The sequence below is a fragment of the Pseudophryne corroboree genome, chromosome 11 (genome assembly GCF_028390025.1).
Source record: "Pseudophryne corroboree isolate aPseCor3 chromosome 11, aPseCor3.hap2, whole genome shotgun sequence".
In the NCBI taxonomy this organism is placed as follows: Eukaryota; Metazoa; Chordata; class Amphibia; order Anura; family Myobatrachidae; genus Pseudophryne; species Pseudophryne corroboree.
In genome coordinates this window covers 354,166,171-354,310,349 of record NC_086454.1, presented here as the reverse complement: position 1 = coordinate 354,310,349, position 144,179 = coordinate 354,166,171, and the positions used below count along the sequence as shown (strand labels likewise).

The 144,179-nt window shown below is 48.3% G+C and overlaps 1 protein-coding gene across 2 annotated transcripts; it reads right to left on the bottom strand.

Moving 5' to 3' along the window:
• Positions 1-54,926: 54,926 nt before the first annotated feature.
• Positions 54,927-138,011, bottom strand: NUDT19 (nudix hydrolase 19). 2 transcript variants are annotated; one of them, XM_063946009.1, is made up of 4 exons: positions 137,929-138,011; positions 94,472-95,316; positions 81,370-81,577; positions 54,927-55,464 (listed from the first exon to the last, which is right to left on the bottom strand). In XM_063946009.1, exons 2-4 carry the CDS (start codon positions 95,198-95,200, stop codon positions 55,238-55,240), a joined length of 1,164 nt encoding a protein of 387 aa, XP_063802079.1. In that variant the 5' UTR covers positions 95,201-95,316; positions 137,929-138,011; the 3' UTR covers positions 54,927-55,237. The 2 variants fall into 2 exon arrangements, with proteins under 2 accessions (XP_063802079.1, XP_063802078.1); XM_063946008.1 differs by lacking the exon at positions 137,929-138,011 and adding an exon at positions 137,789-137,903.
• Between the last annotated feature and the right edge of the window lie 6,168 nt (positions 138,012-144,179).

The window sequence follows — 144,179 nt, the reverse complement described above, 5'->3', positions numbered from 1 at the left end:
TATCCGTGTCATCTTGCATAATTCGTGCAAGAGCACGTTTTTGGGAATATACAGCGGGGAGCCCTGAGGTAACAGAACTGGGCTTAGACTGCCATAGAGCTCTGTAAAGCCTGAGTTGCAGATTAATTCTGAGCAATCCTAGTAGAAATCTGAGAAATCAGATTTGATAGAGGATAACCACTCAGGCTCCCTTGCTGGTATCTGTGCTAAACCAGTGCAATCCTGATTACATGGAATGGGATCATCCTGGGAGGACATATCCTTTGCAGAATATGACACAGTGTCCCTGGACATAGCTTAATGGAGACCACAGACACTCCACACACACACAGGGGAGGGCAGACAGAGTTTCACCCCCAAGAATGGCAAGAGAGACACAGAGATTGGAGCCAACCCACACACAGCGCTTTTTAGGTAAAGGGAGACCCCAACCAGCGCTGACTGTGCAACTTAATAGACTACACAGCCTGTATACAGCCTCCCCCCCCCCCCCCCCCCCCCTTCTACAACCCCCTGGTACCGTGAGAGATAGCTGGAGTTGTTCTGGAGGGACTTGCTCTTCACTGACAGCATTGTGCAGGCAGGAAAATGGCGCTGAACGCTGCTGGGTCTGCTCTGAGGGGATGCTCCGCCCCCCAAATGGCGCTGTCTTCCAGCTCTTAACAGGATTATACTGGTTGGAGGAATTATGCTGGCTGTGATCCCGGGACCCCGATAGGCTGCGTGACCAGTGTAGGCGCTGGCGAGGACGACCCTCACAGCGCCGCACTATGTACCGCTGAGCCCCGGAGCGCAGTTAGTACTGCGTCCATACCCTGTTGCTGCCATCTTCACACCGCCCCCCCCCCCCTGCTTGCTAGGGGGGTCGGTGACTCACTCGCCACCAATTTTATGGCTCTGTAAGTGGGTGGCGGCATGCTGCTGGGGTGAGCGATCCCCTGTGGCGGGGAGCGATCTATCCCCTCAGGAGCTCAGTGTCCAGTCAGCGGAGACAGTGGCTCAGACCCCGCAGGGCGGACACTACTCCCCCCCTCAGTCCCTCGATGCAGGGAGGCTGTTGCCAGCAGCCTCCCTGTAAAATAATAAACTCTAAAAAAAAACTTTTACTAAAGAAGCTCTGTAGAGCTCCCCTAGCTGTGACCGGCTCCTCCGGGCACATTTTCTAAACGGAGTCTGGTAGGAGGGGCATAGAGGGAGGAGCCAGCCCACACTCTCAAAGTGCCAATGGCTCCTTGTGGACCCGTCTATACCCCATGGTACTAATGTGGACCCCAGCATCCTCTAGGACTTAAGAGAAAATGGCGCTGGTGAGCTGCTGGATCCGCTCATAGTGAAGTCCCGCCCCCTCAAAGGTGCGAAGTCTTCCAGTTTTTTTTATACTGGCTGAGGCAGTTTAGTGCTTAAAATGGAGTCCCAACTGTTTTAAGTCTCTATTTGCCAGTGTGGGTACTGTGTACAGTGTACAGAGACTCAGTTTGCTCCATCAGAAGCGGGGCGTTTGCACTGTGCACCGAGTCTGGAGACACAGTCCGCCCCGGTTAGAAGCCGTGCGTCTCCGTACCCTCATGCTGCCATATGGGGCGGCGACCCGCTAGCCGGGACGCCGGCTTAGTTCTCACCACTCTTCATTCTTCTGGCTCTGTTAAGGGTGGCGGCGTTCTGCGGGAATGTACGCTCACCGTGGTGGGGCTTGCGAATAGTTCCCTCAGGAGCTAGTGTCCTGTCAGCGGGGAACGGGACCATTAACCCTGAGAGAGGTTGGGCCATTCCTCCCTAAGTCCCACGACGCAGGCAGGCTGGTGCCATCCAGTCCTGCCTGAAAACAACAAACATAGAAAATAAATGCAGAAAACTCTTCAGGAGCTTCCTTCAGCGTGACCGGCTCCTCCGGGCACATTTTCTAAACTGAGTCTGGTAGGAGGGGCATTGAGGGAGGAGCCAGCGCACACTATCAAATTCTTAAAGTGCCCATGGCTCCTAGTGGACCCGTCTATACCCCAAGGTACTAAATGGATCCCCAGTATCCTCTAGGACGCAAGAGAAAGGGGTATAAGTGTCAGCATTGCAACTGGTGTTTCCGGTTACATAGTACTGTATATTAGGGAGGCTTCCTAGACACCCAAACCTTTTCCTTTTCCCCCAGACTCTGGCTGCAATTTTTTATTAGTTACCAGCAGACTAGAGAAAGGGATCATGTGGAATGGGATTATTGGGTAAGCAGGGGGATAGGATATACCATTAATCCATGCAGGATGGGATGCATAGGTCAGTTATGGTTATATAGTAAGGCTATACAATGCCATTACAGAGATCTGCAACCACATAAGCCCCTGTATAAAGGGCCAAATTAATGTACACACATCAATCGCAAGTGCAATTCTCTAGGCTACAGAGCTGCTAAGGTTAGTAAGTGAGGCTTCCGCCCAGGAATGAAACCGGACTCGTTACACACTCATTCACAACTGTGTACTCATTCACAGCCAGTGCGCAAATATGGAGAACATTGAGGCTAGGGATTTGTCTATGGCTACGTAGACTGGACACAGCAGTAGCAGCGACACAGGCGCCATGTTTTTTCACGGTACAGCTTGCAACGGAAGGCAGAGACACCCCCCGAAAAACAGCCACGGCACGCCTGCGTTTTTCCAACCACCCCCCCAATACCTCCCCTAAACGATCCCATCTTGTCAATCACTTTTCCATGATGGCCTCATTGCAAACGAGATCGCAGTCTGCCGATAATCGCTCCGTTGCGTGAACATCGGCCTGCATACAAACATGAATTAGGCCTTGAGATAGACGATATTACGCGGCACAGGTGCTTTCACGGCACTGGAGAAGTATTGTTAGTATTATTATGGGGTACGCAGTGCCGGCGCCTGTTTTTTTTCCCGGGGGGGGGGGGGGGGGGGGGTCTTGTTTCTCATTCTTATAACTAGTTGAGTGGTATCCGGACTATAGATCTACAATAAAAAGGGCTACACTCAATAGATCTAACACTAATGGTAGACACGCATTCGGTTGACAGGGTCAGAAGGTCGACACGCATATGGTAGACACAAGTTGTTTTTCATACTTTACCATCCACGTGGACAACGAGTAGAAATAGTAGCGGTATTGAAGCAAGGCACCTTGCCCGCAGCATGGCGAGCGAGCGCAATACAGTAATGGGGCTTTTTTGCCGCAGGAAAGTGACAAAACACCCCAATAAACACTTTAAAAAAAATTGTCTACGTTTTTTGTGTCGACCATGTCCATGTTGACCCTGTCGATCTAATGCATGTCTACCATTAGTGGTATACCGACATAGTGTAGATCTAATAATCCACAACCAGGTACATAATCAGGAATAAATCAGTGACATAATTCCAGCAATGAAAATAACATAAGTATACACACTGGGGTAAATTTACTAAGATTCGTGTTTTCCCGTTTGAGGTCAAAGTTCAATCACGAATGACATCGAAAGTGTAAATATGCAACTTTTTGAATTGATTACGACTAATTTACTAAGCTGCCGTATTCTGCATTTTCGGGTTTTCCAATGTCGATGTCATTCGTTTTTTTTGGCAGTGTTTTACGTGAGTGACTTGTAAAACACTGCCGACTTTAATACAATGAATCTCGGCCGGATCTGAGAGATCCGTGCTGGGCTTCATTGTGCACTTTGCTAAACAAAAAAATAAAGTTTAAAAGTAGAAAAAAAATTGTGTGGGGTCCCCCCTCCTAAGGCAAACCAGCCTCGGGCTCTTTGAGCCGATCCTGGTTGCAGAAATATGGGGAAAAAATGGACAGGGGTTCCACCATATTTAAGCAACCAGCATCGGGCTCTGCGCCTGGTCCTGGTTCCAAAAATACGGGGGACAAAAAGAGTAGGGGTCCCCCGTATTTTTGAAACCAGCACCGGGCTCCACTAGCTGGACAGATAATGCCACAGCCGGGGGTCACTTTTATATAGTGCCCTGCGGCCGTGGCATCAAAAATCCAACTAGTCACCCCTGGCCGGGGTACCCTGGGGGAGTGGGGACCCCTTCAATCAAGGGGTCGTCCCCCCCAGCCACCCAAGGGCCAGGGGTGAAGCCCGAGGCTGTCCCCCCCCATCCAATGGGCTGCGGATGGGGGGGCTGATAGCCTTTGTTGTAAAAGAAAAGATATTGTTTTTAGTAGCAGTACTACAAGTCCCAGCAAGCCTCCCCCGCATGCTGGTACTTGGAGAACCACAAGTACCAGCATGCGGCGGAAAAACGGGCCCGCTGGTACCTGTAGTACTACTACTAAAAAAATACCCAAAAAAACACAAGACACACACACCGTGAAAGTATAATTTTATTACATACATACACACATACATACATACATACATACATACTTACCTTATGTTCCCACGCAGGTCGGTCCTCTTCTCCAGTAGAATCCAAGGGGTACCTGTTGAAGAAATTATACTCACGAGATCCAGGGGTCCAGGGTCCTCGGGGAATCCAGGTGTAATCCACGTACTTGAAAAAAATAACAAAACGGACACCCGAGCCACGCACTAAAAGGGGACCCATGTTTGCACATGGATCCCCTTTTCCCGACTGCCAGAAACCCACTCTGACTGATGTCTAAGTGGGTTTCTTCAGCCAATCAGGGAGTGCCACGTTGTAGCACTCTCCTGATCGGCTGTGTGCTCCTGTACTGAGTGACAGGCGGCACACGGCAGTGTTACAATGTTGCGCCTATGCGCTCCATTGTAACCAATGCTGGGAACTTTCTGCTCAGCGGTGACGTCACTTTAGGTCAACCGCAGATCAGAAAGTTCCCAGCATTGGTTACAATGGAGCGCATAGGCGCTACATTGTAACACTGCCGTGTGCCGCCTGTCACTCAGTACAGGAGCACACAGCCGATCAGGAGAGTGCTACAACGTGGCACTCCCTGATTGGCTGAAGAAACCCACTTAGACATCAGTCAGAGTGGGTTTCTGGCAGTCGGGAAAAGGGGATCCATGTGCAAACATGGGTCCCCTTTTAGTGCGTGGCTCGGGTGTCCGTTTTGTTATTTTTTTCAAGTACGTGGATTACACCTGGATTCCCCGAGGACCCTGGACCCCTGGATCTCGTGAGTATAATTTCTTCAACAGGTACCCCTTGGATTCTACTGGAGAAGAGGACCGACCTGCGTGGGAACTTAAGGTAAGTATGTATGTATGTATGTGTGTATGTATGTAATAAAATTATACTTTCACGGTGTGTGTGTCTTGTGTTTTTTTGGGTATTTTTTTAGTAGTAGTACTACAGGTACCAGCGGGCCCGTTTTTCCGCCGCATGCTGGTACTTGTGGTTCTCCAAGTACCAGCATGCGGGGGAGGCTTGCTGGGACTTGTAGTACTGCTACTAAAAACAATATCTTTTCTTTTACAACAAAGGCGATCAGCCCCCCCATCCGCAGCCCATTGGATGGGGGGGGACAGCCTCGGGCTTCACCCCTGGCCCTTGGGTGGCTGGGGGGGGGGACCCCTTGATTGAAGGGGTCCCCACTCCCCCAGGGTACCCCGGCCAGGGGTGACTAGTTGAATTTTTGATGCCACGGCCGCAGGGCACTATATAAAAGTGACCCCCGGCTGTGGCATTATCTGTCCAGCTAGTGGAGCCCGGTGCTGGTTTTAAAAATACGGGGGACCCCTACTCTTTTTGTCCCCCGTATTTTTGGAACCAGGACCAGGCGCAGAGCCCGATGCTGGTTGCTTAAATATGGGGGAACCCCTGTCATTTTTTTCCCCATATTTCGGCAACCAGGATCGGCTCAAAGAGCCCGAGGCTGGTTATGCTTAGGAGAGGGGACCCCACGCAATTTTTTTTTAAATATTTGACAGTGTTTAATTTAAAAAAACAAAAAAAATGAACCCCAGCACGGATCACACAGATCCGGCCGAGATTCATTGTAAAAAAGTCGGCAGTGTTTTGCTAATCACTGCCGTAAAAATAGAAAAAAACCACGAATGACATCGACATCGGAACAAAAGAAAAACCCGAATACGACAGCTTAGTAAATTAGTCGTAATCAATTCAAAAAGTTGCAGTTTTACACTTTCGATGTCATTCGTGATTGAACTTTGACCTGAAACGGGAAAATACGAATCTTAGTAAATTTACCCCAGTGTGTGTAGTGTAGTGTAGTGTGGAGGCGGCTGTAAATCTTTAGTCAGTATACACACTGGGGTAAATTTACTAAGATTCGTGTTTTCCCGTTTGAGGTCAAAGTTCAATCACGAATGACATCGAAAGTGTAAATATGCAACTTTTTGAATTGATTACGACTAATTTACTAAGCTGCCGTATTCTGCATTTTCGGGTTTTCCAATGTCGATGTCATTCGTTTTTTTAGGCAGTGTTTTACGTGAGTGACTTGTAAAACACTGCCGACTTTAATACAATGAATCTCGGCCGGATCTGAGAGATCCGTGCTGGGCTTCATTGTGCACTTTGTTAAACAAAAAAATAAAGTTTAAATGTTAAAAAAAAAATTGCGTGGGGTCCCCCCTCCTAAGGCAAACCAGCCTCGGGCTCTTTGAGCCGATCCTGGTTGCAGAAATATGGGGAAAAAATGGACAGGGGTTCCACCATATTTAAGCAACCAGCATCGGGCTCTGCGCCTGGTCCTGGTTCCAAAAATACGGGGGACAAAAAGAGTAGGGGTCCCCCGTATTTTTGAAACCAGCACCGGGCTCCACTAGCTGGACAGATAATGCCACAGCCGGGGGTCACTTTTATACAGTGCCTTGCGGCCGTGGCATCAAATATCCAACTAGTCACCCCTGGCCGGGGTACCCTGGGGGGGTGGGGACCCCTTCAATCAAGGGGTCCCCCCCCCCAGCCACCCAAGGGCCAGGGGTGAAGACCGAGGCTGTCCCCCCCATCCAATAGGCTGCGGATGGGGGGCTGATAGCCTTTGTGAAAAGTGATTGATATTGTTTTTAGTAGCAGTACTACAAGGCCCAGCAAGCCTCCCCCGCAAGCTGGTACTTGGAGAACCACAAGTACCAGCATGCGGCGGAAAAACTGGCCCGCTGGTACCTGTAGTACTACTACTAAAAAAATACCCCAATAAAGACAACACACACACACACACCTTGAAAGTATAACTTTAATACATCCATCCACACCTCCATATACACATACTTACCTTATGTTCCCACGCAGGTCGGTCCTCTTCTCCAGTAGAATCCATGGTGTACCTGTAGAAAAAATTATACTCACATAATCCAGTGTTTTCGGCTCCTCGGTAACTCCTTTTGTAATCCACGTACTTGAAAAAATAAAAAAACGGATACCCGACCACGAACTGAAAGGGGACCCATGTTTTCACATGGGACCCCTTTCCCCGAATGCCAGAAACCCCCTCTGACTTATGTCTAAGAGGGTTTCTTCAGCCAAACAGGGAGCGCCACGTTGTGGCACCCTCCTGATCGGCTGTGTGCTCCTGTACTGTCTGACAGGCGGCACACGGCAGTGTTACAATGTAGCGCCTATGCGCTCCATTGTAACCAATGGTGGGAACTTTCAGGTCAGCGGTGAGGTCACTTTCGGTCAACCGCTGACCTGAAAGTTCCCACTATTGGTTACAATGGAGCGCATAGGCGCTACATTGTAACACTGCCGTGTGCCGCCTGTCATACAGTACAGGAGCACACAGCCGATCAGAAGGGTGCCACAACGTGGCGCTCCCTGATTGGCTGAAGAAACCCACTTAGACATCAGTCAGAGTGGGTTTCTGGCATTCGGGGAAAGGGGTCCCATGTGAAAACATGGGTCCCCTTTCAGTTCGTGGTCGGGTATCCGTTTATTTATTTTTTCAAGTACGTGGATTACAAAAGGATTTACCGAGGAGCCGAAAACACTGGATTATGTGAGTATAATTTTTTCTACAGGTACACCATGGATTCTACTGGAGAAGAGGACCGACCTGCGTGGGAACATAAGGTAAGTATGTGTATATGGAGGTGTGGATGGATGTATTAAAGTTATACTTTCAGGTGTGTGTGTGTTTTGTCTTTATTGGGGTATTTTTTTTGTAGTAGTACTACAGGTACCAGCGGGCCCGTTTTTCCACCGCATGCTGGTACTTGTGGTTCTCCAAGTACCAGCTTGCGGGGAGGCTTGCTGGGCCTTGTAGTACTGCTACTAAAAACAATATCAATCACTTTTCACAAAGGCTATCAGCCCCCCATCCGCAGCCTATTGGATGGGGGGGACAGCCTCGGGCTTCACCCCTGACCCTTGGGTGGCTGGGGGGGGGACCCCTTGATTGAAGGGGTCCCCATTCCCCCAGGGTACCCCGGCCAGGGGTGACTAGTTGGATATTTGATGCCACGGCCGCAAGGCACTGTATAAAAGTGACCCCCGGCTGTGGCATTATCTGTCCAGCTAGTGGAGCCCGGTGCTGGTTTCAAAAATACGGGGGACCCCTGCTCTTTTTGTCCCCCGTATTTTTGGAACCAGGACCAGGCGCAGAGCCCGATGCTGGTTGCTTAAATATGGGGGAACCCCTGTCCATTTTCCCCCCATATTTCTGCAACCAGGATCGGCTCAAAGAGCCCGAGGCTGGTTTGCCTTAGGAGGGGGGACCCCACGCAATTTTTTTACTGAAAATGTAGAACATTTCCCCCCCCTTCCCACTGAAAAACATGCACGGATCTCATGGATCCGTGCATGCCTATACAAACACGGGATAAAAAAGCAGGTCTGTTTTTTTTTAGCACTTTTTCACGATTTGTATTTTATCACGGCAGTGTTTGGCTATTGTCGGCAGTGTTTGTGTTTTGCACTTTTTAGTAAATTCCCGATTTCTACCAAATTGCAGGCGTATTTGACCGATGGTGTATTGATTCGTGATTTTTTCCTAGGACTTCCAAAATATTACGAATGCCCTCATCACTGCCGTGATTTTTGCTTAGTAAATTACCGAGATGACACTTTGATGAAAAAACGGCATCTCGGTCAAAATCGGGACCTTAGTAAATATACCCCACTGTAGTGTAGTGTGGAAGCGGCTGTAAATCATTAGTCAGTATACACACTGTGGGGTAAATTTACTAAGATTCGTATTTTCCCGTTTGAGGTCAAAGTTCAATCACGAATGACATCGAAAGTGTAAATATGCAACTTTTTGAATTGATTACGACTAATTTACTAAGCTGCCGTATTCTGCATTTTCGGGTTTTCCGATGTCGATGTCATTCGTTTTTTTTGGCAGTGTTTTACGTGAGTGACTTGTAAAACACTGCCGCCTTTAATACAATGAATCTCGGCCGGATCTGAGAGATCCGTGCTGGGCTTCATTGTGCAGCTTGTAAAAAAAAATAAAAAATGTTTAAATGTAAAAAAAAAATTGCGTGGGGTCCCCCCTCCTAAGGCAAACCAGCCTCGGGCTCTTTGAGCCGATCCTGGTTGCAGAAATATGGGGGAAAAATGGACAGGGGTTCCCCCATATTTAAGCAACCAGCATCGGGCTCTGCGCCTGGTCCTGGTTCCAAAAATACGGGGAACAAAAAGAGTAGGGGTCCCCCGTATTTTTGAAACCAGCACCGGGCTCCACTAGCTGGACAGATAATGCCACAGCCGGGGGTCACTTTTATACAGTGCCTTGCGGCCGTGGCATTAAATATCCAACTAGTCACCCCTGGCCGGGGTACCCTGGGGGAGTGGGGACCCCTTCAATCAAGGGGTCCCCCCCCCAGCCACCCAAGGGCCAGGGGTGAAGCCCGAGGCTGTCCCCCCCATCCAATGGGCTGCGGATGGGGGGCTGATAGCCTTTGTGAAAAGTGATTGATATTGTTTTTAGTAGCAGTACTACAAGGCCCAGCAAGCCTCCCCCGCAAGCTGGTACTTGGAGAACCACAAGTACCAGCATGCGGCGGAAAAATGGGCCCGATGGTACCTGTAGTACTACTACTAAAAAAATACCCCAATAAATACAACACACACACACCTTGAAAGTATAACTTTAATACATCCATCCACACCTCCATATACACATACTTACCTTATGTTCCCACTTCCCACGCAGGTCGGTCTTCTTCTCCAGTAGAATCCATGGTGTACATATTATTATATGGAGGACAGTTCATCCGTATGCTATAATCCCATGTAGCACTGCAGTGCTGTTACCCGCCTTTCCCCCTTTATTCTGTATAAATGTGGGTGTATAGTATTTGGGCCTGTTTCTGAGTCCTGTTTTCGGCTATGCACCTCACTCTCTAACGTCCTGCTCACACCTCCATGAGGGAATATTTGGTTTTGTTTCCTCACAAGCTCTGACTGTTGTCACTTTGTGTCACACAGCGTACTATTCTTACTGCGTTACACGGTTACCTAGTTACCTGGACACTTCCTTCTATTTCATCATCAACGTCAAACACTTATTAACCCCTGATCACACTTTTCTGTTGTATTAATTCCTTTTTAATACATTGATTGTTTCACACCCTATACACATACACACAGCTCACACCTGGGTATTGAACTTATATTATTCGGCTACCTCTGGAGCGGATGTAATTGGCCCCCTGACAGAACGTTCATGTATCAACGCGTCAAACAAATCTTTATTTTCTCTTACGTCCTAGAGGATGCTGGGGACTCCGTAAGGACCATGGGGTATAGACTGCTCCGCAGGAGACATGGGCACCTATAAAGAACTTTTAGTATGGGTGTGCACTGGCTCCTCCCTCTATGCCCCTCCTCCAGACCTCAGTTAGATCTTGTGCCCAGAGGAGACTGGGTGCATTACAGGGAGCTCTCCTGAGTTTTCTGTGGAAAAAGAATTTTGTTAGGTTTTTTATGTTCAGGGAGCACTGCTGGCAACAGGCTCCCTGCATCGTGGGACTGAGGAGAGAGAAGCAGACCTACTTAAATGATAGGGTCTGCTTCTTAGGCTACTGGACACCATTAGCTCCAAAGGGAGTTGGAACACAGGTCTCACCCTGGGGTTCGTCCCGGAGCCGCGCCGCCGTCCTCCTCACAGAGCCGGAAGATAGTAGCCGGGTGAGTATAAGAAGCAAGAAGACTTCAAAGGCGGCAGAAGACTTCAGATCTTCCTGAGGTAATTGCTCCCACACACAGAACACACACAGAGCACTGATGGATGCAGGGCGCAGGGGGGGGCCCTGGGCAGCAATAAACCTCGTTTTTGGCAGAAATAGACATATTAGGCTGCGGAGGCAGCAGATAGATAACCCCCGCCATTTTTTATAAAAATTGAAGTGGGGCCGAAGCCCGCCGCTGGAGGGGGCGGAGCTTGATCCCTCAGCACTAACCAGCGCCATTTTCTCCACAGAAGCTGCAGAGAACGCTGGCTCCCCGGACTCTCCCCTGCTGAACACATCAGAGGGCTGAAAAAAGAGGAGGGGGGCACATTACAGGCGCAGTGAGTGGGAAAATTTGATATATATATATATATATATATATATATATATATATATATATATATAAAAGCGCTATCTGGGTTTTCCAGGGTCAGTTTGGCGCTGGGTGTGTGCTGGCATACTCTCTCTCTGTCTCTCCAAAGGGCCTGGTTGGGGATTTGTCCCCTTATAGGTATATCCCTGTGTGTGTGGGGTGTCGGTACGTGCGTGTCGGCATGTCTGAAGCGGAAGGCTTATCCAAGGAGGGGGTGGAACAGATGAGTGGTGTGTCCCCGTCGGCAGTGCCGACTCAGGAATGGATGGACATGTGGCATATGTTGAATGCAAGTGTGGCATCTTTACATAAGAGGCTGGACAAAGCAGAATCCAGGGTGGCATCAGGGGGTCAATCCTCGGATTGGACCGACTCACAGGGCCCGTCGGGGTCTCAAAAGCGTCCCTTGTCACAAATTGTGGACACAGATACTGACACGGACTTGGATTCCAGTGTCGACTATGATGAAGCTAGATTACACCCTAGAGTGACAAAAAGTATTCAGTGTATGATTATTGCAATAAGAGATGTGTTGCATATCACTGATGAACTCTCTGTTCCCGACACGAGAGTACACATGTTTAAAGGAAAGAAACAGATAATAAACTTTCCCCCATCTCATGAACTTAACGAGTTATTTGAAAAAGCTTGGGAGAGACTACAGATTCCCAAAATAATTAATATGGCATACCCTACACAGGACAGGGTACGTTGGGAATCCTCTCCCACTGTGGACAAGGCTTTAACACGCCTGTCCAAGAAGGTGGCGCTGCCGTCTCCAGACACAGCGGCCCTCAAGGATCCTGCGGACCGCAGGCAGGAGACTACACTAAAGTCTATTTATACACATACTGGTGCTTTGCTCAGACCGGCAATTGCGTCGGCATGGGTATGCAGCGCAGTTGCAGCTTGGAAAGATACCCTGTCGGCTGACCTTGATACCCTAGATAGGGATACTATTTTGTTAACTCTAGCCCATATTAAAGACGCAGTCTTGTATATGAGAGACGCTCAAAGGGACATTGGGTTGCTGGGTTCCAGAGCCAATGCCATGGCTATTTCAGCGAGACGATCCTTATGGACCCGCCAATGGACGGGTGATGCGGATTCAAAAAAGCATATGGAGGTTTTACCCTATAAGGGTGACGTGTTGTTTGGGGATGGGCTCGCGGACCTGGTTTCCACAGCTACCGCGGGTAAATCTACCTTTTTACCTTTTATTCCCCAACAGCAAAAGAAAATTTCACAATATCAGATGCAGTCCTTTCGGTTGCAAAAGTCCAGAAGAGGTTGGGGATCCTCCTTCCTTGCCAGAGGTAAGGGTAGAGGAAAGAGAACACATGCTTCGGCTGGTTCCCAGGAACAGAAGTCCTCCCCGGCTTCTACAAAACCCACCGCATGACGCTGGGGCTCCCCTGCGGGAGTCCGCACCAGTGGGGGCACGCCTTCGACTCTTCAGCCAGGTCTGGGTTCGGTCAGACGTGGATCCTTGGGCGTTGGAAATAGTTTCCCAAGGCTACAAGCTGGAATTCGAAGAGGTGCCCCCACGCCGATTTTTCAAGTCGGCCATACCAGCTTCTACCCCAGAGCGGGATGTAGTGTTAGCTGCAATTCAAACGCTGTGTCAACAGCAAGTAATTATCAGGGTTCCCCTGAGCCAACAGGGAAAAGGGTACTATTCGACCCTGTTTGTGGTCCCGAAGCCGGATGGTTCGGTCAGGCCCATTTTAAATCTGAAATCCCTAAACCTGTACTTGAAAAGATTCAAATTCAAGATGGAATCGCTCCGAGCGGTAATAGCCAGCCTGGAGGGGGGGGATTTTATGGTGTCACTGGACATAAAGGATGCTTACCTTCATGTCCCCATATATCCCTCTCATCAGGAGTACCCGAGATTCGCGGTACAAGGTTGTCATTACCAGTTTCAGACGTTGCCGTTTGGACTTTCCACAGCCCCGAGGATTTTCACCAAGATAATGGCGGAAATGATGGTGATCCTGCGCAAGCAAGGAGTCACAATGATCCCATACTTGGACGATCTCCTGATAAAGGTGAGATCAAAAGATCAATTACTGAAGAACGTGTCACTCTCTCTGAGAGTGCTCCAGCAACACGGTTGGATTCTCAATCTACCAAAGTCACAGTTGGTTCCAACAACTCGACTAGCGTTCCTAGGTTTGATACTGGACACGGAACAAAAGAAGGTTTTTTTCCCGTTGGAAAAAGCCCAGGACCTCCAGAACATGGTCAGAGACCTGCTAAAGCCAAAAAGAGTGTCAGTTCATCAATGCACTCGAGTTCTGGGAAAAATGGTGGCAGCCTACGAGGCCATTCCCTTCGGCAGGTTCCATGCGAGGACGTTTCAATGGGACTTTCTGGACAAATGGTCCGGGTCCCATCTACAATTACATCAAAGAATAACACTGTCCCCCAGGGCCAGGGTGTCTCTTCTACGGTGGCTGCAAAGTGCTCACCTTCTAGAGGGTCGCAGATTAGGCATTCAGGACTGGGTTCTGGTAACCACAGACGCGAGCCTCCGAGGATGGGGAGCAGTCACCCAAGGAAGACATTTTCAAGGACTATGGTCAAGCCAGGAGTCCTGCCTGCACTTCAACGTGTTGGAATTAAGGGCCATATACAACGGCCTTCGACAAGCGGAGAGTCTTCTTCGCAATCTTCCGGTGCTGATTCAATCAGACAATGTCACAGCAGTGGCTCATGTGAACCACCAAGGCGGGACAAGAAGCAGAGTCGCGATGGCAGAAGCCACCAGGATTCTTCGCTGGGCGGAAAATCAGGTAAGCGCTCTGTCAGCTGTCTTCATTCCGGGGGTGGACAACTGGGAAGCAGACTTCCTCAGCAGACACGATCTCTATCCAGGAGAGTGGGGACTTCATCAGGAAGTCTTTGCAGAGATAACGGGTCTTTGGGGAGTTCCTCAAATAGACATGATGGCGTCACGCCTCAACAAGAAGCTTCGCAGGTATTGTGCCAGGTCCCGGGACCCTCAGGCAATAGCAGTAGACGCTCTGGTAACACCATGGGTATTCCAGTCGGTCTACGTGTTTCCTCCTCTTCCTCTCATCACAAAGGTGTTGAGGATCATAAGACGAAAAAGAGAACAGATAATACTCATTGTTCCAGACTGGCCTCGAAGGGCCTGGTACTCAGATCTTCAGGAGATACTCACAGAAGATCCTTGGCCTCTTCCTCTAAGGGAGGACCTGTTGCAGCAGGGGCCCTGCATGTTCCAAGACTTACCGCGGTTACGTTTGACGGCATGGCGGTTGAACGCCGGATCCTAGCTGAGAAGGGTATTCCGGAGGAGGTCATACCTACTCTAATAAAGGTTAGGAAGGAGGTGACGGCGAAACATTATCACCGTATCTGGAGGAAATATGTCTCTTGGTGTGAAACCAGGAATGCTCCTGCGGAAGATTTCCATCTGGGTCGTTTTCTCCACTTCCTACAGACAGGAGTGGATATGGGCCTGAAGTTAGGCTCTGTTAAGGTACAGATTTCGGCCCTGTCGATATTCTTTCAGAAGGAATTGGCTTCTCTTCCAGAAGCCCAGGCTTTTGTAAAGGGAGTGCTGCACATCCAGCCTCCTTTTGTGCCCCCAGTGGCACCATGGGACCTTAACGTGGTGTTGCAGTTCCTAAAATCACACTGGTTTGAACCCCTTAAAACGGTTGAGTTGAAATTTCTCACCTGGAAGGTGGTCATATTATTGGCCTTGGCATCTGCAAGGCGTGTGTCAGAATTGGTGGCCTTGTCTCACAAGAGCCCCTACTTGATTTTTCATGTTGATAGAGCGGAATTGAGGACTCGTCATCAATTTTTACCTAAGGTGGTGTCTTCATTCCATATGAACCAACCTATTGTGGTGCCTGTGGCTACGAGTGACTTGGAGGATTCCATGTCCCTGGATGTAGTCAGGGCCTTAAAGATTTATGTAGCCAGGACGGCTAAAATTAGGAAAACAGAGGCTCTGTTTACCCTGTATGCAGCCAACAAGATTGGCGCGCCTGCTTCAAAGCAGACTATTGCTCGCTGGATCTGTAACACGATTCAGCAGGCGTATGTTACGGCTGGATTGCCGTTACCACATTCAGTAAAGGCCCATTCCACTAGGAAGGTGGGCTCTTCTTGGGCGGCTGCCCGAGGGGTCTCGGCATTACAGCTTTGCCGAGCAGCGACTTGGTCGGGTTCAAACACTTTTGCAAAATTCTACAAGTTTGATACCCTGGCTGATGAGGACCTAGCATTTGCTCAGTCGGTGCTGCAGAGTCATCCGCACTCTCCCGCCCGATTGGGAGCTTTGGTATAAACCCCATGGTCCTTACGGAGTCCCCATCATCCTCTAGGACGTAAGAGAAAATAAGATTTTAAACCTACCGGTAAATCTATTTCTCCTAGTCCGTAGAGGATGCTGGGCGCCCGTCCCAGTGCGGAAACTCTGCAAGACTTGTATATAGTTGTTGCTTACATAAGGGTTATGTTACAGTTAGAATCGGTCTTGGACCGAGGCTGTAATTTGTTCATACTGTTAACTGGTTATGTGTATTCCAGGTTATATGGTATGATTGGTGTGGGCTGGTATGAATCTTGCCCTTAGATTTACAAAATCCTTTCCTCGTATTGTCCATCTCCTCTGGGCACAGTTCTCTAACTGAGGTCTGGAGGAGGGGCATAGAGGGAGGAGCCAGTGCACACCCATACTAAAAGTTCTTTATAGGTGCCCATGTCTCCTGCGGTGCCCGTCTATACCCCATGGTCCTTACGGAGTCCCCAGCATCCTCTACGGACTAGGAGAAAAAGATTTACCGGTAGGTTTAAAATCTTATTATCTTTACAATGATCGATTATAGGCATAATAAAAATACAGCGGTCAGGAGCGTATTTATTAATTGCGCTGTGTCCCCTGTATACGTGAGGATTGCGGCAATATGGAATCTTTCTACATCAGGATGTATGACCTTGCAGTAGCCTGGACTGCGGCTCCGGTAAGAACCCATCCGGGGATCAGTAAGAAGTAAAGTGATTGCATAATGCAATCACATTACTTCCTGTTTCAGATCCCTGCTGCGCTACTGCGTTTGCACCGACATCTGTGAGCACATGTGCGCGCGGACAGCAGCGAGGATGGAACCCGCAAGAAAATCTGCGCTATGGAGCCCATCTGAAGATAGCGTTCGCTACCGGGGACCAAGCTCACAAATGCAAAGCATTCTGGAGCTTGGTAAATTGCCGTTTATGCAGGCCTGATTATACGCTATGGGTGCTGCTTTTGACCGAAAACGGCTGCTCTCTAACAAGAACAGTCTGCAGTTTGCTAAAGATCCCCAGAAGGAACAATGGCCCTCATTCCGAGTTGTTCGCTCGGTATTTTTCATCGCATCGCAGTGAAAATCCTCTTAGTACGCATGCGCAATGTTCGCACTGCGACTGCGCCAAGTAACTTTACTATGAAGAAAGTAATTTTACTCACGGCTTTTTCTTCGCTCCGGCGATCGTAATGTGATTGACAGGAAATGGGTGTTACTGGGCGGAAACACGGCGTTTCAGGGGCGTGTGGCTGAAAACGCTACCGTTTCCGGAAAAAACGCAGGAGTGGCCGGGGAAACGGTGGGAGTGCCTGGGCGAACGCTGGGTGTGTTTGTGACGTCAACCAGGAACGACAAGCACTGAACTGATCGCACAGGCAGAGTAAGTCTGGAGCTACTCTGAAACTGCTAAGTAGTTAGTAATCGCAATATTGCGCATACATCGGTCGCAATTTTAAGAAGCTAAGATTCACTCCCAGTAGGCGGCGGCTTAGCGTGTGTAACTCTGCTAAATTCGCCTTGCGACCGATCAACTCGGAATGAGGGCCAATGTTCGCAGTGCGCGTGCGCCAAGTAAATTAACACAAAAGTTTGGTATTTTACTCACGGCTTAACGAAGATTTTTCATCGTTCTGGTGATCGGAGTGTGATTGACAGAAAGTGGGTGTTTCTGGGCGGAAACTGGCCGTTTTATGGGTGTGTGCGAAAAAAACGCTGGCGTTTCTGGAAAAAACGCGGGAGTGTCTGAAGAAACGTGGGAGTGTCAGGGCGAACGCTGGGTGTGTTTGTGACGTCAAACCAGGAACGAAACTGACTGAACTGATCGCAGTGTAGGAGTAAGTATCGAGCTACTCAGAAACTGCTAAGACATGTCTATTCGCAATTCTATTCGCAATTCTGCTAATCTTTCGTTCGCAATTCTGCAAAGCTAAGATTCACTCCCAGTAGGCGGCGGCTTAGCGTGTGCAGTGCTGCTAAAAGCAGCTAGCGAGCAAACAACTCGGAATGAGGGCCAATGTTTCTGCTGTGGGGTACACTGGGCTCCACAAGGAATGGACACATACCCTCCAACTGTACCTTTTTAATAGGTACAGTACCTTTTTTTTATGGTCTGTACCGATTTTTGGCTCTCCAAACTTCCATTGAAAGTATAGGAAAAGGGGCGTGGCCCTTTTTAATCATTTATACCGATTTTTATGTGTAAAATGTTGGAGGGTATGATGGACAATGGGGGTGTAGAGTAGGATCTTGATCCGAAGCACCAACAGGCTCAAAAGCTTTGACCTTCTTCCCAAGATGCATAGCACCGCCTCCTATATCACCCCGCCTCCGTGCACAGGAGCTCAGTTTGTAGTTGGTGCTTGCAGTGCAAGCATGTAACAGGAAGAGCTGCTCACAGCAGCTCTAGAAAAATCTTTTTCTGAGGAAAAAAAGAAGACAAGGGCTGCAGCAGAGGCACAGATTGTGCTGGATGTCAGTAGACATTGCCTGCTGCAGCTCCATCTCTCCCCCAGCGGCGCTGTGCACTTCCGAGCCCTGGTTGCCGGGTACCTACAGCGGAGGCTCCGGTTTTCTTCCAAGTCAGTCACACACGGCTTGGGCTCTCCGGGATCGCGTGGCCGTGCTTCGGGAGGTGGTAAATGGGTCCCGTTTGCGGGACCCGGTCTCGGTGGACACTGTGGCAGTACAGGCGATCCCACTAGATCACCAGGGCATCGGCGCAGGTCAGGTTTTCTCTCTAAACCAATTCTTATATCGCCCACAGTACCCGGTGGTTTTGCCAGCAGGGGGATAAGGCTTAGACCTGTAGCCCCTCCCCCAGCCCCAGGGCGCCATTTCTAGCAAGTGTTCCCGCCCTGGAGCTGCATATCTGTCTTTTCCTCACTCCCTGTCAGTGTCTGCGGCGCCATTATCTCCTCAGCTCACTGTTCCTGGGACTGCTTGGGCAAATCCTCCTATGTAAAGCCGCCTGGTTGTCAGCGCTGTGACTTTACATGACACTTAAGTATTCTACCTGTCACTTAGTCAGTGTTAGTAAGAAAGAGTGCACTTAGTCACGGTTTTATAGTACAATTACCCTGTGATATACATCCAGTTCTTACTGTGTAGTGTTATATCTATTGTTATATAGCTGTGTAAGCTAATCCAGTGCAGTATTATTGTTAGTAATAACCTCTGCATTGTACAGACTGTGACTATCTGTGTGTGCATTGATAGCTGAGTGGTGTCCATTTCGTGTCTTTCACTCAACTTGCTATCCCTATATTCTATAACCTGAGGGAGCTTGGTGCGTCAGGTTTTATCTAATATAGGATTTTCACAAAGATATACTGTATTACGTATTTTTCTCTGTGATTTGGTCACCAAATCTCTCCTTTATCTCTGCTGGTGCTGACTACACTGCGCAGGGGTTTGGGTAAGAGGTATTGTGCTTCTGCCAATTGTACTGTGTTACCTGATACTGCAAGTTATATCATGTCTGCTTCTGAGGGTAACGGTTCTGGGGCTGAACACACTGCTGGTGTTGCTGAAGCCACAGATCCCTATGAGGAGAATATAGCAGCTGCGGGCTCTGGTTCTGGGGGCTCCTTCCCCCCAGTGGGACTGTGGCAACGGAAGCAAATACTGACCCTCCGTGGGCCGCTTTTTCCACGCTTCTGCATACGCTAGTTCATAAACTAACTCCCCCTATGGGATCCCCAATGCCGGTACAACCGTATGTGGCCCCTGCAGCTAACCCGCCGTGGGCGGACGATTTATCTGCTCAATTAAAGAAGTTGAACCTGTCCCCGACTACTAAAAAGTCTGACCAACGCTCTCCTAAGTCCAAGAGGTCCTCTAAGCGAGCGCTCCTCTCCTCACAATCCACTGCTGTCACTGACACCTTATCTGATGAAGACGGCACATACACTGACCCCACAGGTTCTGACTCAGATACGGCTGATGGGGAGGGTAGTTCACATGTGGATGTTCCTGATCTTTTGGAGGCTATTAAGTTAATTCTGCAGATTATGGATGATCCCGAGCCATCCGTTCCTCCTAAGAAACCAGATAGGTTCAAGCGTCAGAAGGTGATTAAACAAGTTTTACCTCACTCTGACCACCTAGTGCAGGCATGTCCAAACTGTGGCCCTCCAGCTGTTGTGAAACTACATATCCCAGCATGCCCTGACACAGTTTTGCTGTCAGAGAATGCTAAACCTGTGTCAGGGCATGCTGGGATATGTAGTTTCTCAACAGCTGGAGGGCCGCAGTTTGGACATGCCTGACCTAGTGGATATACGTCAGGAACCCTGGGAAAACCCGGGTACGAAGTTTGTGCCTCAAAAGAAGATGTTGGCTCGCTATCCCCTCGCGCCAGAGCTGTCTAAAAATTGGGAAACGCCTCCTCCAGTGGACTCACATGTGGCTAGGATGGTGGTTTCCTCAGCTCTACCTGTCACTACCGTCACGTCTCTAAAAGAGCCTACGGATAAACGTGTGGAGGGTTGTCTGAAAGCGATTTACACCCTCACGGGTGCTGCACAAAGGCCACTATTGCAGCTACATGGGCGAAGCAGAGGCTACTGAAGCATGGGCCTTGGAGTTAGAAGCTGAAATCTCTTCTGACCATGCTAGACAATGCTTGTCATATATTGTCACAGCTTCTCGCTATATTAAAGAGGCGGCTTCTGATGCTGGTATCCTAGCAGCCAAGGCCTCTACTACGTCAGTCCTGGCTCGCCGGATATTGTGGCTGAGATCCTGGTCTGTGGATCTGGACTCTAGAAAAACCCTGGAGGTACTCCCTTTCAAGAGAGATATTCTGTTTGGGGAGGACTTAAATAAAATTGTGGCTGACTTGGCTACTGACAAAACTGCCTGTCTGCCTAATACCGCTCCTTCTGTGTCGAAGGCTAAAGGTACGTCCTTTCGACCCTTTCGTCCTTCAAGCAAAGCAAAAGGTCAGGCGTACCATAAGCAGGCCCGCACTTCCAAACCTGGTAAGCCGAAGCCCAAAAGAGCTTGGGCTGCCCGTCAGCCAGCTGCCAAAATCGATAAGCCTGCCGCATGACGGGGTGGGCCTCCCCCTGGGGGATCCCAGGGTGGGGGGCCGGCTTCTAGGGTTTACCCAGGAATGGTTGAAGACCACTTCAGATGCCTGGGTACGGGAAGTCGTCACTCGAGGTTACGCCATAGCCTTCAAAACCGACCCCCTCATCGATTTTGCCAGACAGACATCCCTTTGGACCAGACAAAGGCAAAAACTCTACACTCGGTGGTACAGACCCTCCTGGATACAGGAGTCTTAGTACAGGTGCCTCTTGCTCAGAGGGGCCGGGGGTACTCTTCTCCGCTGTTTCTAGTCCCGAAACCGAATGGGTCCTCCCGGCCCATTCTCAACCTCAAGGCATTGAACAGGTTTGTGAAGGTTTCCAAGTTCCATATGGAAACCCTTCGCTCTATAGTTCTGGCCTTGGAACCTGGGGACTACATGGTCTCCCTGGACATACAGGATGCTTACCTGCATATTCCTATAGCAGTGTCACATCAACAATACCTGAGGTTCGCTATTGGCAACCTACATTACCAGTTTCGGGCGTTACCTTTTGGTTTAACAACGGCTCAGCGAGTCTTCACCAAAGTTATGGCGGTGATGACGGTGGTACTCCGCCGTCAAGGGGTCAGGATACTGCCGTATCTGGACGACTTGTTAATCCTGGCAAATTCCCCAGATCTTCTCCTGCGTCATCTGGATATGACGGTCCGGTTTCTACAAGCCCACGGGTGGCTCATCAACTGGAAGAAATCCTCCCTGGTCCCTGCTCAGAGCATGGTGCACCTGGGAACGTTGTTGGACACTCACAACCAGAGGTTGTTCTTGTCTCAGGAGAAAGTCCTGAAGATTCAGGACAGGATTCGTTGCTTCCTATCTCGTCCGCAAGTGTCGATACATTCGGCAATGCAGGTGCTGGGCCTAATGGTATCAGCATTCGACATGGTGCAGTATGCTCAATTCCATTCTCGCCCCCTCCAGAGGCTGATTCTAGCCAAGTGGGACGGCCTGCCTCACCGAATCAGGTCTTAAATGATCTTCTTGACTCCGGAGGTCTGTCTGTCGCTACACTGGTGGCTCCGGGACCAACAATTGTGCAGGGGTCGTCCCTTCTGGATATCCAACTGGGTCCTGTTGACGACAGATGCCAGTCTAAGAGGTTGGGGCGCGGTGCTGGAGCAACACTCCCTTCAGGGTCGGTGGACCAAGGAGGAATCTCTCCTCTCGATCAACATTCTGGAATTGCGGGCGGTCTTCAATGCGTTGAACCTGGCCCAGCATTTAATTCAGAACCGCCCTGTTCAAGTACAGTCGGACAACGCCACCACAGTGGCTTACATAAATCATCAAGGCGGCACTTGAAGCCGTTTGGCAATGAAGGAAGTCTCACGGATTCTACATTGGGCGGAACGCCATCTACCGGCCATATCGGCAATATTCATTCCGGGAGTCCTGAATTGGGAAGCAGACTTTCTCAGTTGTCAGGACGTGCATGCCGGTGAGTGGGGCCTCCATCCAGAAGTGTTTAAACTCCTCGTGGAAAAGTGGGGTCTTCCAGATGTGGATCCAATGGCGTCTCGACACAATCACAAGGTTCCGGTCTTCGGAGCAAGGACAAGGGATCCTCAAGCAACATTCGTGGATGCGCTGGCGGTGCCGTGGAGGTTTCGGCTGCCGTACGTGTTCCCTCCGGTGTCACTACTGCCCAGGGTAATTCGGAAGTTCAAGCAAGAAAAAGGAAATCTGCTTCTCATAGCTCCAGCGTGGCCCAGACGGCACTGGTTCTCAGACCTGCAGGGCCTATCGTCAGAGCGTCCAATTCTACTTCCACAACGCCCAGACCTCCTCGTTCAGGGCCCCTGTGTCTACCAGGACCTAGCCCGGCTATCTTTGACGGCGTGGCTCTTGAAGCTTCCGTCTTGAGGGCTAAAGGGTTTTCTGAAGGGGTCATTAAAACTATGTTGCGGGCCCGGAAACCGGCTTCTGCTCGGATTTATGATAGGGTCTGGCATTCCTACTTTGTTTGGTGCGCATCTAACAATTATGACGCTTCCAAGTTTAGTACAGCCAAACTTTTGGCTTTTCTGCAACAAGGCCTAGATTTAGGCCTGCGTCTGGCCTCCCTCAAGGTTCATATTTCTGCCTTGTCGGTGTGGTTTCAGAGAAAAATTGCGACTTTACCTGATGTTCATACTTTCACTCAGGGTGGTGATTGCACATGCTTATGTGAAGGCTGGTCTCTCTGCTCCTGATTACATTAAGGCCCATTCTACTCAGTCTGTTGGACCTTCTTGGGCGGCCCAACGTGGTGCAACCCTTGAACAATTGTGTAAGGCGGCTACATGGTCGTCTGTGAACACGTTCATAAGGTTCTATGCCTTCGATACTGGCTCTTCCCAGAATGCTTCCTTTGGACGCCGGGTTCTTGTGCCAGCTACAGTGCGTCCCCTCCCATAAGGAACTGCTTTAGGACATCCCCATTGTCCATTCCTTGTGGAGCCCAGTGGAGCCCGCAGCAGAAAACGAGTTTTATGGTAAGAACTTACCTTTGTTAAAACTCTTTCTGCGAGGTACACTGGGCTCCACAAGGCGCCCACCCTGACACACTTAGCTTCTTTGGGTTGGTATGGCATTAGCCGCTGACACTTCTCTTGTCGGGAGAGTGTGGTGTTTGTGGCAACTGGCAGTTGTCGTCTCTTTTACTTGCTACTGCATTGGGCTGGTTAACAAACCTGAGCTCCTGTGCACAGAGGCGGGGTGATATAGGAGGCGGCGCTATGCATCTTGTAAAGAAGGTCAAAGCTTTTGAGCCTGTTGGTGCTTCGGATCAAGATCCTACTCTACACCCCATTGTCCATTCCTTGTGGAGCCCAGTGTACCTCGCAGAAATAGTTTTAACAAAGGTAAGTTCTTACCATAAAACTCGTTTTTGTGGACAGATGAGAGGAGAACATCGCATTCCAGCATGAAAACCTAATACCATCTGGGAAACATGGTGGTGGTGGTCAGTGTCGAACTGGGGTATGAAGGGCCCACCGGGGAAATGCAGTTATAGGAGCCCATATTTAGGGGAGTGACCAGCCTACAAAGGGGGTGTGGCCAACCTCTACAGAGGCTTGAAATACACAGTTGTCTTGTGCAGTGTAATGCAACATATCTACCATGAATAATACAAGTGCACAGTCTGGAACCTGATCCCTAGAGGAAGGAGTGGGCCCTCAGGCAGTGGGGCCTACCGGTGGTTTCCCCTGTACCCCTCTGGGCCAGTCCGACCCTGGTGGTGGTACAGGTTGAGTATCCCCTGTATCACGGTTTGGACCTGTTTTGCTGCATCTGGCCCAGGATGACTTGCCATCATTGACGGGACAATGAATTCTGAATTATACCTGAATATTCTAAAGGAAAATGTCAGAACATCCAGTGGCGGAGTTGTGGGAAGCAGTGGAGTCGGCTACCACCGGGCTTCTGACCTCAAGGGGGCACCTCTCCTCCACTGTCTCCCTCTGCCTGACCATCGCCGCTGCTACTTTTTTTTTTTAATCATTCTTGCAGACGGAGGGGCTGTGTCAGTGACACGGAAGCTTCCTCCTGTATATACAGAGAGCCGGCACTGGCTGCAGGAGCTGTGTCAGTGACACGGAAGCGGCCTCCTGTATATACAGAGAGCCGGCACTGGCTGCAGGAGCTGTGTCAGTGACACGGAAGCGGCCTCCTGTATATACAGGGAGCCGGCACTGGCTGCAGGGGCTGTGTCAGTGACACGGAAGCTGCCTCCTGTATATACAGAGAGCCGGCACTGGCTGCAGGAGCTGTGTCAGTGACACGGAAGCTGCCTCCTGTATATACAGAGAGACGGCACTGGCTGCAGGGGCTGTATCAGTGACACGGAAGCTGCCTCCTGTATATACAGAGAGCCGGCACTGGCTGCAAGAGCTGTGTCAGTGACACGGAAGCTGCCTCCTGTATATACAGAGAGCCGGCACTGGCTACAGGAGCTGTGTCAGACACGGAAGCTGCCTCCTGTATATACAGAGAGCCGGCACTGGCTGCAGGGGCTGTGTCAGTGACACGGAAGCTGCCTCCTGTATATACAGAGAGCTGGCACTGGCTGCAGGAGCTGTGTCAGTGACACGGAAGCTGCCTCCTGTATATACAGAGAGCCGGCACTGGCTGCAGGAGCTGTGTCAGTGACACGGAAGCGGCCTCCTGTATATACAGAGAGCCGGCACTGGCTGCAGGAGCTGTGTCAGTGACACGGAAACGGCCTCCTGTATATACAGCGAGCCGGCACTGGCTGCAGGAGCTGTGTCAGTGACACGGAAGCTGCCTCCTGTATATACAGAGAGCCGGCACTGGCTGCAGGAGCTGTGTCAGTGACACGGAAGCTGCCTCCTGTATATACAGAGAGCTGGCACTGGCTGCAGGAGCTGTGTCAGTGACACGGAAGCTGCCTCCTGTATATACAGAGAGCTGGCACTGGCTGCAGGAGCTGTGTCAGTGACACGGAAGCGGCCTCCTGTATACACAGAGAACCGGCACTGGCTGCAGGAGCTGTGTCAGTGACACGGAAGCGGCCTCCTGTATATACAGAGAGCCGGCACTGGCTGCAGGAGCTGTGTCAGTGACACGGAAGCGGCCTCCTGTATATACAGAGAGCCGGCACTGGCTGCAGGAGCTGTGTCAGTGACACGGAAGCGGCCTCCTGTATATACAGAGAGCCGGCACTGGCTGCAGGAGCTGTGTCAGTGACACGGAAGCTGCCTCCTGTATATACAGAGAGCTGGCACTGGCTGCAGGAGCTGTGTCAGACACGGAAGTGGCCTCCTGTATATACAGAGAGCCGGCACTGGCTGCAGGAGCAGTGTCAGTGACACGGAAGCGGCCTCCTGTATATACAGAGAGCCGGCACTGGCTGCAGGAGCTGTGTCAGTGACACGGAAGCGGCCTCCTGTATATACAGAGAGCCGGCACTGGCTGCAGGAGCTGTGTCAGTGACACGGAAGCTGCCTCCTGTATATACAGAGAGCCGGCACTGGCTGCAGGAGCTGTGTCAGTGACACGGAAGCTGCCTCCTGTATATACAGAGAGCCGGAACTGGCTGCAGCTAGGGGGAGCTCCAGAGCGCAGCTCCTCCCGGGCCCTTCCAGTTAAGCAAGCCAGACGAGGGAAGCTCTCTGCTCCTCCGTCAGGCTGATGATAGCCAAAGGTAGGCACTGGCAGCACTTGCCTCAAGCTGCACTGTGTGGGGGGTGGAGGAGAGGTGTAGTTGGGGGTGCTGGGGGGGGCTTTAATAAATGTTGGAAGCACTGTGTTTTGTGTGTGCATGTTTTTAAGTGAGGTGTGTGTGTTTAAGTGAGAGGCGTGTGTGTGTGTGTGTGTGTGTGTGTGTGTGTGTGTGTGTGTGTGTGTGTGTGTGAGAGGCATGTGTGTGTGTGAGAGGTGTGTGTGTGTGTGTGTGAGGCGTGTGTGCGTGTGAGAGGCATGTGTGTGTGAGAGGCATGTGTGTGTTTAAGTGAAAGAGGCATGTGTGTGTGTATGTTTGAGAGGCATGTGTGTGTGTGTGAGGTGTGTGTGAGGCATGTGTGTGTTTAAGTGAAAGAGGCGTGTGTGTGTGTGTGTGTGTGTGTGTGTGTGTGTGTGTGTGAGAGGCATGTGTGCGTGTGTGAGAGGCATGTGTGTGTTTAAGTGAAAGAGGTGTGTGAGGTGTGTGTGAGAGGCGTGTGTGTGTGTGTGACAGGCATGTGTGTTTTTAAGTGAAAGAGGCATGTGTGTGTGTGAGTGAAAGAGGCATGTGTAAGTGAGAGGCATGTGTGTGTTTTTACGTGAAAGCGGCGTGTGTATGTTTTTAAGTGAATGAGGTGTTTGTGTGTTTTTTATATATATCAGCACACCGCTGCGCCAAAGCATCTCCATTGAGACCCGCTGGCGGGTGAGGGAGCACTGTAGGTGTTCTATAAAAGGTATGCTGGTATCTGTTTTTATTGTAATGACTGACTTGGAGTGCATCCACTTTGTATGTGTATCTATATTACTATTGAGAAAGGTACCTGAGCACGCTGCTACTGTTCACCCTGAGTGCCGGATAGTTACATATGGTATGTGTGTGTATATGTAGGGGGGCACCAACAGTTATCATGCCTCCGGGCGACTGGGACGAACTTACGCCACTGAGAACATCTGTCCATAAGCTGCATCTCAAGGGATCGTAGGTCACGCAGCAAGAAAACGACCCAAAGCACACGAGTCATTCCACCAAAGAATGGTTAAAGAAGAATAAATTTTAAGTTTTGGAATGGCCAAACCAAAGTCCTGACCTTAATCCAATCGAAATGTTGGACCTGAAGCGAGCAGTTAACAGAGTAACACAGGCCCTCATTGATCGCACATAGCAACTTTTTGGTGCTCATGCGATCAACTAATCTCCGCCTATGGCGGAGTGTATTTCTGCATAGCAGGGATTCGATCGCTTGTGCAGTCCTGCTATGCTAAAAAAGTTTCCTGCAAAACAAGACCAGGGTAAGAGTTACCCTGTGCGACGGATCCAGCGACGAAGGTCCCGGTCCTGACGTCAGACATCTGCCCACCAAATGCCTCGACACACCTGAGTTGGACTCACCACGCCTGGAAAACGGTGAGTATCCACCCCGGAACGCCTCCCGCCTGTCCAATTTCTTGCGGTCACCACTGCGATCACATTTGTCGTTGGCGGCATCGTTACCCGGCGACGATCGTCACCACTCGACGCGCATGCGCAATGCGTCCGCCACGTATGCGCATTTCCGATTCGTTTGCACCACAGCGAAGAACCGCTGCGTGCGAACAGGTCGGAGTGTTCTTCCTAGTTACAAAAAGACTACTGGTTTAAAAAAGACTAGTTGTCCATAGAGTTCAACCTTTGGTTTGATCCTATACTGTTATGAATGTAGCCAAAGTATACCCGTAGTGACCGCACTTAGGTCGACAGTGTCTAGGTTGACCAGTATTGACCGACAGTGACTAAGTCGACAGGATTTTTAGGTCGACAGTGTTAGGCGCCGGGGTCCGCTCGTCGGTGCGGCCCGGCGCCTAGCAACCAGGGACGCCGTGCGCGTACAGCCGCCGGCTCCCTGGCAACGCTGGACGCCGGGCGCACGGAGCCGCTCAGACCCTAGCAACGGGGACGCCACGTTCGGGCCGCGTTCCCCGTTGCTGGGTCTTTTCTAATTTGTATTAATGGTGTGCTGGCCGTGCAGCATGCAAGCTGCACGGCATTACTTGTGATTACCCAGTCTGGCTCCTGATTGGGGAGCTCACAGTTATAAGCACCCTTTGGACTTCTCACAGACGCCGGTGATAGCTTCCTGTTTGCCTGTGTCAGTTACAGAGAGTTTCCAGTCCTGCTCAATCCGGTTGTTCCTGTCCTCAGTGATCCTGTACTCGGAAGTTTGTCATCTATTCCTGGCGTTTGACCGAGCACCTTTAACATCCTGTGGTGTTCGTGAGTCGCGGCATAGCCGTGTGTTGCGGCTTGACCGCTTACTGTTTATTATTTTGTATCTTTGTGTTCTGGAGCTTTTGCGGAGGATTCCGCTCTCCCTGGTCCACTCTGGTGTCCAGCGGTGCTGGATAGGAGTGACGGATCAGTGGATCTTTGGTTGTCCTTTTCCCTGGCGGCTAGTCCGCACATACTTCTTTGGTTAAGTTAGTTAGCTTGTAACCCCTGGCCTGGTTGCTTAGTCAGAGGGCCCCTTGTTATCACCCTGTCTCGGATTTCCCTTTGTCTCCCATTAAGACCTGAGGGGGCATCGGGGTTGGGCAGACATAATCCGCCCTTCGAACGCGGCTGCCATGGGCTCAAGCAACCATAGTCTCGCAGGGGATTTCTGATAACACGGGCGAGACAACGGAGTTAGGGCGCCAGGGGTTACTAGGCTCTCCTGCTCCCACAAACCAGTATATCTTTCCTGTACTCAGACCTCTGCCATAAGATATCCTCTGGTCTGGAGTACGGGAATCATAACATTATCACCGGCCAGACTAAAAATTAAAATTAACAGGAGTTAATTTTTCCCTTGTTCAGTTGGGAGATTTGTCGGCCTCATGAATCCCACCGGTGTCGGGCCAAATCCTGGCCAGCTTCTAGTTAGCCAGATTCAAGAACTTACTCAGATGGTTCAGGATCTGTCCCTTCGGGTGAGGTCACAGGAAGATCTGTTACGGACTTCCCCAAGGGTCATTCCTGAACCAAAAATGCATCTGCCTGACCGTTTTTCTGGGGATAGAAAACAGTTTTTTAATTTTAAAGAGTCTTGTAAACTTTATTTTCGTTTGAGACCAGTCTCCTCAGGTACGGAGGCTCAGCGGGTTGGAATTATTATTTCTCTGCTTCAGGGGGATCCTCAGACCTGGGCTTTTGGTTTAAAGACAGACGATCCGGCTTTATTTTCTGTAGACGCCTTTCTGAAGTCTTTAGGACTGTTATATGATGACCCTGATAGAGAGGCATCCGCCGAGACTCAGTTGCGTGCTCTCAGACAGGGCAGGAATCCCGCAGAGAATTATTGTACGGAGTTTCGCCGTTGGTCGAATGACTGTGGATGGAATGACCCAGCCCTGCGCAGTCAGTTTCGCCTCGGCTTATCTGAGTCTATAAAAGACAGTCTCCTTCAGTATCCCGCTCCTGAGACTCTCGATAAACTCATGGAGCTCTCTATTAAGATTGATCGTCGGCTCAGAGAGCGGAGGGCTGAAAAAGGAGCATCTGTCGGGTCAACTCCTTGTGTTTTTTCCATCCCTGTAGACATAGAGGAGCCTATGCAGATAGGTCTCTCCAAACTGTCTCCTGAAGAAAGAACCAGAAGGCAAAATTCTGGTCTTTGTTTATACTGTGGAGGTAAGGGACATTTTGCCCGTAGTTGTCCGAACAAGTCGGGAAACGTCTCGACCAAGTGAATTGTGAGGGGGTTCACTTTGGTCTGCAGCTTATCTCCTCAAATAATTCACTGTTAGTCCCAGCTAAAGTTTCCTTTGGCAGCCTCTGTTCCTCGGTCTCTGTTTTTGTGGACAGTGGAGCTGCAGGGAACTTTATGGATTTAACATGGGCCAAGACCTTAGGTATTCCTCAGTTAGCCTTGGGTAGGTGTATCACCATGCATGGTTTAGATGGGAGTCCCTTGTCCAATGGGGTTATTTCTCTCTGTACACCTCTTGTTCTACTCTCGGTAGGAGCTCTGCATTCTGAAAAAATTGAGTTTTTCCTCACCCATTGCCCAGCAGTTCCAGTGGTTCTGGGTCACCCTTGGCTGGCCTTTCATAATCCCATCATTGATTGGCAGTCGGGGGAGATCTCACAATGGGGTACCATCTGTAATAAAGAATGTATTACGCTTCCCAACAGAATAGCTGCTGCCATTCCCGCACCCATTCCTGTGGAATACCAGGATTTTGTTGATGTTTTTTCCAAGGGCAATGCGGATATTCTGCCTCCCCATAGGCCTTATGATTGTGCTATTGAGCTAATTCCTGGTGCCACTTTGCCTAAGGGAAGGTTATATGCATTGTCCGGACCTGAAACCGTGGCCATGAATGAGTATGTTAAAGAAAGCCTAGGGAAAGGATTTATCAGGCCATCTAAATCCCCTTTAAGTGCAGGCTTCTTTTTCGTAGAGAAGAAGGATGGTTCACTCAGACCCTGCATTGACTTTAGAGCCTTGAATAAAATCTCAGTAAAAAATACTTACCCTCTGCCACTGATCTCTGTCCTCTTTGATCAGCTACGTTCGGCTGTGATTTTTTCTAAGATTGACCTGAGAGGAGCATATAACCTCATCAGAATCAAGTCAGGGGATGAGTGGAAAACGGCATTCAGTACTCAGTCAGGCCACTATGAGTATCTGGTTATGCCATTCGGCCTGTCTAACGCTCCGGCAGTTTTCCAGGATCTCATTAACGATGTGCTCCGTGAATTTCTTGGAAAATTCGTTGTAGTCTACTTAGACGATATTTTGATTTATTCTGACTCGGTAGAACAACATGTTACCCAGGTGCGTCAGGTTCTAAAAAAATTACGTGAAAATCACCTATATGCCAAGCTGGAGAAGTGTGAATTTCATGTCACGGAGGTATCCTTTTTAGGATACATTATTTCCCCTCGGGGATTCCGTATGGAACCAAAAAAGCTCCAAGCCATCCTCAGTTGGGCGCAACCCACCAACTTAAAAGCAATTCAGCGCTTTTTAGGGTTTGCGAACTACTATAGAAGATTTATTCACTCTTTCTCTGACCTAGTTGCTCCCATTGTGGCACTGACTAAAAAGGGAGCAGATCCTACCAATTGGTCACGTGAAGCTGAGTTATCTTTTCAGGCCTTGAAACAAGCCTTTGTCTCAGCCCCTGTCCTCAGACACCCCAACCCAGAATTGCCTTTCATTGTTGAGGTTGATGCCTCAGAGGTTGGAGTAGGGGCTATCCTGTCTCAGAAGGATCCGGATTCCCTTGAATTACATCCTTGTGCCTTTATGTCCAGGAAATTCTCTTCTGCTGAATCCAACTACGATGTTGGTAACCGGGAATTGCTGGCTATTAAATGGGCTTTCGAGGAGTGGAGGCATTGGCTTGAGGGAGCGACTCATATCATTTCAGTTTTGACTGATCACAAAAATCTTCAATACATTGAATCAGCTAAACGACTGAATGCCCGGCAGGCTCGTTGGGCTTTATTTTTTACTCGTTTCAAATTCATTATCACCTTCAGGCCAGGTTCCAAGAATACCAAGGCAGATGCCCTGTCACGCAGTTTTCTTCCAGTTCAAGACAACAGTCCTGTTACTCCCATACTTCCGTCTTCAGTCATTCGGGCAGGCCTCACACAGGATTTATTTACCCAGTTAAAGCTGCTTCAACATCAAGCTCCTGGAAATACTCCTGCTGGTCGTCTTTTTGTCCCTGAGTTTTTGAGAGCAACTGTTTTGACGGAGTTTCATGATAGCAAAGATGCCGGGCATCCGGGAATCGCTAAGACTTTGGAATTAGTCTCCCGCTCAGTATGGTGGCCTGGTCTTTCCAAAGACATTAAAGAGTTTGTTTTTTCGTGTCAGGTCTGTGCACAGCATAAAGTTCCCCGTTCTTTGCCTATCGGTCAGCTTATGCCCTTGAATGTTCCTCTTAGGCCATGGTCTCATATCTCCATGGATTTTGTGGTGGACCTCCCTCTGTCAGCCGGATGCCGAGTCATATGGGTGGTAGTGGACCGTTTTAGCAAAATGGCCCATTTCATTGCTCTTCCCCGATTGCCATCTGCCCAGGGATTGGCAGTCTTGTTCCTCCGCCATGTTTTCAGACTCCATGGGTTACCCACTGATATTGTTTCTGATCGGGGTCCACAATTCATTGCACAGTTTTGGAAATCTTTTTGTGTCTCATTGAAGATGAAATTATCTTTAACGTCAGGCTACCATCCCCAATCCAACGGGCAGACTGAGCGAGTTAATCAATCACTAAAACAATATTTGCGTTTGTACTCGGCCAAACTCCAAAATGACTGGTCTGAGTTTCTTCCATTGGCGGAGTTCGCTTACAATAATGCCTGTCATTCCTCCACCAATGTGTCTCCATTTTTTGCAGTTTTTGGTTTTCACCCCAGAGCAAATTCCTTTTTTCAACATTCCTCTGTCTCCTCACTGACCTTGACCTCTCATCTTAGGCTCATTTGGAGAAAAGTGCACCTGGCTCTCAGAAAAGCGGCATTTCAGGAAAAGAGATTTTCTGACAAGCTCCGGCGGCCGTGCACTTTTAAAGTAGGAGATAGGGTATGGTTGTCGACTCGCAACATTAAACTTCGACAAACCTCAGCCAGATTGGGTCCTAAATTTATTGGACCATTTCACATTATCAAAAAAGTCAATCCAGTTGCCTTCCGGTTACGTTTACCAAAAACTTTACGGATCGGAAATACTTTCCATTGCTCTTTGCTGAAACCATTTGTCTCGTCCAGTAGATTTCCTCGTAAGATATCTCAGGGGAGATCACCAATAGATGTACAGGGTGCATTGGAGAGGTTATGGTCCAGAAGAAAGGTCTTGGGTCCTGGATAAGGATCTCCATGCCCCGAGGCTCAAGAGGGCATTTTTTCGAGAATTTCCCCAGAAACCTGGCTTTAGGGGTTCCTTGACCCCTCCTCAAGGGGGGGGTACTGTTAGGCGCCGGGGTCCGCTCGTCGGTGCGGCCCGGCGCCTAGAAACCAGGGATGCCGTGCGCGTACAGCCGCCGGCTCCCTGGCAACGCTGGACGCCGGGCGCACGGAGCCGCTCAGACCCTAGCAACGGGGACGCCACGTTCGGGCCGCGTTCCCCGTTGCTGGGTCTTTTCTAATTTGTATTAATGGTGTGCTGGCCGTGCAGCATGCAAGCTGCACGGCATTACTTGTGATTACCCAGTCTGGCTCCTGATTGGGGAGCTCACAGTTATAAGCACCCTTTGGACTTCTCACAGACGCCGGTGATAGCTTCCTGTTTGCCTGTGTCAGTTACAGAGAGTTTCCAGTCCTGCTCAATCCGGTTGTTCCTGTCCTCAGTGATCCTGTACTCGGAAGTTTGTCATCTATTCCTGGAGTCTGACCGAGCACCTTTAACATCCTGTGGTGTTCGTGAGTCGCGGCATAGCCGTGTGTTGCGGCTTGACCGCTTACTGTTTATTATTTTGTATCTTTGTGTTCTGGAGCTTTTGCGGAGGATTCCGCTCTCCCTGGTCCACTCTGGTGTCCAGCGGTGCTGGATAGGAGTGACGGATCAGTGGATCTTTGGTTGTCCTTTTCCCTGGCGGCTAGTCCGCACATAGGCCCTCATTCCGAGTTGATCGGTCGCAAGGCGAATTTAGCAGTTACACACGCTAAGCCGCCGCCTACTGGGAGTGAATCTTAGCTTCTTAAAATTGCGACCGATGTATTCGCAATATTGCGATTACTAACTACTTAGCAGTTTCAGAGTAGCTCCAGACTTACTCTGCCTGTGCGATCATTTCAGTGCTTGTCGTTCCTGGTTGACGTCACAAACACACCCAGCGTTCGCCCAGGCACTCCCACCGTTTCCCCGGCCACTCCTGCGTTTTTTCCGGAAACGGTAGCGTTTTCAGCCACACGCCCCTGAAACGCCGTGTTTCCGCCCAGTAACACCCATTTCCTGTCAATCACATTACGATCGCCGGAGCGAAGAAAAAGCCGTGAGTACAATTACTTTCTTCATAGTAAAGTTACTTGGCGCAGTCGCAGTGCGAACATTGCGCATGCGTACTAAGCGGATTTTCACTGCGATGCGATGAAAAATACCGAGCGAACAACTCGGAATGAGGGCCATACTTCTTTGGTTAAGTTAGTTAGCTTGTAACCCCTGGCCTGGTTGCTTAGTCAGAGGGCCCCTTGTTATCACCCTGTCTCGGATTTCCCTTTGTCTCCCATTAAGACCTGAGGGGGCATCGGGGTTGGGCAGACATAATCCGCCCTTCGAACGCGGCTGCCATGGGCTCAAGCAACCATAGTCTCGCAGGGGATTTCTGATAACACGGGCGAGACAACGGAGTTAGGGCGCCAGGGGTTACTAGGCTCTCCTGCTCCCACAAACCAGTATATCTTTCCTGTACTCAGACCTCTGCCATAAGATATCCTCTGGTCTGGAGTACGGGAATCATAACAGACAGGTCAAAAAGTAGACATGAGTCAAAAATAAAAAAATTGCTGTTTTCTCCATACAGTGACCGGGAACCTCAATTAGTGCACCGTGCCCCTTCGCATGGCTCGTGTACCGCTGCGCTCGGCACAGGTTACTATTCCCAATCATAGTCCACATGGATTGTTAAGTAAGAAAAAGTAAAAAAAAAAAAAAAAATTGTGAAAAACTCATGTCGACCTTTTGACCTGTCAACCTAGAACATGTCTACCTAGGGACCCTGTCAACCTAGTTAGTGTCGACCAATAGTGGTCGACCTAGACATTGTTGACTTAAGTATGGTCGACCTAGAGACCGGATATCGTCCTTTGTATGGGTCTCCTAATAAACAAATTGCCTGACAGCTCCATGTATTGTCCCTTAATGCATTTTTATATATGTCCCCTCTTAGTCTCCTCTTTTCCAGTGTAAACATGCCTAGTCTTGCAAGCCTCTCCTTGTATTCAAGCATCTCTAACGCCCTTATCAATTTAGTGGCTCGTCTCTGAACCCTTTCGAGCTCTAAGATACCTTTTTTATATTGTGGTGCCCAAAATTATACAAAATATTCAAGATGTGTTCGCACCAGTGATTTATATAATGGTACGATTACACTTTCAGCCCTTGTCTCAATTCCCCGTTGAGTTCTTGGGAGGAAACTCACCAACATAACAGAATTAAAGCTGTTTTGTACGGTGGAATGGGGTAAAGTTTCTCCAGGCCCGATGTTCAGGACTAATCAACAATTACCGGGAACGTTTATACGCAGTTATTGCTGCACAAGCGGTCATACCATATACTGAAAGCAAAGGTTCACATACTTAAGTATGGCACTTTGGGGTATATTTACTAGAGGGCGTTTTTCTGTCGGTTTTGCAATCCACCCAGGTACTAAAGGCTAAACGGACAGAGAGAAGACCATATGACCCTACTATAGAGCAAATTAGAACATCGGCTCACATCCATGTTTTTTAGTTACAATAGAAACCCTCAGATTTACTACGTGTCAGGTTTAGAAAGCGCCGAGAAGCTGTCGGCAAGCCAGATACCCAAGTAATAGACCGTCACCAGCCAGGCAAGTTTCTGTAGCACTGTAGAGATCACTAGGATCATTACAGGCTTAATTTTATGAATATGGATAAAAAGGTGCAAATTGAGAAAGATCAGACCCCGCAAATCAATAAACAATCCGTGCCTATGAGCCTAGGGGGATCCAGTCTGAAGATCAACAGTCACTAGGTCGACATGGATGGAAGGTCGACAGGGTTTCTAGGTCGACATGTGCTAGGTCGACAGGTCTAAAGGTCGACATGAGTTTTTCACATTTTTTTCTTTTTTTAAATTTTTTCATACTTAACGATCCACGTGGACTATGATTGGAACGGTAAAGTGTGCCGAGCGAAGCGAAGGCACCATGCCCGAAGCATGGCGAGCGAAGCGAGCCATGCGAGGGGACGCGGTGCACTAATTTGGGATCTCGGTCACTCTACGAAGAAAACGACACCCAAAAAAAAAAAATCCTCATGTCGACCTTTAGACCTGTCGACCTAGCACATGTCGACCTAGTGACTGTCGACCTATAGTGGTCGACCTAAACATTGTCGACCTAGACACTGTCGATTTGATGAACCACACCCGAGCCTAGGCTGGTACAGGAAAATAAGGGAGAAAACGGCATGGGGTACCCCCCTCTTTTCCAATAACCAGATCTAGGCTAAGCCAGCCGATGCTATAGCAGGAGGACACACACCGCGGGGTCCCCCTACCGTAACGCCAACCAGCCCCAACAAGGTGTAAGTGGGCCCCTCCCCAGGGACAGTCAGCCCTTTCTCTGCACCCCCTGGGCTTTGGGTGCAGAGGTAATAATAAGATTTTAAACCTACCGGTAAATCTTTTTCTCCTAGTCCGTAGAGGATGCTGGGGACTCCGTAAGGACCATGGGGTATAGACGGGCTCCGCAGGAGACAGGGGCACTATAAAGAACTTTTAGTATCGGTGTGCACTGGCTCCTCCCTCTATGCCCCTCCTGCAGACCTCAGTTAGAGTAACTGTGCCCAGAGGAGATGGACAATACGAGGAAAGGATTTTGTTAATCTAAGGGCAAGATTCATACCAGCCCACACCAACCACACCGTATAACCTGGAATATACGCAACCAGTTAACAGTATGAACAAAAACAGTATCAGTCAAAGACCGATCTCAACTGTAACATAACCCTTATGTAAGCAACAACTATATACAAGTCTTGCAGATTTAGTCCGCACTGGGACGGGCGCCCAGCATCCTCTACGGACTAGGAGAAAAAGATCTACCGGTAGGTTTAAAATCTTATTTTCTCTTACGTCCTAGAGGATGCTGGGGACTCCGTAAGGACCATGGGGTTTATACCAAAGCTCCAGACCGGGCGGGAGAGTGCGGATGACTCTGCAGCACCGATTGAGCAAATGCGAGGTCCTCATTAGCCAGGGTATCAAACTTATAGAACTTTGCAAAAGTGTTGGAACCCGACCAAGTAGCTGCTCAGCAAAGCTGTAAAGCCGAGATGCCTCGGGCAGCCGCCCAAGAAGAGCCCACCTTCCTAGTGGAATGGGCCTTTACTGAATTTGGTAACGGCAATCCAGCCATAGAATGAGCCTGCTGAATCGTGTTACAGATCCAGCGAGCAATAGTCTGCTTCGAAGCAGGGGCGCCAACTTTGTTGGCAGCATACAAGATAAACAGTGCTTCTGTTTTTCTAACCCGAGCCGTCCTGGCTACATACATTTTTAAGGCCCTGACTACATCCAGGGACTTGGAGTCCTCCAAGTCATCCGTAGCCACAGGCACCACAATAGGTTGGTTCATATGAAATGAAGAAACCACCTTAGGCAAAAATTGAGGATGAGTCCTCAACTCTGCCCTATCCACATGGAAAATCAAATACGGGCTCTTGTTAGACAAGGCCGCCAATTCGGACACCCGCCTTGCAGATGCCAAGGCCAATAACATGACCACCTTCCAAGTGAGAAATTTTAATTCAACCGTTTGAAGAGGTTCGAACCAGTGAGATTTTAGGAACCTTAACACCACGTTAAGCTCCCATGGTGCCACTGGGGGCACAAAAGGAGGCTGGATGTGCAGCACTCCCTTTACAAAAGTCTGGACTTCTGGGAGAGAAGCCAATTCCTTCTGAAAGAATATTAATAGGGCCGAGATCTGTACCTTAATGGAGCCTAACTTCAGGCCCATATCCACTCCTGTCTGTAGAAAGTGGAGAAAACGGCCCAGATGGAAATCTTCTGTAGGAGCATTCTTGGCTTCACACCAAGATACATACTTCCTCCAGATACGGTGATAATGTTTCGCCGTCACCTCCTTCCTAGCCTTTATCAGAGTAGGGATTACTTTCTCCGGAATACCTTTCCCAGCTAGGATTCGGTGTTCAACCGCCATGCCGTCAAACGTAACCGCGGTAAGTCTTGGAACACGCAGGGCCCCTGCTGCAACAGGTCCTCCCTGAGAGGAAGAGGCCACGGATCTTCTGTGAGCATTTCCTGAAGATCTGAATACCAGGCCCTTCGAGGCCAATCTGGAACAATGAGTGTTGTCTGCACTCTTTTCCGTCTTATGATTCTCAATATTTTTGAGAGGAGAAGCAGAGGAGGGAACACATAGACCGACTGAAACACCCATGGTGTCACCAGGGCGTCTACCGCTACTGCCTGAGGGTCCCTTGACCTGGCACAATACCTCCGAAGCTTCTTGTTGAGTCGTGACGCCATCATGTCTATTTGAGGAAGTGCCCAATGACTTGTTATCTCTGCAAAAACTTCTTGATGAAGTCTCCACTCTCCTGGATGGAGATCGTGTCTGCTGAGGAAGTCTGCTTCCCAGTTGTCTACTCCCGGAATGAAGACTGCTGACAGAACGCTTACGTGATTTTTCGCCCAGCGAAGAATCCTGGTGGCTTCCGCCATTGCCACTCTGCTCCTTGTCCCGCCTTGGCGGTCTACATGAGCCACGGCTGTGACGTTGTCTGATTGATTCAGAACCGGTAGGTCGCGAAGAAGATTCTACGCTTGTCGTAGGCCATTGTATATGGCCCTCAATTCCAGCACGTTGATGTGTAGACAAGCCTCCTGGCTTGACCACAGTCCCTGAAAATTTCTTCCTTGTGTGACTGCTCCCCATACTCGGAGGCTTGCGTCCGTGGTCACTAGAACCCAGTCTTGAATGCCGAACCTGCGACCCTCTAGAAGTTGAGCACTTTGCAGCCACCACAGGAGAGACACCCTGGCCCTGGGGGACAGGCTTATCTTCTGATGTAATTGTAGATGGGACCCGGACCACTTATCCAGAAGATCCCACTGAAACGTTCTTGCATGAAACCTGCCGAAGGGGATGGCCTCGTAGGCTGCCACCATTTTCCCCAGAACTCGAGTGCATTGATGAACAGACACTCTTTTTGGTTTTACCAGGTCTCTGACCATGTTCTGGAGGTCCACTCCCGGAATGAAGACCGCTGACAGAACGCTTACGTGATTTTTTGCCCAGCGAAGAATCCTGGTGGCTTTCGCCATTGCCACTCTGCACCTCTTCGAATTCCAGTGTGTAGCCTTGGGATACAATTTCCATCGCCCAAGGATCCACGTCTGACAGAACCCAGACCTGTCTGAAGAGTCGAAGACGTGCCCCCACCGGTGCGGACTCCCTCAGTGGAGCCCCAGCGTCATGCGGTGGATTTAGCAGAAGCCGGGGAGGACTTCTGCTCCTGGGAACTAGCCGAAGCAGGTGTTCTCTTTCCTCTACCCTTACCTGTGGCGAGGAAGGAGGAGCCCTGACCTCTTCTGGACTTATGCGACCGAAAGGACTGCATCTGATATTGTGGAGTTTTCTTTTGCTGTGGGGGAACAAAAGGCAAAAAAGTAGATTTACCAGTGGTAGCTGTGGAAACCAGGTCCGCGAGACCATCCCCAAATAAAACTTCACCTTTGTAAGGTAAAACCTCCATATGCTTCTTTGAGTCGGCATCACCCGTCCATTGGCGGGTCCACAGGGCTCGCCTAGCAGAAATCGCCATGGCGTTGGCTCTCGAACCTAGCAGCCCAACGTCTCTTTGAGCATCTCTCATATATAAGACTGCGTCTTTAATGTGACCTAAGGTTAATAAAATGGTATCCCTGTCTAGGGTATCAATGTCAGCTGACAAGGTATCTGTCCAAGCCGCAACTGCGCTACATACCCATGCCGATGCTATTGCCGGTCTGAGTAAAGCACCCGTATGCGTATAAATAGATTTTAAGGTAGTCTCCTGTCTGCGATCAGCAGGATACTTGAGGACTGCCGTGTCTGGAGACGGTAGCGCCACCATCTTGGACAGACGTGTCAAAGCCTTGTCCACCCTGGGCGAGGATTCCCACCGTACCCTGTCCTGTGCAGGGAAAGGATACGCCATAAGAATCCTCTTGGGAATCTGCAGTTTTTTGTCTGGAGTTTCCCAAGCTTTTTCAAATAACTCATTCAGCTCATGAGATGGGGGAAAGGTTACCTCAGGTCTCTTTTCCTTATACATGCGCACCCTCGTGTCAGGGACAGAGGGGTCATCTGTGATATGCAAAACATCTTTTATTGCAATAATCATATAATGAATACTTTTGGCCACCCTTGGGTGTAACCTTGCATCATCGTAGTCGACACTGGAGTCAGAATCTGTGTCGGTATCAGGGTCTGCTATTTGGGATAGGGGACGTTTTTGAGACCCTGAAGGGCCCTGTGACACAGTCAAAGCCATGGATTGACTCCCTGCTCTTTCCCTGGACTCTGCTTTGTCCATTCTCTTATGTAATAAGGTCACATTTGCATTTAAAACATTCCACATGTCCAACCAATCATGAGTCGGCGTTGCCGACGGAGACACCACAATCATCTGCTCCACCGCCTCCTTAGATGAGCCTTCCGCTTCAGACATGCCGACACACTCGTACCGACACCCCCACACACACAGGGATATATCTATAAGGAGACAGTTCCCCAAATAGGCCCTTTGGAGAGACAGAGGGGTAGATTTACTAAGGTCCCGATTTTGACCGAGATGCCGTTTTTTCATCAAAGTGTCATCTCGGTAATTTACTAAGCAATAATCACGGCAGTGATGAGGGCATTCGTAATTTTTTGGAAGTCCAACAAAAAAATTACGAATGAATACACCATCGGTCAAAACGCGGCTGTTTAACTATGAATCTCGGTAATTTACTAAGAAGTGCAAAGCAAAAAAAAAAAAACACTGCCGTGAAAAATTACAACTCGTAAAAAAGTGCTAAAAAAAAACCAGACCTGCTTTTTTAATCCGTGATTGTATAGGCATGCAGGGATCCATGAGATCCGTGCATGTATATCAGTGGGAAGGGGTGGGAAAGTGGTTATTTTCTTAAAAAAAATTGCGTGGGGTCACCCCTCCTAAGCATAACCAGCCTCGGGCTCTTTGAGCCGATCCTGGTTGCAGAAATATGGGGAAAAAATTGACAGGGGTTCCCCCATATTTAAGCAACCAGCATCGGGCTCTGCGCCTGGTCCTGGTTCCAAAAATACGGGGGACAAAAAGAGTAGGGGTCCCCCGTATTTTTAAAACCAGCACCGGGCTCCACTAGCTGGACAGATAATGCCACAGCCGGGGGTCACTTTTATATAGTGCCCTGCGGCCGTGGCATCAAAAATCCAACTAGTCACCCCTGGCCGGGGTACCCTGGGGGAGTGGGGACCCCTTCAATCAAGGGGTCCCCCCCCCCCAGCCACCCAAGGGCCAGGGGTGAAGCCCGAGGCTGTCCCCCCCATCCAATTGGCTGCGGATGAGGGGCTGATAGCCTTTTGTGAAAATGACAAGATATTGTTTTTAGTAGCAGTACTACAAGGCCCAGCAAGCCTCCCCCGCATGCTGGTACTTGGAGAACCACAAGTACCAGCATGCGGCGGAAAAACGAGCCCGCTGGTACCTGTAGTACTATTACTAAAAAAATACCCAAAAAAAGACAAGACACACACACCGTGAAAGTAAAGATTTATTACATACATGCACACAAACATACATACATACATACATACTTACCTTATGTTCACACGCAGGTCGGTCCTCTTCTCCAGTAGAATCCAAGGGGTACCTGTTGAATAAATTCTACTCACCAGATCCAGGGTCCCAGGGTCCTCGGGGCAACCATTTGTAATCCAGGTACTTGAATAAAATAACAAAACGGATACCCGAGCCACGAACTGAAAGGGGCCCCATGTTTTCACATGGGACTCCTTTCCCCAAATGCCAGAAACCCACTCTGACTTCTGTCTAAGTGGGTTTCTTCAGCCAATCAGGGAGCGCCACGTTGTAGCACCCTCCTGATCGGCTGTGTGCTCCTGTACTGTATGACAGGCGGCACACGGCAGTGTTACAATGTAGCGCCTATGCGCTCCATTGTAACCAATGGTGGGAACTTTCTGCCCTGCGGTTGACCTAAAGTGACGTCACCGCTGAGCAGAAAGTTCCCACCATTGGTTACAATGGAGCGCATAGGCGCTACATTGTAACACTGCCGTGTGCCGCCTGTCACTCAGTACAGGAGCACACAGCCGATCAGGAGAGTGCTACAACGTGGCGCTCCCTGATTGGCTGAAGAAACCCACTTAGACAGAAGTCAGAGTGGGTTTCTGGCATTCGGGGAAAGGAGTCCCATGTGAAAACATGGGGCCCCTTTCAGTTCGTGGCTCGGGTCTCCGTTTTGTTATTTTATTCAAGTACGTGGATTACAAAAGGATGCTACGAGGAGGCTGGGACCCTGGATCTGGTGAGTAGAATTTTTTCAACAGGTACCCCTTGGATTCTACTGGAGAAGAGGACCGACCTGCGTGTGAACATAAGGTAAGTATGTGTATATGTTTGTGTGGATGTATGTAATAAATCTTTACTTTCACGGTGTGTGTGTCTTGTCTTTTTTTGGGTATTTTTTTAGTAATAGTACTACAGGTACCAGCGGGCTCGTTTTTCCGCCGCATGCTGGTACTTGTGGTTCTCCAAGTACCAGCATGCGGGGGAGGCTTGCTGGGCCTTGTAGTACTGCTACTAAAAACAATATCTTGTCATTTTCACAAAAGGCTATCAGCCCCCCATCCGCAGCCAATTGGATGGGGGGGACAGCCTCGGGCTTCACCCCTGGCCCTTGGGTGGCTGGGGGGGGGGGGACCCGGCCAGGGGTGACTAGTTGGATTTTTGATGCCACGGCCGCAGGGCACTATATAAAAGTGACCCCCGGCTGTGGCATTATCTGTCCAGCTAGTGGAGCTCGGTGCTGGTTTTAAAAATACGGGGGACTCCTACTCTTTTTGTCCCCCGTATTTTTTGAACCAGGCGCAGAGCCCGATGCTGGTTGCTTAAATATGGGGGAACCCCTGTCATTTTTTCCCCATATTTCTGCAACCAGGATCGGCTCAAAGAGCCCGAGGCTGGTTATGCTTAGGAGGGGGGACCCCACGCAATTTTTTTTACACTGTTTAATTTTAAAAATAAATAAATAAAAAATAAACCCCAGCACGGATCACACAGATCCGGCCGAGATTCATTTTTAAAAAGTCGGCAGTGTTTTGCTAATCACTGCCGTAAAAAAAAAAAAAAAAAACCCACGAATGACATCGACATCGGAACAAAAGAAAAACCCGAATACGACAGCTTAGTAAATTAGTCGTAATAAATTCAAAAAGTTGCAGTTTTACACTTTCGATGTCATTCGTGATTGAACTTTGACCTGAAACGGGAAAATACGAATGTTAGTAAATTTACCCCAGAGAGAGAATATGCCAGCACACACCCAGCGCCAACTGACACTGGAAACAATTTCCCAGATAATATAGCGCTTTTATATATATAATTACTGTGTAATACACTCACTGCACCTTTCCAGTCCCCCCCCCCCCCCCCCCCGCCTCCTCTTTTCAGCCCTGTGTCACCGTGTTCAGCAGGGGTGAGTCCGGGGAGCCAGCTCCTCTGCAGTGCTCTGTGGAGAAAATGGCGCTGGTTAGTGCTGTGGGACCAAGCTCCGCCCCCTCCAGCGGCGGGCTTCGGATCCGCTCAATTGTATAAACTGGCGGGGGATTTTTATAATTACTGCCTCCGCAGCCTATATACTCATAAATGCCAGATTAGAGGTTTATATTGCTGCCCAGGGCGCCCCCCCTGCGCCCTGCACCCATCAGTGCCCGCTAGTGTGTGTAGTGTGTGGGAGCAATGGCGCGCAGTGTTACCGCTGAGCGCTTACCTCAGGGAAGATCTGAAGTCTTCTGCCGCCTTGAAGTCTTCTTTTCTTCTTATACTCACCCGGCTTCTATCTTCCGGCTCTGTGAGGAGGACGGCGGCGCGGCTCTGGGACGAACGGCAGGGTGAGACCTGCGATCCGACTCCATCTGAAGCTAATGGTGTCCAGTAGCCTAAGAAGCAGAGCCTATCAGTTAAGTAGGTCTGCTTCTCTCTCCTCAGTCCCACGATGCAGGGAGCCTGTTGCCAGCAGTGCTCCCTGAAAATAAAAAAACCTAACAAAATTCTTTTTCAGAGGAACTCAGGAGAGCTCCCCTGTAATGCACCCAATCTCCTCTGCGCACAGGATCTAACTGAGGTCTGGAGGAGGGGCATAGAGGGAGGAGCCAGTGCACACCCATACTAAAAGTTCTTTATAGTGCCCATGTCTCCTGCGGAGCCCGTCTATATACCCCATGGTCCTTACGGAGTACCCAGCATCCTCTAGGACGTAGGAGAAAATAAGAATTTACTCACCGGTAATTCTATTTCTCGTAGTCCGTAGTGGATGCTGGGAACTCCGTAAGGACCATGGGGAATAGACGGGCTCCGCAGGAGACTGGGCACTCTAAAGAAAAGATTAGGTACTATCTGGTACTATCTGGTGTGCACTGGCTCCTCCCTCTATGCCCCTCAGTTAGACCTCAGTTAGGGAAACTGTGCCCGGAAGAGCTGACATTACAAGGAAAGGAAATTTGAATCCAGGGTAAGACTCATACCAGCCACACCAATCACACCGTACAACTTGTGATAACCTTACCCAGTTAACAGTATGAACAACTGAGCCTCACTCAACGGATGGCTCATAACAATAACCCTTAGTTAAGCAATAACTATATACACGTATTGCAGAAAATCCGAACTTGGGACGGGCGCCCAGCATCCACTACGGACTACGAGAAATAGAATTACCGGTGAGTAAATTCTTATTTTCTCTGACGTCCTAGTGGATGCTGGGAACTCCGTAAAGACCATGGGGATTATACCAAAGCTCCCAAACGGGCGGGAGAGTGCGGATGACTCTGCAGCACCGAATGAGCAAACACAAGGTCCTCCTCAGACAGGGTATCAAACTTGTAGAACTTTGCAAATGTGTTAGAACCCGACCAAGTAGCTGCTCGGCAAAGCTGTAAAGCCGAGACCCCTCGGGCAGCCGCCCAAGAAGAGCCCACCTTCCTTGTGGAATGGGCCTTCACCGATTTTGGATTCGCAAATCCAGCCGCAGAATGAGCCTGCTGACTCGTGCTACAGATCCAGCGAGCAATAGTTTGCTTTGAAGCAGGAGCACCCAGCTTGTTGGGTGCATGCAAGATAAACAGCGAGTCAGTCTTCCTGACTCCAGCCGTTCTGGAAACATATATTTTCAAAGCCCTGACTACGTCCAGCAACTTGGAGTCCTCCAAGTCCCGAGTAGCCGCAGGCACCACAATAGGTTGGTTCAAATGAAACGATGACCCCACTTTTGGGAGAAATTGGGGACGAGTCATCAATTCTGCCCTGTCCATATGGAAGATCAGATATGGGCTTTTACATGACAAAGCCGCCAATTCCGACACACGCCTAGCCGATGCTAAGGCCAACAGCATGACCACTTTCCACGTGAGATACTTTAGTTCCACGGTCTTAAGTGGCTCAAACCAGTGGGATTTCAGGAAATCCAACACAACATTAAGATCCAAGGGTGCCACTGGTGGCACAAAAGGGGGCTGAATATGCAGCACTCCCTTAACAAATGTCTGAACCTCAGGCAGCGAAGCCAGTTCTTTTTGAAAGAAAATGGATAGGGCCGAAATCTGGACCTTTATGGACCCCAATTTTAGGCCCATAGTCACCCCTGACTGTAGAAAGTGCAGGAAACGACCCAGTTGGAATTCCTCTGTAGGGGCCTTCCTGGCCTCACACCAAGCAACATACTTCCGCCATATACGGTGATAATGTTTTGCTGTCACGTCTTTCCTAGCCTTTATCAGCGTAGGAATAACTTAATCCGGAATGCCTTTTTCCGCTAGGATCCGGCGTTCAACCGCCATGCCGTCAAACGCAGCCGCGGTAAGTCTGGGAACAGACAGGGCCCTTGTTGCAGCAGGTCCTGTCTGAGAGGCAGAGGCCATGGGTCCTCTGTGCGCATTTCTTGCAGTTCCGGGTACCAAGTCCTTCTTGGCCAGTCCGTAACAATGAGTATTGTTCTTATTCCTCTCTTTCTTACTATTCTCAGTACTTTTGGTATGAGAGGAAGAGGAGGAAACACATATACCGATTGGTACACCCACGGTGTCACTAGGGCGTCCACAGCTATCGCCTGAGGGTCCCTTGACCTGGCGCAATATCTTTTTAGCTTTTTGTTGAGGCGGGACGCCATCATGTCCACCTGTGGCAGTTCCCATCGGTTTGCAATCAGTTGGAAGACTTCCCGATGAAGTCCCCACTCTCCCGGGTGGAGGTCGTGTCTGCTGAGGAAGTCTGCTCCCAGTTGTCCACTCCCGGAATGAACACTGCTGACAGTGCTTGCACGTGATTCTCCGCCCATCGAAGAATCTTTGTGGCTTCCGCCATTGCCATCCTGCTTCTTGTGCCGCCCTGGCGGTTTACATGGGCGACCGCCGTGATGTTGTCTGACTGAATCAGCACTGGCCGGTTTCGAAGCAGGGGCTCTGCTTGACTCAGGGCGTTGTAAATGGCCCTTAGTTCCAGTATATTTATGTGTAGAGAAGTCTCCAGACTTGACCACAGCCCTTGGAAGTTTCTTCCCTGAGTGACTGCCCCCCACCCTCGGAGGCTCGCATCCGTGGTCACCAGGACCCAGTCCTGTATGCCGAACCTGCGGCCCTCGAGAAGGTGAGCACTCTGCAGCTACCACAGAAGAGACACCCTGGCCCTTGGGGACAGCGTGATCAGCCGATGCATCTGAAGATGCGATCCGGACCACTTGTCCAACAGATCCCACTGAAAGATCCTTGCATGGAACCTGCCGAAGGGAATGGCTTCGTATGAAGCCACCATCTTTCCCAGGACTCGCGTGCAGTGATGCACCGATACCTGTTTTGGTTTCAGGAGGTCCCTGACCAGAGATTCTAATTCCTGGGCCTTCTGCACCGGGAGAAACACCTTCTTCTGTTCTGTGTCCAGAATCATGCCCAGGAAAAGCAGACGCGTCGTAGGAATCAGCTGCGACTTTGGAACATTCAGAATCCAGCCGTGCTGTAGTAACACTTCCTGAGAGAGTGTTACGCTGATCAACAACTGCTCCCTGGACCTCGCCTTTATGAGGAGATCGTCCAAGTACGGGATAATTATAACTCCCTTCTGCCGAAGGAGTATCATCATTTCGGCCATTACCTTGGTAAATATTCTCGGTGCCGTGGACAGGCCAAACGGCAACGTCTGGAATTGATAATGACAGTCCTGTGCCACAAATCTGAGGTACTCCTGGTGAGGTGGGTAAATGGAGACATGCAAATAAGCATCTTTGATGTCCAGCGACACCATAAAATCCCCCTCTTCCAGGCTTGCAATAACCGCTCTGAGCGATTCCATTTTGAACTTGAATTTCTTTATATAAGTGTTCAAGGACTTTAAATTCAGAATGGGTCTCACCGAACCGTCCGGTTTCGGTACCACAAGCATTGTGGAATAGTAACCCCTTCCCTGTTGAAGGAGGGGGACCCTGACAATCACTTGCTGGAGGTACAGCTTGTGAATTGCCGCCAGCACTACCTCCCTTTCCATGGGGGAAGCTGGCAAGGCTGATTTGAGGTAACGGCGGGAGAGGAGTCGCTTCGAATTCCAGCTTGTATCCCTGAGATACAATTTGTATAGCCCAGAGATCCACCTGTGAGCGAACCCACTGGCTGCTGAAGTTTCGGAGACGCGCCCCCACCGCACCTGGCTCCGCCTGTGGAGCCCCAGTGTCATGCGGTGGACTTAGTGGAAGCAGGGGAGGACTTTTGTTCCTGGGAACTTGCTGCATGGTGCAGCTTCTTACCTCTACCCCTGCCTCTGGCAAGAAAGGATGCGCCCCTGACCCTCTTGCCTTTTTGGGAACGAAAGGACTGCATTTGATAATACGGTGCTTTCTTAGGCTGTGAGGAAACCTGAGGCAAGAAAGTCGACTTTCCAGCTGTCGCTGTAGACACGAGGTCCGACAGACCGTCCCCAAACAATTCCTCACCCTTATAAGGCAAAACCTCAATGTGTTTTTTAGAATCAGCATCTCCTGTCCATTGCCGAGTCCATAAGACCCTCCTGGCAGAAATGGACATAGCAATAATTCTAGAGCCCAGCAGGCAAATGTCCCTCTGAGCATCTCACATATATAAGACGACGTTTTTGATATGGCCCAGGGTTAGCAAAACAGTATCTCTGTCGAGGGAATCTATGTCGTCTAACAGAGTATCTGTCCACGCTGCTACAGCACTACACATCCAGGCTGAAGCAATAGCAGGTCTCAGTAAAGTACCAGAGTGTGTATACACCGACTTCAGGATAGCTTCCTGCTTTCTATCCGCAGGCTCCTTCAGGGCGGCCGTATCCTGAGATGGCAGGGCCACCTGTTTAGATAAGCGTGTCAGCGCCTTGTCCACCCTAGGGGATGTTTCCCAACGTAACCTGTCCGTTGGCGGGAAATGTATCGGATGGCCTTGGTCATTTTAGACTGTAAATGTGCCTCATCATCGTCGACACTTGAGTCGGACTCCGTGTCGACATCTGTGTCAACCATCTGAGATAGAGGGCGTTTATGAGCCCCTGACGGCTTCTGAATCGCCTGGGCAGGCGCGGGCTGAGACCCCGGCTGTCCCAAGGCTGCAGCGTCATCAAACCTTTTATGTAAGGAGTTTACATTGTCATTTAAGACCTTCCACATATCCATCCAATCAGGTGTCGGCCCCGACGGGGGCGATACCACACTTATCTGCCCTTGCTCCGCCTCCACGTAACCTTCCTCATCAAACATGTCGACACAGCCATACCGACACACCGCACACACACAGGGAATGCTCAGACTGAGGACAGGACCCCACAAAGTCCTTTGGGGAGACAGAGAGAGAGTATGCCAGCACACACCACAGCGCTATATAACACAGGGATTTTCACTGCTAATAAGTGATTTACCCAATAGCTGCTTTTTTAGTATTGTTTTGCGCCTAAATTTATGTGCCCCCCCTCTCTTTTTAACCCGTCTTGTACCTGGATACTGCAGGGGAGAGCCTGGGGAGCTGCTCCCAGCGGAGCTGTGAAGAGAAAATGGCGCTGGTGTGCTGAGGAATAAGGCCCCGCCCCCTCAGTGGCGGGCTTCTGTCCCGCTTTCCATGTAAAAAATGGCGTTTTTTTTTTTTACATATATACAGTGCTAGACTGTATATATGTATGTTTTAATGCCAAAGGTACTTCAATTGCAGCCCAGGGCGCCCCCCCCTCAGCGCCCTGCACCCTACAGTGACCGGAGTGTGTAAGTGTGCTGGGGGCAATGGCGCACAGCTGCGGTGCTGTGCGCTACCTTAATGAAGACAGGAGTCTTCAGCCGCCGATTTCGTCGTCTTCAAGCTTCTGTTCTTCTGGCTCTGCAAGGGGGACGGCGGCGCGGCTCCGGGAACGGACGATCGAGGACAGGTGCCTGTGTTCGAACCCTCTGGAGCTAATGGTGTCCAGTAGCCTAAGAAGCACAAACTAGCTGCAAGCAGGTAGGTTTGCTTCTCTCCCCTTAGTCCCACGTAGCAGTGAGTCTGTTGCCAGCAGAAGCTCACTGAAAATAAAAAACCTAATAAATACTTTCTTTACTAGTAAGCTCAGGAGAGCCCACTAGGAGCACCCAGCTCAGGCCGGGCACAGATTCTAACTGAGGTCTGGAGGAGGGGCATAGAGGGAGGAGCCAGTGCACACCAGATAGTACCTAATCTTTTCTTTAGAGTGCCCAGTCTCCTGCGGAGCCCGTCTATTCCCCATGGTCCTTACGGAGTTCCCAGCATCCACTAGGACGTCAGAGAAAATAAAAGTAAATAGTTAAATAATATTGTTCTGATTGGTCAGTTTGCGGCAGTGCCCTTCCTCTGACCAATCAGCACGTCCCCATTCATTCCTATGTATAATTTTCCCAAATGACATATCATTCGCAACGGGACTCACTGAGGAGGAGTAACAGCTGGGGGTTTTTTGGGTCGCCAAGAATCGGGAAGTTACATGGATCAAAGAGGGGGAGGCCCCTTCATATTGTACCGATTATTTTTACTCTTACCGCAGAACCCAAGGCCAAAGGGGTGCAAAGAAGGGCTCAGGGCCCTTGGGGAGGAGGACCCCATTTTTTGTGGGGGGTGGGTCCCACTTCCCTGGGGATTCCAGTCCTGCGCAGTTTAGGGCTGGTTGTCGTTTTGGCACGTGGACCTAATGCTGTGTGCCCCCTGCTATAGCATCAGCTGCCCCGCGTGGTTCTTCCTGGTGCCAGTTAGGAGGTGATCTCACCGGACAGCCTGGGTACCCAGAGTGTCGTTCAGATGTCCCCTGGTCACAAAGTTGATCCAACGCAAGACGCAGCAGCAAATCACAGAAGCCGGCAGTTGCGTATTTTAACTCAAGACTCCTCCTGCGTACCAAGAAGCATCGGCTGCGATAACTGCGTCCACCTCTAAATCAGCCCCAAAATCATTCAGCATTTAGAAACCAGTCAGTCACGCCTAGGAACCAAGCTGGAACCCTATAAAGAAACGAAGCACCCTACAAAACATCTAGCAAAGCTCCCCCAAAAAGCTGGGTGACGGGAATGCATTTTCAGGCAACCAAAAACATTACTATTGCTTCACTTTTTTTTTTTCTACAACAATTTTATTGATGCAAAAGAAAAAATGTTATATAATCAAAAGTAAATAAGTCAATAACACGTACAAGGTTATTATTTCTGGTCAGGAAAGAAAAGGGGGAGGGGAGAGGGAAAGAAAAGGGGGAGGGGAGAGGGAAAGAAAAGAGGGAGGGGGTTTCAATAGCTCGTGGTTATGCAGAATGAAAAAAGGAAAACTTATAATAAGGAACTGTAGGAATAACCAGCTCATGGACTCAAACACCTTCATGATCTGGAGGTAAATAATCTGTGTACAGCCGTCATTTATTATGACTTATAATTACTCATTTCCCCATGTCGCACGCCGCCATTACCGCCCCGTTACACCCATTCAGCCGTCGTAAGTGGAGATGCCGGAGGATCATAGAATGTGATTAGAACCACTTAGTCTGCACTAATCACATGTACACACACATACTAGGCTTCATACAGCCAATAAAGCTACCAGTATATTTTTGGAGTGTGGGGAGAAAACGGAGTACCCGGAGGAAACCCACGCAAGTATGGAGAGAATATACAAACTCCACACAGTTAGGGCCATGGTGGTAATTGAACCTATGACCTCAGTGCTGTGAGGCAGTAATGGAATGATCTGGAAGATCCGTTGCGTGCAACAAGGAATCGGCCCTACTGTAGTCAGTGGCTAAACAAGGGTAAATATAGAATATAAAAAGTGTAGCATCCACCCTCCAACTTTCAGTGACCTAACTGGCCAGGTCTGAATCAACGGAATTGTACAGAGTTTCTCTGTTACCTAGGAGACTGCACAGCAATCACTTAATCCAATAAGGTTTAGATGACTGTGCAGGGGATTACCAGACAAACCAATTTACCACAACTACTCATACACTAAGGGTTAGATTAAGTAAATCTACCCCTAAGACCTTCACTGACCACAGACAGCGGAACTACATTACATTCAGTCTATGGCTCACCAGTAACATAATTAACATACACTGAGAATACACGTGTGTGCAGTTGGTCACTAGAAACTAGGCATAAGGAAAAAGCTTTTGCAAACAGGTTCGGTATAATGCGTCAACATCACAACAGTCAACATTAAGGTGTCGACATTCTGAATGTGAGTGTCATATTAATGATTGCATGCCTTAGAAAACAGTTATTGGCCCTCATTCCGAGTTGATCGCACCAAGCAACTTTTTGCTGCTGCTGCGATCAACTAATCTCCGCCTATGGGGGAGTGTATTTTAGCATAGCAGGGGTGCGATCACTTGTGCAGCCCTGCTATGCTAAAAAAAAGTTTTCTGCAAATCAAGACCAGCCCTGCAGCTACTTACCCTGTGCGACGGATCCAGTGATGAAGGTCCCGGTCCTGATGTCAGACATCCGCCCTCCGTTCGCCTGGACACGCCTGCACTGGACTCACCACGCCTGGAAAAAGGTGGGTATCCACCCCGGAACGCCTCCCGCCTGTCCATCTTCTTGCGATCGCCGCCGCGACCACATTTGTCGCTGGCGGCGTCGTTGCCCGGTGACGATCGTCGCCAGGCAACGACACGCGTGCGCAATGCGTGCGCCGCGCATGCGCATTTCCGTCCCGTTCGCACCGCAGCGAAGAACCGCTGCGTGCGAACGGGTCGGAATGACCCCCATTGTCCATTGCTGGGACGTAGGCTCATTGTCAGATGACTTTAAATGCACACTGCCACCAAGTGGTCAAAACCCGGAACTGTAGCAGCTTTTGTTTTTGTTTAGATCGAGAGAATTAAAAATTAGGAATTATACCAGAGAAACATTACAAAAAACATTTGTATAATTGACGTTTCCCCTCGCTTTAAAAAACTGACATCTAGTTAAATACGCCCCTATATGTCATATTACCTGTTTGTTACATATTTGTTCATCATTCAGACAAAATTAAGTTTAAAACATTTTTACTAAATTTTCTCTTAAAATGTAAAAAAAAAAAAACACATTCAAAATAATGCTAGCTATAGTCACACTTTAGAATATAATAAGTTGCCAGGAACTGACAACAGTTATTTCTTTATAAAATGAGCTAATAAATACCAAAATGTTTCTTGAAAACTCTGAGCTCACATTATCGCCTTGCTCATACATCAGTATCTTTCTAGCTGCACGTATAACCAGTTCAAAGGCTAGCCTGCAAATACACAGGGCTGCCATCAGACGTGATGGGGCCCGGGACTGACAAATGTGTCAGGGCCCCACCGCCACACACACTGCCCTATAGCACCCCCTGCATCCCCCAAAGCTTACCAATTTGAGGGGCCCGGTGGCATTAGTGAGGATCAGGGGGCCAGGCCAGCTGCCTGCGCAACGTCAGACAGCCACAGAGAGACAGAGCTGCGCAGAGCCAATTAGAGCTCGGAGACTGGCATAGAGCCAGCTGTGAGCCAATCAGAGCTCGGGGACTGGCAGCCAATCCGAAGCTGCCGAGTGGCTGTTTTTTATAGTAAGAATACCGCCGCGGCTCTGTCTCTTCGTAGCTTCCTGCCCTGCCGGTGCGCAGGCAGCTGGCCTGGCCCCCCTCAATCTTCACTGCTGCCATCCGGGCCCCATCTCAGTCAGTCAGGATTGGAGCCCCCCCCCCCCCCCCCCCCAGTGACGGGCCTGCAAATACATCTGCATCCCCTTTTAGCTGCACATACAATCAATTTAAAGGCTGCAAATAAATCCGCGTCCATTTAGCTGCACATATAGGACAGTATCCAATTGGGTCAGAAGCCGCCACGTATCAGGAATTTTGTGGCAGGTCAAACCAAATTCGTAATAAGCGTGCATTTCCTGATCGCGGCCCCGTAAACACATAAGTCCGCATCCTACATGGTTTTGCATGAAAATTTACGATTTTTTGGCCGGAAAAGTGGGGGCTAATTGGATGGTCTGGGAAAAAAAATTGCGCTACCAAATTTAAAAAATAAAATAAACGGGGGTATTTTTGCACCCAGGTCTATAATCAGTTCAAAGGCAAGTCCCGCTTTAGTATTTTAACTCACAGTACAGAGAGTCAGGTAGGTAGGTGGTTCCCAAATCTGGTCCCCATGGCTACTTGACAGTCCAGGTTTTCAGTATATCCATACTTGGTATATATGGTTAAATCAAACAGACTGAAGTACTAATAAAGTCAGGTGTGCCCAAGCAGGGATATCCTTAAATCCTGCACTGTCAGTGAGTCTGGGAACCTAAGCAGTAGACTGAAACAACATCACAATAATGCAGTCATAGCCATCTGCTAGGATCCAGCGATATCATTGCAACACAAGGCACTAAGGGGTAGATGTATGAAGCAGTGAAAAGAGTAGAGACGTGCGCCAGTGGAGACGTTGCCCGTGGCAACCAATCAGCTGCTACATAGAATTTTATAGAATACACTTGGTAAATGTTACTTGAAAGCTGACTGGTTGCCACAGGCAACTTCTCCACTCTTTTCACTGCCTCATACACCGGGTGTGGTATGTTAGATAGATTAGACTAAGGGCAACAGTGTCTAGGTCAACCACTATTGGTCGACAGTAAGTAGGTCAACAGGGTTTCTAGGTTGACAGGGTCTCTAAGTCGACATGAAAAAAGGTCGACATGAGTTTTATTTTATTGGTGTCATTTTCTTTGTTGAGTGACCGGGAACCCCAATTAGTGCAACACATCCCCTCGCATGGCTCGCTTCCGCTGCGCTCAGCACATATTACCGTTCCCAATTGTAGTCCATGTGGATCGTAAAGTATGAAAAAGTAAAAAAAATGGGAAAAAAGTGAAAAACTCATGTCGACCTTGAGTCCCTTTTTAACCTAGAATAATGGTCGAACTAGACATTGTCGACCTAGAGACGGATCCCCATACACCTACCCCTAAGTGTCTTATGTCTCAATGATGTCATTATTTCCTGGGTCTTCAATTGGCTTCATTCTGATAACTATTAGCCCCGCACAGGAAATGCCGGCTATTATCCCCGCACAGGAAATGCCGGCTATTATCCCCGCACAGGAAATGCCGGCTATTATCCCCTCACAGGAAATGCCGGCTATTATCCCCTCACAGGAAATGCCGGCTATTATCCCCTCACAGGAAATGGCGGCTATTATCCCCACACAGGAAATGCCGGCTATTAGCCCCACACAGGAAATGCCGGCTATTAGCCCCACACAGGAAATGCCGGCTTCCACACTATAAAAATATATTTATATTTTTTTATATAAACCATGAAATCTCTTAATCTGGTACAGACTGTAATATCTGCGGTGTCACCTCTCTGTGGCGGTAGTTAGGCCGCAATCTACTGACTGACTGGAAGCTCACAGACATCCATATTTTACACATAAACTAGAGACAAATCTACAATGATACAATTATGTATTCCCTTATAATAATAGAATACATAAAGAAATAAAATGCAATTATTGCTGAATTTTGGTGATTCTATCACAGATCTGGTCCCCAGGTATTTTCTTCCTATAGTTACTATGAGGAACTCTGCTAAATCATTTATTACCATGAGGTAAATCAGGACCAATACTGGGGCAGATTTACTTTTTTGTACGATTTAGTAGATTTTGGGTATGGCGCTCCAAATCACGAGACATTCCGGAAAACCTTTCCCACGCATTTTGCAGAATGAGCCCCATTGTCTGAATCAGATTTTACTATTTAAATCTTGCTCTTGGGCTCTGTACCACGTTTTACATCTGTTCCGAGCGGGTTGACGTGCTTATGTTTCGGCTTTGTGTTTACAAAGAAAATCGGGACGCCGTCAATATGTACTAGGCGATGGATGCGCTCTCCTTCCCGGAGAGAATCTTCAATGGTCCTGTTCGTGGAGTACTTTTTTTGCATTTCCCCCGTGACATCCGGATCATCGGGATATAGCTCATCTCCTATCAAATAAAAAAGAATCTGGTTTAATCCTATATCAAATGGGGCAGGTTCCTGATTTTCACAAAAGTTCCGATAACATTTGAAAACCCGGTGCTGTTAAACTGTTAGACCTTAGGGAGATTGTGCTATAAGGGTCAATAGAAAGGAATGTAAAATAATGAAATAAAATGGTTTAAGAGGTCAGCAGGTATATAAAACCTGCCGCTGAAACTGAAAACCCAAAACAGGTAACTGATAATCCAAGAATGAGACCGACGCGTTTCGCCTCAAACAAGTGTTTCATCAAGACCCGGTAGATCTGAATTCGGACAGCAGTCTACTGTGTAAATGTAGTGATGTGTAAGTATTACTTTAAAGATATTATTTAATTAATATGACTTATTTATTATATTATTACCATATAGCGCTGGCATATTCTGTTGCGCTTTACAATTGGGAACAAACATTGGGGCAGATGTATTAACCTGGAGAAGGCATAAGGAAGTGATAAACTGGTGATAAGTGCAAGGTGATAAACACACCAGCCAATCAGCTTGTAACTGTTAATTTACATATTGGAGCTGATTGGCTGGTGCGTTTATCACCTTGCATTTATCACTGGTATATCACTTCCTTATGCCGTCTCCAGGTTAATACATCTGCCCCTGTATGTGATAGGGCACACAAACAAAATGGCTGCTGTACTTTTAATGTTTATATTAGTGATTGTATAATAATTATGGGAAAGCCCAGACTATGGGGTCGATTCAGCCGCAAAAATGACAAAAAGGATGCGGGCGCAGTACCCATCCAATGCATGTGCGTTCGCGAGGCGGGGGGAAAGCTCTATTTCCAAGGCAGAGACAGAGCGTTGCAGGGGCGTGGCTAAGAAACGGGGGCATGATGGGGCGTGATCAGGGCGGCTGCGTGACATTATACGGAGGGAGAGGTGAGTATTATTAAAATGGGTGCAGGGGGTGCACCCCGGGGCTCCATGTGCACGCACACACTCTGCATCCTCTATAGATACACCACTGTATAGAGGGGATATAATTGGGTAGGGCAGCTGATGGAGGTCACGGGGGCGGTTCTGGAATGTAATAAGCTGCCTGAAGAGGTGAGATTTCGGGTAACGCGTGAAGGCTTGGAGACTAGAGGCGAGTCTTATTGCTGTTTGGGGGGGTGGGGGCGGGGGGCATTCCACAGCCCCCAAAAAGTCCTGTAACCGTGAATGGGAGCATGTAATGAGTGTGGATGAGAGACGCAGATCTTGGGCAGAGCGGAGAGGACGGTTGGGAGATATTGGGGGTAATTCAGACCTGATCGCTAGGCTGTGTTTTCGCACAGTGGGTGATCAGGTCCAAACTGGACATGTGCCCGTCCGGGCGTGCCTAACGCCGAGAGCATCTCAGTCTGGGCGGGCGCACGCGCCTGTGACGGCGACACGCCCCATTCACTAGAATGGGAGAGCGTCTCCGTCCGGGGGGCGCGCGCGTCCGGACCGAGATGGCTCTCGCAGTTAGGCACGCCCGGGCGGGCACACCCAGGCAAAGACGGAGCCATGACTAGCGTGGCTCCATCTGTACATGTGAGTAGAAGGGATGCAGTCAGCATTCCGAAGGACGGGATCCCGGCGCTCAAAATACTGACAGGACTCGGGATCCCGGCACCTAAATACCGATACCTGGAATCCACATCGATTCGATCGCATCCCGCCGTTAGAAGGGGAATTAGGGTTCAGGGATGGGAAGGATAGGGTGAAGTACTGGGGAATGAGGGTTAGGCACTTAGAAGGGTAGGTTAGAGTTAGGCACCAAGCGGGGAGGGTTAGGGATAGGCAGTGGGGAAGGGTTAGGTTTAGGCAGTGGAGAGGGGAGGGTTAGGTTTAGGCAGTGGAGAAGGGAGGGTTAGGTTTAGGCAGTGGAGAAGGGAGGGTTAGGGTTAGGTAGTGGGGGAGGGTTAGGGTTAGGCAGCGGGGAAGGGAGGGTTTGGTTTAGGCGCCAAGCGGGGAGGGTTAGGGATAGGCAGCGGGGAAGGGAGGGTTAGGTAGTGGGGAAGGGAGGGTTAGGTTTAGGCAGCAGGGAAGAGAGGGTTAGGTTTAGGCAGTGGGGAAGGGAAGGTTAGGGTTAGGCAGTGGGGAAGGTTAGGGTTAGGCAGTGGGGAAGGGAAGATTAGATTTAGACAGTGGAGAAGGCAGGGTTAGGGTTAGGCAGTGGGGAAGGGAGGGTTAGATTTAGACAGTGGAGAAGGCAGGGTTAGAGTTAGACAGTGGGGAAGGGAGGGTTAGATTTAGACAGTGGAGAAGGCAGGGTTAGAGTTAGGCAGTGGGGAAGGGAGGGTTAGGGTTAGGCAGTGGAGAAGGCAGGGTTAGGGGTAGGCGCCCACAACGGAGGGTTAGGGGGCTTAATGGGGGTCTGTCGGGATTCTGATGGACGGGATACCGCTGTCGGTATACTGACAGCCAGCATTCCGTCCATCGGCAAATCATACTGAACCTGAGTAGAAGTATTTTATATTGAATAATGAAATAGTGAAGGCGCACAAAGAAAAGGGTATATTGGCAACTGGTTTGATGATTATTATATTTATTGCAATAATATTCTTATCATTAAAATACTCAATAAAAAATATATTTCAAAAATACACAAACAACACGTAAAGCTGTAGACACTCTGATGCCTCTTATATGTAGACACTAGCAAGTTGCTAATTGCTGGCTAAAGTTTAGCATGTAGTTAGTGTGCATGAACAATGCAGTCTGTTAGTAAAGTCACAGGGATACAAACACTTATTGTCGTATTATACTTCACCCTTCAATGGTGTATAGATGGTACTGTAGTAGCGCTCCTGATTGTAATCATGCAATCCCGTGCCTCCTCCAAATTGCTCCATTATCTGCATTTCTCCAGTCCCAAGAGATGTACAGAGGCTATGAAGGCTTAAGTGGCTGGACAGTAAGGCGGCACGTTGTGCAGCGGCTGTTGTAGATCAAGGGACATACACTTGGTATAGGGGGCCTCGACTTCAGGTTTCAGTGTTTCCGGTTCTGTGCATTCCACCCACGCGCCACTTGTTTGCTTGCGTCAACTAACGCGTTTCTCTGCCTAATTGGATGGCAGTTTCCTCTTCCTCTGATGAAACCGCCATGCAATTAGGCGGAGAAACGCGTAATTGTGTCTACAGCTTTACTTGTTGTTTGTGTATTTAAATATATTTGTTATTGAGTATTTTATTGATATGAATATTAGTTAAAATAAGATTTTACTTACCGGTAAATCTATTTCTCGTAGTCCGTAGAGGATGCTTGGGACTCCGTAAGGACCATGGGGAAGAGACGGGCTCCGCAGGAGACATGGGCACTTTAAGAAAGAATTTAGTTCCTGGTGTGCACTGGCTCCTCCCTCTCTGCCCCTCCTCCAGACCTCAGTTAGAGAACTGTGCCCAGAGGAGATGGACAGTACGAGGAAAGGATTTTTGTTAATCCAAGGGCAAGATTCATACCAGCCACACCATATAACTTGTGATAACAATCCAGTAAACAGTATGACAATAACATAGCATCAGTTCACGCCCGATGCAACAATAACGTAACCCTTATTGAAGCAATAACTATATACAAGTATTGCAGAAGAAGGCTGCACTTGGGACGGGCGCCCAGCATCCTCTACGGACTACGAGAAATAGATTTACCGGTAAGTAAAATCTTATTTTCTCTAATGTCCTAGAGGATGCTGGAGACTCCGTAAGGACCATGGGGATTATACCAAAGCTCCCAAACGGGCGGGAGAGTGCGGATGACTCTGCAGCACCGATTGAGCAAACATGAGGTCCTCCTCAGCCAGGGTATCAAACTTATAGAATTTTGCAAAGGTGTTTGTACCCGACCAAGTAGCAGCTCGACACAGCTGTAGTGCCGAGACCCCTCGGGCAGCCGCCCAAGAAGAGCCCACTTTCCTAGTGGAATGGGCCTTGATCGATTTAGGTAACGGCAATCCTGCCGTAGAATGCGCCTGCTGAATCGTGTTACAGATCCAGTGAGCAATAGTCTGCTTTGAAGCAGGGCCGCCAAGCTTGTTGGCTGCATACAGAACAAACAGTGCTTCTGTTTTTCGGACTCTAGCCGTCCTGGCTACATACATTTTCAAAGCCCTGACCACATCAAGGGACTCGGAATCCTCTAAGTCCCGTGTAGCCACAGGCACCACAATAGGTTGGTTCATATGAAAGGATGAAACCACTTTTGGCAGGAACTGAGGACGGGTCCGAAATTTCGCTCTATTCATATGGAAAACCAGATAGGGGCTTTTATGTGATAAAGCCGCTAATTCCGACACTCGCCTAGCCGAAGCCAGGGCTAATAACATGACCACCTTCCATGTGAGATATTTCAACTCCACCGTTTTAAGTGGTTCAAACCAGTGTGACTTTAGGAAGCCCAAGACCACATTAAGGTCCCAAGGCGCCACCGGAGGCACAAATGGAGGCTGAATATGCAGTACTCCCTTAACAAAAGTCTAAACTTCTGGGAGAGAAGCCAATTCTTTTTTAAAGAAAATGGATAGGGCCGAAATCTGGACCTTAATGGAGCCTAATTTAAGGCCCAAATCCACTCCAGTTTGTAGGAAGTGAAGGAAACGGCCCAGATGGAATTCTTCCGTAGGAGCATTCCTGGCCTCACACCAAGAAACATATTTTCGCCATGTACGGTGATAATGTTTTGCCGTTACTTCCTTCCTAGCCTTTATCAGCGTAGGGATAACCTCAACCGGAATACCTTTTTCCGCTAGGATCCGGTGTTCAACCGCCATGCCGTCAAACGCAGCCGCGGTAAGTCTTGGAACTGACAGGGTCCCTGTTGCAACCGGTCCTGCCTTAGAGGAAGAGGCCACGGATCTTCCGTGAGCATTTCCTGCAGATCTGGATACCAGGTCCGTCGTGGCCAATCTGGAACAACGAGGATTGTTCTCACTCCTTTTCTTCTTACTATTCTCAACACCTTGGGTATGAGATGAAGAGGAGGAAATACATAGACGGACCGGAACACCCACGGTGTCACGAGGGCGTCTACCGCTGCTGCCTGAGGGTCTTTTGGACCTGGCGCAATACCTCTGTAGCTTTTTGTTGAGGCGGGACGCCATCATGTCTATCTGTGGCAGTTCCCACCGACTCACAATCTGTGCGAAGACTTCTGGATGAAGTCTCCACTCTCCCGGGTGTAGGTCGTGTCTGCTGAGGAAGTCTGCTTCCCAGTTGTCCACTCCCGGAATGAACACTGCTGACAGTGCGCTTACATGATTCTCCGCCCAGCGAAGAATCCTGGTGGCTTCCGCCATTGCCGCTCTGCTCCTTGTGCCGCCTTGGCGGTTTACATGAGCCACTGCGGTGATGTTGTCTGACTGGATCAGAACTGGTTGGTCGCCAAGTAAGGCCTCCGCTTGACGTAGGGCATTGTATATGGCCCTTAGTTCCAGGATGTTGATGTGCAGACAAGTCTCTTGACTTGACCAAAGACCCTGGAAATTTCTTCCCTGTGTGACTGCTCCCCAACCTCGGAGGCTTGCGTCCGTGGTCACCAGGATCCAATCCTGAATGCCGAATCTGCGGCCCTCGAGAAGGTGAGCACTCTGCAGCCACCACAGGAGTGACACCCTGGCCCTGGGGGACAGGGTGATCAACCGATGCATCTGTAGATGTGATCCGGACCACTTGTCCAACAGATCCCATTGGAAAGTCCTCGCATGGAACCTGCCAAAGGGAATGGCCTCGTATGAGGCCACCATCTTTCCCAGGACTCGAGTGCAATGATGCACAGACACCTGTCTTGATTTCAAAAGGTTCCTGACCAGAGTCATAAGTTCCTGGGCTTTTTCTATCGGAAGATAAACCCTTTTCTGGGTCGTGTCCAGAATCATGCCCAAGAAAGGCAGACGAGTCATAGGAACCAACTGCGACTTTGGGATATTGAGAATCCAGCCGTGTTGTTGTAACACTTTCAGTGAAAGAGATACGCTGTTCAGGAACTGCTCTCTTGATCTCGCTTTTATGAGGAGATCATCCAAGTACAGGATAATTGTGACACCCTGCTTGCGAAGGAGCACCATCATTTCCGCCATAACCTTGGTGAAAATCCTCGGAGCCGTTGAGAGACCAAACGGCAACGTCTGAAATTGGTAATGACAGTCGTATACCGCAAATCTTAGGTACGCCTGATGAGGTGGATAAATGGGGACATGAAGGTACGCATCCTTTATGTCCAGTGACACCATAAAATCCCCCCCTTCCAGGCTGGCGATGACCGCTCTTAGCGATTCCATCTTGAACTTGAACCTTTTCAAGTATAGGTTCAGAGATTTTAAATTCAATATGGGTCTGACCGAACCGTCCGGTTTCGGAACCACAAACATGGTCGAATAATAACCCCTTCCCTGTTGAAGGAGGGGAACCTCGACCACCACCTGCTGAGGATACAATTTTTGTATTGCATTTAACACTATCTCCCTCTCTAGGGGGGAGGACGGTGGGGCCGATTTGAAAAACCGGCGAGGAGGCACCTCTTCGAATTCCAGCTTGTAACCCTGAGACACAATTTCTATTGCCCAGGGATCCACCTGGGAGTGAACCCACATGTGGCTGAAATTCCGAAGACGTGCCCCCACTGGCCCCGACTCCTCCAGTGGAGCCCCAGCATCATGCGGTGGATTTTGCAGAGGCCGGGGAGGACTTCTGTTCCTGGGAACTAGCTGTATTGTGCAGCTTCTTTCCTCTGCCCCTCCCTCTAGCAAGAAAGGACGCACCTCGGACTTTCTTGTTTCTTTGTGAACGAAAGGACTGCATTTGGTAATACGGTGCTCTCTTAGGCTGTGAGGGAACATAAGGCAAAAAGTTTGACTTTCCAGCCGTAGCTGTGGAGACCAGGTCCGAGAGACCTTCACCGAACAATTCCTCACCCCTGTAAGGTAAAACCTCCATATGCCGTTTTGAGTCGGCATCACCTGTCCATTGCAGAGTCCACAGGACCCTTCTGGCAGAAATCGACATAGCATTTATTCTAGAACCCAGCAGACTAATGTCTCTTTGAGCATCTCTCATATAAAAGGACAGCGTCTTTAATATGCCCCAGGGTCAATAAAACAGTATCCCTATCTAGGGTATCAAACTCCCCTGATAAGGTCTCAGTCCATGCCGCTACCGCACTACAGACCCAGGCCGACGCGATTGCCGGTCTGAGCAAGGTACCTGAATGTGTATAAATGGACTTCAGGGTACCCTCCTGTTTGCGATCAGCAGCATCCTTGAGGGTAGCCATATCCTGGGACGGCAGGGCTACCTTTTTGGATAAGCGCGTTAAAGCTTTGTCCACCCTAGGGGAGGATTCCCATCGTAACCTGTCCGTTGGCGGGAAAGGATACGCCATAAGAATCAGTTTGGAAATCTGCAGTTTTTTATCTGGAGATTCCCAAGCTTTTTCACATAACTCATTCAGTTCGTGTGAGGGGGGAAAAGTTACCTCAGGTTTCTTTCCCTTATACATATAAACCCTTGTGTCAGGGACAGGGGTTTCCTCTGTGATGTGCAAAACCTCCTTGATTGCTATAAATCATATACCGGAGTGATTTAGCCAACTTTGGCTGTAACTTTGCCTCATCGTAATCGACACTGGAGTCAGAATCCATGTCGGTATCTGTGTCAACAATTTGGGATAGTGGGCACTTATGAGACCCTGACGGTCCCTGCGACATAGGATCAGGCACGGGTTGAGACCCTGAAAAAAACAGACGGCTGCGCTGAATGTCAGGGAAAGTGTGTATAAATGTGAAGAGAGCCAACGTATAATGAAATGCAATGTTTATTAATAAAAACTATAAAAATTAGTTAAAGACATGTATATTGGTATGCAAGTGTTCATTAAAAGAAAAATCACACTATGGTTTACTCATGATGTCTGTAATAGCTTGTGGTTGATACTAAAATAGCAGACGTATCATAGATGGTAAAAGTCCGTATTCCACTGGATATAGTTGATTTCTGCTAAACAGACAGGTGGTGAACAAGGTGCACGGATATTTTCCCAATTGGGTGTGTGTCCCTGAGTTGAAACAGATCTCAATACCTCTCCGGTGGGCTGGTCAAAGCCGAGCGTCCTCGGCGTATGAGTCCTGCAATGCCCACATAAGCTGTGCAGCGGAGGGGAGAAAGCCATCTACTCACAAGCTGGCTGTGGCGGCGTGCGTATTGATGCCGCTGGCGACGGGAGATTCAGAGGGAAAGTCCGATGTAGATAAATGTCGATGTGCACCTTGTAGTTACACCTAAGCAAGGTGTGTGTGAGGGCGGGTCCTGACGCGTTTCGTCACGCTCCACGGTTTTTTAAAAGTCACGTGGAGCGTGACGAAACGCGTCAATGGCGCACAGCTGCAGTGCTGTGCGTTACCTCCAGTGAAGATCACGAAGTCTTCTGCCGCCTGTGAAGTCTTCTTGCTTCTCATACTCACCCGGCTTCAGTCTTCCGGCTCTGCGAGGGGGACGGCGGCGCGGCTCTGGGACGCACGGCGAGGGTGAGATCCTGCGTACCGATCCCTCTGGAGCTAATGGTGTCCAGTAGCCTAAGAAGCAGGACCTATCTTCAGAGAGTAGGGCTGCTTCTCTCCCCTCTGTCCCACGATGCAGGGAGTCTGTTGCCAGCAGAGCTCCCTAAAAATAAAAAACCTAACAAGGACTTCCAAGATGGCCGGGCACAATATCCGTTTAATATATGGCGGCTGGGGGGCGTGTCCAGGATCGGCGATCTAGTGGACATGCGGGGCTCGAGGCCGCTCACGTTCCAGGAAGCCACTACTAGATACCCAACTTTGCTGGCCTATCCTGTGGCCTTTCTATTGGCTCAACATTATGTTTCATCCACTATTAGATGTTTTTCACCTGGGGACTGGGTTAATCCGTTGGATAAAATGCTGAAACAAACCCCTAAGGTTCAGAAGGCAATTTCGACTGCATATGGGTATTTTAGAACCGTCCTAGACTATTCACAGGGACTGGGAGGTATTATGTCTTGGAAAGATTGTCTCCCAGACATTGAAATTACAGACTTACTGGCGGCGCACGTTAAAGCCTGCAAATTATTTCCCTCTTCTAGATACAAAGAAATGTCCCTCAATATTTTACATAGGACTTATTTATCACCCCATAGAAGACACCTGATAGGACTTGCTGACACACATGCATGTTGGAAATGTGGCACTCTTCAGGCAGATTTATTTCACTGCCTGTGGACATGTCCTATGGTCAGACAGTTTTGGACCCAGATAAGAAACTACCTGACTGCCAATCTGGTGAACTATTGGAGGTTGTCTCCGGAGTGGGCACTCTTTGGTATCCTACCACCGAATCAGCGCCTCTCTTTGGGCAGTAAAAAACTGCTGCTGGCAATTAGTCTGGCGGCCAGAAAAGCCATTCTGCAGGTGTGGATAGCGAGAGATCCACCTACTCTATCACTATTTAAAGCCAAACTATTTTATCTCTTTAGGATGGAATGGATAAGTGTTCTGCTGGAAAAAGACTCTTAGATACATAATTTTTTTGAAGTTTGGGAGAGTTATATAACGACTTTGTCGATACCGGTTAGGAAACAGCTCCACGACTCATTGTCAAACACAGAATGGTTTCTGACCAGATTGGCTGCTGGAGATCCGCCGATTGTGCTTTAAAGTTGACTGACAGTCGGGGCTCTGTGGGCCGGGGGGTGGGGAATTCAGGCACGACTACGGGCACTTGTTTTTTTTTTGTTCTTCTCTCATCTTTGAATGCATAAGTTTGGGTCAATAGACTGAACTGAACTTTAGATCAGTGGAGCAAATGGTCTCCGGAGACTTGTTTCATGCAGATGCGTTGCTGTTGACTACTTATAATGGAAATGTCCCTTGATTAAAGACTCCACTGTATTCTTCCTTGCTCTATTTTCGTATGACACCCTTCTACCGATGTTTCGAAATTTAATGATTGTTCATGTCTGTATTGCATATATTGCTTCAATAAAAAAATAAGATTTTACTTACCGATAAATCTATTTCTCGGAGTCCGTAGTGGATGCTGGGGTTCCTGAAAGGACCATGGGGAATAGCGGCTCCGCAGGAGACAGGGCACAAAAAGTAAAGCTTTTTCCGATCAGGTGGTGTGCACTGGCTCCTCCCCCTATGACCCTCCTCCAGACTCCAGTTAGGTACTGTGCCCGGACGAGCGTACACAATAAGGGAGGATTTTGAATCCCGGGTAAGACTCATACCAGCCACACCAATCACACCGTACAACTTGTGATCTAAACCCAGTTAACAGTATGATAACAGCGGAGCCTCTGAAAGATGGCTTCCTACAACAATAACCCGAATAAGTTAACAAAAACTATGTACAATTTATGCAGATAATCCGCACTTGGGATGGGCGCCCAGCATCCACTACGGACTCCGAGAAATAGATTTATCGGTAAGTAAAATCTTATTTTCTCTATCGTCCTAGTGGATGCTGCGGTTCCTGAAAGGACCATGGGGATTATACCAAAGCTCCCAAACGGGCGGGAGAGTGCGGATGACTCTGCAGCACCGAATGAGAGAACTCCAGGTCCTCCTTAGCCAGAGTATCAAATTTGTAAAATTTTACAAACGTGTTCTCCCCTGACCACGTAGCTGCTCGGCAAAGTTGTAATGCCGAGACCCCTCGGGCAGCCGCCCAAGATGAGCCCACCTTCCTTGTGGAGTGGGCCTTTACAGATTTAGGCTGTGGCAGGCCTGCCACAGAATGTGCCAGTTGGATTGTGCTACAGATCCAACGAGCAATCGTCTGCTTAGACGCAGGAGCACCCATCTTGTTGGGTGCATACAATATAAACAACGAGTCAGATTTTCTGACTCCAGCTGTTCTTGCAATATATATTTTTAATGCTCTGACAACGTCCAGTAACTTGGAGTCCTCCAAGTCACTTGTAGCCGCAGGCACTACAATAGGCTGGTTCAGATGAAATGCTGACACCACCTTAGGGAGAAAATGCGGACGAGTCCGCAGTTCTGCCCTGTCCGAATGGAAAATCAGATATGGGCTTTTGTAAGATAAAGCTGCCAATTCTGACACTCTCCTGGCAGAAGCCAGGGCTAGAAGCATGGTCACTTTCCAAGTGAGATATTTCAAATCCACCTTATTTAGTGGTTCAAACCAATGAGATTTTAGAAAATCCAAAACTACATTGAGATCCCACGGTGCCACTGGAGGCACCACAGGAGGCTGTATATGCAGCACTCCCTTCACAAAGGTCTGGACTTCAGGGACTGAAGCCAATTCTTTTTGAAAGAAAATCGACAGGGCCGAAATTTGAACCTTAATAGATCCCAATTTGAGACCCATAGACAATCCTGATTGCAGGAAATGTAGGAATCGACCCAGTTGAAATTCCTCCGTCGGAGCACTCCGATCTTCGCACCACGCAACATATTTTCGCCAAATTCGGTGATAATGTTGCACGGTTACTTCTTTCCTTGCTTTAATCAAAGTAGGAATGACTTCTTCCGGCATGCCTTTTTCCATTAGGATCCGGCGTTCAACCGCCATGCCGTCAAACGCAGCCGCGGTAAGTCTTGAAACAGACAGGGACCCTGCTGAAGCAAGTCCCTCCTTAGAGGTAGAGGCCACGGATCTTCCGTGATCATCTCTTGAAGTTCCGGGTACCAAGTCCTTCTTGGCCAATCCGGAACCACTAGTATCGTTCTTACGCCTCTTTGCCGTATAATTCTCAATACTTTTGGTATGAGAGGCAGAGGAGGAAACACATACACCGACTGGTACACCCAAGGCGTTACCAGCGCGTCCACAGCTATTGCCTGCGGATCTCTTGACCTGGCGCAATACCTGTCCAGTTTTTTGTTGAGGCGAGACGCCATCATGTCCACCATTGGTCTTTCCCAACGGGTTACCAGCATGTGGAAGACTTCTGGATGAAGTCCCCACTCTCCCGGGTGAAGATCGTGTCTGCTGAGGAAGTCTGCTTCCCAGTTGTCCACTCCCGGGATGAACACTGCTGATAGCGCTATCACATGATTCTCTGCCCAGCGAAGAATCCTTGCAGCTTCTGCCATTGCACTCCTGCTTCTTGTGCCGCCCTGTCTGTTCACATGGGCGACTGCCGTGATGTTGTCCGACTGGATCAACACCGGTTTTCCCTGAAGCAGAGGTTCTGCCTGGCTTAGAGCATTGTATATTGCTCTTAGTTCCAGAATGTTTATGTGAAGAGACGTTTCCAGGCTCGTCCATACTCCCTGGAAGTTTCTTCCTTGTGTGACTGCTCCCCAGCCTCTCAGGCTGGCGTCCGTGGTCACCAGGATCCAATCCTGTATGCCGAATCTGCGGCCCTCCAATAGATGAGGACTCTGCAACCACCACAGAAGAGACACCCTTGTCCTTGGAGACAGGGTTATCCGTAGGTGCATCTGAAGATGCGACCCTGACCATTTGTCCAACAGATCCCTTTGGAAAATTCTTGCGTGGAATCTGCCGAATGGAATTGCTTCGTAAGAAGCCACCATTTTTCCCAGGACTCTTGTGCATTGATGTACAGACACCTTTCCTGGTTTTAGGAGGTTCCTGACAAGCTCGGATAACTCCTTGGCTTTTTCCTCCGGGAGAAAAACCTTTTTCTGAACCGTGTCCAGAATCATCCCTAGGAACAGCAGACGAGTTGTCGGCATTAACTGGGATTTTGGAATATTCAGAATCCACCCGTGCTGTTTTAGCACTTCTTGAGACAGTGCTAATCCCATCTCTAGCTGTTCTCTGGACCTCGCCCTTATTAGGAGATCGTCCAAGTATGGGATAATTAATACGCCTTTTCTTCGAAGAAGAATCATCATCTCGGCCATCACCTTTGTAAAGATCCGAGGTGCCGTGGACAATCCGAACGGCAGCGTCTGAAACTGATAGTGACAGTTTTGTACAACGAACCTGAGGTACCCCTGGTGTGAGGGGTAAATTGGAACGTGGAGATACGCATCCTTGATGTCCAAGGATACCATAAAGTCCCCCTCTTCCAGGTTCGCTATCACTGCTCTGAGTGACTCCATTTTGAACTTGAACTTCTTTATGTACAGGTTCAAGGACTTCAGATTTAGAATAGGCCTTACCGAGCCATCCGGCTTCGGTACCACAAAAAGAGTGGAATAATACCCCTTCCCTTGTTGTAGAAGAGGTACCTTGACTATCACCTGCTGAGAGTACAGCTTGTGAATGGCTTCCAAAACCGTCTCCCTTTCGGAGGGGGACGTTGGTAAAGCAGACTTCAGGAAACGGCGAGGTGGATCCGTCTCTAATTCCAACCTGTACCCTTGAGATATTATCTGCAGGATCCAGGGATCTACCTGCGAGTGAGCCCACTGCGCGCTGTAATTTTTGAGACGACCGCCCACCATCCCCGAGTCCGCTTGAGGAGCCCCAGCGTCATGCTGAGGCTTTTGTAGAAGCCGGGGAGGGCTTCTGTTCCTGGGAAGGAGCTGCGTGTTGCTGTCTCTTCCCTCGACCTTTGCCTCGTGGCAGATATGAATAGCCCTTTGCTCTCTTATTTTTAAAGGAACGAAAGGGCTGCGGTTGAAAAGTCGGTGCCTTTTTCTGTGGGGGAGTGACTTGAGGTAGAAAGGTGGATGAAGGGTTAAATCTCCTCTGTCATTGTGCATTGTGTAAATATTGTTTCTTTTTCTTTTGCCTTGGATTTAGCTTGCATTGCATAAAATGAATATAGCTCCACCCATAGTTTGTTGGGAACTGTGTGAAATCACCACCCCTAGATGAAGTACTAGGCTGTATCCTACTTCCCCCCATGTAGCCTGTTTTATCCCTCCTATGCAGTAAAGTTAAACCAATAAAGTATTTACTTTTGCCTACCCCTCCCTGGACATTCCAATCCCTCCCTAGACAATGATGCCTTATATACCATTGTTATGAACAATAAACGGAGAGTGATTCTTAATTACATGGTGTCGTGTATAATCTGTAATTTTAAGGATTGCTCTCACTGACGTCAGTGGCCATCAAATCGAGGGGTACAAGAAGAGGCTGATATCCTTTCAAGTGGGGGCTCAGTCCTGGATTCAGTTGATCGCCCCCGAATCGGTAAGATAGAGAATTCATTGTCTGTCTTTTCCGTAAGGGATTGCGTTCAAACACTGAATTTGAACTCGCTCCGTGTTCCGGGAACACGTGACAAGGTAATATTTAAGTCCGGGACTTAATATTACGTAGTTTTATGTAAAGCCATAAAACAGGTATCAGGGATACCATATAATCTTTAATGTCTGGGACTTAAAGATACGTCTGAGAAAAGCGCAATTCTCCAAAGACGTTAGTATCTGGGATACTTAAAAAAATAGACCTGGGGTCTATACGTAACGTAGAAAATACCCCGATTTGATCGCCTATATATTCTTGTATGTTTGTAGTGTGATAAGTTCTTATATTTGGTTCAGACGGCTGGTAAGTTTTCGTCTGCCAGATATCTTACTCAAACACTTTTCTTGCTTCCTGTTTAAAACGCTGTATTTTTTCTGACATCTTGTACGAAGGTAAGCGTACCCGTCAAAAGATTTCATGTTCTCATTATACAGATAATATTGTGATATTGTCAATGACTAATTAACTGGTGTTAGCTAATGCATGCATAGAAAGTCTTTTTGTTGTGAAATTGTATAGAAGGTTTTTTTTAAACTGCATTTTTGTTGTGATATTGCATAGACAGTTGTTATAAGTTGTTGTAGAAATTGCGTAGAAAGCTGGTGTAGATTGTATTCTTTACTATGGGAGGGGGTCAGAGTAAGACAGTCATTTATCCTCCACCTTTACCAGGAGAAACATGTAAGGAATATGTTGCCCGTAACTCCACCACAGATTATTATTTAGTTAACCCTTGGGTAGATAACTTAGCGGGGTGGACAGAGAAAGTTGGCAGCCCCAGTCCATTCCCCCGTGACGGTATTAATTATCCCTTTTATATGGACATGGTCAAAGGTCTTTGTCTGGAAGATAAGGAAGCCTGGCCATGGTATGATCATGACCCACAATGGGACATGACATATATGCGCGCTGGAGGAGAGCAATGGCTCACGATAGCACCTCATTGGTATGACAAAAATATCAAGCAGAAACAGCGTAGAATAAAATCTGTAACTTCCCGACTACACAAAGCTGAGGAATTTAGAAGCAACAAGTTTCTAAAAAACTCTTCTCCTCCGCCCTACAGTCCCCTATACCCCTCCTTAAAAGACACAGATCTGTTAGCTGCAGTTGCTTTGTCACGAATTCCGATGCAAAGGGGAGGGGGAGGAGGGGAAGGGGAAGGAGAAGGAGGCTCAGTTGCTTTGTCACGAATGCCGATGCAAAGGGGAGGGGGAGGAGGGGAAGGGGAAGGAGAAGGAGGCTCAGGAGGAATAGCCCCCCCTGACAGTACCCTCCACATAGACGTAACCACCCCCGCCCCTAGTGCCCCTACTCCTAAACAAATCACCTCCCGCCGTAACGCTGACTCAACTGTTATCATTCACCACCCTCTTACCCCCTCCATAACGCGATCCGGCACTGGTTTCCTTGAAAACAGTGCTGATGCCAGCAGTGTCGCCACCCAGCACCTGCCCTTTATGACAGTAGGGGATCAGTTGTTAAAGAAACCCATTGAAATAGAGGATTTAGACAGAATTGTTAAGAACTGTCCCAAACCCACTGTTGCACCTGACGGCTGCATAGCTTACTTGAAAAAGGCTTGCACAGGACGCAGCTATACTCAAGAAGATATGAAGCTGATCATAGATGGGGTTATAGACCATTACAACGGGTGGGATTGGAAAAAGATTCCCACCATAAACACTCCTACCACCTTTAACGATGCCGTTCGCTACCCTCTCAATACTGGGGACGGTGTAACGGAGATGTGGAAGGAAATTGAGACCCATATGAAAGAGATTTTTAAAACCCGAGCTTCTCTTCCTATTGCCGTAGCATGTAAACAAAAGCCCACTGAAACTGTCACTGAGTTTTGGAAGAGGTTTAAAAAGTGTTGGTCTGAAGATGCAGGTCTTACTCTTGTAGATACAGACCATTTACTAATTTCTACCTTTGTAAATAACTTGTTGCCATCTGTTATGGTCCCTGTTAAGCAAGGTGTTTCTTCCTGGACCTCTGATAATATTAAGGAATTTGAAAAGCACTTATATGAAAAGGAAGCTGCAGGATGCTTTGATGTTAAAAAACCCTTGCAGAATGCCCCAACTCATAATTACCAAAATCACAGAAACCGGGGAGATAGACGCCAGCAGCACTTTACTGGCCCACCCCGCAATCCAGCCCGATATCAAAACCCACAAGCCAGGCCACCCCACCCCCCTGACTCTGCCAGCAGGAAACAAACCTCCTGCTTCAACTGTGGAAGGGACGATCACTGGGCAAGGGATTGCCCTTGTCCCCCACAAAACCACCGACAGCCCCAAGCTCCGGCTCCCTCCCGGGATCATCCCCGACAGTCACACAACAACCCCTTTCAGGATCATGTCCGATTCCGAGTTGACTGGCAGGATCCCTCCCACTGACGGGGCCCGGAGGAGGGTATCCCAGCCTTTGCCCAACTCACCAGACACTGGAAGGACCCACCGCTACTAACCTTGATTATAGGAAAGAGAGCAATCCCTTTCCTGGTAGATAGCGGGGCAACTACTAGTGTTTTGTGTGTCGACCTGTACGATGGTCATTTGGAAAAGACTGCTCCTTCAATGGGAATCAATGGGATACCCACAGATGCTTACCTGACAGATGCCCTTAGTGTCAGAACCACGGGAGGCACGTATATGGGTAAACACAATTTCACTGTAATACCTGAATGTCCAATTAATCTTCTGGGAAGGGATCTTCTTAGCAAACTCGAAATCTCCATTCTCCCTTCACCCACTAGCAGTGGCCTGGAGGTCGAGTCCCCACACCTACCGGTGTGGGAGGCAACAGACATTACACCTGATTTTGACAAAGTGAACCCTGCTCTATGGTCGGAGGGTCCCTATGACACTGGCCTCATTCCTTGCACACCATATAGAGCAACCCTGAAACCTGACACACAACCTGTCTATCAAAAGCAATACCCCTTGTCACAAGAGAAGGTTGAAGGTCTTAGACCAATGATACAACAGTTTCTCCAACAAGGCATTCTCAGACACATAATCTCACCTTACTGCACACCAGTCAACCCTGTTGCTAAGTCAGATGGTAGTGTAAGGTTTGTACAAGACCTCAGGGCAATTAACCAACTCATTGTGCCCATAGCACCCATTGTACCTGACATTAACTCACTCATTTCAGCTATCCCTGCAGATGCTGCAATTTTTTCTGTGATTGATTTAAAAAATGCATTTTTTAGCATTCCAGTGGATGCACAGACACAGTTACTTTTTGCATTTTCTTTTGAGGGCAAGCAACTCACCTGGTGTCGTTTACCCCAGGGCTATATTGACGCACCCGTTGTCTATAGCATTGTACTCCAGGCCACATTGGGGCCCTGGCAACCTCACCATGGTTCAGTCCTGCTACAGTATGCAGATGATCTGCTGCTCTGTAGTCAAACTGAGGAGGCCTGCCGGGAGGATGGTATATCACTGTTAAACTGGCTCTGTGAATGTGGACACAAGGTGTCCAAAACAAAAATGCAATGGTGTAAGAAGCATGTGGATTACTTAGGTTTTGTGCTCACTCAGGGGGAAAGGAAAGTCAGTCCACAGCGCATTCAGTCTGTATTGGGCCTGGTCACCCCAACTACCCAGAGAGAACTGCTGTCTTTTCTGGGTATGGTAAATTACTGCAGACAGTGGATATCTGATTGTTCCTATTATGATAACATTTTGAGACAAGCCACACTGAAAGACAAACCTAATATTGTACAATGGTCACAAGAAATGTTAACTGCATATGAAAGCTTAAAGTGTATGTTAATGAAAAGTCCGGCACTTGGCCTCCCCAACTATGTACTACCTTTTCATTTGTTTGCAAGGGACAATTGTAAAACCATGGCGGGGGTGCTCACACAGTTTCATGGAGGAAAGTTGCGCCCAGTGGCATTTTTTTCCAAAGTAATGCCTGTCACTGTGCAAGGTATGCCTGCTTGCCTCAGGGCACTTGCAGCCTGTGCAATGGTAACTGAAATGGCCACCACACTCACCCTAGGCCACACAACAATACTTCACACCACTCATGATGTTCTAACCATTTTAAAAGGGTTACACACACAACACATGTCAGCTCAGCGCCTCAGTGGATATGAGGTTCTCCTTTTGAACAACCCCTCCCTCACCATTAAGTATGCCACCAACTCTTCAGGTCCTGCACCCATTCTCAACGCTCTCCTGGGGCTCAAAGGTCCTGAAGACCACCCTCCTGAACCCCATGACTGCTCAGCTTCCATTGAGTCAGAAACATCCCCCAGACTGGACATGTCCCCTGTCCCTGTCCCCGACGCGGATGTCATTTTTGTAGATGGTTCCTGTAGCAGACCCAATGACACCACGTACCAAGCGGGTTATGCTATTGTCACTCTCCCTGACATTATTCTGGAAGCACAGCCCATTCCTTACCAGTCAGCACAGGCTGCAGAGCTCATTGCTCTCACAAGGGCTTGTCACCTTTACCGGAATAAACCAGTCACCATCTACACTGACTCCAAATACGGGTACGGCGTCGTGCATGACCATGGGGTCATTTGGCAACGCCGTGGTTTCCTTGGAGCTGATGGAAAAGGCATATCACATGCCCAACTCATCTCTGACCTTCTGCATGCCATAACCTTACCCTCTGACATTGCAATCCTCCATTGCAGGGCACACACCGGGGGGAAGGATGCAGTCTCCCTTGGAAATGCCCTTGCTGACTCTGCTGCCAAACATGCAGCCTCACAGCCCATCACTCAGGCCCACATGACCATCATGACCCCCCCAGCTCTCGACAACCATTACCTGATCACCCAGTTACAGGCCTCAGCCTCCACTGCCGACCTAGCTGACTGGACTTACCCAGTTTTGCAGAAGAATCCTAAAACAGGATTAATCTGCAAAGAGGGGAAACCTTGTATACCCCAGTCCAGTGCACCCTTGTTTATTGCCCACTACCATGGCATAGGACACCACAGTAAGGCAACAACTACCTTACTCTTACGTAATGATTTCTATGTCACGGATGCCAAGTCATTAGTAGATCAGTATGTCAGTAGATGCATCACTTGCCTGCGAAACAACCCCAACAACCCTGACAAGGCAAAACATCAGCATCTTGAATACCCCACCACACCCTTTACACACCTGCAAATTGACTTCACCCATATCCCAGGTACTGGTAAACAGGAATATGCCCTGGTCATTGTAGACATGTTCTCTCGATGGCCAGAGGTATTCCCCACTAAATCTGAGGATGCAAAGACAGTTGCTAGGATCCTAACTCAGGAAATCATCCCCAGATGGGGGTGCCCATTGCAAATCAATAGTGATAAAGGCTCCGCCTTTACAGCAAAAATTACACAGGCTCTGGTAAAGACCCTGCAGGTGGAATGGAAATTCCACATCCCGTATCACCCGCAGAGTTCAGGGGTCGTAGAACGCATGAATAGGACCCTCAAAGACAAGCTTAGGAAGGCCACAGGGGGTACCTTCCATAAATGGAAGAAGGTCCTTCCTATTATCCTAGCAGAGATCAGAATGACACCACAAAAGACTTTGGGCTACTCCCCCTTTGAAATATTAATGGGTAGGCCCTTCCCTACACCTTGGGCTAAGAAACCATTAGTAATACAGGAGGGAGATCTAGAACTTATCAGAGAAGAGTATGTCAGGTCCCTGATAATAAAACTGAATGAAATTGAACATGAGGTTGTTTGTAAAAACCCTTTGAATCCACAGGAACCTACACACCCCTTTAAAGTCGGAGACAGAGTCGTGGTGAAGGTGCTCCCCAGGAACAAGAGCCCAGGAGACTTTACCTACGGTCCAGAGACAGAGGTCGTAGCAGTAACCAGAACAGCAGTCCTGACAGAGGAAAGCCCCACCTGGATCCATGCATCCCGAGTGAAAAAGATTCCTAGACCAGACCTAGAGAGGGAAGCAAGTGATTCCAGCGAGGTACAAACGGGGGCAGACAGCCCTGACCTCCCACCTAGCGAAGACAGAAGAACAGAGGAGGATGAGGAACCTGTCCCCTACCTCTATCCTGGGGACTATGTTGATAATCCTAATGGTCCTCACTTGCCAAGCTACAGCTGAAGTAGACATTACACAAAAATCCGGCACCTACACATTTTGGTATAACTCCTCCAATACTGAGGTTGCCGCCTATAAAATAGATTTCTGTACCATTGCTCCCTGTCTTAACAAACATTATGCCTGGCAGTGTGATCAGTATGGTACACGTAATACCCCCACTGAAGCCTATATTTGTGTTACTAGTAAATATTGGGGAAATAAATGTGCGTATTGGGGATCAGTGGGATGGAATTCTGGCCATAGTTATGGATACCAGCCCAAAGAGGCTCTCTCAAGAAAAGACAAATATGGTGAGTCCCTGCTTACCCGTCTTACCCTTCATAGACAAAACAGATGTGATAGTAAATTCATATTAAGCATAAAACATCCCCAGTCTACTGATGCAGGCACCTATGTCCTAGGTGAATCCTTTTTTTTAAACCCATCCCTTACACCATTCTTGTTACAGGATATGTTTAACAATGAAAAGTATGCCCAGCTCAAGCCCCCTAAACCACGCCCCAACCTCTTGAAACCTCATATAACCACCTTCAAGGATATGATGGCCGTTAACAATCCCACCTTTAAAGACACCCTAGCTATTGAAACTGGTTTCTCTGACATCAATTTCTGGTTAGAATGGATGAAGTATAGTGCTAGCAAACATAATAAAAGTAACTGTTATGTCTGTGGCAAATCTAGGCCCCACCTAGGTACAGTGCCCCTTAATATACCCCTAGAACAGGAAAATTGTTTTTTCAGCCTTTTTAATGACACCAAAACAAATGACAGTCAGTGCGAAATGTGGAAAAGGGAATATCCCATATTGTCAAAAAATCCCAACCCAGGAAGCACCATAACCATATATCCTGGAAACTATACCTGTTATACATCTAACACCACCACAGGGAGAAATTTAAAAACCTTCCCACCAGGGTATTGTGCAAATAAAAGAACAACTGTTTTAGTCAACCAAACTAGATCATTAGGTGACATTTATTATATATGTGGGGATATGAAGCTTAGAACTAAATTAGACACACCATGGTATGGTGAGTGTGCCCTGGCCAAAGTCATAATGCCACTCCTAATGATCACCGATGACCCCACTCCTCCCTCTAATACTCCTGCTAATCGAAAGAAAAGAGCACTCCCAGGAGGTAGCTTTGACCCCCACGTATACATTGATGCTATAGGGGTCCCAAGAGGTGTTCCAAATGAGTTCAAAGCTAGAGATGAGGTGGCTGCGGGTTTTGAATCATTGTTCCCTATAGTAACTGTAAATAAAAACGTAGCCTGGATTAATTATATATATTATAACCAACAAAGATTTGTTAATGATACCAAAGATGCTCTTAAAGGTATAGCTGAACAGCTAGAAGCCACTTCCCAAATGACCTTCCAAAATAGAATGGCTCTTGACATGATTCTAGCAGAAAAAGGCGGTACATGTGTTTACATTAGTAAGGTGGAAGGCTGTTGTACATATATTCCTGACAACACTGGTCCCAATGGTAAGGTTACTTTAGCCATAAACAAATTAGAAACCTTATCCATAGAACTTAAGAAAAATTCAGGTGTTGATAACCCATGGAGCCAATATTTTGGGTGGATTGAAAATTGGAAACAGGCTCTTGTGCAAATAAGTATATTCATAATAATAACTTTAATCTTTATAGGTCTCATAGTTTATTGTGTGATTCCCTGTGGAAAGAAACTCACATCTAAAGGTATTGACACAGTCTTGATGTATTATGATGTTACCACTAGCCCCATCACCTCCTCTGATAGCAAAGGCCCCGATGATTATGTTCAATATCTAAAAAATTGGAGAAACAAAAAGGGGGCTCTACAGAAGAATCATGTCGTATAACAATCATGATTCTAAGAGGGGATTGAAGGGTTAAATCTCCTCTGTCATTGTGCATTGTGTAAATATTGTTTCTTTTTCTTTTGCCTTGGATTTAGCTTGCATTGCATAAAATGAATATAGCTCCACCCATAGTTTGTTGGGAACTGTGTGAAATCACCACCCCTAGATGAAGTACTAGGCTGTATCCTACTTCCCCCCATGTAGCCTGTTTTATCCCTCCTATGCAGTAAAGTTAAACCAATAAAGTATTTACTTTTGCCTACCCCTCCCTGGACATTCCAATCCCTCCCTAGACAATGATGCCTTATATACCATTGTTATGAACAATAAACGGAGAGTGATTCTTAATTACATGGTGTCGTGTATAATCTGTAATTTTAAGGATTGCTCTCACTGACGTCAGTGGCCATCAAATCGAGGGGTACAAGAAGAGGCTGATATCCTTTCAGTGGATTTCCCGGCTGTAGCCGTGGCCACCAAATCTGATAGACCGACTCCAAATAACTCCTCCCCTTTATACGGCAAAACTTCCATATGCCGTTTTGAATCCGCATCACCTGACCACTGTCGCGTCCATAAAGCTCTTCTGGCCGAAATGGACATAGCACTTACCCGTGATGCCAGTGTGCAGATATCCCTCTGTGCATCACGCATATAAAGAAATGCATCCTTTATTTGTTCTAACGACAGTAAAATATTGTCCCTGTCCAGGGTATCAATATTTTCAATCAGGGACTCTGACCAAACTACCCCAGCACTGCCCATCCAGGCAGTCGCTACAGCTGGTCGTAGTATAACACCTGCATGTGTGTATATACTTTTTTGGATATTTTCCATCCTCCTATCTGATGGATCTTTAAGTGCGGCCGTCTCAGGAGAGGGTAACGCCACTTGTTTAGATAAGCGTGTTAGCGCCTTGTCCACCCTAGGAGGTGTTTCCCAGCGCTCCCTAACCTCTGGCGGGAAAGGGTATAATGCCAATAATTTCTTTGAAATTATCAGTTTTTTATCAGGGGCAACCCACGCTTCATTACACACGTCATTTAATTCTTCTGATTCAGGAAAAACTATAGGTAGTTTTTTCATACCCCACATAATACCCTGTTTAGTGGTACCTGTAGTATCAGCTAAATGTAACGCCTCCTTCATTGCCAAAATCATATAACGTGTGGCCCTACTGGAAAATACGGTTGATTCGTCACCGTCACCACTGGAGTCATCGCCTGTGTCTGGGTCTGTGTCGACCGACTGAGGCAAAGGGCGTTTCACAGCCCCTGACGGTGTTTGAGTCGCCTGGACAGGCACTAATTGATTGTCCGGCCGCCTCATGTCGTCAAACGACTGCTTTAGCGTGTTGACACTATCCCGTAGTTCCATAAATAAAGGCATCCATTCCGGTGTCGACTCCCTAGGGGGTGACATCCTCATATTTGGCAATTGCTCCGCCTCCACACCAATATCGTCCTCATACATGTCGACACACACGTACCGACACACAGCAGACACACAGGGAATGCTCCTAACGAAGACAGGACCCACTAGCCCTTTGGGGAGACAGAGGGAGAGTTTGCCAGCACACACCAAAAGCGCTATATATATATCAGGGATAGCCTTATAATAAGTGCTCCCTTATAGCTGCTTTGTTATATCAATTTATCGCCATAAATGTGCCCCCCCCTCTCTGTTTTACCCTGTTTCTGTAGTGCAGTGCAGGGGAGAGACTTGGGAGCCGTCCTGACCAGCGGAACTGTGAGAGGAAATGGCGCCGTGTGCTGAGGAGATAGGCCCCGCCCCTTTTCTGGCGGGCTCGTCTCCCGCTATTTAGAGAAATCAGGCAGGGGTTAAATATCTCCATATAGCCTCTAGGGCTATATGTGAGGTATTTTTAGCCTTTATAGGTAATCATTTTGCCTCCCAGGGCGCCCCCCTCCCAGCGCCCTGCACCCTCAGTGACTGCCGTGTGAAGTGTGCTGAGAGGAAAATGGCGCACAGCTGCAGTGCTGTGCGCTACCTTTTGAAGACTGCAGGAGTCTTCAGCCGCCGATTCTGGACCTCTTCTGTCTTCAGCATCTGCAAGGGGGCCGGCGGCGTGGCTCCGGTGACCATCCAGGCTGTACCCGTGATCGTCCCTCTGGAGCTTGATGTCCAGTAGCCAAGAAGCCAATCCATCCTGCACGCAGGTGAGTTGACTCCTTCTCCCCTCAGTCCCTCGCTGCAGTGATCCTGTTGCCAGCAGGAATCACTGTAACATAAAAAACCTAGCTAAACTTTTTCTAAGCAGCTCTTTAGGAGAGCCACCTAGATTGCACCCTTCTCGGCCGGGCACAAAAATCTAACTGGAGTCTGGAGGAGGGTCATAGGGGGAGGAGCCAGTGCACACCACCTGATCGGAAAAAGCTTTACTTTTTGTGCCCTGTCTCCTGCGGAGCCGCTATTCCCCATGGTCCTTTCAGGAACCCCAGCATCCACTAGGACGATAGAGAAAATATGTTAAAAAAAAAAAACCTAACAAAAAACTTTCTATCAGCAAACTCAGGAGAGCTCACTGAAAAGCACCCAGCTCCTCTGGGCACAGACTCAAACTGAGGTCTGGAGGAGGGGCAGAGAGGGAGGAGCCAGTGCACACCAGGAACTAAATTCTTTCTTAAAGTGCCCATGTCTCCTGCGGAGCCCGTCTCTTCCCCATGGTCCTTACGGAGTCCCCAGCATCCTCTAGGACGTTAGAGAAATAAATATTATAATCATCAAACCAGCGGCCAATATACCTTTTTCTTTGTGCGCCTTCACTATTTCTTCACTCTTTTATAGTCTCCAATAGTTGGTGGATGTCCAGGTCTACACTGTGAAGGCAGCCATTATTTAGGTTGTATTGAGCTGCAATATTTACTACCATCTTTACTAGCGCCCACTATATTGTGTATTCTTCTTTTATATTGAATACAGTAGAAAACATGTAACCAATGGAGGGACTGATAGACCGTATCCGCAGACAATGAACGTCTAGCGGGGAAGATCAGCCTTGCAGCTGCAATCTCAATGGACTGTAGAGGTCAGTCTGTTTTAGGTAAGATCAGTAAGAAGACTATTGTAATAATCAATGCGGGAGCTAATGAGCATGGATTAGAGTTTTTGCAGTGTCCTGTGTGTATGGGTGTATTCTGGATAGATGTATGTAAATACTTTTTCATGTTCATCAGTATTTAAGAAACAGATCTTATGCCACTGCTTCTCCACAGGCTACCTTCAAGGGAGAAGAAAACCAAGACCGCACATTCTGCACCTGCAGTGGAGATTTAGAACTCCGGGCTTTCTGGATTGCACAGCTACGAGTGGAAAAACAGAGGTCCGGATTTTCCAGCTCACTAAGAGCCAGCAGGAAGTCAGAAGCATGACAGGGGTTTAAAACTCCCATACACCCACTGTGCAGTGCACTGATGCCTGGTAGAGGCTAGTGAGCAGGGAACAGTTTGTAGTGCTAGGGACTGTGGACATTGGCCGTGTCAGGAGAGAATGGCAAGTGTGGCTGTAAGCCACTGCAGTGGACTGACTGCTGAGCACAAGAAGTGCTAAGACTTTTGATGTTTATGTGTTTATTTTCAGTTATGTACCTGTGCGGTTAGGCCTATTCCTGTGTTCGCTGTGCATGGTGTCTGATGCCCGTAAGAGACACTGTTTTACAGGAAGACCTGCCTTACGGGTCCTTATTTCAAGTACCAGTTTTACATAAAGAATATTTCTACTTAGTGGTCAGCTTATTTCCTTATAGGTCATACCTGGCAGTGTGTGCAGCATGCCGTCTTCAGCGTGGACTAATACAGGCAACCACCTTTCACAGCCCTCCAGGGCGCGGTGTAGGCTGAACCTGTTTAACTCCTGAATCATAGGGAAGTTGCACAATCTGCTTAAATCGTAGAACTGAGGAGGCGGAATCCAGCTTTTCTGACACTTATACTCATCAATGGCTTCTTCAGGTGTCCACCACTAAAACAGAAACACAACACGATGCATGACATGACGATACACGTGGTGGGAAATGCAGAGGATAACGTTTTGTGTCACATTCTAATGCCAATTTATTCTACATTGGAAACCAGTTACCACAGTGAGACCTAATCTCCCCATTCTGGCCTCATCATTCTCCAATAAACACGTTTAAAGGATTCCCGAGAATAACTGTTTTGGGTCTGCTTTGATTGTTCCTGACTCCCGTCCAATCAGGTGGACTAGCCACCACAAACCTTTGGTGCTAATCTGTCAGGAAGTGCTGGCGCCAGAGGCTGCAAACCTGCGGCAATACCAATTACTACTTTAAGGAACAGCCCATTTAACCGTCTACAAAACAAATATAACAAATCAATATGCAAATGTACGACCTAAAAGCTACACGCAGAAATAGCGCATTTTCCTCCATACTTGGCGCTTAAGATGTATTCCGGCCGGTAGCAGTAGCGTATGTGTCCGCTTTATACCAGTCGCATTTACTGCACATCCCACTTGTGCCCATGCTGTAAATTATTTATTGTATGCGCAACAAACGCAATCGCTGTTACAGCGACCAGAAGCCTCTATGATACAGCAGATAAAGTCCCATCTCACGTATGGAAACGCACAAAAAAATAAGATTTTACTCACCGATAAATCTATTTCTCGTAGTCCGTAGTGGATGCTGGGAACTCCGTAAGGACCATGGGGAATAAAACGTGCTCCGCAAGAGACTGGGCACTCTATAAGAAAGATTAGGTACTACCTGGTGTGCACTGGCTCCTCCCTCTATGCCCCTCCTTCAGACCTCAGTTAGGATACTGTGCCCGGAAGAGCTGACACAATAAGGAAGGATTTTGAATCCCGGGTAAGACTCATACCAGCCACACCAATCACACCGTATAACTCGTGATACTATACCCAGTTAACAGTATGAAATATACCTGAGCCTCTCAACAGATGGCTCAACAATAACCCTTAGTTAGGCAATAACTACATACAAGTATTGCAGACAATCCGCACTTGGGATGGGCGCCCAGCATCCACTACGGACTACGAGAAATAGATTTACCGGTGAGTAAAATCTTATTTTCTCTGACGTCCTAGTGGATGCTGGGAACTCCGTAAGGACCATGGGGATTATACCAAAGCTCCCAAACGGGCGGGAGAGTGCGGATGACTCTGCAGCACCGAATGAGAGAACTCAAGGTCCTCCTCAGCCAGGGTATCAAATTTGTAGAATTTAGCAAACATGTTTGCCCCTGACCAAGTTGCAGCTCGGCAAAGTTGTAAAGCCGAGACCCCTCGGGCAGCCGCCCAAGATGAGCCCACTTTCCTCGTGGAATGGGCTTTTACTGATTTAGGATGCGGCAATCCAGCCGCAGAATGCTCCAGCTGAATTGTGCTACAAATTCAGCGAGCAATAGTCTGCTTAGAAGCAGGAGCACCTATTTTGTTGGGTGCCTACAGGATAAAAAGCGAGTCAGTTTTCCTGACTCCAGCCGTCCTGGAAATATAAATTTTTAAGGCCCTGACTACGTCCAGTAACTTGGAATCTTCCAAGTCCCTAGTAGCCGCAGGCACTACAATAGGTTGGTTCAAGTGAAAAGCTGATACCACCTTAGGGAGAAACTGGGGACGAGTCCTCAATTCTGCCCTATCCATATGGAAAATCAGATAAGGGCTTTACATGACAAAGCCGCCAATTCTGACACACGCCTGGCCGAAGCCAAGGCCAATAACATGACCACTTTCCACGTGAGATATTTCAAATCCACAGTTTTAAGTGGCTCAAACCAATGTGATTTTAGGAAACTCAACACCACGTTGAGATCCCAAGGTGCCACAGGAGGCACAAAAGGGGGCTGAATATGTAGCACTCCCTTTACAAATGTCTGAACTCCAGGCAGTGAAGCCAGTTCTTTCTGGAAGAAAATCGACAGAGCCGAAATCTGGACCTTAATGGAACCCAAGTTTAGGCCCACAGTCACTCCTGACTGTAGGAAGTGCAGAAAACGACCCAGCTGAAATTCCTCTGTTGGGGCCTTCCTGGCCTCACACCACGCAACATATTTTCGCCAAATACGGTGATAATGGTTTGCGGTTACTTCTTTCCTGGCTTTTATCAGCGTAGGAATGACTTCCTCCGGAATGCCCTTTTCCTTTAGGATCCGGAATTCAACCGCCATGCCGTCAAACGCAGCCGCGGTAAGTCTTGGAACAGACAGGGCCCCTGCTGTAGCAGATCCTGTCTGAGCGGTAGAGGCCATGGGTCCTCTGATATCATTTCTTGAAGTTCTGGGTACCAAGCTCTTCTTGGCCCATCCGGAACCACGAGTATCGTTCTTACTCCTCGTTTTCTTATTATTCTCAGTACCTTTGGTATGAGAGGCAGAGGAGGGAATACATAAACCGACTGGTACACCCACGGTGTCACTAGAGCGTCCACAGCTATTGCCTGAGGGTCCCTTGACCTGGCGCAATATCTAGTTTTTTGTTTAGGCGGGACGCCATCATGTCCACCTGTGGCCTTTCCCAACGGTTTACCAACAGTTGGAAGACTTCTGGATGAAGCCCCCACTCTCCCGGGTGTAGGTCGTGTCTGCTGAGGAAGTCTGCTTCCCAGTTGTCCACTCCCGGAATGAACACTGCTGACAGTGCTAAGACGTGATTTTCCGCCCATCGGAGAATCCTTGTGGCTTCTGCCATTGCCATCCTGCTTCTTGTGCCTCCCTGTCGGTTTACATGGGCGACTGCCGTGATGTTGTCTGATTGGATCAGTACCGGCTGGTTTTGAAGCAGAGGCCTTGCCAGACTTAGGGCATTGTAAATGGCCCTCAGTTCCAGAATATTTATGTGTAGGGACGACTCCTGACTTGACCAAAGTCCTTGGAAATTTCTTCCCTGTGTGACTGCCCCCCAGCCTCGAAGGCTGGAATCCGTGGTTACCAGGACCCAGTCCTGTATGCCGAATCTGCGGCCCTCTTGAAGATGAGCACTCTGCAGCCACCACAGTAGAGATACCCTGGTCCTTGGAGACAGGGTTATCAGCCGATGCATCTGAAGATGCGATCCCGACCACTTGTCCAAGAGGTCCCACTGAAAGGTTCTTGCATGGAACCTGCCGAATGGAATTTTGCTTCGTAAGAAGCTACCATTTTTCCCAGGACTCGTGTGCAGTGATGCACCGATACCTGTTTTGGTTTCAGGAGGTCTCTGACTAGAGATGACAGCTCCTTGGCTTTCTCCTGCGGGAGAAACACTTTTTTCTGTTCTGTGTCCAGAACCATCCCCAGGATGGTAGGCGTGTGGTAGGAACCAGCTGTGACTTTGGAATGTATAGAATCCATCCGTGCTGTTGTAGCACTTCCAGAGATAGTGCTACTCCGACCAACAACTGCTCCTTGGACCTCGCCTTTATAAGGAGATCGTCCAAGTACGGGACAATTAAAACTCCCTTTTTTTTCGAAGGAGTATCATCATTTCTGCCATTACCTTGGTAAAGACCCTCGGTGCCGTGGACAGTCCAAACGGCAGTGTTTGGAATTGGTAATGGCAATCCTGTACCACAAATCTGAGGTACACCTGGTGAGGATGGTAAATGGGGACATGTAGGTAAGCATCCTTGATGTCCAGGGATACCATGTAATCCCCCTCCTCCAGGCTTGCAATAACCGCCCTGAGCGATTCCATCTTGAACTTGAATTTTTTTATGTATGTGTTCAAGGATTTCAAATTTAAAATGGGTCTCACCGAACCGTCCGGTTTCGGTACCACAAACAGTGTGGAATAGTAACCCCGTCCTTGTTGAAGTAGGGGCACCTTGACTATCACCTGCTGGGAATACAGCTTGTGAATTGCCTCTAGCACAGCCTCCCTGCCTGAGGGAGTTGTCGGCAAGGCAGATTTGAGGAAACGGCGGGGGGGAGACGCCTCGAATTCCAGCTTGTACCCCTGAGATACTACTTGAAGGATCCAGGGATCCACCTGTGAGCGAGCCCACTGATCGCTGAAATTTTTGAGGCGGCCCCTCACCGTACCTGGCTACGCCTGTGGAGCCCCCGCGTCATGCGGTGGACTCAGAGGAAGCGGGGGAAGAATTTTGATTCTGGGAACTGGCTGACTGGTGCAGCTTTTTCCCTCTTCCCTCGTCTCTGTGCAGAAAGGAAGTGCCTTTGACCCGCTTGCTTTTCTGAAGCCGAAAGGACTGTACCTGATAATACAGTGCTTTCTTAGGCTGTGAGGAAACCTGAGGTAAAAAAATTTTCTTCCCAGCTGTTGCTGTGGATACGAGGTCCCAGAGACCATCCGCAAACAATTCCTCTCCCTTATAAGGCTCTATGTGCCTTTTAAAGTCAGCATCACCTCTCCAGTGTCGGGTCTCTAATACCCTCCTGACAGAATGGACATTGCATTAATTCTGGATGCCAGCCGGCAAAATATCCCTCTGTGCATCCCTCATATATAAGACGACGTCTTTAATATGCTCTTATGTTCGCAAAATAGTATCCCTGTTTGACAGGGTCACAGACCACGCTGCAGCAGCACTATCTGCAGGTCTCAGTCTAGTACCTGAGTGTGTAAATACAGACTTCAGGATAGCCTCCTGCTTTTTATCAGCAGGTACCTTCGAAGTGGCCGTATCCTAAGACGGCAGTGCCACCTTTTTTGACAAACGTGTGAGCGCCTTATCCACCCTAGGGGATATCTCCCAGCGTAACTTATCCTCTGGCGGGAAAGGGTACGCCATGAGTAACTTTTTAGAAATTACCAGTTTCTTATCGGGGGAACCCACGCTTTTTCACACTTCATTCACTCATTTGATGGGGGAACAAAACACTGCCTGCTTTTTCTCCCCAAACATAAAACCCTTTTTTAGTGGTACTTGGGTTAATGTCAGAAATGTGTAACACATTTTTTATTGCCGGGATCATGTAACGGATGTTCCTAGTGGATTGTGTATATGTCTCAACCTCGTCGACACTGGAGTCAGACTCCGTGTCGACATCTGTGTCTGCCATCTGAGGGAGCGGGCGTTTTTGAGCCCCTGATGGCCTTTGAGACGCCTGGGCAGGCGCGGGCTGAGAAGCCGGCTGTCCCACAGCTGTTACGTCATCCAGCCTTTTATGTAAGGAGTTGACACTGTCGGTTTATACCTTCCACCTATCCATCCACTCCGGTGTTGGCCCCACAGGGGGCGACATCACATTTATCGGCATCTGCTCTGCCACCACATAAGCCTCCTCATCAAACGTGTCGACACAGCCGTACCGACACACCGCACACACACAGGGAATGCTCTGACTGAGGACAGGACCCCACACAGCCCTTTGGGGAGACAGAGAGAGAGTATGCCAGCACACACCAGAGCGCTATATAATTTAGGGATTAACACTATATTGAATGAATTTTTCACAATAGCTGCTTGTATATACAATATTGCGCCTAAATTTAGTGCCCTCCCTCTCTTTTTAACCCTTTGAGCCTGCAAACTACAGGGGAGAGCCTGGGGAGCTGTCTTCCAGCTGCACTGTGAAGAGAAAATGGCGCCAGTGTGCTGAGGGAGATAGCCCCGCCCCTTTTTCGCAGACTTTTCTCCCGCTTTTTTATGGATTCTGGCAGGGGTATTTATCACATATATAGCCTCTGGGGCTATATATTGTGATATATTTGCCAGCCAAGGTGTTTTTATTGCTGCTCAGGGCGCCCCCCCCCCCCCCCCCCCAGCGCCCTGCACCCTCAGTGACCGGAGTGTGAAGTGTGTATGAGGAGCAATGGCGCACAGCTGCAGTGCTGTGCGCTACCTTGGTGAAGACTGATGTCTTCTGCCGCCGATTTTCCGGACCTCTTCTTGTTTCTGGCTCTGTAAGGGGGACGGCGGCGCGGCTCCGGGAACGAACACCAAGGCCAATTCCATGCGGTCGATCCCTCTGGAGCTAATGGTGTCCAGTAGCCTAAGAAGCCCAAGCTAGCTGCAAGCAGGTAGGTTCGCTTCTTCTCCCCTTAGTCCCTCGTTGCAGTGAGCCTGTTGCCAGCAGGTCTCACTGTAAAATAAAAAACCTAAAATAAACTTTCTTTCTAGGAGCTCAGGAGAGCCCCTAGTGTGCATCCAGCTCGGCCGGGCACAGAAATCTAACTGAGGTCTGGAGGAGGGTCTTAGTGGGAGGAGCCAGTGCACACCAGATAGTACCAAATCTTTCTTATAGAGTGCCCAGTCTCCTGCGGAGCCCGTCTATTCCCCATGGTCCTTATGGAGTTCCCAGCATCCACTAGGACGTCAGAGAAACAAACAAACCAATAGCAGGGCATGCTGGGATGTGTTGCTCCACAACAGCTGGAAGGCTACGTGTTGAGCACATCTGCTCCAGGGGGTAGATTTACTAAAACTTCTACAACAGACAAGTGGTAGTGTTGCCTGTACCAATCAGGTTCTATCATTCTTCTAGGATGCAATAGAAAATGATAGCTAGAATCTACGGGCAACAGCCGCACTTTTCATTTTCAGAAGCGCAAATTTACCCCTAAGTATGGATCAGTGAAGTTTTGTAGTGCGGAGGTCAACACCCCCACCACTCGCTTCTGATGCGCAGACGGGCGGGGGGAGCGCATTCCCACCTAGCGCGTACACACACACTGCTGCCCACTGAACATGGACCCTTGCTCTCAGAGACCTGAAGCTGATCATCTACAGCGCTGGGATTCCCGCAGATCCGCGAGGAGAGACGATTGGTATGTCTTCCTTACGTACACTAGGTCAAACGCCAAGGATTTCCATCAGATTGGTCTGATTGTTTGATAAACTAGACTCCACTTATAACCACTTAACTGTTAATATTTTTTTCCAAAAAATGCTCGGAAATTTTAATTTTTTTTATGATTGAATTAGGTGAAGAACATCTATTTAAAAAATTATCCAACACAATTTATTTTTTTACATTTGTAAAATATCGATTTTTAGTGGCTGATAATAAGAATTTACTTACCGATAATTCTATTTCTCGGAGTCCGTAGTGGATGCTGGGGTTCCTGAAAGGACCATGGGGAATAGCAGCTCCGCAGGAGACAGGGCACAAAAATTAAAGCTTTACGATCAGGTGGTGTGCACTGGCTCCTCCCCCTATGACCCTCCTCCAGACTCCAGTTAGGTACTGTGCCCGGACGAGCGTACACAATAAGGGAGGATTTTGAATCCCGGGTAAGACTCATACCAGCCACACCAATCACACCGTACAACCTGTGATCTGAACCCAGTTAACAGTATGATAACAGCGGAGCCTCTGAAAAGATGGCTCACAACAATAATAACCCGATTTTTGTAACTATGTACAAGTATTGCAGACAATCCGCACTTGGGATGGGCGCCCAGCATCCACTACGGACTCCGAGAAATAGAATTATCGGTAAGTAAATTCTTATTTTCTCTATCGTCCTAGTGGATGCTGGGGTTCCTGAAAGGACCATGGGGATAATACCAAAGCTCCCAAACGGGCGGGAGAGTGCGGATGACTCTGCAGCACCGAATGAGAGAACTCCAGGTCCTCCTTAGCCAGGGTATCAAATTTGTAGGATTTTACAAACGTGTTTGCCCCTGACTAAATAACCGCTCGGCAAAGTTGTAAAGCCGAGACCCCTCGGGCAGCCGCCCAAGATGAGCCCACCTTCCTTGTGGAATGGGCATTTACAAATTTTGGCTGTGGCAGGCCTGCCACAGAATGTGCAAGCTGAATTGTATTACACATCCAACTAGCAATAGTCTGCTTAGAAGCAAGAGCACCCAGTTTGTTGGGTGCATACAGGATAACAGCAAGTCAGTTTTCCTGACTCCAGCCGTCCTGGAACATATTTTCAGGGCCCTGACAACATCTAGCAACTTGGAGTCCTCCAAGTCCCTAGTAGGTGCAAGGCACCACAATAAGCTGGTTCAGGTGAAACACTGACACCACCTTAGGGAGAGAACTGGGGACGAGTCCGCAGCTCTGCCCTGTCCGAATGGACAAACAGATATGGGCTTTTTTGAGAAAAAACCACCAATTTGACACTCGCCTGGTCCAGGCCAGGGCCAAGAGCATGGTCACTTTTCATGTGAGATGCTTCAAATCCACAGATTTGACTGGTTTTAAACCAATGTGATTTGAGGAATCCCAGAACTACGTTGAGATCCCACAGTGCCACTGGAGGCACAAAAGGGGGTTGTATATGCAATACTCCCTTGACAAACTTCTGGACTTCAGGAACTGAAGCCAATTCTTTCTGGAAGAAAATCGACAGGGCCGAAATTTGAACCTTAATGGACCCCAATTTGAGGCCCATAGACACTCCTGTTTGCAGGAAATGCAGGAAACGACCGAGTTGAAATTTCTTTGTGGGGCCTTCCTGGCCTCACACCACGCAACATATTTTCGCCACATGTGGTGATAATGTTGTGCGGTCACCTCCTTTCTGGCTTTGACCAGGGTAGGAATGACCTCTTCCGGAATGCCTTTTTCCCTTAGGATCCGGCGTTCCACCGCCATGCCGACAAACGCAGCTGCGGTAAGTCTTGGAACAGACATGGTACTTGCTGAAGCAAGTCCCTTCTTAGCGGCAGAGGCCATAAGACCTCTGTAAGCATCTCTTGAAGTTCCGGGTACCAAGTCCTTCTTGGCCAATCCGGAGCCATGAGTATAGTTCTTACTCCTCTACGTCTTATAATTCTCAGCACCTTAGGTATGAGAAGCAGAGGAGGGAACACATACACCGACTGGTACACCCACGGTGTTACCAGAACGTCCACAGCTATTGCCTGAGGGTCTCTTGACCTGGCGCAATACCTGTCCCGTTTTTTGTTCAGACGGGACGCCATCATGTCCACCTTTGGTATTTCCCAAAGGTTTACAATCATGTGGAAAAAACTTCCCGATGAAGTTTCCACTCTCCCGGGTGGAGGTCGTGCCTGCTGAGGAAGTCTGCTTCCCAGTTTCCATTCCCGGGATGAAACACTGCTGACAGTGCTATCACATGATTTTCCGCCCAGCGAAAAGTCCTTGCAGTTTTTGCCATTGCCCTCCTGCTTCTTGTGTCGCCCTGTCTGTTTACGTGGGCGACTGCCGTGATGTTTTTCCCACTGGATCAATACCGGCTGACCTTGAAGCAGAGGTCTTGCTAAGCTTAGAGCATTATAAATTTACCCTTAGCTCCAGTATATTTATGTGGAGAAAAGTCTCCAGACTTGATCACACTCCCTGGAAATTTTTTCCTTGTGTGACTGCTCCCCAGCCTCTCGGGCTGGGCTCCGTGGTCACCAGCATCCAATCCTGAATGCCGAATCTGCGGCCCTCTAGAAGATGAGCACTCTATAACCACCACAGGAGAGACACCCTTGTCCTTGGATATAGGGTTATCCGCTGATGCATCTGAAGATGCGATCCGGACCATTTGTCCAGCAGATCCCACTGAAAAGTTCTTGCGTGAAATCTGCCGAATGGAATTGCTTCGTAGGAAGCCACCATTTTTACCAGGACCCTTGTGCAATGATGCACTGTTTTTAGGAGGTTCCTGACTAGCTCGGATAACTCCCTGGCTTTCTCTTCCGGGAGAAACACCTTTTTCTGGACTGTGTCCAGAATCATCCCTAGGCACAGCAGACGTGTCGTCGGGATCAGCTGCGATTTTGGAATATTTAGAATCCACCCGTGCTGTTGTAGCAGTATCCGAGATAGTGCTACTCCGACCTCCAACTGTTCCCTGGACTATGCCCTTATCAGGAGATCGTCCAAGTAAGGGATAATTAAGACGCCTTTTCTTCGAAGAAGAATCATCATTTCGGCCATTACCTTGGTAAAGACCCGGGGTGCCGTGGACAATCCAAACGGCAGCGTCTGAAACTGTTAGTGACAGTTCTGCACCACGAACCTGAGGTACCCTTAGTGAGAAGGGCAAATTTGGGACATAGAGGTAAGCATCCCTGATGTCCCGGGACACTATATAGTCCCCTTCTTCCTGGTTCGTTATCACTGCTCTGAGTGACTCCATCTTGATTTGAACCTTTGTAAGTGTTCAAAAAAATTTTTTTTTTATTTTTTTTTAGAATAAGTCTCACCTAGCCTTCTGGCTTCAGTACCACAATATAGTGTGGAATAATACCCCTTTTCTTGTAGTAGGAGGGGTAATTTAATTATCACCTGCTGGGAATACAGCTTGTGAATTTTTTCCCATACTGCCTCCTTGTCGGAGGGAGACCTTGGTAAAGCAGACTTCAGGAGCCTGCGAAGGGGAAACGTCTCGACATTCCAATCTGTACCCCTGGGATACTACTTGTAGGATCCAGGGGTCCTGTACAGTCTCAGCGCCATGCTGAGAACTTGTCAGAAGCGGTGGAACGCTTCTGTTCCTGGGAATGGGCTGCCTGCTGCAGTCTTCTTCCCTTTCCTCTATCCCTGGGCAGATATGATCTTATAGGGACGAAAGGACTGAGGCTGAAAAGACGGTGTCTTTTTCTGCAGAGATGTGACTTAGGGTAAAAACGGTGGATTTTCCAGCAGTTGCCGTGGCCACCAGGTCCGATGGATCGACCCCAAATAACTCCTCTTCCTTTATACGGCAATACACCTTTGTGCCGTTTGGAATCTGCATCACCTGACCACTGTCGTGTCCATAACATCTTCTGGCAGATATGGACATCGCATTTACTCTTGATGCCAGAGTGCAAATATCCCTCTGTGCATCTCGCATATATAGAAATGCATCCTTTAAATGCTCTATAGTCAATAAAATACTGTCCCTGTCAAGGGTATCAATATTTTCAGTCAGGGAATCCGACCAAGCCACCCCAGCTCTGCACATCCAGGCTGAGGCGATCGCTGGTCGCAGTATAACACCAGTATGTGTGTATATACTTTTTATGATATTTTCCAGCCTCCTGTCAGCTGGTCCTTGAGGACGGCCCTATCTATAGACGGTACCGCCACTTGTTTTGATAAGCGTGTGAGCGCCTTATCCACCCTAAGGGGTGTTTCCCAACGCGCCCTAACTTCTGGCGGGAAAGGGTATACCGCCCATAATTTTCTATCGGGGGGAACCCACGCATCATCACACACTTTATTTAATTTATCTGATTCAGGAAAAACTACGGTAGTTTTTTCACATCCCACATAATACCCTCTTTTGTGGTACTTGTAGTATCAGAAATATGTAACACCTCCTTCATTGCCTTTAACGTGTGGCCCTAATAAGGAATACGTTTGTTTATTCACCGTCGACACTGGATTCAGTGTCCCTGTCTGTGTCTGTGTCGACCGACTAAAGTAAACGGGCGTTTTAAAACCCCTGACGGTGTTTTTGAGACGTCTGGACCGGTACTAATTGTTTGTCGGCCGTCTCATGTCGTCAACCGACCTTGCAGCGTGTTGACATTATCACGTAATTCCCTAAATAAGCCATCCATTCCGGTGTCGACTCCCTAGAGAGTGACATCACCATTACAGGCAATTGCTCCGCCTCCTCACCAACATCGTCCTCATACATGTCGACACACACGTACCGACACACAGCACACACACAGGGAATGCTCTGATAGAGGACAGGACCCACTAGCCCTTTGGAGAGACAGAGGGAGAGTTTGCCAGCACACACCAAAAACGCTATAATTATATAGGGACAACCTTATATAAGTGTTTTCCCTTATAGCATCTTTTTTATATATTTCTAACGCCAAATTAGTGCCCCCCCTCTCTGTTTTAACCCTGTTTCTGTAGTGCAGTGCAGGGGAGAGCCTGGGAGCCTTCCCTCCAGCCTTTCTGTGAGGGAAAATGGCGCTGTGTGCTGAGGAGATAGGCCCCGCCCCTTTTTCGGCGGCCTCGTCTCCCGCTCTTAACGGATTCTGGCAGGGGTTAAATATCTCCATATAGCCTCCGGAGGCTATATGTGAGGTATTTTTAGCCAAAATAGGTTTTCATTTGCCTCCCAGGGCGCCCCCCTCCCAGCGCCCTGCACCCTCAGTGACTGCCGTGTGAAGTGTGCTGAGAGGAAAATGGCGCACAGCTGCAGTGCTGTGCGCTACCTTTAGAAGACTGAGGAGTCTTCTGCCGCCGATTCTGGACCTCTTCTTACTTCAGCATCTGCAAGGGGGCCGGCGGCAAGGCTCCGGTGACCATCCAGGCTGTACCTGTGATCGTCCCTCTGGAGCTGATGTCCAGTAGCCAAGAAGCCAATCCATCCTGCACGCAGGTGAGTTCACTTCTTCTCCCCTAAGTCCCTCGTTGCAGTGATCCTGTTGCCAGCAGGACTCACTGTAAAATAAAAAACCTAAGCTAAACTTTTCTAAGCAGCTCTTTAGGAGAGCCACCTAGATTGCACCCTTCTCGGCCGGGCACAAAAATCTAACTGAGGCTTGGAGGAGGGTCATAGGGGGAGGAGCCAGTACACACCACCTGATCGTAAAGCTTTACTTTTTGTGCCCTGTCTCCTGCGGAGCCGCTATTCCCCATGGTCCTTTCAGGAACCCCAGCATCCACTAGGACGATAGAGAAATATCGGACCACCAGTCATCGGAACAAGGGTTGTTTTTTTTGTTTTTTTTTAAATCCCCGACAGCTGCTCCTCTGTACAGCAGCCAGACGTACACAGGGAAGGTGAGAGCTGTTCATTTTACTCTAATCTTTCTAGCCACGGTCTGGGGGGGTGCCGCCAGGCTGCCCTATCAGCAGTGATCGGCAGCACTGCAAGCACTGGGGGAGGGAACCAAGAAGTAGAGGAGCCAGAAGATCCCTCTGAGAGTGGCAGCTGCTGGAAAATTACCTTCCAGCAGCTGCCCAGTGGGCGTTTCTGACTGGTCACATCAGATAAGATCATGTCAGGGAAAGCCCTTCAGTCCTTTAACATTAAATTTGCAATGTACTTCATTTGTTGACTACTTACTTTGTACGCAGAGACTTCTTTCTGATCATCGCTGGTCAACGGCTTCCTCGGCAAGCAGCAGATGAAGAACACTGTGTCATAGCGCCTGCTATTAGAACTCCTGGAGAATAAAGGGGTCAGCCAGTTGCCCCACTCATGCAGCGCCCAGATGTTAGGGACGCATCGCAGCTCCTTGCACATCTCAATGAACTGCAGTGGATTATTCTGAACCTCTTGTCTCCACTTGGCAACCGCCTCCAGATCTTGCTCGTAGGCATCCACAAAGTTCTGGTTGTCTTCAATGTCGGAGTTCTCGGGAACAACCAATAAAACGCCAGACTCTTCAAAGGTCTCCCTGATGGCGCAGATCCGAAAAGCGACCTCTCCGGGAATCAGCGAGCCAAATTCTGTTCTGTCCGTAAGGAAGAGAGGAGACCTGGTGTTGGGGGACTGGTTCACCACGCCTAGGCCAAAGTTGGGTTTCTGGCTGTGCCTCTCAAACAGTTTCATCCAGTCGTTGGAGAAATCTGAAGGTTCTACAAGGCCCCCGGGAAACACAAAGGCATTTGGCATGAAACCACTTTTCTGGCTGCGTTTCAGCAACAGAACCTCATAATCAAAAGTGGTTTTCTTCGGGTTATCATTCCAGGCCACCTGCGGGATCATTCTCGGGGTGATCTTCCCATGCTGGGTTCCTGCAGCTAAAATTAGGGTGGCGGCTTCTCTCCAGTGTCTTAGAGTGTTGTTCATTTTAGCACCTTGGATCTTGGTGTTGTATGACTTTGTTAGAACATCGGGCGAAGCAGGGAATCGTCTTTTCCTATTGTATGTGATGTTGCTCGCTCAGCTTTCAACTGAAACAGTTCCTGTAGGCAGAAAAATGAAAGCATACATTCATAGAGGTGCTGTGTATACACAGTGGCTACATTACATCACAAAACACCACAAATCACAGTCTGAAATCCGCAAATGGATTTTAATCTGAATCAACATTACCATGCACATAAAGTAAATGGTCATTACATTATATACTTTTCTGCTGTAAATACATGTTTTTGGACCCTCATCTCTATATGACTTCAAAACGCCCCTTTGTTGCCGTAGTGATGAGGGGGAGATCTTTGTAACATTGTATATATTTTGTAATGCTGCGATAAATGGGATACAATCAAGTAGTCTTGTATCCCTCTGTATAATATGTTATACGCCCACATTATATATATATATATATATATATATACTGGTCATTTGGGAGCATGTTATTGCTATATAGGGGTGTATTCAATATGAGTCGGATCCATTCCGACATGCATTTGTTGCAATGGATCCGACAACCCCTATTCAATGAATGGCCAAATCAGACTGTCGGATTTGGGCGTTCCTGGTGTCCTGTACTACTGCCGTGGTCAGCGTCAGCGGCGTGGGGTGATGTGTGCGTCGGCGGGGGGAGCTGTCGGCGTCGGCGGGGTTTAATGTGTGCAGTGGCAGGGGGAGCTGGCGGCGGCGGGGGGAGTTGTCTGCGGCGGAGGGGTTGCGCTGCATGGAGTAAAGAGAGACACCCTGCTCAATCCGACTTTTTTTTAAAGTCGGATTGAGATTGTCAGAAAGGGGGCCAAAACCTGACGGATTTGGCCCCGTAACCGACAGTAGCACGCGGATCGGCGGGTATTCTGCCGATCCACCTGCTTCCCGAGAAGTCAGATTTCCAGACTTGTCGGAAAAAATGTGCCTGTACTGAATAGGTCGGAACCGCTTCCGACCTATTCCAGTCGGAAACGGCCATCTTTCCAACAAGACGGCAGTTTCCGACTTTTATTGAATACCCCCCATAGTGTGTCAAAGTCGAAAAATATAGCGACCTATGATGCCTTGTACTAACCCCAATGCACGTGCCCGCTGCTCGCGCACCGACTCCCCCGTGCGTACGCATCCCCTCAGGTTGCATAGGGGACGCTCTGACGTCGCCTGCGCATGGGGATGGGTATTTAGGGCGGTGTTTGTGTGCGACTAGCGAGCGACTCGATCGCTACATATTTAACCAATATAATGCGTTTTATAGTTAATATTCCCCTTCATAATGTCAGCAAGTATGGTAAGTTTAAAACGGCTCTTGGACCTGAGAGATTCCTCTTTGCATGCTGGGAGGGCTCAGACAAAGGTTGGAGGGTAGTGTATGGTGTCCAGCTGTGGGGTATTGAAGGGATGTTGTGCCTATGATAATTGGGAGGGACTCGCATAGTTCCTGCTCATGGTTATGCACAGAAATAGAAAATAAGATTAATTGCATTCCGAATAAATTACACATAAATGCAGGGTGGGTGAATGGAATTCAGTCACTTCTTTCCCACAGACTGAAAACAATAGCCTTATTTACACTAAGCTTTGAGATTCTATGAAGAGGGCTTACACCTTTGTTTATGAATAGGTCCAGGTTTCTCTCCAGATGAATGAGTGCTGAGGTGTCATTGTCTCAACCGAAGGAGGGTGACGGTGGGGTAAACAAAGCCCAGAGACAGTTTGTTTGGAAGATCCAAACAATAGCTTTCCTCAATATAACAAGACAAAGAGGAATTTAGAATACTAACTAGTCCTAGCCATCGCCCACTTCTTGAACTAACCAATGATCCCAGGTGCAGTACATGTCCCACCCCCTAACCAATGGAAAGAGGGCACACAGTATCTATTGTAGTATGTCTTGAGCTAGTAAATAAATATAGTTTGCAATAGGCTTGGGGACACAAGACTCTACTCTCCACAAGGTTTTCATCACTGATTAACTGAGAGCTGGATTTCCAGATTGCGCCTGCGATTCATTCCCAGTGTGTAAGTGTTTCTCTGTAACCAACTTGTTCTCTGTATTTGCCATACTCTCTCTCTCTGTTATTGTTACGCTGTTGTATATTGTATATGTGTAGTTATTATGTTTAGATATTGATGTTAGTCTGTAGTGTATGAAATGTTAACTGTATTTCTCTGACGTCCTAGTGGATGCTGGGAACTCCGTAAGGACCATGGGGAATAGACGGGCTCCGCAGGAGACTGGGCACTCTAAAAGAAAGATTAGGTACTATCTGGTGTGCACTGGCTCCTCCCACTATGACCATCCTCCAGACCTCAGTTAGATTTCTGTGCCCGGCCGAGCTGGATGCACACTAGGGGTTCTCCTGAGCTCCTAGAAAGAAAGTTTATTTTAGGTTTTTTATTTTACAGTGAGACCAGGCTCACTGCATCGAGGGACTAAAGGGAGAAGAAGCGAACCTACCTGCTTGCAGCTAGCTTGGGCTTCTTAGGCTACTGGACACCATTAGCTCCAGAGGGATCGACCGCATGGAACTGGCCTTGGTGTTCGTTCCCGGAGCCGCGCAGCCGTCCCCATTACATAGCCAGAAGAGGTCAGGAAAATCGGCGGCAGAAGACTTCGGTCTTCACCAAGGTAGCGCACAGCACTGCAGCTGTGCGCCATTGCTCCTCATGCACACTTCACACTCCGGTCACTGAGGGTGCAGGGCGCTGGGGGGGGCGCCCTGAGGGCAATATATGACACCTTGGCTGGCAAATCTACATCATATATAGTCCTAGAGGCTATATAGATGTAAAATTACCCCTGCCAGTATTCCAGAAAAAGCGGGAGAAAGTCAGTTGAAAAAGGGGTGGGGCTTCTCCCTCAGCACACTGGCGCCATTTTCTCTTCACAGTGCAGCTGGAAGACAGCTCCCCAGGCTCTCCCCTGTAGTTTTCAGGCTCAAAGGGTTAAAAAGAGAGGGGGGGCACAAAATTTAGGCGCAATATTGTATATACAAGCAGCTATTGGGAAAAATTCACTCAATATAGTGTTAATCCCAAAATTATATAGCGCTCTGGTGTGTGCTGGCATACTCTCTCTCTGTCTCCCCAAAGGACTGTGTGGGGTCCTGTCCTCAGTCAGAGCATTCCCTGTGTGTGTGTGTGCGGTGTGTCGGTACGGCTGTGTCGACACGTTTGATGAGGTTATGTGATGGCAGAGCAGATGCCGATAAATGTGATGTCGCCCCCTGTGGGGCCGACACCAGAGTGGATGGATAGGTGGAAGGTATAAACCGACAGTGTCAACTCCTTACATAAAAGGCTGGATGACGTAACAGCTATGGGACAGCCGGCTTCTCAGCCCGCGCCTGCCCAGGCGTCTCAAAGGCCATCAGGGGCTCAAAAACGCCCGCTCCCTCAGATGGCAGACACAGATGTCGACACGGAGTCTGACTCCAGTGTCGACGAGGTTGAGACATATACACAATCCACTAGGAACATCCGTTACATGATCCCGGCAATAAAAAATGTGTTACACATTTCTGACATTAACCCAAGTACCACTAAAAAAGGGTTTTATGTTTGGGGAGAAAAAGCAGGCAGTGTTTTGTTCCCCCATCAAATGAGTGAATGAAGTGTGAAAAAGCGTGGGTTCCCCCGATAAGAAACTGGTAATTTCTAAAAAGTTACTGATGGCGTACCCTTTCCCGCCAGAGGATAAGTTACGCTGGGAGATATCCCCTAGGGTGGATAAGGCGCTCACACGTTTGTCAAAAAAGGTGGCACTGCCGTCTTAGGATACGGCCACTTTGAAGGTACCTGCTGATAAAAAGCAGGAGGCTATCCTGAAGTCTGTATTTACACACTCAGGTACTAGACTGAGACCTGCAGATAGTGCTGCTGCAGCGTGGTCTGTAACCCTGTCAAACAGGGAAACTATTTTGCGAACATAAGACGTCGTCTTATATATGAGGGATGCACAGAGGGATATTTTGCCGGCTGGCATCCAGAATTAATGCAATGTCCATTCTGTCAGGAGGGTATTAGAGACCCGACACTGGACAGGTGATGCTGACTTTAACAGGCACATAGAGCCTTATAAGGGTGAGGAATTGTTTGCGGATGGTCTCTGGGACCTCGTATCCACAGCAACAGCTGGGAAGAAAAATTTTTACCTCAGGTTTCCTCACAGCCTAAGAAAGCACTGTATTATCAGGTACAGTCCTTTCGGCTTCAGAAAAGCAAGCGGGTCAAAGGCGCTTCCTTTCTGCACAGAGACGAGGGAAGAGGGAAAAAGCTGCACCAGTCAGCCAGTTCCCAGAATCAAAATTCTTCCCCCGCTTCCTCTGAGTCCACCGCATGACGCGGGGGCTCCACAGGCGTAGCCAGGTACGGTGGGGGTCCGCCTCAAAAATTTCAGCGATCAGTGGGCTCGCTCACAGGTGGATCCCTGGATCCTTCAAGTAGTATCTCAGGGGTACAAGCTGGAATTCGAGGCGTCTCCCCCCCGCCGTTTCCTCAAATCTGCCTTGCCGACAACTCCCTCAGGCAGGGAGGCTGTGCTAGAGGCAATTCACAAGCTGTATTCCCAGCAGGTGATAGTCAAGGTGCCCCTACTTCAATAAGGACGGGGTTATTATTCCACACTGGACATCAAGGATGCTTACCTACATGTCCCCATTTACCATCCTCACCAGGAGTACCTCAGATTTGTGGTACAGGATTGCCATTACCAATTCCAAACACTGCCGTTTGGACTGTCCACGGCACTGAGGGTCTTTACCAAGGTAATGGCGGAAATGATGATACTCCTTCGAAAAAAGGGAGTTTTAATTATCCCGTACTTGGACGATCTCCTTATAAAGGCGAGGTCCAACGAGCAGTTGTTGGTCGGAGTAGCACTATCTCGGGAAGTGCTACAACAGCACGGATGGATCCTATACATTCCAAAGTCACAGCTGGTTCCTACCACACGCCTACTGTTCCTGGTGATGGTTCTGGACACAGAACAGAAAAAAGTGTTTCTCCCGCAGGAGAAAGCCAAGGAGCTGTCATCTCTAGTCAGAGACCTCCTGAAACCAAAACAGGTATCGGTGCATCACTGCACACGAGTCCTGGGAAAAATGGTAGCTTCTACGAAGCAAAATTCCATTCGGCAGGTTCCATGCAAGAACCTTTCAGTGGGACCTCTTGGACAAGTAGTCGGGATCGCATCTTCAGATGCATCGGCTGATAACCCTGTCTCCAAGGACCAGGGTATCTCTACTGTGGTGGCTGCAGAGTGCTGATCTTCAAGAGGGCCGCAGATTCGGCATACAGGACTGGGTCCTGGTAACCACGGATGCCAGCCTTCGAGGCTGGGGGGCAGTCACACAGGGAAGAAATTTCCAAGGACTTTGGTCAAGTCAGGAGTTGTCCCTACACATAAATATTCTGGAACTGAGGGCCATTTACAATGCCCTAAGTCTGGCAAGGCCTCTGCTTCAAAACCAGCCGGTACTGATCCAATCAGACAACATCACGGCAGTCGCCCATGTAAACCGACAGGGCAGCACAAGAAGCAAGATGGCGATGGCAGAAGCCACAAGGATTCTCCGATGGGCGGAAAATCACGTCTTAGCACTGTCAGCAGTGTTCATTCCGGGAGTGGACAACTGGGAAGCAGACTTCCTCAGCAGACACGACCTACACCCGGGAGAGTGGGGACTTCATCCAGAAGTCTTCCAACTGTTGGTAAACCGTTGGGAAAGGCCACAGGTGGACATGATGGCGTCCCGCCTAAACAAAAAACTAGATATTGCGCCAGGTCAAGGGACCCTCAGGCAATAGCTGTGGACGCTCTAGTGACACCGTGGGTGTACCAGTCGGTTTATGTATTCCCTCCTCTGCCTCTCATACCAAAGGTACTGAGAATAATAAGAAAACGAGGAGTAAGAACGATACTCGTGGTTCCGGATGGGCCAAGAAGAGCTTGGTACCCAGAACTTCAAGAAATGATATCAGAGGACCCATGGCCTCTACCGCTCAGACAGGATCTGCTACAGCAGGGGCCCTGTCTGTTCCAAGACTTACCGTGGCTGCGTTTGACGGCATGGCGGTTGAATTCCGGATCCTAAAGGAAAAGGGCATTCCGGACGAAGTCATTCCTACGCTGATAAAAGCCAGGAAAGAAGTAACCGCAAACCATTATCACCGTATTTGGCGAAAATATGTTGCGTGGTGTGAGGCCAGGAAGGCCCCAACAGAGGAATTTCAGCTGGGTCGTTTTCTGCACTTCCTACAGTCAGGGGTGACTATGGGCCTTAAATTGGGTTCCATTAAGGGCCAGATTTCGGCTCTGTCGATTTTCTTCCAGAAAGAACTGGCTTCACTGCCTGGAGTTCAGACATTTGTAAAGGGAGTGCTACATATTCAGCCCCCCTTTTGTGCCTCCTGTGGCACCTTGGGATCTCAACGTGGTGTTGAGTTTCTTAAAATCACATTGGTTTGAGCCACTTAAAACTGTGGATTTGAAATATCTCACGTGGAAAGTGGTCATGTTATTGGCCTTGGCTTCGGCCAGGCGTGTGTCAGAATTGGCGGCTTTGTCATATAAAAGCCCTTACCTGATTTTCCATATGGATAGGGCAGAATTGAGGACTCGTCCCCAGTTTCTCCCTAAGGTGGTATCGGCTTTTCACTTGAACCAACCTATTGTAGTGCCTGCGGCTACTAGGGACTTGGAAGATTCCAAGTTACTGGACGTAGTCAGGGCCTTAAAAATTTATATTTCCAGGACGGCTGGAGTCAGGAAAACTGACTTGCTTTTTATCCTGTAGGCACCCAACAAAATAGGTGTTCCTGCTTCTAAGCAGACTATTGCTCGCTGAATTTGTAGCACAATTCAGCTGGAGCATTCTGCGGCTGGATTGCCGCATCCTAAATCAGTAAAAGCCCATTCCACGAGGAAAGTGGGCTCATCTTGGGCGGCTGCCCGAGGGGTCTCGGCTTTACAATTTTGCCGAGCTGCAACTTGGTCAGGGGCAAACACGTTTGCTAAATTCTACAAAATTGATACCCTGGCTGAGGAGGACCTTGAGTTCTCTCATTCGGTGCTGCAGAGTCATCCGCACTCTCCCGCCCGTTTGGGAGCTTTGGTATAATCCCCATGGTCCTTACGGAGTTCCCAGCATCCACTAGGACGTCAGAGAAAATAAGATTTTACTCACCGGTAAATCTATTTCTCGTAGTCCGTAGTGGATGCTGGGCGCCCATCCCAAGTGCGGATTGTCTGCAATACTTGTATGTAGTTATTGCCTAACTAAGGGTTATTGTTGAGCCATCTGTTGAGAGGTTCAGTTCTATTTCATACTGTTAACTGGGTGTAGTATCACGAGTTATACGGTGTGATTGGTGTGGCTGGTATGAGTCTTACCCGGGATTCAAAATCCTTCCTTATTGTGTCAGCTCTTCCGGGCACAGTATCCTAACTGAGGTCTGGAGGAGGGTCATAGTGGGAGGAGCCAGTGCACACAAGATAGTACCTAATCTTTCTTTTAGAGTGCCCAGTCTCCTGCGGAGCCCGTCTATTCCCCATGGTCCTTACGGAGTGCCCAGCATCCACTACGGACTACGAGAAATAGATTTACCGGTGAGTAAAATCTTATTTTTCCCTTTTTACATAACTAAATCTCGTTAGTAAAGGTTTTGGAACCTTAGCAAGGTATTGTGTGTTTATTACATTGCTAAGGGTATACTGAGCGTCTTAATCGCTCCAACAGCTTTCATATGATAAGGGTTAATCAGCGTTGCATTGTGGTAATATTACAGTAATAAGGTTTACAGCATAAGCATATCCTTTCATTGTGTTGCATACAAGGTTTACTGTGTGTCATCCTGTGAGCGTCTGCGCCGCTCGTGTTCCTCTTGTGGGCACTGCGTCCGCTAGTAGCGTAGCATTACGGTACTCAGACCGCCTATAGCGTGCTCGACACCAAGCGTTAAGCTGTGAGCGAGCGTGCCGCATGTGCGTCTCGACCACGGCTAAGCGCCTGCTACGCTAAGTGCGTACCCTTACGGTACCCCATACGCCAATTGCGTACTGAGTCTCTTACCCACATATAGTGAATGTTATAAGATAAATATTTAGCTTTATCAATTGGCGGCTCGTCCGTCCTCCACATATCCGCACTAGCGAACACAGACTTTATCTGTCAGCAAGGGCGGGAAGGCAGTATCCCTTCGTATCCGTATTAGTGGTGAGGGATACAGTAGTGCTGACTAGATAAGCGTCTGCATCGCTACGCTGTAGGAGTGCTGGTGGAATCCGGAACCGGAAGGTAAGAACAAAACGCTATTGTCTTTTAAAACTGTTTATCTCTGTTTTGCGTACGCAACACACGCACACACCTGCATTTCTTTTCATTTGTGTATTTTCACATCTCACCTTCCTGCTTGCCATTTATAATTGATAACGTGCTGAGAAAGATTTGTTGCTATTGGTAGTTAAAAGTAATATTAATACGTTAAGGAGTAAATTGTAAAACACGCACACGGCTTTACCTAAAGATACAAGGAAAGATCTGTGTGGTGCTCGGTAGATGATTACAGTTAAAGATCATCTACATTGATATAAACGTGTTAGTTGTATTTCTGTGGATATACCTGGCTTGCGTACACGTGTCTCTAACAAAGGGCGGGACTAGCGTACGCGACGCAAGGGCCGACGCACGGAGCGTATATTACGCAACGGAGCGTCTGGGTACGCCCACATAATACAAATCACACGATAGTATTGTTTTAGTAGGTGATACGGAGGCAACGCGATAATAGCGCAAATCAATCTCAGTGTCCAAAATTTTAAGCTAATAGATCCTTCTCTAGTTGCAACTCCTCTGGATTAGCCTGCGATACTGAATGAAAGGGATTTCTGCGCAGAAACGAAAGTAAAGAGTATATGAGATGAAAGTGTGTGTATAGCCCTAAAAGGCGAAACGCGTTGAGAAACCTGACTGACCTACTTACTGCCTGTTCCATTAAGCTAAGACTTACTATTTATTTATTTATTTATTTATTGTGTTTTAAGTATTTTTTATTATCTATTTTTGTTATTAAACATTGCATAACTATACAGTGCAGTGACTGGGAATTTTTGGAAGGAGCACATTTACCGGACCTAGCTGAACCATCTAGATATAAGCATATCCTACATGCTATATTTGAATATTTATGTGGTACGCTTAATATAGGGGGGAAACACCCAAAACTGTTTTCAAAGATACTTCACTATACGGCGACAATTTCTATCTCCTTATAGGTGGGGACAGCCGATGTGAAAGTCTGAGTCTGACAGGCCTAATTCCAAGAAGTCATCCGGTACTTACCAAATTTTGTCCTTCTTTTGGTCCTATTTTGTGCCCTAAATTACTACACCATATGGCGCTTGTTCTTCTTCCCTACCTCCACAGAATCGCATGACTGAACCGACCTAGGTCATTTACTGAAGAACTGAGCTGCCACCAAAGAGGTTTGGGAGGTGTCTTTTAAGTATAGAATCCTCGCTGGAAGGTTGAAGATACGGACCCGGATACGACTAATTGAGTCTCAGCACATAGACAATTCGGTGTATCCCTCCTTCGGAAAGGGATCGTTTGAACACTAGATAAGCGCACCGACCTATAAACAAACTTATACATATATATAAGTTTCTAATTTTTGGGTGGAACCACAGGAAATCATCGAGTTCTCGTGAGGTACATACGTGTAAGTGACGGCACGGTGGCTTGGGAGGCATCCCTTGTCAAACATATTAAAAGAAGAGCATTAGAGTATAGCAGACCAGGAAGTCTACTGTAGCACAGACCAGGAGGTCACGGACCAGGAGGTCCAGGTACAGCAGACTAGGAAGTCCGCTATAGATAAAGAGTAAAGAAGCACAACACCAGGAAGGGTTGGTGCGGTACCCATATAGGCCATTAAGCTCTGGCTGAAGGAATTCGCAGCCACAATTTTCGATTCCACTGGTCGCTCCGCACATAAGATTAGTTGCTTATGTGCAGAACGATTGTACCGCATGTAATTGTGTGCATTAGTTAGTAACTTGACCCAGTACCATTTGCGTACGCTAGAGGGGTCATAAACGCTATTTGTACATTCTAACGGGATTTGTGTAATTTTTTTTATTTTAAGGGAGGTTCGCTGGTCACTCGGGAATTCTCTAACAACCAATAGTTACTGGGAAGGGTTAAGTGCTCTTCGGATCACACCCACACGCCCCAGTAAATAAAGGTTCATAGGGGCCCTAGGTTGGGTACAGCAGCTCTGAGTCAGTGATTGAAGTACTGGCCAACGTGGGCGAAGAGTGAGTGGAGGTACTCGGTAAACTTCCGCCGCCGGCCTACCCCGGACATCTTGGTTTTTGTAAGGGTTCGCCGAAGACCCTGATTTGAAGGTCAGAGGTAGTGAAAGCAACACCTGCAAAGATGGGGGCCAGTTGTTCAGGTAGGGGGCGATCAACCTCGGTTCAGGTTGACTTAGTAAACCGACCAATCGGGCCGGCAAGGTATATCATGTGTGAGAAATACGGTTCACACACAGAGGTTTTGTGCAATGAATGGGAAAGAATGACTGTGCATGACGGGGAAAAGTTCCCACAGGTAGGCAGTTTTAGTCCCGAGGTGTTACAAAATCTAAGGAGAAGGATATGTCTCATTAAATCTGCAAAGAGACGGATCCAACATTATGATTGTTTACAGTTTTGGCAACAGGAAGGTGAAATACAAGGAGGATTAGCTTACACAGCTGACTCTCACTTTGGTAAGAAAAATATGGCAACAAGAGAGAAAGTGGTTACAGAGAGTGGCACACTGGGGTGTGATAAACATGCACTTAGCAACTGTATTATTAATGATAAAAGTAACAAATGTAACAATGATAAAAGTAAAACTGTTAAATGTACGACTGTTAACCTGTGCAAGTTGCACTCCATGTTAAACTTCCCTCAGGATCACCAGCAAGAGAGTGAGCCCAGCACGATGTCGGCACCTTTTCCAGCAGCCATCATACAAGACATCCAGGTGGACGCGACCAAATCGGTAAAGGCAGTAATCAAACCCCCTAACAGAGGGTCAGGTGAGGTCGTGTCCACAGGTACGTACGGTGTTATATATCACGCACAAACAAATGTACCTCATATTGTAGAACCAACACAAGATGATGTAGTTGAATTTAATCCTGTCAGGGTGATCACAGTCCCCAATGGGAAGACTGACGCTCAGGGAATCATTCCCGTCAGGGACAGTGCAATGCGCCGTCCCTGGTCCCGGATGGAATTGAGAGCAATTATGTCTGAATTCCCTGACCCTAGGAAAGAGCTAGTTGCATGTCAGAGGTTTATTAAAGAACTAGGAAACTCCACAGAACCCACCAACAAAGAGTGGCGGACAGTGCTGAGGGCATGTTTGCCCTCCAGTGTTGACCCTGCAAAGTTTATTACTGATTGTAAGTTAAACGCAGAAGTACCTCGTACGGAGGAACACAATCAGGAATGTATTAAGCAGATCAACCGACAGTTAGGAGTATATTTCCCAGCCATTGTCGAGTGGAACAAAATCTTCTCCATAAGACAAAAAGAAAGGGAAAGTACTTCTAATTATTTCAATCGAGCACTGCAAGTAATGGCTAGAAACACTGGGATCACGGACATCAAAACAAATGTACATCATAGGGAAGTAGCTGTGTCCGTATTAATGGACGGCTTAAAAGACACACTAAGAATCAGGGTACAGACCTCTCTACCTAACTGGAGAAATATCTCGGTGGCTGCATTAAGAAAGTCCGCTGTTGGGCATGAGCAAAACATCACCAGACACAGGGAGTCGCAGAGTGATAAGCTGATGGCTGTAAGTATACAGGCCCTGACCACAAGGCCACCTCAGTATAAGTCTCCGACCCCTGTGGGTAAGTCAAATGTGGTAACTTGTTATTACTGTCATAAAGAGGGACATTTTGCACGAGACTGTAGATTGAAAAATGCACAAAAATCATATCAACCCCCTAGACAAAAACATGAGCAAAGTCATGATACACGAAATTGTAATCAGGGATCACATAAGAAGAATTTTGGGCCGCACCTGTAAGATGCAGTCAGGAAAGGTGATCATTAGGACTGATAGTAAGCCTGAGGTTATAGTTAATGAAATTGGGAGGTCAGTTCCGTGTAGACTCAGGAACGGCCGGGTAAACGTTGTAAATTTATCTATAAATGTTTATTTTTCCCCAACTCTGACGTTCATCGGCAGAACTCAAACACCACATAGCTACTTGGTCTTTGCAGAAGTCTATCTAACCCCAGTGTGACCTACCGACATCGGTGTGTCCTGGCCAGGCACAAAAGGGTGGAGTGTGGAAATACTGGTGGGGGGAGACTGCGCAAAGATACCAATGGATGTGATGGTGTGACAGCCTGATGGTGAACGGAAGATCTGACAATGTTTTTTTTTGTTTGTTGTTTTAGGTAACATATATATGAATTGTTCTCTCTCTCGTTTGTTTGTTTTTTTCCTCTTCTCTCTCATGTTTACAGATGGTATGTCACACATCAGTTGGACAAATGGTAATGCAAGATTTTTGCTCCTTACAGAAAGATCGCAGATTTGGAAGGAATATTGTATCACCAGAATGTTCGTTTGGAAGACTGAGAGACAGCACCTTTGAGATGACAACAGAGCAAGAAAAACAACAAGACTAGAGGACAAAAGACATCGTAACATTTTTCTTTCCCCTCAATTATTTTTTTGTACCCCCATTACAAATTTCTCCTTTTCCTCCTATAAGATGGACTTGCCCCAAGAGACTGTGATCCGGATTTTCCTGTTGACCATGATGTTGACCAGAGCAGTCTGTTTTGGTGAGAGTACCATGGAGGTCGAGAAAGGATCTGGAATGGGTTCTGATGACCAGGATGGAGGCGTAGTTTTCCAAGAACAACATAATCACCGAGTAAAGGCGAGTATCAGAAAACGATCTGGTAGCATTGACAATAGAAGGAATTGTGAAGGATTGTAGCTGAAGAGAACTGCATCTGTAGGCATTGTGACAATATAGTTGAGGATGGGTGCATCAAGAAATGTCAGTCCAGTTTTAATGTCCACATGGACCGGCATCCATTGAGTGACTATCACTCCTTAGTGGGTAAAGTGTTAAATCAGACAGACTGTTGGGTATGCTCTCAACTACCTCAAGGTCATAGCAAATCAGGACTAGTACCATTCCCTTTAACTATAGGATGTCACAACTGAGGGCCTGAGCTGACGGGAGGCAGCCTCAGTTGTAGGAGCTGAGATGTACCGGAACCTGGGAGGTTGTATCAGACCCCTGGACATGTAAGTAACATGAATAATAACTGCCCGAAGGCGTGACCACGACAACTTGGATAAAAGTCAATGATGTTTATTATGACAACTCCGCAACACAGCAGCAGTAAAAGAAAACGTAAAAGTCAGCAAATAATAAATACAGTTCCTGGGTACTACAGGATGGCAGGAGCCACAGGGCACTGGTAGTGTGAGATAGTTCTTATGATCTTCTAGATGGAAAGTCCTTACCAGGCCCGACTGTAGCAATGGAGATAACCCAGGATTGTGCCAGCTGGTGTTCCAGGAAAAGCTGGGTTGCTGAAGGTAAAACAGCTGCTGTGGATACTGGCTGGAACCAGACTGTTGTTAGCACGGAGTGGATACTGGCTGGAACCAGTTAAATAATAAATGAACTTGGGAGCGATGAAATATGAACTGAAATGTAGAACTTGAGAGCGGAGAAATAATAATACCGGTGGAGAGTGGTAAAGTGTAGAAAGGACACCGGCCCTTTAAGGGAAGCTGTACTCTGCTGGAAGCTGAGCTGGAAGCAGGTAATGTTGTAGCTGGAAACAGATGAATCCACAATGGATTGGAGAGTCAGGCTACACCGCAGGTGGAATGCTGGTGCGGGTCTCTATGGTGGAAGTCTTGAGACAGGAGCTGGAACCTGGAAGACAATCACAGGAGAGAGACAAACAGGAACTAGGTTTGACAACCAAAGCACTGACGCCTTCCTTGCTCAGGCACAGTGTATTTATACCTGCAGCAAGGAAGGGATTGGCTAGGCAATTATGCAGATTAACAATACTGACAACAGATTGGAGGAAATGATCAGCTGACAGAATCCAAGATGGCTGCGCCCATGCAGACACTTGGAGGGAAGTTTGGTTTGTAATCCATGTGGTAATGAAAACAGTAATGGCGGCGCCGGCCACTGGAGACAGGAGACGCCAGGCTGACAAGTGCACATCCAACCACGCGGACACAGCGGAGGCCGCGGCTGACGTAATCGCCACTCTGACACTCTGCATGCAGAAGCTCAGGGACGGCGGCGGAGGCCGCGGGAGACGCCATGCCAGATGTAATAAGGCGTTACTGTGACAGCGTCTCAGAGAGACAGGAGAGGATGCAGGAATGTGAACATTAGGATAACAGATGGGATCCGGTCCTGGAGCGCTGAGCCAGCCTTAGGAGGCATCTGATGGGTAAGAAATGGCGTCCAGATACCCGGATCGTGACAGCACCCCCCCCTTTAGGAGTGGCCCCAGGACACTTCTTTGGCTTTTGAGGAAACTTGGAATGGAATCTCCGGACCAAGGCAGGAGCATGGACATCAGAAGCATTGGTCCATGAACGTTCCTCAGGACCATAACCCTTCCAGTCAATAAGATATTGTAGTTGACCGTAACGGTGACGTGAGTCCAGGATCTTGGCCACATCATACTCAACGCCTCGTTGAGTTTGGACTTTCGGAGTTGGAGGAAGTGAGGAATGAAACCGATTCAAGATCAGCGGTTTCAACAGGGAAACATGGAATGTCCTGGGTATTTCTAAGAAGGGAGGCAACTGGAGTCTGTAAGCAACAGGATTGATGACTTGTTCAATCTTGAAAGGACCGATATAGCGAGGTGCAAACTTCATACTGGGAACTCTTAACCTCAAATTCTTCGTGGATAACCATACCCGATCACCCACCTTGAGAGCAGGAACTGCTCGACGCTTCTTATCCGCAAACTTCTTGTACCTGAACGATGCCTTGAGCAGAGCTGAACGTACGCTCTTCCAGATATTGGCAAACTGATGCAAGGTGATATCCACTGCGGGAACAGAAGTTGCTGGAAGCGGTTGGAACTCAGGAACTTTAGGGTGGAATCCAAAGTTAGTGAAGAATGGTGTTGAAGCAGATGAAGAATGATACTGGTTGTTATGACAGAACTCGGCCCAGGGAAGTAATTGAACCCAGTCATCTTGAGAGGAGGACACATAGATGCGGAGGAAGGCCTCCAAGTCCTGATTCACCCTCTCGGTTTGACCATTGGTCTGAGGATGGTAAGCCGTGGAAAACTTTAGCTTGACTTGGAGGACTTGACATAAACTTCGCCAGAATTTGGCTGTGAATTGAACTCCTCGATCTGAGATAATTTCTTCAGGAAGACCGTGGAGTCGGAAGATCTCTTGTATGAATACTTGAGCCAACTTGGAAGCTGACGGAAGACCGGTGAGAGGAATGAAGTGTGCCATCTTGGTGAACCGGTCAACTACCACCCAGATGGTATTGAACTTGTTGCACATGGGTAAGTCTGTAATGAAATCCATCGACAAGTGGGTCCATGGTCGACGGGGAACGGATAGTGGAACCAGTTGCCCCGCAGGCGACTGGCGGGATACTTTATGTTGGGCACACTTTGGGCAAGATGCAATAAACTCCAAGACGTCCTTTTTCAGAGTTGGCCACCAATAGGACCTAGAGATAAACTCCAGGGTTTTTTTGGATACCTGTATGTCCGGCAAAACGGGAAGCATGGGCCCAATGCATGAGCTTCTTCCTTAGCATCGGCTTCACAAAACTTTTCCCTGATGGGGGCGTAGAGTCCATCCCTACCGTGGAGAATGCCAACGGATTTATAATAGGATGCTTGTCTAAAGACTCTGACTCATTTTCTTGCTCCCATGAGCGGGAAAGGGCATCGGCCTTGCGATTCTGAGAGCCCGGACAGAACTGGAGTTTAAAGTCGAACCTGGAAAAGAAAAGTGCCCATCTGGCCTGACGAGGGTTGAGACATTGTGCGCCCTTCAGGTATAAAAGGTTCTTGTGGTCTGTAAGTATGGTGATTAAATGAGAAGCTCCCTCCAACAGATACCTCCACTCTTCTAGAGCGAGCTTGATGGCTAGCAACTCCTGGTCGCCAATGGCATAGTTGCGCTCAGCTGGGGAGAACTTCCGGGAGAAGAAACTGCAAGGATGTAAATGGCCATCTTTAGCCCTCTGAGATAACACCGCTCCTACTCCAACGGAGGAGGCATCCACCTCTAGGATGAAAGGAGAGTCGATGTCAGGCTGTTTCAGGACAGGCGCAGAGATGAACCTCTGTTTTAAAAGATGAAAAGCTTGCATGGCTTCTTCAGACCACTTGGACGGGTTAGCACCCTTCTTGGTGAAAGCAGTAATAGGCGCCACAATGGTGGAAAAGTCTCGTATAAACTTTCGGTAATAATTGGCGAACCCTAAGAACCTCTGGACCCCTTTGAGGGTTAAGGGTACCGGCCAATTCTGAATTGCTTGTAGTTTCTCAGGATCCATCTCTAGTCCGGAACCGGACACAATGTACCCTAGAAACGGAATGGACTTGACTTCAAAGACGCATTTTTCTAATTTGCAATAGAGATGATTGACACGGAGACGGGACAGAACCTCTTTAACCCAAAAACGATGTTCCTCTAAATCGTTGGCAAAAATGAGGATATCGTCTAGATAGACCACGACATGACGGTATAGAATGTCTCTGAAAATCTCATTGACAAAATGCTGGAAGACAGCTGGAGCATTGCTCAATCCGAAGGGCATGACGAGGTACTCATAATGTCCGTCACGGGTGTTAAAGGCGGTCTTCCACTCGTCACCCTCACGGATCCGGATGAGATTGTATGCACCTCACAAGTCCAGCTTTGTAAAGATGGTAGCTCCGCTAACTCTGTCAAAGAGCTCAGTAATCAGGGGTAAAGGATAACGGTTCTTGATGGTAATGTCGTTCAAACCTCTGTAGTCGATGCACGGCCGCAGACCACCATCTTTCTTTTTTACAAAAAAGAAGCCTGCGCCGGCTGGGGAAGAAGAAGGTCGAATGAACCCCTTTGCTAGGTTCTCTTTAATGTATTCCTCCATAGAATGCGTCTCAGGCAGAGACAACGGATAAGTTCGGCCTCGAGGTGGAACCTTCCCTGGAACGAGATCAATCGGGCAGTCCCATTCTCTATGAGGAGGAAGGATATCAGCAGAAGCTTTACTGAACACATCCGTGAAATCTTGATATGGAGGAGGTGGAACATCAGACGACCTGGGGGAGGAAGAACAGACAGGCAATACTTTAAACAAACATGTCTCTGCACAGGAGGAACCCCATGCCAGGATTTGCGTAGTCGTCCAATCAATTGTAGGATTGTGAAGACGGAGCCATGGAAGGCCCAGGACCACAGGATGTGTGGCTCTTGGAATTACTAAAAGTGAAATAAGTTCGGAATGAAGAACTCCCACTCTCAGACGAACTGGTAGAGTCCTTAGAGCAATAACAGTATCAAAAATTTTACTGCCATCCACGGCAGTTAAGGAAAAGGAGGAAGGAAGTCTCTCGGTGGGTAGGGACCACCGTTTAACATAGGCTTCAGTAATAAAGTTCCCAGCTGCTCCGGAATCAAGGAGAGCAATGACGTTCCGATAACGTTGAGCAACTTGAAGCGAGACTGGGAGATTACAATCATGAGGAGATGGAGAGGAGATCATTACTCCTAGCCGGCCCTCTCCTGGGCGAGCTAGGGTTTGGAGTTTTCCCGGACGTTCGGGACAGGCATTGATGGTGTGAGACGGAGCTGCACAGTAAAGACAAAGAGACTCAGAGAGACGTCTTCGGCGCTCAGCAGGAGTTAAACGGGAACGGCCAATTTGCATGGGCTCATCTTTAGATGGTGACAGTTGACGAGGAGGAGGAGCAGAAGATTTTGGAGCAGATGATCTTCCACGCTCAGTTGCTCTCTCTCTGAAACGTAAATCAACTTTCGTGCAGAGTGAGATTAGCTCATCTAACTTAGAAGGTAAGTCTCTGGTAGCTAACTCATCTTTAATAAGCTCAGATAAGCCATGCCAGAATGCAGCATACAGGGCCTCGTCGTTCCATGCCAGTTCGGATGCCAGGATCTGGAACTGTATCAGATATTGTCCTACAGTACGTGACCCCTGGCGTAAACGGAGAATTTCGGATGAAGCTGAGGTTACCCGGCCTGGCTCGTTGAAGATGCGCCTGAATGTTGACACGAATGCAGTGTAAGAAGATAGCAGGGTGTCGGACCTCTCCCATAACGGTGATGCCCAGTCAAGGGCGGAGCCACTGAGAAGAGAGATGATGTAGGCAATTTTTGTACGGTCACTGGGAAAATTGCCAGGTTGTAGCTCAAACTGAATCTCACACTGGTTGAGAAATCCCCTGCAGAATCTTGGAGATCCGTCAAATTTTGCTGGCGTTGGAAGATGAAGACGTGGAGCAGAAATGGGTAAGGTGGGTGGGGTTATAGCTGGAGTCACTGTGGTTGACGCACCAGATGCGCCTGAGCCACGGAGAGTTGTCTGAATCCCATCCAGCCGAGTAGAGAGATCCTGGAGACAGCGGATGATGTGGCCCTGTGCAGCCTCCTGATGTTCTAGTCGGGCTGCCAGTTCTTGCATCGGCCTGGCCGCTTGATCCTGGTCTCCGGCTGGATTCATTAGGTCAGTGCTTACTGTCACAACTGAGGGCCTGAGCTGACGGGAGGCAGCCTCAGTTGTAGGGGCTGAGATGTACCGGAACCTGGGAGGTTGTATCAGACCCCTGGACATGTAAGTAACATGAATAATAACTGCCCGAAGGCGTGACCACGACAACTTGGATAAAAGTCAATGATGTTTATTATGACAACTCCGCAACACAGCAGCAGTAAAAGAAAACGTAAAAGTCAGCAAATAATAAATACAGTTCCTGGGTACTACAGGATGGCAGGAGCCACAGGGCACTGGTAGTGTGAGATAGTTCTTATGATCTTCTAGATGGAAAGTCCTTACCAGGCCCGACTGTAGCAATGGAGATAACCCAGGATTGTGCCAGCTGGTGTTCCAGGAAAAGCTGGGTTGCTGAAGGTAAAACAGCTGCTGTGGATACTGGCTGGAACCAGACTGTTGTTAGCACGGAGTGGATACTGGCTGGAACCAGTTAAATAATAAATGAACTTGGGAGCGATGAAATATGAACTGAAATGTAGAACTTGAGAGCGGAGAAATAATAATACCGGTGGAGAGTGGTAAAGTGTAGAAAGGACACCGGCCCTTTAAGGGAAGCTGTACTCGGCTGGAAGCTGAGCTGGAAGCAGGTAATGTTGTAGCTGGAAACAGATGAATCCACAATGGATTGGAGAGTCAGGCTACACCGCAGGTGGAATGCTGGTGCGGGTCTCTATGGTGGAAGTCTTGAGACAGGAGCTGGAACCTGGAAGACAATCACAGGAGAGAGACAAACAGGAACTAGGTTTGACAACCAAAGCACTGACGCCTTCCTTGCTCAGGCACAGTGTATTTATACCTGCAGCAAGGAAGGGATTGGCTAGGCAATTATGCAGATTAACAATACTGACAACAGATTGGAGGAAATGATCAGCTGACAGAATCCAAGATGGCTGCGCCCATGCAGACACTTGGAGGGAAGTTTGGTTTGTAATCCATGTGGTAATGAAAACAGTAATGGCGGCGCCGGCCACTGGAGACAGGAGACGCCAGGCTGACAAGTGCACATCCAACCACGCGGACACAGCGGAGGCCGCGGCTGACGTAATCGCCACTCTGACACTCTGCATGCAGAAGCTCAGGGACGGCGGCGGAGGCCGCGGGAGACGCCATGCCAGATGTAATAAGGCGTTACTGTGACAGCGTCTCAGAGAGACAGGAGAGGATGCAGGAATGTGAACATTAGGATAACAGATGGGATCCGGTCCTGGAGCGCTGAGCCAGCCTTAGGAGGCATCTGATGGGTAAGAAATGGCGTCCAGATACCCGGATCGTGACATAGGAGAGGTACTTGAGTTAAGTGGTGGGAGGCCGGTGGACAAGAGGTTTAATATCTCTAGTCCTCCTAGTTTGAAGCTCCACCAATATCATGTGGATAGGTCCTTAGTATGCTTTAACATTTCCAATCCCCGAAAGCCGGGAAATTGGGAAGTGTCATGGAGTAATCAAACCACGACATTTTCATATAGAGCCGATAGAATGCCCATAGACACAGAGCTTATACGCCAGATCGCCAACAGTGTAAAATTTTTCCGGTATAAGTATACTCTAGGAAGTAGGACCAGGCGAGTTGGAGAAGTATCACCAGGATACTGTGCACATATCGTACAACCTGATACGTGTACTAGACAGATGGGAGAGTTAGGGTTAGGAGATTTCACATGGAAAATTTGTAACATGGTAATGTCATACTCTGTCCCATATGTTCTCCCCGATGATGCATATTTCATATGCGGGAGAAAGGCGTATAAGTGGCTTGCCCCAAACTCAGAGGGATTGTGTTACATTGGAAAAGTACTGCCCGAAGTAATGACTGTATCCCATAACAAAATGAAAGACATTCACCGCGGTGCCCAAGCTCCTTATACTCACACTCATTACGAGCACGTCGTTAAAAGGCACCTGATAGAGAGGACAGAGCATCCGGCCTCTGATCTGATCCATGAATCCACCGGGATTCAATTCCTACTCGCGTTAGATATCACTCGTACCGCCAGAGGAGTGATAAACTATAGATATATATCTGCGCTTGCAAATTTATTAGACAATATCACCGAAATGTATGACGACACGTTCAGGTACACTGGGAAAGAGTTACAAGCCTACAAAACAGAGCTGGTTCAGCATAGGATGATTCTCAATTACCTCACAGCAGTGACAGGCGGGTATTGTGTTACCCTAGCAACTCAATATGGAGTAAAGTGCTGCACGTACATTACAAACAGCACTGAGGACCCGGCCGAGGTCATAGACAAAAAGATGGATGACATTTTGCAATTAAAGTGGGAGTTTCGAAGGAAACACAATCTCACACTCGCTGCTGTGGGTAATGAGCTGACCAGTTGGGTGTCATGGTTGAACCCACAAAATTGGTTCTCTGGTTTAGGAGAATGGACCCAAGGTATTATAAAGGACGTAGGGAAATTTCTCTTGTGTATTCTGGGAGTCGTCATATTGGTTGGCCTGATATTTAGATGCGTTCGGACTTTAACGAAGTGTAAAGGTAGTACCAGAGTGATGAGTCTGAGGAGCGAGGACACTGTAATAACAACAACTAATTTGATTTATGACCCAACGATAGAGACAATGGCCCTCATTCCGAGTTGATCGCTCGCAAGCGGATTTTAGCGGATTTGCTCATGCTAAGCCGCCGCCTACTGGGAGTGAATCTTAGCATCTTAAAATTGCGAACGATGTATTCGCAATATTGCGATTACACACCTCGTAGCAGTTTCTGAGTAGCTCCAGACTTACTCGGCATCTGCGATCAGTTCAGTGCTTGTCGTTCCTGGTTTGACGTCACAAACACACCCAGCGTTCGCCCAGACACTCCTCCGTTCCTCCGGCCACTCCTGCGTTTTTTCCGGAAACGGTAGCGTTTTTTCCCACACGCCCATAAAACGGCCTGTTTCCGCCCAGTAACACCCATTTCCTGTCAATCACATTACGATCGCCAGAACGATGAAAAAGCCGTGAGTAAAATTCCTAACTACATAGCAAATTTACTTGGCGCAGTCGCAGTGCGGACATTGCGAATGCGCATTAAGCGGAAAATCGCTGCGATGCGAAGATTTTTACCGAGCGAACAACTCGGAATGAGGGCCAATGTTGTGATGAAAATGTGATTCCACGGTCCGTTTCTTTCACCCGTTTCTCCTTTGTTTTCCTCCAAGGTACAAAGACATCCGCTTGGAAGAAGAATTTGACAACCTCTTTTATACAGACCATTGATGAACTATGCTACAAGCCCCCAATATCCCTAGTGACTTTTACGATAGCCCAATACTTTAGAGACTGTAACTTTATGGACAATGGAAAAGCTTTTTGCTCGGTATTTATAGCAAAAGCACCGAGAGATATCAGACAACATGCACATCAAGACAAGACATCAGACAAGACCTCAATCGGCGACTGTTTATTTAAACTCACATAGTTTACGACTGCATTTATAACGATTGTTTCTTATCTTCATCTCTACAACCTCCAGGTAATGACACACATATTCGACAGGGAATATAGACACATATATCAGCATTCACATGTCCCCCCCTTCATGTATCATCAACTAAATGTGCTCCCCATTTGTTGCAACCAAAAGCCGAAAAGAGCTTGGTAGAGTTTGACAGCCCATCCACAGACCCTTGATACGGGATAAGAAGGATTCAAATGTATACTTCGCAATACCTCGAAGCTTGATTTAAAACACGTACGGCACGATGATACATGACCCCTCAAACATGGATCTCATACACACATGCTTTTACTATCTCACTAGGTCATACTTTTCCCACCTTCTCCTCTCCTCCCTCTACCCAATCATAAAAAGGTATTCCATGATGACATATATTTTTCTGTTTGAATTGTTTAGGAAGTGGCAGTTATTGATGACTGCCAAAGGGTCGACTGTCAAAGTCAAAAAATATAGCGACCTATGATGCCTTGTACTAACCCCAATGCACGTGCCCGCTGCTCGCGCACCGACTCCCCCGTGCGTACGCATCCCCTCAGGTTGCGTAGGGGACGCTCTGACGTCGCCTGCGCATGGGGATGGGTATTTAGGGCGGTGTTTGTGTGCGACTAGCGAGCGACTCGATCGCTACATATTTAACCAATATAATGCGTTTTATAGTTAATATTCCCCTTCATAATGTCAGCAAGTATGGTAAGTTTAAAACGGCTCTTGGACCTGAGAGATTCCTCTTTGCATGCTGGGAGGGCTCAGACAAAGGTTGGAGGGTAGTGTATGGTGTCCAGCTGTGGGGTATTGAAGGGATGTTGTGCCTATGATAATTGGGAGGGACTCGCATAGTTCCTGCTCATGGTTATGCACAGAAATAGAAAATAAGATTAATTGCATTCCGAATAAATTACACATAAATGCAGGGTGGGTGAATGGAATTCAGTCACTTCTTTCCCACGGACTGAAAACAATAGCCTTATTTACACTAAGCTTTGAGATTCTATGAAGAGGGCTTACACCGTTGTTTATGAATAGGTCCAGGTTTCTCTCCAGATGAATGAGTGCTGAGGTGTCATTGTCTCAACCGAAGGAGGGTGACGGTGGGGTAAACAAAGCCCAGAGACAGAGTTTGTTTGGAAGATCCAAACAATAGCTTTCCTCAATATAACAAGACAAAGAGGAATTTAGAATACTAACTAGTCCTAGCCATCGCCCACTTCTTGAACTAACCAATGATCCCAGGTGCAGTACATGTCCCACCCCCTAACCAATGGAAAGAGGGCACACAGTATCTATTGTAGTATGTCTTGAGCTAGTAAATAAATAAAGTTTGCAATAGGCTTGGGGACACAAGACTCTACTCTCCACAAGGTTTTCATCACTAATTAACTGAGAGCTGAATTTCCAGATTGCGCCTGCGATTCATTCCCAGTGTGTAAGTGTTTCTCTGTAACCAACTTGTTCTCTGTTTGTATTTGCCATACTCTCTCTCTCTGTTATTGTTACGCTGTTGTATATTGTATATGTGTAGTTATTATGTTTAGATATTGATGTTAGTCTGTAGTGTATGAAATGTTAACTGTATTTTCACTTTTTACATAACTAAATCTCGTTCGTAAAGGTTTTGGAACCTTAGCAAGGTATTGTGTGTTTATTACATTGCTAAGGGTATACTGAGCGTCTTAATCGCTCCAACAGCTTTCATATGATAAGGGTTAATCAGCGTTGTATTGTGGTAATATTACAGTAATAAGGTTTACAGCATAAGCATATCCTTTCATTGTGTTGCATACAAGGTTTACTGTGTGTCATCCTGTGAGCGTCTGCGCCGCTCGTGTTCCTCTTGTGGGCACGGCGTCCGCTACGCTAGTAGCGTAGCATTACGGTACTCGGACCGCCTATAGCGTGCTTGACCCCAAGCGTTAAGCTGTGAGCGAGCGTGCCGCATGTGCGTCTCGACCACGGCTAAGCGTCTGCTACGCTAAGTGCGTACCCTTGCGGTACCCCATATGCCAATTGCGTACTGAGTCTCTTACCCACATATAGTGAATGTTATAAGATAAATATTTCGCTTTATCAAGTGTAATTCGAGGCTTGGAATAATCTAATTTACCTGGACGAAAGGCAGAAATGAAGATATGCGGTGTTGCACGAGCCCGCGGAGCAGAAGGAACTCGTTTACTCTTCGCCACAAGGAAGAACTTTAATACACTCTAAGACGTTCCGAAAAGGTTCAATTTTTACCGCCATTATGACGATGGTATGTAACCATTCAAGGGTGTGGTCGGGGCATGCATAGAAGAGAGAAGCTGGTTTGCACATGCACAATGGAGAACAGCCATATAATCAAAGTTTCTCCTTATAGGTGCACCACACATCAGAAGAACATACATCTTCTGAAGAAGCCAGTGATGGTGGTAACCACCATAATCCTGCAATCCAGTGCCAAAACAGCTACCGATGGATCTTCTGGTAGAGCTTGGAGAGAGATGAAGTGGAGAGAGATAAGGTACCAACCAATCAGCTCGTGGCTGTCATTTTTCATACACAGACTGTAACATGGCAGTAAGGAGCTGATTAGCTGGTGCTTTCTCTCTCTCCGTGCTATGATAAATACTTTTATAACTTACTAGTGTTTGTCCGCTGCTTGGCTCTTGTGGATGTCTGTGATTGCTTAGTGGAAATAATTTTACGAAGACAGTAGTGCCATCTAATATTGTGATATATATTTTATATTGTACACATTGATCACAAAATTTGCTTTGTAAAGAATATTTGCAGTTTTTCCTTCAGGGATTAAGAGAAAACGATGCTTGGGGCTACTAAGTGAGCAAGCCACGTAAAGCTGCCCATGGGAGAACCAGCTGGTCCTGAGATCTATGACTGCAGCCCTGAGCACTTACCCCTGCGATTCGTTGATCAGCATAGTGAAGCAGACGCTTACAGGAAACTGCAGACGCTTGAATTGAAAAGGAAAATTGTTGGGGATAAGAGGTTTACGTGGTATAAACACAGTCTCATCTGCGCCACATCCAATTAGAATCTTTGCCTTAATTAGGTTCCTCTGCAGAGCAGTCGCTTTAAGGGGTGTATTCAATAGCTGTCGGAAGCTGCCATCTTGTTGGAAAGACGGCAGTTTCCGACAGATTTCGGTCGGAAGGGGTTCCAACCTATTCGAAATGTGCAGATTTTTTCCAACAAGTCGGGAATTCCCGACTTGTCAGAAAACATGTGGATCGGTGGAATAGCCGCCAATCCGCGTGCGCCTGTCGGAAATGGGGCCAAATCCGACAGGTTATGGCCCCCTTTCCGACAAACTCAATCCGACTTGAAAACAAGTCGGATTGAGGTGAGGAGACGGGGAGCAATGCGGCGGGCTACAGGGATGAGAGGTACCTTGACGGCCGTCCCCCAGCCAGGCACCTCTCTCCCTGCAGCGCCTCCCCCCACCACCGCAGACATCAGCCCCGCTGCCGCAGACAATGGCAGCCCCCACCGCCGTCCAGCTCCCCCAGCTGCCGCCACCTCCCCCCGCCGCCAGTGTCAGCGTAACTGGTAGCAGCTAGCAGCAGTGGCAGGATAGGACCCCGGGTACAGCCAAATCTGACAGTCGGATTTGGCCGTCCACTGAATAGCCCTTGTCGGATCCATTCCGAAAAATGCATGTTGGAATGGATCCGACACTTACTGAATACACCCCCTAAGTTGGGTTGCTTTCAGTATCACCACTAGCTTAGCTTTGGTGGAAATCTTGGACAGATTCGATCTCTTTCAAGACGGCATTATTGTACGACTATACCATACCTCCCAACATGACCCTCTCCAGGAGGGAAAGAATGCTCTGCTCCTGGACTTCCCTCTTAATTTATAATTGCCATCACCTGTTCTGAAACACCTTTCTTATCCAATTCACTTGTTCAAAACAGGTGCCGGACAATCATACATTAAGAGGGAAGTCCAGGAGCAGAGCATTGTGTGCCTCCTGCAGAGGGTCATGTTGGGAGGTATGCTATAATAAACCGTACACCGATAACCAATAATCCACAGTTCTCTATTTTTTTATGTAAACCACAAAATCCAATTCAAGAGGTAATCAATCTCACAGTCTAGTCTTAGTCAAACAAATATCATCATGTAGATTCCAAATCCATTGCTACTTAATCCACAGTAAGACTCAAAGGTTACAAGTAACATGACCAGCAACTCTGATATGTAGTGTTTGTCTAAGTGCGCCATCTACTGGATTGACATGTATACTGCAAATTCATAAGTCAAGATAAGCTGCCTGATTAGTGCTTAATATATATATATATATATATATATATATATATATATATATATATATATATATATATATATATATATATATAAGTCGGATTTTGCAGCGAAATAGATCTTGAGATATACACTATATGGACAAAAGTATTTGGCCATGTCTGTTAATTATTGAATGCAGATGTTTCAATCAGACCCGTTGCCACAGGTGTATAAAATCAAGCACCTAGCCATGCAGCCTCCATTTGCAAACATTTGTGATACAAAATGGGTTGTTCTAAATAGCTCATTGACTTCAAGCGTGGTACTGTGATAGGATGCCACCTTTGCAATAAAACGGTTCGTGAAATTTCAGCCCTGCTGGATATTCCACGGTCAATTGTAAGTGATATTATTAGAAAGTGGAAGCGCTTAGGAACAACAGCAACTCAGCCATGAAGCGGAAGACCACGTACAATCACAGAGTGGGGTCACTGACTGCTAAGGTGCATGGTGCGTAAAAGTCACCAACGCTCTGCTGATTCTGTAGCTGAAGAGTTCCGAACTTCCACTGGTATAGATATAAGCACAAAAATTGTGTGGCGGGAGCTCAATGCAACGGGTTTCCATGGCCAAGCTGCTGCATGCAAGCCTCACATCACTAAGTCGTATGACAAGCATCGGATGGAGTGGTGTAAAGCACACTGACACTGGACTGTGCAGCAGTAGGAACTTGTTCTGTGGAGTGATGGATCATGCTTCTCTGTTTGGCAGTCAGATTGGTGAGTCTGAGCTTGACAGATGCTAGGAGAACATTACCTGCCTGACTGCATTGTGCCAACTGTGAAGCTTGGTGGAGGAGGAATATGGGGCTGTTTTTCAGGGTTTGGGCTAGGCCCCGTATCTCCAGTGAAGGGCAATCTTAATGCTTCAGCATACCAAGACATTTGGACAATGCTATGCTTCCAACTTTGTGGCAACAGTTTGAGGAAGATCCTTTTCTATTCCAACATAACTGTGCCCCAGTGCACAAAGCAAAGACTATAATGAAATGGTTTGATGAGTTTGGTGTGGAAGAACTTGACTGGCCTACACACAGCCCTGACCTAAACCCCATTGAGCACCTTTGGGATGAACTGGAACGGAGATTGCGAGCCAGGTCTAGTCGTCCAACATCAGTGCCTGATCTCATAAATGCTCCACAGAATAATTGGGAACAAATTCCCACAGAAACCCTCCAAAATCTTGTGGAAAGCCTTCCGAGAAGAGTGGAAGTTGTTGCAAAAGAGGGACCAACATCATATTAAAGTATATGTATTTGTATACTATGTCATTACAGTCCCTGTTGGTGTAATGGTCAGGTGTCCAAATACTTTTGTATTCGGACACCTGACCACTCAATTGTACCACCAGGCCCACAAAGGTCAAGAAGGATATGTTTATATGTAATGTAAAATGTATTTTAAATTAATGAAAAAATAAGATTTTACTCACCGGTAAATCTATTTCTCGTAGTCCGTAGTGGATGCTGGGGACTCCGTAAGGACCATGGGGAATAGACGGGCTCCGCAGGAGACAGGGCACTTTAAGAAAGAATTAGGATACTGGTGTGCACTGGCTCCTCCCTCTATGTCCCTCCTCCAGACGTCAGTTAAGGAAACTGTGCCCGGAAGAGCTGACAGTACAAGGAAAGGATTTTGGAATCCAGGGTAAGACTCATACCAGCCACACCAATCACACCGAATAACTTGTGATAAACTTACCCAGTTAACAGTATGAACAAACAACAGAGCATCAACCAATGGATGCCAACATAACATAACCCTTTATTAAGCAATAACTATATACACGTATTGCAGAAATTCCGCACTTGGGATGGGCGCCCAGCATCCACTACGGACTACGAGAAATAGATTTACCGGTGAGTAAAATCTTATTTTCTCGAACGTCCTAGTGGATGCTGGGGACTCCGTAAGGACCATGGGGATTATACCAAAGCTCCCAAACGGGCGGGAGAGTGCGGATGACTCTGCAGCACCGAATGGGCAAACACCAGGTCCTCCTCAGCCAGGGTATCAAACTTGTAGAATCTTGCAAATGTGTTTGTACCCGACCAAGTAGCAGCTCGGCAAAGCTGTAAAGCCGAGACCCCTCGGGCAGCCGCCCAAGAAGAGCCCACCTTCCTTGTGGAATGGGCTTTCACTGATTTTGGATGCGGCAATCCAGCCGCAGAATGAGCCTTCTGAATCGTGTTACAGATCCAGCAAGCAATGGTTTGCTTTGAAGCAGGAGCACTCAGCTTGTTGGATGCATACAGGATAAACAGCGAGTCAGTCTTCCTGACTCCAGCCGTTCTGGTTACATAAATCTTCAAAGCCCTGACTACGTCCAGCAACTTGGAATCCTCCAAGTCACGAGTAGCCGCAGGCACCACAATAGGTTGGTTTAAATGAAAAGATGACACCACCTTTGGCAGAAATTGCGGACGAGTCCGCAATTCTGCCCTGTCCATATGGAAAACCAGATAGGGGCTTTTACATGACAAAGCCGCCAATTCTGACACACGCCTAGCCGAAGCTAAGGCCAACAGCATGACCACTTTCCATGTGAGATACTTTAGCTCCACGGTCTTAAGTGGCTCAAACCAGTGGGATTTCAGGAAACCCAACACCACGTTAAGATCCCAAGGTGCCACTGGTGGCACAAAAGGGGGCTGAATATGCAGCACTCCCTTAACAAACGTCTGAACCTCAGGAAATGAAGCCAGTTCTTTTTGAAAGAAAATGGATAGGGCCGAAATCTGGACCTTTATGGACCCTAATTTTAGGCCCATAGTCACTCCTGACTGTAGGAAGTGCAGGAATCGGCCCAGCTGGAATTCCTCTGTAGGGGCCTTCCTGGCCTCACACCAAGCAACATATTTTCGCCATATACGGTGATAATGCTTTGCTGTCACGTCCTTCCTAGCCTTTATCAGCGTAGGAATAACGTCATCCGGAATGCCTTTTTCAGCTAGGATCCGGCGTTCAACCGCCATGCCGTCAAACGCAGCCGCGGTAAGTCTTGGAACAGACAGGGCCCTTGTTGCAACAGGTCCTGTCTGAGAGGCAGAGGCCATGGGTCCTCTGTGAGCATTTCTTGCAGTTCCGGGTACCAAGTCCTTCTTGGCCAATCCGGAACAATGAGTATTGTTCTCACTCCTCTTTTTCTTATGATTCTCAGCACCTTGGGTATGAGAGGAAGAGGAGGAAACACATAGACCGACTGGAACACCCACGGTGTTACTAGTGCGTCCACAGCTATCGCCTGAGGGTCCCTTGACCTGGCGCAATACCTTTTTAGCTTTTTGTTGAGGCGGGACGCCATCATGTCCACCTGTGGCAGTTCCCGTTGATTTGCAATCTGCGTGAAGACTTCCTGATGAAGTCCCCACTCTCCCGGGTGGAGGTCGTGTCTGCTGAGGAAGTCTGCTTCCCAGTTGTCCACTCCTGGAATGAACACTGCTGACAGTGCTTGCACGTGATTCTCCGCCCACCGAAGAATCCTGGTGGCTTCCGCCATTGCCACCCTGCTTCTTGTGCCACCCTGGCGGTTTACATGGGCCACTGCAGTGATGTTGTCTAACTGAATCAGCACTGGTTGGTTTTGAAGCAGAGGCTCCGCTTGACTCAGGGCGTTGTATATGGCCCTTAGTTCCAGGATATTGATGTGCAGACAAGCCTCCTGACTTGACCACAGCCCTTGGAAGTTTCTTCCCTGAGTGACTGCCCCCCATCCTCGGAGGCTTGCATCCGTGGTCACCAGGACCCAGTCCTGTATGCCGAACCTTCGTCCCTCGAGAAGGTGAGCACTCTGCAGCCACCACAGAAGAGACACCCTGGCTCTGGGGGATAGGGTGAGCAGCCGATGCATCTGAAGATGCGATCCGGACCACTTGTCCAACAGATCCCACTGAAAGATCCTCGCATGGAACCTGCCTAAAGGAATGGCTTCGTATGACGCCACCATCTTTCCCAGGACTCGCGTGCAGTGATGCACCGACACCTGTTTTGGTTTTAGGAGGTCTCTGACCAGAGTCACGAGCTCCTGAGCCTTCTCCGCCGGGAGAAACACCCTCTTCTGGTCTGTGTCCAGAATCATGCCCAGGAAGGGCAGACGCGTCGTAGGAATCAGCTGCGACTTTGGAATATTCAGAATCCAGCCGTGCTGTTGCAACACTTCCTGAGAGTGTGCTACGCTGATCAGCAACTGCTCCCTGGACCTCGCCTTTATGAGGAGATCGTCCAAGTATGGGATAATTGTAACTCCTTGCTTTCGAAGGAGCACCATCATCTCCGCCATTACCTTGGTAAAAATTCTCGGTGCCGTGGACAGGCCAAACGGCAACGTCTGGAATTGGTAATGACAGTCCTGTACCACAAACCTGAGGTACTCCTGATGAGGTGGATAAATGGGGACATGCAAGTAAGCATCCTTGATGTCCAGAGACACCATAAAATCCCCCTCTTCCAGGCTTGCAATGACCGCTCTGAGCGATTCCATTTTGAACTTGAACTTCTTCAGATAAATGTTCAGGGATTTTAAATTCAAAATGGGTCTGACCGAACCGTCCAGTTTCGGTACCACAAACATAGTGGAATAGTAATCCCTTCCCTGTTGAAGGAGGGGAACCTTTACCACCACCTGCTGGAGATATAACTTGCGAATCGCCGCTAACACTACCTCCCTTTCCATGGGGGAAGCTGGCAGGGCCGATTTTAGGTAACGGTGAGGTGGTGTCACTTCGAATTCCAGCTTGTATCCCTGAAACACAATTTGTATAGCCCAAGGATCCACCCCTGAGCGAACCCACTGATGGCTGAAATTTCTGAGACGCGCCCCCACCGCTCCTGGCTCCGCCTCTGGAGCCCCAGCGTCATGTGGTGGATTTAGTGGAAGCCGGGGAGGACTTTTGTTCCTGGGAACTAGCTGCATGGTGTAGCTTCTTTCCCCTACCCCTGCCTCTGGCAAGAAAGGATGCACCTCTGACTTTCTTGCTTTTTTGTGAACGAAAGGACTGCATTTCGTAATACGGTGCTTTCTTTGGCTGTGAGGGAATATATGGTAAAAAATTTGACTTCCCAGCCGTAGCTGTGGAAACTAAGTCCGAGAGACCGTCCCCAAACAATTCCTCACCCTTGTAAGGTAAAACCTCCATGTGTTTTTTAGAGTCGGCATCACCTGTCCATTGCCGAGTCCACAGGACCCTTCTGGCAGAAATCGACATTGCGTTTATTCTAGAGCCCAGCAGGCAAATGTCCCTCTGGGCATCCCTCTGTCACGATCCGGGTATCTGGACGCCATTTCTTACCCATCAGATGCCTCCTAAGGCTGGCTCAGCGCTCCAGGACCGGATTCCATCTGTTATCCTGATGTGTACATTCCTGTATCCTCTCCTGTCACTCTGGGACGCTGTCACAGTAAGCGCCATATTACATCTGGCATGGCGTCTCCCGCGGCCTCCGCCGCCGTCCCTGAGCTTCTGCATGCAGAGTGTCAGAGTGGCGATTACGTCAGCAGCGGCCTCCGCTGTGTCCGCGTGGTTGGATGTGCACTTGTCAGCCTGGCGTCTCCTGTCTCCAGTGGCCGGCGCCGCCATTACTGTTTTCATTACCACATGGATTACAAACCAAACTTCCCTCCAAGTGTCTGCATGGGCGCAGCCATCTTGGATTCTGTCAGCTGATCATTTCCTCCAATCTGTTGTCAGTATTGTTAATCTGCATAATTGCCTAGCCAATCCCTTCCTTGCTGCAGGTATAAATACACTGTGCCTGAGCAAGGAAGGCGTCAGTGCTTTGGTTGTCAAACCTAGTTCCTGTTTGTCTCTCTCCTGTGATTGTCTTCCAGGTTCCAGCTCCTGTCTCAAGACTTCCACCATAGAGACCCGCACCAGCATTCCACCTGCGGTGTAGCCTGACTCTCCAATCCATTGTGGATTCATCTGTTTCCAGCTACAACATTACCTGCTCCCAGCTCAGCTTCCAGCAGAGTACAGCTTCCCTTAAAGGGCCGGTGTCCTTTCTACACTTTACCACTCTCCACCGGTATTATTATTTCTCCGCTCTCAAGTTCTACATTTCAGTTCATATTTCATCGCTCCCAAGTTCATTTATTATTTAACTGGTTCCAGCCAGTATCCACTCCGTGCTAACAACAGTCTGGTTCCAGCCAGTATCCACAGCAGCTGTTTTATCTTCAGCAACCCAGCTTTTCCTGGAACACCAGCTGGCACAATCCTGGGTTATCTCCATTGCTACAGTCGGGCCTGGTAAGGACTTTCCATCTAGAAGATCATAAGAACTATCTCACACTACCAGTGTTATGATTCCCGTACTCCAGACCAGAAGAGATCTTATGGCAGAGGTCTGAGTACTGGGAAGATATGCTGGTTGTGGGAGCAGGAGAGCCTAGTAACCCCTGGCGCCCTAACTCCGTTGTCTCGCCCGTGTTATCAGAAATCCCTTGCGAGACTATGGTTGCTTGAGCCCATGGCAGCCGCGTTCGAAGGGCGGATTATGTCTGCCCAACCCCGATGCCCCCGCAGGTCTTAATGGGAGACAAAGGGAAATCCGAGACAGGGTGATAACAAGGGGCCCTCTGACTAAGCAACCAGGCCAGGGGTTACAAGCTAACTAACTTTAACCAAAGGTATGTGCGGACTAGCCGCCAGGGAAAAGGACAACCAAAGAACCACTGATCCGTTACACCTATCCAGCACCGCTGGATACCAGAGTGGATCTGTGGGAGCGGAATCCTCCGCAAAAGCTCCAGAACACAAATTAACTAAATAATAAACAGTAAGCGGACAAGCCGCAACACACGGCTGAGCCGCGACTCACGAACACCACAGGATGTTAAAGGTGCTCGGTCAGACTCCAGGAATAGATGGCAAACTTCCGAGTACAGGATCTCTGAGGACAGGAACAACCGGATTGAGCAGGACTGGAAACTCTCTGTAGCAGACACAGGCAAACAGGAAGCTATCACCGGCGTCTGTAAGAAGTCCTGAGGGTGCCTTTATTCAGGAACCCTCCAATCAAGATCCAGACAGGGTAATCAATGGAAATGCCGTGCAGCTTGCATGCTGCACGGCCAGCACATAATCAGGTAATTTAGGACAGACCCAGCAACGGGGAACGCGGCTGAACGTGGCGTCCCCGTTGCTAAGGTCAGAGCGGCTCTGTGCGCCCGGCGTCTAGTGTTGCCAGGGAGCCGGCGGCTGAACGCGCACGGCGTCCCTGGTTGCTAGGCGCCGGGCCGCACCGACGAGCGGACCCCGGCGCCTAACAGTACCCCCCCCTTGAGGAGGGGTCAAGGAACCCCTAAAGCCAGGTTTCTGAGGAAATTCTCGAAAAAATGCCCTTTTGAGCCTTGGGGCATGAAGGTCCTCATCCAGGACCCAAGACCTTTCCTCTGGCCCATAACCTCTCCAATGTACCAAAAAATAAAGCCGACCCCGGGACAACTTGGAATCGAGAACCTTCTCCACCAAGAACTCCTGCTGTCCCTGTACATTTACTGGAGATCTCCCCTGAGATATTCTACGAGGAAATCTACTGGACGAAACATAAGGTTTAAGCAATGAGCAATGGAAGGTATTTCCGATCCGTAAAGTTTTTGGTAAGCGTAACCGGAAAGCAACTGGATTGACTTTTTTGATAATGAGAAATGGTCCAATAAATCTAGGACCCAATCTGGCTGAGGTTTGTCGGAGTTTAATGTTGCGAGTCGACAACCACACCCTGTCTCCTACTTTAAAAGTGCACGGCCGCCGGAGTCTGTCAGAAAATCTTTTTTCCCGGAATGCTGCTTTTCTGAGAGCCAGGTGCACTTTTTTCCAAATAAGTTTAAGATGAGAGGTCAGGGCCAGAGAGGAGACAGAGGAATGTTGAAAAAATGAATTAGCTCTGGGGTGAAAACCAAAAACTGCAAAAAATGGAGACACATTGGTGGAGGAATGACAGGCATTATTATAAGCAAACTCCGCCAATGGAAGAAACTCAGACCAGTCATTTTGGAGTTTGGCCGAGTACAAACGCAAATATTGTTTAAGAGATTGGTTAACTCGCTCAGTCTGTCCATTGGATTGGGGATGATAGCCGGAGGTTAATGATAATTTCATCTTCAACGAAGCACAAAAGGACTTCCAAAATTGTGCAATGAATTGTGGACCCCTGTCAGAGACAATATCAGTGGGTAAGCCATGGAGTCTGAAAACATGGCGGAGGAACAAGACTGCCAATCCCTGGGCAGATGGCAATCGGGGAAGAGCAATGAAATGGGCCATTTTGCTAAAACGGTCCTCTACCACCCATATGACTCGGCATCCGGCTGACAGAGGGAGGTCCACCACAAAATCCATGGAGATATGCGACCATGGCCTAAGGGGAACATTCAAGGGCATAAGTTGACCTATAGGCAAAGAACGGGGAACTTTATGCTGTGCACAGACCTGACAAGAAAAAACAAACTCTTTAATGTCTTTGGAAAGACCAGGCCACCATACTGAGCGGGAGACTAATTCAAAAGTCTTAGCGATTCCCGGATGCCCGGCAACCTTGCTATCATGAAACTCCGCCAAAACAGTAGCTCTCAAAAACTCAGGGACAAAAAGACGACCAGCAGGAGTATTTCCAGGAGCTTGATGTTGAAGCAGCTTTAACTGGGTAAATACATCCTGTGTGAGGCCTGCCCGAATGACTGAAGACGGAAGTATGGGAGTAACAGGACTGTTGTCTTGAACTGGAAGAAAACTGCGTGACAGGGCATCTGCCTTAGTATTCTTGGAACCTGGCCTGAAGGTGATAATGAATTTGAAACGAGTAAAAAATAAAGCCCAACGAGCCTGCCGGGCATTCAGTCGTTTGGCAGATTCAATGTATTGAAGATTTTTGTGATCAGTCAAAACTGAAATGGTATGGGTCGCTCCTTCAAGCCAATGCCTCCACTCCTCGAAAGCCCATTTAATAGCCAGCAATTCCCGGTTACCAACATCGTAGTTGGATTCTGCAGATGAGAATTTCCTGGACATAAAGGCACAAGGATGTAATTCAAGGGAATCTGGATCCTTCTGAGAAAGGATAGCCCCTACTCCAACCTCCGAGGCATCAACCTCAATAATGAAAGGCAATTCTGGGTTGGGATGTCTAAGGACAGGGGCTGAGACAAAGGCTTGTTTCAAGGCCTGAAAAGATAACTCAGCTTCACATGACCAATTGGTAGGATCTGCTCCCTTCTTAGTAAGTGCCACAATGGGAGCAACTAGGTCAGAGAAAGAGTGAATAAATCTTCTATAGTAGTTTGCAAACCCTAAAAAGCGCTGAATTGCTTTTAAATTGGTGGGTTGCGCCCAACTAAGGATGGCTTGGAGCTTCTTCGGTTCCATACGGAATCCCCGAGGGGAAATAATGTACCCTAAAAAGGATACCTCCGTGACATGAAATTCACACTTCTCCAGTTTGGCATATAGGTGATTTTCACGTAATTTCTTTAGCACCTGACGCACCTGGGTAACATGTTGTTCTTCAGAGTCAGAATATATCAAAATATCGTCTAAGTAGACTACAACGAATCTTCCAAGAAATTCACGGAGCACATCATTAATGAGATCCTGGAAAACTGCCGGAGCGTTTGACAGGCCGAATGGCATAACCAGATACTCATAGTGGCCTGATTGAGTACTGAATGCCGTTTTCCACTCATCCCCTGACTTGATTCTGATGAGGTTATATGCTCCTCTAAGGTCAATTTTGGAAAAAATCACAGCCGAACGTAGCTGATCAAAGAGGACAGAGATCAGCGGCAGAGGGTAAGTATTCTTTACTGAGATTTTATTCAAAGCTCTAAAGTCAATGCAGGGTCTGAGTGAACCATCCTTCTTCTCTACGAAGAAGAAACCTGCACTTAATGGGGATTTAGATGGCCTGATAAAACCTTTCCCAAGGCTTTCTTTCACATACTCATTCATGGCCACAGTTTCAGGACCAGACAATGCATATAACCTTCCTTTAGGCAACGTGGCACCAGGAATTAGCTCAATGGCACAATCGTAAGGCCTATGGGGAGGCAGAATATCCGCATTGCCCTTGGAAAACACGTCGACAAAATCCTGATATTCCTCAGGAATGGGTGCAGGAACGGCGGCAGCTACTCGGATAGGAAGCGTAATACATTCTTTCCTACAGATGGTACCCCATTGTAAGATCTCCCCCGACTGCCAATCAATGATGGGATTATGAAAGGCCAGCCAAGGGTGACCCAGAACCACAGGAACTGCTGGACAATGAGTAAGGAAAAACTCAATCTTTTCAGAATGCAGGGCACCCACCGAGAGTAAAACAGGAGGTGTACCTAGAGAAATAACCCCATTGGACAAGGGACTCCCATCTAAACCATGCATGGGGACACACCTACCCAAGGTTAACTGAGGAATACCTAAGGCCTTGGCCCATGTTAAATCCATAAAGTTCCCTGCAGCTCCACTGTCCACAAAAGCAGAGACCGAGGAACAGAGGCTGCCAAAGGAAACTTTAGCAGGAACTAACAGTGAATTATTTGAGGAGATGAGCTGCAGACCAAAGTGAACCCCCTCACAACTCACTTGGTCAGGAAGTTTCCCGATTTGTTCGGACAACTACGGGCAAAATGTCCCTTACCTCCACAGTATAAACAAAGACCAGAATTTTGCCTCCTGGTTCTTTCTTCAGGAGACAATTTGGAGAGACCTATCTGCATAGGCTCCTCCATGTCTACAGGAATGGAAAGCACACAAGGAGAAGACCCGACAGATGCCCCTTTTTCAGCCCTCCGCTCTCTGAGCCGACGATCTATCTTAATAGAGAGCTCCATGAGTTTATCGAGAGTCTCAGGAGCGGGATACTGAAGGAGACTGTCTTTTATAGATTCAGATAAGCCGAGGCGAAACTGACTGCGCAGGGCTGGGTCATTCCATCCACAGTCGTTCGACCAACGGCGAAACTCCGTACAATAATTCTCTGCGGGATTCCTACCCTGTCTAAGAGCACGCAACTGACTCTCAGCGGACGCCTCTCTATCAGGGTCGTCATACAATAGCCCTAAAGATTTTAAAAAGGCGTCTACAGACGATAAGGCCGGATCGTCTGTCTTTAAACCAAAAGCCCAGGTCTGAGGATCCCCCTGAAGCAGAGAAATAATAATTCCAACCCGCTGAGCCTCCGTACCTGAGGAGACTGGTCTTAAACGAAAATAAAGTTTACAAGACTCTTTAAAATTAAAAAACTGTTTTCTATCCCCAGAAAAACGGTCAGGCAGATGCATTTTTGGTTCAGGGATGACCCTCGGGGAAGTCCGTAACAGATCTTCCTGTGACCTCACCCGGAGGGACAGATCCTGAACCATCTGAGTAAGTTCTTGAATCTGACTAACTAGAAGCTGGCCAGGATTTGGCCCAATACCGGCGGGATTCATGAGGCCGACAAAATCTCCCAACTGAATAAGTGAAAAAATTAACTCCTGTTAATTTAAATTTTTTCTTTTGTCTGGCCGGTGATAATGTTATGATTCCCGTACTCCAGACCAGAAGAGATCTTATGGCAGAGGTCTGAGTACTGGGAAGATATGCTGGTTGTGGGAGCAGGAGAGCCTAGTAACCCCTGGCGCCCTAACTCCGTTGTCTCGCCCGTGTTATCAGAAATCCCTTGCGAGACTATGGTTGCTTGAGCCCATGGCAGCCGCGTTCGAAGGGCGGATTATGTCTGCCCAACCCCGATGCCCCCGCAGGTCTTAATGGGAGACAAAGGGAAATCCGAGACAGGGTGATAACAAGGGGCCCTCTGACTAAGCAACCAGGCCAGGGGTTACAAGCTAACTAACTTTAACCAAAGGTATGTGCGGACTAGCCGCCAGGGAAAAGGACAACCAAAGAACCACTGATCCGTTACTCCTATCCAGCACCGCTGGATACCAGAGTGGATCTGTGGGAGCGGAATCCTCCGCAAAAGCTCCAGAACACAAATTAACTAAATAATAAACAGTAAGCGGACAAGCCGCAACACACGGCTGAGCCGCGACTCACGAACACCACAGGATGTTAAAGGTGCTCGGTCAGACTCCAGGAATAGATGGCAAACTTCCGAGTACAGGATCTCTGAGGACAGGAACAACCGGATTGAGCAGGACTGGAAACTCTCTGTAGCAGACACAGGCAAACAGGAAGCTATCACCGGCGTCTGTAAGAAGTCCTGAGGGTGCCTTTATTCAGGAACCCTCCAATCAAGATCCAGACAGGGTAATCAATGGAAATGCCGTGCAGCTTGCATGCTGCACGGCCAGCACATAATCAGGTAATTTAGGACAGACCCAGCAACGGGGAACGCGGCTGAACGTGGCGTCCCCGTTGCTAAGGTCAGAGCGGCTCTGTGCGCCCGGCGTCTAGTGTTGCCAGGGAGCCGGCGGCTGAACGCGCACGGCGTCCCTGGTTGCTAGGCGCCGGGCCGCACCGACGAGCGGACCCCGGCGCCTAACACCAGTGCCCTGTGGCTCCTGCCATCCTGTAGTACCCAGGAACTGTATTTATTCTTTGCTGACTTTTACGTTTTCTTTTACTGCTGCTGTGTTGCGGAGTTGTCATAATAAACATCATTGACTTTTATCCAAGTTGTCGTGGTCACGTCTTCGGGCAGTTATTATTCATGTTACTTACATGTCCAGGGGTCTGATACAACCTCCCAGGTTCCGGTACATCTCAGCCCCTACAACTGAGGCTGCCTCCCGTCAGCTCAGGCCCTCAGTTGTGACACCCTCATATATAGGACAGCGTCTTTGATATGTCCTAGGGTCAGTAAAACAGTGTCCCTGTCCAGGGTATCTATCTCCTCAGACAGAGTATCTGTCCATGCTGCCACAGCACTACACATCCAGGCCGAAGCAATTGCTGGCCTCAGTAGAGTCCCTGAATGTGTATAAACTGACTTCAGGATACCTTCCTGCTTTCTATCCGCAGGATCCTTTAGGGCGGCCGTATCCTGTGACGGCAGGGCCACCTTCTTAGATAAGCGTGTCAACGCTTTGTCTACCCTAGGGGAGGATTCCCAGCGTAACCTGTCCGATGGCGGGAAAGGATACGCCATAAGTAATCTTTTGGAAATCAGCACTTTCCTATCAGGAGAATCCCACGCTTTTTCACATAATTCGTTTAATTCATGTGAAAGGGGAAAAGTCACTTCTTGCTTTTTCTCCCCAAACATATAAACCCTCTTGTCAGGGACAGGATTTTCCTCCGATATGTGCAATACCTCCTTCATTGCTATAATCATGTAGCGGATGGCTTTAGTCATTTTAGGCTGCAACTTTGCATAATCGCCATCGACACTGGAGTCAGAATCCGTGTCGATATCTGTGTCAACAATCTGGGATAGTGGGCGCTTTTGAGACCCTGACGGCCTCTGAGCTGTAGGATCAGACATGGGTTGAGACCCTGACTGTCCCAATGTGTCAGCTTTATCCAACCTTTTATGCAAGGAGGTCACGTTATCATTTAACACCTTCCACATATCCATCCAATCAGGTGTCGGCACCGTCGGCGGCGACACCACATTCATTTGCACCTGTTCTGCCTCCACGTATCCTTCCTCGTCAAACATGTCGACAAACGTACCGACACACCGCACACACACAGGGGATGCTCTAAATGAGGACAGGACCCCCACAAGGTCTTTTGGGGAGACAGAGAGAGAGTATGCCAGCACACACCCCAGCGCTATATAACCCAAGGATTACACAGTAACTTAGTGTTTACCCAGTAGCTGCTGTATAATGATAAATGCGCCTAAATTTATGTGCCCCCCCCCCCTCTCTTTTTTTACCCTTTTTCTACCTTGAGACTGCAGGGGAGAGCCTGGGGAGCTGCCTCTCAGCGGAGCTGTAGAGAGAAAATGGCGCTGGTGAGTGCTGAGGAAGAAGGCCCCGTTCCCTCAGCGGCGGGCTTCTGTCCCGCTTCTGTGTAAAAATAATGGCGGGGGCTCGTACATATATACAGTGCCCAGCTGTATATATGTGCCTTTTTGCCAAGAGGTATCATAATTGCTGCCCAGGGCGCCCCCCCCCTGCGCCCTGCACCCTACAGTGACCAGAGTGTGCAGGTAGTGTGGGAGCAATGGCGCACAGCTGCAGTGCTGTGCGCTACCTCATGTGAAGACAGGAGTCTTCTGCCACCGATTTCGATGTCTTCTTGCTTCTGTCGGCTTCTGTCTTCTGGCTCTGCGAGGGGGACGGCGGCGCGGCTCCGGGAACGGACGACCAAGGTTAAGATCCTTTGTTCGAACCCTCTGGAGCTAATGGTGTCCAGTAGCCTAAGAAGCGCAACCTAGCCGCAGTTAGTAGGTTTGCTTCTCTCCCCTCAGTCCCACGTAGCAGAGAGTCTGTTGCCAGCAGAAGCTCTCTGAAAATAAAAAACCTAACTAAAATACTTTCTTATTAGCAAGCTCAGGAGAGCTCACTAAAAGCACCCAGCTCCTTCCGAGCACAGATTCTAACTGAGGTCTGGAGGAGGGGCATAGAGGGAGGAGCCAGTGCACACCAGTAGTACTAAATCTTTCTTAGAGTGCCCAGTCTCCTGCGGAGCCCGTCTATTCCCCATGGTCCTTACGGAGTCCCCAGCATCCACTAGGACGTTAGAGAAATGTTGATGAAATTGATGACATTTTGAACGCTTTGATTGATACACAATTTTTTGGGTGTACTCTGGTATGAGGGTCTCTATTTTCGACTTAAATGTCCAAAAAGTCATTTTCGTTCTTCAAGAAAGCCTTTGAAGGACTTAAAGAGTTGCAAGGAAGTCTACAGCTAACAGCAGCTAAAACCTCTGGGCGCTCCCCAAACACCATTGTTTATTCAGTATCTACTGGTCCTTATTGGCAAGGGACATTTGGGGACAGCAACCGATCCTCACAAGGACGTTTGCTATACAAAAAAGTCAAATAATTATTTTTAAAGACTTCTTTCTAGGTCACTAACCTATATAATAGTGAAACCGCCATCCAAATTCATCCAGTAATTTTTGCGTGACGCCGGAACGAACAAACAGACAAAAGAGTTTACAACGAATACTAATTCCTGCAGAGATATTTACCAACCGCTGAAATATTTAGGTGTACAACCAGGACTTTGTATTGACAAATGCAAATTCAGTGGCGTTCACGTGTTCTGTATTATGTTACTACCATTAGTTTAATCATTTCCGTCATGACGCAACTTTCTGGGAAGGATTTTAATTTTAGTGATAATTTTTTTTTTATATAAACTCTTATGTGCGTCGTCTAAGGTTGCTAATACCTGGTGCGAGTCACGATGATATGCGGATTAGCAGCGGTGAGTTGTTATAGCCCTAGAGCGCCTGATTATCTCGTCTTGTCTACGTGGAACATACATACTGACTACTTATGGGACTGACGGAGGGAAATAAAGGCGGAAGATTGCCAGGAGCACTTTGGGGGAGCAACGGAAGCTTCCAATGCTCCAGAACCACATCTCATGACAGTAATGGAATAATAATATACAAAGTACAGAAATATTAAAAAAAAAAAAAAAAAAAAAAAATGTAATTGCTATTATTATTTAGCCACCACTATCTGCAATACTGGGTACACACTGAATGAATTATATATATATATATATATATATATAGACACACACAGTATATGTATATACTGTATATATATATATATATATATATATATATACATACATACAAGTATGTAACTGCATTGAGGATGTTTGACAAGTTTCAGAAGGAGCAAAGGTCACATAATGTGGGGTGATTAGGTGACCCAGGGCATATACATTACCTGGGCTGCAATGCAGTATACATACATACTCACTGTTACATTATATGCACACAACAGCCCAGAACTCAGTGTAATAGCAGGAAGTCAGTGGGCAGTGTGGCCAGGATAAGCTGTTACCTGCACTTGTGTCCTTCTTGCAGCAGCAGCAGGCAGCAGCAGTCAGGGTGCAGCCATTACTTGTGTGACAGCTCTGCTACTGTGTGACTACAACTCCCAGAATGCCGTGCGTCGCCCAGATCCCCAGGACTCTATGTCACCTGCTTACTGTGTGCAGCAGCGCCCTCTGGTGACCCGGGAGATAACAGCAGCGGCTGTAATGGCATCCTGCTGCATTTACCAATGTTTAACCCAGAGGTTCCCAAACTCGGTCCTCAAGGCACCCCAACGGTCCTGGTTTTAAATGTATCCATGCCTGGCCACAGGTGACTTAATTAGCACCCTAGTCAATTTGAGTTAACTATCTGTGCTGAGCCATGGATATAGCTAAAACCTGGACTGTTGGGGTGCCTTGAGGACCGCTCTTGGGAACCTCTGGTTTAACCACTTTGTGACTGGATGATTTTACCATCTTCATGACCAGGCCTTTTATTGCACACTATTTTCACGTTACAGCTATGTTCCAGTGGCATATCTAATATGGGTGCAGGGCAGGGGCATTTTAAGAGAGGAACGGGTCCGTATGCAGGCTCCGTGCGGGCCCACTCCTCTGGCGGCGAGTAGGCTATGGCTTCATGCAAGAGTATACTGCTCATGCGCAGGTCTCCGGGAACATGGCTCCCACGACTTTTCCCGGGGACATCTCTATTGCGCCAACGCAAATAACCGGGAAATTGGGCGTGGCGGACATTTTTACAATGATTTATGCCCGCAGCGTCGGTCGGCGCGGGACTCCGGAGGGGTTATTGTAATTATATGGGAGCATGGTGTGCAGTATGGGGTTCCAGAGAATACTCACCAACATTTTAATTTTCCTTTCAGGGATACCTCCCTCCCATGGCCGGATTAAAGGTGGTGGGGAAAAGGGGCAACAAAGTTGTGGGGGACCCCACTAGTGACATTGCTGGCACCCCCCCTCCCCTAAAGTAAATGACTTGATGGCATAACCCAGGATTGCACGGTACTAGATAAATTACAGTTATAAGCTGATTGGTTGCTATGGGCAACTTCTCCACTTTATATCTCACCAAGGTTAGATACAACCCCCTCCCCCAGCATTGTAAAGTGACTCGGGGGGAGATGTATCAAACCTACGCAGGGGCGTAGGGAGGGCGGTTCCGTGGAGCTCAAGCTCCAGGCGCCCAAACAAGTACAGGGCGCCGCAGATTAACTCCGCCGGAACCTCCGCCTGGCCATAAGCAGCTCGCAGCCGCAGCTGTCAGTCACTGACAGCTGGAAGACCGAGCTGCATCAAGTCTCTCCCTCCCCTCCGCTCCGCTCCCCTCCGTCTTCTCCTCTCCCCTTCTTCCCTCCTCTCCTCCCCTCCATGCCGGGCCGTGACTTGCGTGTGACGTCACGGTCACACGCACGGACGGGCGGAGACGCGGCCAGCAGCAGTCGGGAAGCAGGAGCGGGCAGGTGAGTATTTTGTTTTGTGTGTGTTTGCGGCGCTACCAGGGGGCACAGCTACAGGGGCATTATTACTCTGGGCACAGCTACAGGGGGCACACCTACCGGGGACACAACTACTCCGGGCACAGCTACAGGGGGCAAATCTACAGGGGGCACAACTACTCCGGGCATAGCTACAGGGGGCACATCTACTGGGGGGCAAATCTACAGGTGGCACAACTACTCCGGGCACAGCTACAGGGGGCACATCTACTGGGGGCAAATCTACAGGGGGCACAACTACTCCGGGCACAGCTACAGGGGCACATCTTCTGGGGGCAAATCTACAGGGGGCACAACTACTCCAGGCACAGCTACAGGGGGCACATCTAGTGGGGGCAAATCTACAGGGGGTACAGCTACTGGGGGCAAATCTACAAAGGGCACAACTACTCCGGGCACAGCTACAGGGGGCACATCTACTGGGGGCAAATCTACAGGGGGCACAACTACTGGGGGCAAATCTACAGGGGGCACAACTATGCCGGGCACAGCTACAGGGGGCACATCTACTGGGGGCAAATCTACTGGGGGCAAATCTACAGGGGACACAACTATGCCGGGCACAGCTACAGGGGGCACATCTACTGGGGGCAAATCTACAGGGGGCACAACTACTGGGGGCAAATCTACAGGGGGCACAACTACGCTGGGCATAGCTACAGGGGGCACATCTACTGGGGGCAAATCTACAGGGGGCACAACTACTCCGGGCATAGCTACAGGGGGGCACATCTACTGGGGGCAAATCTACAGAGGGCACATCTACTGGGGGCACAGCTACTGGGGACAAAGCTACAAAGGGCACAACTACTCCGGGCACAGCTCCAGGGGGCAAATCTACAGGGGCACAGCTACTGGGGGCAAATCTACAGGGGGCACAACTACTGGGGGCAAATCTACAGGGGGCACAACTACGCTGGGCCCAGCTACAGGGAGCACATCTACTGGGGGCAAATCTACAGGGGACACAACTACACCGGGCACAGCTCCAGGGGGCACATCTACTGGGGGCAAATCTACAGTGGGCACAGCTACTGGGGGCACATCTACAGGGGGCACAACTACTCCGGGCACAGCTCCAGGGGGCACATCTACTGGGGGCAAATCTACAGTGGGCACAGCTACTGGGGGCACATCTACAGGGGGCACAACTACTCCGGGCACAGCTACAGGGGGCACATCTACTGGGGGCAAATCTACAGTGGGCACAGCTACTGGGGGCAAATCTGCAGGGGGCACAACTACGCCCCCAATTCAGTACAGGGGAGGGGGGCGCTGAAACATACCTTGCTCCAGGCACCATGACACCTTGCTACACCTCTGAACCTACGGGAGATAAAGTAAAAACGAATCATCTTCTGCCATTTCATAGACTGTGCTAGAGAAATGATTGGTTGCTATGGGCAACTTCACCACTTTCTCGCTCTCCAAGGCTTGATACACCTCCCCCGTGTTCAGAAATAATCCATTGGATGGTGAAGATGATTTATTTTTGGGATAGTGGGAGTGGGTAGCGCCAGTTATGACATAAGTGGCGACCTCACAGGTTCCTGCAGAATTCTGGCATGTGGCAGAGAATTGGATTTATTGTGTGGGAGGGGGGGACTTTATATTAGGCAGATGGTCAGTTCTGAAAAACAGGGAGAGAAGCCATAATTTCTGTCAGGAATATTTAATTACAGCCTAACTCTGGAAATTAGGATACATTTTTAACTTTATGACTATTTATCTTACGAATATTTGTTTTGGCCTCGTAAAAATATTTGTGCGGGGATTGGGGGTTTTTGGTCGTTAGGTAGTGGTTTTATGTGGAGATTTTATTCTATTTAAAAGGTTTTTATGCTTTATGGGGCGTCCCCTCTGTTCTTTGCTGACCGATTGATCTATCTCAATATAAATATAAGGATGATTTTCAGAAGTATAAAAGCTTATTATATGCTTAAGTAGCCAGTTTACTAATAGCAATATAGAAATACTGGTTAACATCGCTTAACATCTGTTTCAGTACCAATGTTTAGGGCTAAACAATGTTTTGTTACCAATGTTAAAAACATCGGTAGGACCATTGTTTTCTTTTGATGCCCCATCCCTAGACGTCACAGGGGGTCATTCCAACCCATTCACACGCAGCCATTCTTTGCTGTGGTGCGTACGCGTCAGGACTGCGGCTGTGCGGCATCTGCAATGCGCACGTGCGCCGTTGCCTGGCGATGGTCGTCGCCGGGCAGCGATGCCACCAGCGCTGAAAGTGAAGATTGACGGCGGGGAGGTGTTCCGGGCGTCTACTCAACGTTTTCCAGGCCTGGTGAGGCGAACACAGGCGTGTCCAGGCGTTTGGAGGGCGGATGTCTGACGTCAGTCCCGGGACCTTCGTCGCTGGATCCGTCGCACAGGGTAAGTAAGTCTGACCCTGGTCTTGTTTTGCAGGAAACTTTATTAGCATAGCAGGGCTGCACAAGCGATCGCAGCCCTGCTATGCAGAAATACACTCCCCCCATAGGCGGCATCAAGTTGATCGCACAAGCAGCAAAACGTTGCAACGTGCGATCAACTCGGAATGATCCCCACAGTGTCTCTAATTTCCAGATTTACTGGTCAAAATTCCCTGACAACATTTGCACTGAAAATTGTGTGGTACATATACAGTATAACATGTAAACTAACAATGGGTCTTAGCTTCAGTTGAAGTTTTGCTAAAAGAAAGCAAAACTGCAACTGCTATCTCTTGCATGCTGGGGGCCGCCCCCGCAACACCGCGTTGACGCTCTGGACCGCCTCGTGAACGCCTCTGCCAGTCAATGAGGCAGAGGTGATCGCATCTCCCTGCCCGCGAAAAGCGGGATCTGTGCATGCGCACTGCGGGGCAAGCGGGGAGTTCACATCTCAGTAGCATCAGATATAAAATAACAACAAAAGCTGAAAAGGTCATTTCAAGGGAAATTTTGCCCTGATCAGAATAACATTTTCCTGTAAGTGGGGCAGAGAAAGCCTTTTCACGTCACCATCGGACTCATTATCGATGGGTAAACACTTCCGCATAATCCGGTAATACGCATCCCTGTATACCCAAGTGTTTCACAGCCTCCACAGAGGAACCTGAGCAGAGGGCCGCGACCTGCCCGTCAGGCGCAGTGAAGACCATATTCCCAGGCGGGGGTCACTGGCGATAATCCCTGGTGAGTTAGACTCCGCGCCTCTGCTTCAGGTCTCGCCAATTCTCTGTGCTCACTGTGTAATCTTCCAGAGTGCTCCAGCATATGACTTGTCCATATCTCAAGCCACCCAACTTCTGCCTCCCTGCGCCCTCCAGTGGCTCACCCAGGTCATTACCGGGAACACAATCAGACCAGCCCGTGATACCCTGCTGCTACAAATACTACTGTGTTTACCGCAAAGAAAATTGTGCAGAATTTTGTGTGTAGATATGGTATCCCTAGGATTAGAAACAAAGTGATATCTGAAACTGGACTATTGTGGTCATAGACACTGCCACTAGTGTTATGTAGCATCAGAGCCACTCCCAGATCCCCACTTAACTAATCACCCTCGTTGAAATTTTTGTCTTGTTTTTTTTGGAAGACAACCTCATGTCATGATCGATCCACACCATGATCTGAAATACACCAATGAGGTGACAGTACAGTACCTTATCAAAATGAGCCAGCATTTGAGAATTTAACAAAAGAACTTGAAACTGTTGATTTCTGGTATGCCAACTACTAACTGTCTTGATTGTGAACCAAGAGACTGTGTGATTATTCTTACGCTCAGGTTGCCAAATAGCCAGGTGGGAAGGACTAAGTTTTGTTGACCAGCACGACATCACTGAAGGTTGCCGAAAGAGAGACTTGTGTCTACTCATCCCATTGCAAGAAGGTCGCTAACCCGGAGAAAACTCGTGAGAAAGAGAAAGGTGAAGAAAACCTGATATCACTGGGGAATCTGTTCCGGGAAATCTTGAGTCAAAAAACCAACCATAGACTCATCAATCCAACCATTATGGGCACCCATAGATATAATAGACTCAATCTCATGTTTATAAGCTCCTGACGGATCTCTATGGGTGCCCATAATGGTTGGATTGATGAGTTTACGGTTGTTTTTTTTACTCAAGATTTCCCCAGAGTCCCTGTCCTGTATATCCTGCCGAAAGTGCATGAATCACTATGTAAGCCCCCTGGTAGGCCCATAATTTCATCCAGGGGCTCGTTAAGTCAACCATTATCGCAATATGTTGATGTGTACTTACAACCTGTTGTTCAGAGCACTCCCTATTATCTAAGGGATACAACTGAATTTTTTAATAAATTAGAGTCTTTTGGCACACCGCCTGAAGGCTGTCTGCTGGTGACACTAGATGTCTGTAGCCTTTATACTAATATAGGCCACAAGGAAGGTATGAATGCAATAAAAACAGTGATTTCTTCCAATAGCAACTACAGTGGTCCACCGATTGAATATCTTATGCTTCGCATAGAAGTTGTACTACACAAAAAATTATTTAATAATGCATTTTATCTACAACTATGCGGGACCGCGATGGGGTAAAATATGGCCCCATTGTACGCAAATTTGTTCATGTACAACTATGAGGTAGCACATATTCACGGTGACCCTGTGTTTTCTAAATCTGTGAAATGTTATTGTCGTTTCATAGATTACCTTTTTCTAATTTGGACAGGAGGAAGTGAAAGGCTACATTCGTCACCAAGCTCAACAATATTGCAGGGTCCATCAGATTTACCGACAATAGCAGTCCACTTGCCATTGAATTTCTAGATGTGAGAGTGAGCATTGTTGAAAGGCGGTTTGTGATGGAAATTTACCGCAAAGCAACTGATAAAAATACATTGTTGAAGTTTGACAGTTTCCACCCACAACCATTGAAGAGGAGTTT

Coding starts and splice junctions, on each gene's coding strand:
- NUDT19 (XM_063946009.1), bottom strand. CDS start 95,200: ATGAACAACACTCTAAGACACTGGAGAGAAGCCGCCACCCTAATTTTA. Junction 81,578..94,471: donor AAGAAGTCTCTGCGTACAAA/GTAAGTAGTCAA, acceptor TTTCTGTTTTAG/TGGTGGACACCTGAAGAAGC. Junction 55,465..81,369: donor CATGCTGCACACACTGCCAG/GTATGACCTATA, acceptor TTTATTTGATAG/GAGATGAGCTATATCCCGAT.